Raw genomic sequence first — 144,179 nt, forward strand, 5'->3', positions numbered from 1 at the left:
TTTAAGAAAAAGTATAGGTAGCTAAAATATTTTATTTCATTAAAATGCAAGATTGTGGATTCCTTCAAGTATCACGTGTGCGTGTGTGCACACACACATGTATAAATAAAAATTCTCATTAAAGGAGGAAAGACTGATATTGTCCATCCTGTCTGACATAGCCCATGTTCTAGTATTATGTGAAATAAGTATTTTCAGCCAATGGTATGCTTTATTTCGGTATTATTTTTTATTTTACAAATGTCCAAAAAGACCCTTAACCTAACATTGATATATGTATTAAAGTTTTTCCTTAAGCCTCCTATAAGCTCTCATTTTTGTATAATGTTAAATTGGTCCCCATTTTATGTAGAGAAAGTTGTTGTAATAAAGTATCATTTATGAACCATGGAAGATTCAATTTAAATAAACTTTGTAATTTTACTTTACTGGACAATTTCTTAGCATTGTATGTAAATAAAGTAGCCATATTTCCCAGATTTCATTAGATAGTTCTGATTTCAAATATCCTGTCTCCTTACTAGATTGTGATAGATTGTATGTCTCAGTTTTGCTTTGTGACATATGCTCCTCCTATATAAACAGATGTCCGTTATAGTATGCAAAGCAAGGACAGTATCAGGAATTATCATTGAAAGAGCCTGATGCTTATTTAACTAGTATCACAAAGTAAAATACCTGGTTTGACATTGTTCACTCCTGGCCCAATACTTTCCACAATTCCTGCACATTCATGGCCAAGGATCACTGGGAAAAGAGCTTCCTTAAATTTAGGATTGATGGTGTAGGCATCAGTATGGCATACAGAGGTGGCAACTACCTACAAAGCAATCAAAGACTTGAGTTGTGTTTCTGCAATGGTATTATTGGAAGGGATGTTTTACATAATTTTTGGTCACATGTCATCTTGAAATATTACAACGCTCCTAGAACTCAATAAAAGAATTACATTTTGAGAAAAGAATAAAAATATGGTAGGAGCTTTTGTTTTCTAACATTCATTTTTGTTGGAAAAAATCATAAAAAAAGAGATAGAATTGGCAATCACTGTCTCCAGGAGAGGAAAACTCAAAGCTAATAGGACAAGTGAAAGTCTACCAGGCAGAAAGAAAACAGGTTTCTATGACTTGTTCAAATTTTGTTGAGACTACATGAAATGAAGTTGAAATAATAAACCTTTTATAGTTGAAAGAACAATATTGTGTAAATTGTCAGTATATCCCTGAATTTTTCTTCAGTATCTTCTCGTAAAGCTGTCCCATTCATTTTTATGTATAAATCTGTAATGTGTTGGTCTTTAGCAAAAATGGAGAACTTATCCAACCTTGCTGTCTGTGATACTGTTCTACTTCATACCGAAATACCGCCTCTTCTCATTGACCTAGTCCTGTCCTTCTCTTGGGCACCCAGGACCCTTACGTTGCCCGGGGTAACTATCCACATTTTCTCTCTCCCTTATTTTGGTCCTGATTCTCTACTTTTCCTTTCATAACAATTTCTAATAATTAGTAATTGAAAAACAAAAAGAAAACCTAATTCTAACCAAAAATGAGTTTCTTTGCTGATTCTTAGGGTTGGAGTGAACTGATAGAAATTGTCTACTTGTTGGGTCTGTTCTGTGTCCACCATGGAAAGTCCCTACTCACCTGAATTCGAACTTCATGAGCCTTGGGAGGAGCTACTTCAACTTCTTCAATGCAAAGGGGCTTGTTTACTTCCCAGGCAATGGCTGCTTTGCACTTAATAACCTGAGAAAGAAAGGGGGTAAAGAGTGAGAGAGGAAGGGAAAAGGAGGGAGGGAGAGGGAGAGAGGGGAGGAAGAGGATATCATGGGAAAAAGTTAATGCCATAATTTAATGATAAACAGTTAAGGAGTTTATGGCTGATTGTTATATATAACTATATAAATTTTAATGGCTTAATCTCAATTATATATTTTTTAAGACAAGGGATCTTACTTTGAACATAGTTAAATTCTACATTGTAGTCATTACATTTTTTATTTTTTGAACAAACAGGTGCATTAAAGCTTACCCTGATACAATGCTTTGATTTTTCCCTCTATAACAAAGAAGATATATTTATATATTTTAAAGGGTTTAGTAGATGGTCAAAAAATATTTACTGAATGAACTGTTTGCAATCAGCTTTGAATTACTGAGAACCAGTTGTCAGAGCACAGGTGCGTTTCAGAACGTTTGCTACTGGACGTGTGGTCTTCAGACCAGCAGTTACTCATTCCACTTAGGAAGTATTAGAGAAGAAAGCCTTGATCCAAATCCACTAAAATGAAATCTAAATTTAAATAGGATCTCCAGGTGATTCATCAAAAGTCTGAGAAGTAAAGCTAACATAATTACTGAATATGTTTGTAGAATATAAATTGAATAAAAATTTGGTTTCTTTACAAGAATTTGGGTAAAAATGCATGAAAAGAAATTAAGCATTTAGGATTCTATAATCTTATTAAATTTTTTTCTATCTTCAAATTATATTTTTAATTTCAAATATAAGTTAACACTTAAAGAAAGTGGAAAGAAACAAACCTGTAATCCTCCATTCTAACTGCTATTTCAACTTTTGGAATGATTTCCCGGTCTTTGATCATTTGACTACCTATTTTTCAATAGTTCTTAGCAATTTTGAATTATATTTTAAAATATCAATACTCTTATTATGAAAATATATTAAATAATATATATTCATTATAAAATATAGATTAATTACGGTAAGTTTTAAAATGCAAGTAGGAAAAATTTATAGTTTTATTACTCACTTTATGTTTTTGATGTAAATCCTGTGAGTCTCCCCAAATGGGATCATGTGTAGTATTTTGTAATCTCCTTTGTTCTACCAATCCATATATTGTAAATACATATTCTATTCTATGGCTATAGCATAGTTACTCAAATCTCTGTTTTTGCCATTTAAATAATATTTATTTGAGTATTCTTTTAGTAAACACTTTGACAAATCCACAGTTACTACCTTAGAAAAAATTCTTAGCATAGGGACTTACTCAAATCCTTTTAATCAATTTTAAATTGCTGTGCTCTGAAAGTAATCTTATAGCAAGTGTTCAAAGAGAGGAAAAAGCACAAACTAACAAAGAAAGAGGCTGCTTACTTACTTTTCCCGTGGTGCCCATTTTTCTTTGGGAAGCGTTCCCTGGGAATTTCTTTCTGACTTAAGAAGCTTTCCACCTCTACACAGAATGCTCTGTGTCCCTGCACTGAGAAAGCTTTGAATAAATAGCATTCCTGCTGTCTTATTATCCGATCACTTTCTTTTTTGTTGCTCCAACTTTCATTACGTCATTTGTGCTTCATATTTAATCAGCAAATTCATTGCTCTCAGCCAGCAGCTCCAGGACTTTTTTTTTAATTGCAAAACATAAAAGAGAAAAGTGCACTAAACATATAAGGATGAGTTACAAATAATTATTAAGTAAAAGGTATTTCCATTGCTCTACAACTTCCCGCTTATCTGTCCCTACTTTTTACAACCTTGATAATCATTCCTTGCATATTTTGTGATCTTACTATGTATTTCTGCTTTCCTTTACAATACTTTCCTTTCACCTAGTAAAGACTTTATATGAATAGAATCATAGCACGTGTATTCTTTCATGTGATTTTTCTTCTCAACTGTGAGATTCATTCACCTTGCCCTTAGTTGTAGTTTATTTTCATTATTGCTGAATATTCTACGTATGACTTGACCATAATTTATTCATCAGTTTTCTGTTTTGCTAATTGTTTTTTCTTATGATGAATCAGTGGTTGCATAAAAGTTCTTTTCATGTATCCTATTGCACATGTACTCCAATTTCCTTAGGGAAAGGTCAGGATTGAAATTCAGCCAGTACATATTAGCAAGGTGATGCCAACTATTAAAATATTGAAATATTGTTGTTCAGGTTGCTAAAAATTCACTGTCTCAAACTCTCAAAGTCCTCTTCAACTCTTTTCAATCTTGGAGAGCACTGTTCAGTCACTGCTGACAACCTGATATTTGAACCCATCAAACAGCCTTCAGTCCTTCTGTGTCTCTGACTGCCCTCTAGAACACAGGAGTTCCTGGAACACCCATGGACCAAGGCCATTGCCTACCTGACCTTGTGGGGCTGTGACCATTGGGACTGTGGGCCAAAGCTCTGCTGAGTCCCCCATGTATTTGTGAGAAATGTAGTGTCTTCCACTGGTTGATAACTGTTTTGACTAATGATGAAATTGCTGGATCTTTAAGGCCAAAGAGATTTACAAAGTGTCCGAACTTAGGAGCAGCAGTGTATGAGAATTCTCATTGTCACACGTCCTCACCAATGCTTAGAATTGCTCTACTGTGGTAGTGTGTAAGTGTATGTAATTTTGTTTGTAATATGTATTTTTCTGATTATTGAGGATAAGCACTAGTGATGTATGGAATCAAGCATACTTATTCTGTTAACTAATGAGATGGTTAAAAATTACAGTTATGCATTTGTTCATTTCTCATAGTACTCCTCTTAACTGCTTTACATATTTCAAAGTTTGATATTAGATGTACGCAAATGTTCTGTACTCTGTGTGTTTTAAAAAGTTTAACATATTTTTACCATATTTTCCTGTCAGTATGTTTTCTTTAGGTTATTTCTTTTCATGGTTCCATAGTATCCCACTATTTCCTCCAGACTTTAATACTTTATTACTGAATAAAGTTGTTCTATTAAGTTTTTTGAAAGTATAACTTACATTTTTTGCCTCCAATTTCTTACTACCCATATCTCATTCCTTAACTCATTGGGTTCCATGTAAAACTGATATTGTGTTTTGAAAATTGTTAGTGTTTTCATAAGACAAAAAACAAAAATGAATGTCCCCCTATAATCTTTTAGACAATTCCTCTGAAACTTTAATTTTTTTCTAGCCGTTATTCTTGGTTTCCATTATATTTTTCTACTTTGAAGAAAGTCTGAATTTTATTGTGATTTTTTTCTTTTTTGGGCGGTACTAGGGTTTGAACTGAGGGGCTCACATTTGCTAGGCAGGCATTCTACCATTTGAGCCACTCCAACAGTCTTGAAAGTATGAACTTTAGACTCTGGTTCAGACTTTGACATAAACATCTTTGACAAAACAAATTATTATCTTTTGCACAACTTCAAAATAGTTCCTTTCTTTGATTACTCTATTTTGACACTGGCATCTTTGTTCTTTTTCTTATAGCTCTAAACCTAACTTTGACCATATTTTCTACATTGTTGACAAGGTCTGTGTATTCTGCCTGCCATGGGCCTTTCATTTCCTTCTTCTCATTATTACTAGACTGTACACACATGTCTTATTATTTCTTGTTTACATGATCACAGTAGCTTTCCCACTGAGTTTCCTATTTTCAAGCTCCCCTGACCTAGTGTGTTTCAAAATGCTAGCAGATTAGTATTCTTAATAGTTTTTATCAAATCATTTTCCTAGTTTGAAACCACCAAAAACTCTCTTATTCCTACTTATGTAAATACAAAGGTCATCCTGGCATTCAAGAACATTTATTTACATTCTAAATAATATTTTGAACCTTACTTTCTATGTTTCCTTATTTGTATTATTGCTTTCACCCAAAGGAGACTTTCTTCAGTGCTTCTATGCCTTCCTCCCACCCCAAGATTTTATTCATTCATTCCTTACTTGACTAGATTGGAACCTCCACTGTGGCCCTCTCTGCCTACTAAACCTCAAGATACCTCAGGTGTATTAGCAAGTTTGTGTTAGAAGTTCTATCCTATTTGGGTATGCTCTTTTCCATCCTTGAGTCCCCACAACAGTCATGCTTGCAATGCTTTTCAGGCTCACATAGAGTACCATATGAATGGAAATAGATTTCATGTTCTATTATTTGTCCTTTTTTGACAATCCCCTTCCCCTCTTTAACTTCCTTGACTGTAGAGATTGCATTTTATTTATATTTCACATCTTCCCCAGTGTACTTCAGAGTCTTGAAAGCTACTAGATGCTTGATAAATGCTGGAAAAATTAGTATTAACTTCGTAAATGCAACAGGTCTTAGCACACTTAAGTACCTTAGCGTGTGCTTGGCATCTGCCTTCTTTCTGTCTTTCCTTCCATGCAGCATTTTGACAAGTTTCTTTGAAAGCAATGATGGTCTTTTCCCCCCTCTAGATATCAAAGGGCCGGCTAAGAAGTATTTTAGGTGGAGAAAGGAGGTCAGAAGCACTTTTCTTTACAGGTTAAAGTCTGAAATCAGTTGCTTCTTATCATTGGTGGCATGTTATAATTTAATTGTCAGCACTTTTCTTAGTGGGACATAAAATTAAGCTATATTTGACAATCGATGGCATCTTAACCTTGATAAAATACAATGCTTATAAAAATGTATAGATTGTTATTCTTTAACATTTCACCCATTTGTCTTTTTTATTCATTTTTTCCATTGTAGGTCATTTCCTTACTTCTTTTTTGTTGTTATTCTGTTTTTTTAAAAATTAAGATAAAATCCACTGAACATGAAGTTCATCATTTTAACCATTTTAAAGTAAAAAATGTAGTGTTTTTCTTAATTCTACTTACAATGTTACATAGCCACGGTCACTTTAGTTGCAGAACATTTGCATCCACCCAAAAGAAACTTCATGTATTATAATTCCTCCCTCTCTCCTGCCCCTGGCAACCACTAATCTGGCTTCTGACTTTATTGATTTACCTATTCTGGAACCACACCGTACTTGTCCTTCTGTGTCTAGCTTCTCTTGTTTAGTGTAATGGTTTAGGGTTTACTCATGCTGTGATATGCGTAATACTTCTTTCCTTTGGATCATCCCCCCACCCCCCCACCCCCTATAGCCCTTCTAGTGGCTGTTATGTGGTATTTCTCACTGGTTTTGTTTTTTAAAGTAATATTTCTTTTTTAACTTCCTCTTTGGCTTTCTGATCTCCTCCCATTTTAGGTCATCCAAACTCCACTGCAAGAACAGATTTCCATAGGAAAGTCCAAATTATATTATTTTGTATTCAAAACTTTTCAGTGGTTCCACAACAAACCTGCCAAATTAGGTATGACGTTGTTATTGAGGAACTCAAGGATTTTAAACAGATATCCCATACATTTTCCATGATGTTGCTTTACTCCTTCACTACTGATACATTACATTTCAGCAAATCTGGAAAATTTTGCTGTCATGTGAATATCCCCTATATTGTCTATTTTACCTGTGTTTGGTAATTGTGTTTCCTATACCTTCACTTTTACAAGTGGAATTCCTACTTCTTATTCAAGGCCATCTCAGAATTCCTCTTTCAAATAGAATTCCTGATTCTTCTATCCTTATAACATCAGAGAACTTAGTATGTCTCTTACCATCCATCTTCCTCTTGTTTATAATCTGAAAGGTTGTATACTTGCCCTTTCTCCTTAAGTACAACTTATTCATCTCATGTCCCTGCAGTACCTTGAAAAGATAAGATATTTAATAATTATTAACCAATTTTGATTTGAATTCCTTCAGTGGTTCCACATATTAGATGAATCTTCCTGAGGTATAGTATGCTATGTGGTACTTGTACTTGCGTTATAGAGAAAACAGAAAAACTCTACCTTCAATCAATAGGAAAGGACTGACTGACAATATGAAATCTATAGAAATATGCACTGAGGATTTAATAATTTTAAACATGTCCTGTAAGGGAAGAAAAGTGGTGGGCAGAATAAGGAACAACTTCTGATAATGGAGATGTTACTTTGAAGGATGGTAATACTTGGCAGAGCTGAGCAAAAGAGAGGAATGACACACTTTCTCTGGTAAATCTGGTATTAAATTATAAACTTGACAAACCTTTTGTTAATTTATTTAATTATATTCACCTGTGGTTTTTCTTTTTTTTTTTTTCATTTTTCTTTTATTATTCATATGTGCATACAAGGCTTGGTTCATTTCTCCCCCCTGCCCCCACCCCCTCCCTTACCACCCACTCCGCCCTCTCCCTCTCCCCGCCCTCAATACCCAGCAAAAACTATTTTGCCCTTATTTCTAATTTTGTTGTAGAGAGAGTATAAGCAATAAGAGGAAGGAACAAGGGTTTTTGCTGGTTGAGATAAGGATAGCTATACAGGGCATTGACTCACATTGATTTCCTGTGCGTGGGTGTTACCTTCTAGGTTAATTCTTTTTGATCTAACCTTTTCTCTAGTACCTGTTCCCCTTTTCCTATTGGCCTCAGTTGCTTTAAGGTATCTGCTTTAGTTTCTCTGCGTTAAGGGCAACAAATGCTAGCTAGTTTTTTCGGTGTCTTACCTATCCTCACCCCTCCCTTGTGTGCTCTCGCTTTTATCATGTGCTCATAGTCCAATCCCCTTGTTGTGTTTGCCCTTGATCTAATGTCCACATATGAGGGAGAACATACGATTTTTGGTTTTTTGAGCCAGGCTAACCTCACTCAGAATGATGTTCTCCAATTCCATCCATTTACCAGCGAATGATAACATTTCGTTCTTCTTCATGGCTGCATAGAATTCCATTGTGTATAGATACCACATTTTCCTAATCCATTCGTCAGTGGTGGGGCATCTTGGCTGTTTCCATAACTTGGCTATTGTGAATAGTGCCGCAATAAACATGGATGTGCAGGTGCCTCTGGAGTAACAGTCTTTTGGGTATATCCCCAAGAGTGGTATTGCTGGATCAAATGGTAGATCGATGTCCAGCTTTTTAAGTAGCCTCCAAATTTTTTTCCAGAGTGGTTGTACTAGTCTACATTCCCACCAACAGTGTAAGAGGGTTCCTTTTTCCCCGCATCCTCGCCAACACCTGTTGTTGGTGGTGTTGCTGATACCCGTGGTTTTTCAATGTCATCTGTTAAGCAATCCAGAAATTTAAGGACCCATATCATTGAGTGAACCTTATTTTTCTTGTAGGATTTTGTTTTTCATAGAAGGGGCTTTAAAAAACCAGAAATTTATTGTTTCAAAGTTCTGGAGTCTGAGGTATTGACAGGTTTTCTCCTTCTGTGGGCTATGAGGAGGAATCTGTTCTATGCCTTTCCCCTAGTTTCAGGTGGTTTGCAGGCCACCTTTGACATTTCTTGGCACATAGAATTCCTGGATGAATTTTACAGAGCAAAGTGGCCTGAGGCAATTATTATAAAGACAACTTGATTTTGTATCAGTGAGGAGATGCTAAATTCAGACACCAACATAATAATAATGAGGTTACAGGGTAGTTGCTGGTGAGGAAAGCAGTTTTGCTATAAAGGGGCAGCCTTGTCTGAAGGCAGTAAATGGGGCCAGCAATCTGGCTGTTTGAAGAATGTTTCCCGGTGGTTCTCTTCCTAAGAGGTGACTGGGAGGGATGTCTGACACTTCCCAGCCCCAGAACAATGCTTCTGTCTCTTTCTGTACCTAATCTCTGTATATTAACCCTGTGGGAAGATGCTTCTAATCTGAGATGGTTTGGGCTTGGATCTTGGAGGTCAATGCAGTTTTTTAAAGTGTACTAGGTGGGGTTGAATAATTAGCAGATAGTATAAATTACTGAGACAATTGGCAAATTGTGTTCTGCTAGAAATAGCTATTCTTATTTATACTTTAAATTTATGGTTCATCTTGGAAAAGCATATTTTAAAACATACTCATATGTTCATACGACATATCATAGTGTTTCAAGAGTTGCAACATTTGATCCATGACTTTATTACTAATTTTATTTTATTTTTAAGGTGATGTTCATTCATTTTTTGGGTAGAAAATTTGTGTTTTATGCAGTTAAAATACTATTTTCTATAGCTGATTGAAAGATACAAACAAATAAAGCCTTAGAATTATAATCAAGAGTTTCTCTAGTAAAATTTGATAAAGTAAACATTGATAGTAAGAGAAATTAGTATGTTTTTAGAACTCAATCAAAACTATGAAAAAGAAGACTGTATTTCATAGGACATTTTAAATACCTATATTCAATGATCATAATCCATTTTGCTTATCCATTAGACTAATTCCTAAATTCTAAGATTGGTTTAAAGATTATTCTTGATTGTTCTGTTACCTTGGTGATAGGTGATAGAAATTGTGGATAGTTCTTAGGCTTTCTTTGTCTTTCATGACATTAATATTTTTGAAGTGAACATGCCACAAATCCTTGTCTTAATTTCTCTTTAAATTTTAAATTTAATTCCAATAACTTTATGATCATTCATGTTTTTTAAGAATCAATAATATTTTGATGACTTAATGAAAGCATACCAGGCATTCTTCTTGGGATGGCTTCATTTTCTGATAACCCTTGGTTACAATTGACTCATTATAACTTTTTGTCTTAGATGCAACTTCCTTGGATGCACTTATATGCATCCACTTAAACAAGTAATCTATGTAACAGGAAGGAATAGTCTTATTTTAGAATCTGGCTATAGTTTGGGACAGTTGGCTAAGGAAAAATGAAATGCTTGTGTTGATGTAGAAAGAATACCTTCATTGTCATGGAGTAATGTGGAGCATGACTTTTGGTTTGTGATCATATGAAAGAGGTGGAGGTATATAAGGATGATATTCTTTTTTAAAATTTAATTTTTATTGTTGTGCTGGATGGGAGTACATTATAGCATTTACAAAGGTTTTTACAATGTATTAGATATGTTATACTTGAATTCACCCCCCTCCACTGCTTTCTTTCATCTCCCTTCCCCTGATTCCTAGAACAGTTTTAACAGGTATCATTTTTGCATTTACATACATGTGTCTACAATATGTATACATTATTTGCACTGTATTCATCCTCCTACCTGCCCCCCGCCAAGGACAGAACCTGTTCCTCCCTCCTGTTCCCAGATTTTAGAAGAAAAACCATAAACAATGAAAATAGAGACATGGTATTTTTGCTACTTTGAGATAAAGACAGCTACACAGGGAGTTTCCTTGTATTGTTTCCATGTATATATGTATTACAATCCCAATTGGTTCATCTCTACCAGTCCTCTTCACTCCTCCCTAGTCCTCTTCCTATGGTGGCCCCAGCCAGTTTAGGATTTCTATATTCATTCCTGTACCATCAGCTTATCATCCACTTGAAGTTTTTGGTTTCCTTCCCTTGTTCAATCCCTTCAGTGCATGGCTTTTCCTTAGTGTGACCCATGTCACATAATACTGCTGCATTTATTTTTGGTCTATAATCTGCATATGAGGGAGAACATGTGGCTTTTGGCTTTCTGAGCCTGATTAACTTCACTTAAGATGATGTTCTACAGTTCCATCCGTTAACCTGCAAATGACAAAATTTCATTCTTTGTGGCTGAGTAAAATTCCATTTTATATAAATACCACATTTTCTTAATCCATCCATCAGTTCTGGGGCATCTTGGTTGTTTCCATAGCTTAGCTATTATGAATAGTGTTACAAAAAGCATGGGTGTGCAGGTGCCTTTGTAGTAACCTGACTCACATTCCTTTGGGAATATCCATAGGAGTGGTATTGTTGGATCATATGGCAGATCTATTTTTAGTGTTTTAAGAATCCTCCATATTGTTTTCTGTAGTGGTTGTACTAGCTTCCATTCCCACCATGTGGTGAACACATATAAGATTGCTGTTGTATTGATGGATTGTATTGTGTTAAAGTATGAAAAATTGTTGAAATAAGAATAATTAGCTAGTATGTGCTAGGACTTAGAAACCAGCCAGAGAATGACAGGCCAATATGCCAATAAACCAAACCTAAGGTGACAGCGATAGGCAAACAAGCTAAACCTAAGATGGCAGTGCTGATAACAGGGGTGGTGAGGTCACCACCAGGTATATAAACTCTGACTGGAACCCAAAACCTCACTCACCTCCCTGCCCACAGGAGACCACACTGTCAGAGTCCGTCCTGGGACTTGGACATAGAGGCAGTTGCTGCTTGTGAGTGTGCCCCCTTCTTCCGATGACCACTGGGTGTCCCCGGCAAACCACAAAACTGGACCTGCACTAGAAGCAGCTGTGAGGATCCCCTGGGGTGCAGCTATGCCCCCCTCATTGGCTGAGAAAGCATCGCATGGTGATTGAGACTTGGGGGAAGGTCTGAGTAACTCCTGGCTGGCTAGGGGAAGGTCTGAGTAACTCCTGGCTGGCTAAGGGTAGTAGAGACAGGCCTTAGGATCCATAGGAAAGTGCCGTGTGAATGTGTCTGAATAAAAACTTGCTCTCTGAAATAAGAGTCTCCTGAGTGCTGTTTCTCTGAACTCAAATGAATCATAAGTCTCCCTCGACAGTTGGCATAGTCAGCAGGATCTCACAAAGGGGATTATGATCATGGCTTTTTGGCTTTTTATAAGCCTAGCATGAGAAAGGGTGATCTGGACACAGATCTTGGTCTGGGAACTGATTAAGGCATTGGAGGCACTTGAGCAAAGGAACAAGGAAAGGTGCAGTGAGCAGAAACTTTGACCAACCACCTGTACCACGCCAACCCAGCCTCGGTTGGGGAAGAGCTGGTAGTTCGGGTGTGGGTCTTTCTCTCCAGCATACCTAGGCTCACCACCCAGATGAAGCCAACCCAAACCTGGTTGGGGAAGAGTGGGTAACTTGGGTGAAGGCCACCTCTTGCTCCAGAGCAAAGGGAGCCCCCAATGCTGAGATTCTCTCAGAGGGATTTTAGAACTTACCTCCAATAAGGAATGCCAAGGGGCTATGAGACAGCAGATAGCTGAAAGATTATATAGAATTGGAGACTCACTATTAGACAAACAAATTCGGGAACTGAACACAGCTGGATCCATTAATTTTTTTTTGGTACCTAAGGAAGGTGCTCATTAAGAGAATATATACCCTAGCCTCCTGGTGGGAACCTGAAGCCTAGGTCATGGCGACTGCCGGGAGTAAAGTATGGGAGAAGCTGAGAAGGAAATGGGGTAAAAACAAGACAAGGGTAGAGATAGAGCTAAGATCCCCTTGGAAGGAGACAGGAATGCTAACACAGGAAAAATTTAAAGATTACCCTAAGGGGACAGATATAACGATTCCCCTCACAGACCCATACACAGTGAACCCCATTGTGAGAGGGGCCCAAAAGGAAGAAATACCAGCCATATTGTGAAAAATAACAGATGACATAGATATTGACTGAAGAAGGGGAAAACAACTGGTCAATAAGGACCTAGGCAAGAAAAACCCCTTCATTGAGGCATGCCCAGTAACAACTCAAAAGTGACTTACACCCCTGTAAAAGGGCGTGAGGAGTCAGGAGAGGAGACCACCATAATAGAAACGAGATCTCTGACAAGAACTGAGTTGCAACCATATAGGACAGAATTTGCCCAGAGAGGAGAGAAGGATGTAACCTACCTAAAGAGAATATGGTCTAATGGAGCCGATACAGTAGAACTATCGGTGGCAGAAATGAGACAGCTGGCAGGCATGATAGAAAACCCCCACATACATGAGGGACTACTGATGGCTCTGGAAGTGTACTGTTTGCCGGTATAACAGAGGCGTGGAGGAATACAGTACCGGACATGGATGTGTCCTTGGTAGAGGCAGAGGCAGTTTAGTGGAGGAATTTAGATGAGGCCATAAAACTGGTAAGGAAGGTAGGGATTTTATATAAAGTTTACCACCCCGAAATTAGGACACCATTGGGGGCACCAGTCTCAAGAGACATGAAAAAGATAATTACAAATGGAGCTCCAGCACATTTAAAAATGACCTTAACAACAGCCTTAGCACAGGCAGAAACTTTACAGGACATCACAGACTTTATTAAGGAAGTGAGAAACTTAGGAAAATGAAAGGTACTGTACTTCCCAGTAGAGAGGAAAAGAGAAGCTAAATGGCCACCAAAACGGCTTACCACCTTTATAACGTGCTTCAGGTGTGGTAGGCCTGGAAGGGAATGTTGCCACAGGCAGAGACAGAATTTCCCACCCAGAACCCAACCACAAAGTACATATAGATCCCCACTTCCAAAAAACAGGGGAAGCCCCTACAGGGGCCAAACACAACAAAGAAGGCCAGGATGGAACAGATGGGGACAAGTGATGAGGAATATCATACCTTTTGGGAACCCAAACATGAGCAGAGGCCCAAGGCCGGAAACATGCTCATGAGGACAAAGGTCATGGGACCGACTAGCACAGAGACAACAGATGTCAGATCCCCACATACAACTACAAGCGCTTGTCAATGGACAGACCCACTTCTTAGCATTTTTAATTGATACAGGAAGTGAAGTCACAATTATTACATCAGTGCCTTGCCCAAAACAACAGGATCCTATACAGATACAGGGAGTAAGTGCTGTAAGTATTGCTTATAGATGTCCAATAAGAATATTAGTGTATGATAGAGAGCATTTACTAGGAATGGACATTATTCCACAAATATTTAGTGCATGGCTACCTTTAAAGAAAAATAAAATGTTACAAGTAAATCTGGCAGAGGTAAAAATAGAGCCAATACTACTGCTAGAGATACAACCTTCCTTTACTAATCAAAATCCATTGAAGGGAGGACATGATGAAGTGACAGCATGTATAAATACCCTGATAGACAAAGGAGTCATTGAAAGAACACAGTCCTTTAATTTTAACAGCCCAGTCTGGCCGGTTAAGAAACCAACTGGCACCTATAGATTCACTGTGGACTTTAGAAAAATTAATGAGCTTTCACCTGCAATGCCTGGTAATTTACCAGATGTTCAAGACCTATTTTATAGAATACAAAAGGGAGCATACACATGGTTTGCATCAGTGGACCTATCTGATATGTTCTTTGCCTTACCATTGCACCCTAAATCTAGACAGATGACCACCTTTACCTGGAGTAACAAACAATATCAATTTAAAAGATTACCACAGGGATATAAGAACAGCCCCATCATAGCACATGTGACACTACAGTAGTCACTAGACAAATTAAAAATCCCAGATAAATGCTTAGTACTGTCATATGTAGATGATATAATTATAGCTGGAAAGAGCAAAGAAAAGATATCAAAATTACTAGAGGAAACAGTGGAGATATTAAGGAAAGATGGATGGATGATAAACCCAAATAAAATACAAAACCCACAAGACTCTGTTAAGTTTTAGGAATGATATGGACGGTGACAGGACCAAAGGTCCCCGACCCAGTCCTAGATAAAATTGCCAATGTAATAGCGCCAACTAATAAAATGGAAGTACAAAAAACTATCTGATTGTTTGGATATTGGAGAAATCATATACCATATTTATAGATCCTATTACAACCCTTGTATCAGGTTATTAAGAAGGCCTCTGATTTTGAATGGGGCCCACAACAAGAACATGCCTTTAAGGCAGTAAAAGAGTTGATAACAACTCATAGTCAACTATATACCATTGCATGCACTGACACCGTGATTCTGGATGTTTCCTATCAAGCAGGATATGGAAACTGGAGCGAAGTATGCAAACGAGGTGCACGCACACTACCCATATCATTTTATTGTAAAAGATTCCCATATGTGGAATCCAAATATACAATTTTTGAGAGGCTCACATGGACACTCATGGAGGCGGTGAAAACGGTGTGCCTGGTCCTGACAGATCAATGACTAATAATCCGTAGCCCAGCGCCAATATTGGACTGGATCAACATGAAGGGGAAGCCCTAGCCGGAACCCCGTCCAAACCTAAGGTGTTGCAATGGAAGTGGTTCCTCCTTGAGTTCCCCAATAATCATAAGATCATGGCAAAGGGGAAGACTCCACTCTGGGTGGAGGAGATTGCCTCAGCCCCGATGGTACCACACCCCATAACCATGCCAAAAGTTACACAGGCCAAGAATATCGGCCGTTGGGGGACAGAGAGATGGGACAACTCACAAACAAACACTTGGTTTACTGATGGATCATCCATGTTGTGGAGTGGCAAACTGCATTGGAAATCTGCAGGCCGGAGACCCACAGATGGGCAAATCCTCACAGACCAAGGCACAGGTAGATCAGCACAACATGCAGAGGTTCATGCAGCCAGATTAGCAATTGAACAATCTCACAGAGAAGGATATAAAATTGTTACGATATATTCAGACCTGTGGTGCATGTGCAATGGTATTGCAATATGGTCAGGAAAATGGAAACATACCAACTGGCAGATAAATGGCAAGGACATATGGTCTAAGGAAGATTGGATAAAAATGAACAAACTCTCCCAGTCTATTAGCATCTACGTGACACACGTGGATGCACACACAGGGAAAGGCGATCCAACATCTCAGCATAATGAAAAGGCAGATAAGTTAGCAGCTCTGATGATTACCAGAAATACACCTTGGCAGGTGAAAGAGTCCACAGACCATTCTGTGACCTTCTATAGGAAAGACAACTGGGCAGATCCGTGGCATGTGCATAAACAAGAAGGACTGAAGATGACTCTTAAAAGAGGACCAAGAAGTAGGGTAATACAAGATAAACCTAAATGGACTAAAACAAATACATTTGGGAATTATAAGACTGAACAAAATGAACAAATAAAACAACAAAAACTCAAGATATGTACCCCATCAATACAAGAACTAAGAGACCTTCATAAGGCATTAGGCCATTGTGGCATACATGCATTATTTACTTGGGGACAATTAAGGAATATTGACCTGTCTTGGACAAAATGTAAACAGGCAGTGGAAAACTGCCCAGACTCCCCAGTGACAGTCCAGAGATTTAGTATAGAGCCCCACCAGAATTGTATAAACCCAATTGCTTTAATGCTATAATACAGATAGATTTCACAGGACCATTGCAAACACATAAGGGAGATTATGCATGCACAATGGTAGAAGTACATTCTGGTGTAATGCTGGCAAAAGCACATAAGAGACCTGACGCTCTGGCCACCATATACACACTATGGCGTTGGTGGGCCAGATATGGCCCCCTGGCCATTATCAAGCAGATCAAGGCACACATTTTACTGGTCAAATAGTCAAGCAATGGGCCCAGGAGATGGACGTTATGTGGAATTACCACCTAGCATACAACCCACAGGCAGCAGGCAGCATAGAAAGACATAATGGATTATTGAAACTGAAACTGCAGTATTTGAAGGATCTGCCACTGAGTAGAGCTTTAGAGATAGCCTGTTAGGAGCTCAATTCTAGATTAAGGACTGGTAGACCCTCACCCTTTGAAAGTGCCTTCCCCAGACCACTTTTTAATCCAGGGGTGGTAACTCAGGGTAACAAGGTACTCCTACCACACAAAGTTACTTTGAAAGATCATCATAATAATAATCTCTCTTCACAGGTGATTGTGTGCTTGGGAGCACCCAACACTGTGTGGACTACAGGGAAAAAGGGCGACCTCAAAATCACTAAAATAGATAAGCTGGTGCCATGATGCCATCTTTAGCATCGTGCTGCCTGAATTATATGCATACTACTTACTGCTGCATTCTTTTGCTCATTACTGTAGTTACTCTAGCTTGGGTAGGAATTATGGTAGTTGGCCATTATACCCTCTGCCATGAAAGGAGATGCCAGGCAATGCCAATAGCAGTACTACCAATGGTACTAACCTCGTGTGCAAGAAATTTACCGATCACACTTTGTGTATCCTGGATCATTGGCTCCAGTGATGCTAGTTCTACAACCACCATGAAACCCACTAAATACTTTCATAATGAAACTACCCACACACAACCCTAACCCTACACTTAACTCCTCAGTTTTCTTGGTCCCATGGAAATACTTAGACATACAGCCATTTTTAAAGCATAGGCCTTCCTATTGGGCTCTGCATACACATTGCTATGCTAGAGGAAAGTGGGTGGCTCCATCTTACTGCAATGACTACTTTGAAAACAGGGATTTGTTCCATTTCCACCTTATGGGCAGAAAGCTATTTCCGTCAGCCAGTCATGTTAAATCAAGTCCTGCAGCATGTGCTGAAAGTGTTTTATGGAGGAATGCCACTACTGAGTCGGCCATTTATGCTACGTATAAAGCAGACATTAAACTTAACACCATAATGTGGAAATCTCCAACTTATTATATATTCAACAACACCAAGGGATCCAGTTCTTACACTGAGATTACCTTAGAGGAGGAACCTGTCTGCACTTGTGATGATGCTATACAGACATCATTCCCTCAAATCTTCCTTTCCCCATTGATCAAATAACAATTTGGAACTGAGAATGAGCAGGGTGAGGATTATGAGTATGAGGATAGTGAGAATAAGGATGACGGGGAGGAGGAAGGAAGTGATACTTTAAGTACCCCAAGTACTCCCACAGCATTACCACAGGATATACTTAGAAAACCTATACCAAATTTTGCTCCCCCAGAAGGCAGGAACACTTTGTATCTAGACTATCCCAATGAGTCATATGGGGATATATGCCCAGAAGCAGCTATGAATAAGAGCATCCCATGGTTCATGCAGGAAAATGATACCAGGATAGTAGTATGTGTTGCTAACTTGCCAAATGTACTGTATTATGGAGCCTTACACTATTACCATGGCAGTTCCTATGTTACTACACCCAAGGTGACTAACCTGTCCTTCCCACATATTCCAACATGGATGGACATACTCCATTGGGTGTACACCACTGGATATTCCCAATTATTTTGACTGAATTACTGCCACACCCATTTCCACCAACAGACCCTTCTTTTGCAGCTCAAATACCGACCAGTTACAGAGACAAACTACACCAGCAGGAAGGAATTAAAGGTTATACTAAACAGGAATTGGTATTACAAGACCACTATCATTGTGTCTTGGGATTTCTTACATTGATAAACACTACTATGGATTTACCAAGGCCGGAAGAGGTATCCAAACATAATGTGCCTCTACAGAGTGCTCATCCCAAATTGAGTAATGATACCACAGGAGTAGCCATAATGTCATTCCTGTGTGCACAAAATTTCTCAGACCAAGATCTTTCCAATGATACCACGCTCCATCAGATAAAATTGAATTCTTCCACTGATTCTGATGCAAATGTAAAAAAAAAAAACTCACAATATCTCGGCATCAGCTTATCCAAACCTATATTCTCCATTAGCTGAAATAGACTTTGGCGTCAAAACAGCCTATAAATTTTATAACAGAACAGAGGATGGTAATATTACTGAAGGTGTGGACAGTTTCAATTTTTCATTACCCATTTTTCTGAATAAGACTTTCCACGTTGCCTTCTTTAATCACACAGGGCAACCTGCAGACACCAGTACTGCACCCAGAACAGTGTTCTCTCGCTTTGCAGGAAAAATGAATCTAACAGTATATGCCTTAATGAATAAGACACAGTCTCAAATATACATAGAATAGGCACAATCCCAAGCAATGTTAGATATTCCAACATATGTACATGAAGCTCAATATATACCTAGACAGGCTCTACCATACCAATCTAACATAGCTGAGCAACCTATCCCACTAGACTTAGTAACACCAGCTACTAAAACTATCATGCTTAATGCTCCAAAGTTAAATTATAAATGGCTACCTGGGCCAATCAGGGCTATGACAAATTGGACAAACATTACATGCTATGAGATTGGTAGTTATGTGGCACCTAACTACACCTTAGATGGCTTGATAACCTCTAACCAAGTCAAGAAATCTGCTTGCACAAGACCTTTATCTTATGTTAAATGTATATATAAAACAGCACAAGCCAACAACCATACATTATGGTGGTGGTCCAATGCAGGGATGCACATACAGGAACTAACTAAAATACACCATTTTGGTGTCTCGTATGCATTCTCCTTCCTGTTACCATGGAAAGGAAGATGGCACACAGTGGACTTTGTAGCACACAAACCCAAATGGAGAAGTGATACATCCAGTGCAACGCCAACAGAAGGAATACCAGTTTCAATGCCTGGATATGATTGGGACACAATATACCATTTAGAAGCTTCATTTAAAAAATGTTGGATAAAAGACTTCTCAGACACACCATGTGTACTATATAGAGGAGGCTGGAATGAGACACTTAAATTTTACTCCATACATTAGAAACCAGATGTTGTCTTCGCACCAAGGATATCAGAAAATTCTTCTGATACACATAGACACATCATCTGGAGAGAACCCCCGATGACTTTACCATTGACTTACACTTCCTTAAGAATATTGCCTAACCCCAGGATAAGAGAGCTTACGCTTACATTAAATCTCAATAATATGTGCCTAAGGAAATGAAATGTAAAGGGTTAAAGCTACCTACCTTTTCATATGGCCTAAGTCCACCAAAAAGGAAGCCCTTACAGTTCTTTATGGCAGGTGTCATCGCAGCTATGGTAGCAACTGCTGTAATGACAACCTTAACAGTACCACTTTTCATAGCCCTGGATGACCTGAAACAAGTTACAAAACACCAGGCTGAGGCAATAGAGGCCTCATCAAGAGGTCTGAGTCAATTAACACAGATAGTACACCACTTGCAATCAGAAACAGAGTCCATCAAAAATGCTCAGCTTCAATCTGACAAATTGGCAGCAGGAAGATTTCAGTGGCTTAAAGAACAATTAATCCTGCAGGAGCATGAAATAGAATGCCTTAAGGCCAATAATCCTTAGATGCCATGATGGATGAAATTAGGATATTATTCCAAACAGGTCAAGGAAGGGAAACAATGCATTTTAAAACTGTATTAGATGACAGATACCACTCAAGTTGTGCAGATGGATATTGTAAAGTACATCTCTTACAAATTTTCTTAGACAATGCAGTCTCAGCCCACTTCACAATGACAGTCCCAAGAAAGTTACGAGATAAATTTGTAACACCACAATCCACACTTTTAGTAGTGGATGATAAATCAGTTAATACTACATACTTTTATCCAAGAGACAGGGCAATACCTATCACACAAAACATATATATTACACCAGAACCCATGTTGCATACTATACATGAATTAGGCTTAGTAATAACACCCCTTAGAGATACAGCCACTTCTCTAGGGAACAATATATTTTTAGTATGTTCAGGTGATAATCACACCATACAGTATTAGTACAGAAATATGTCAATGATTGATAATTAGGCTCAGGACAAAACCCATGATATCTTTGTTCACAGAACCCAAGAAAGACCAGAAGGATGAATTATCCTAGAAAATGCATACAAAAGCACTGTCACCTTCAGACATCAGCCAAATCCAATTTTCAACAGTACTACATATTTGAGACAGGTTTGGGATAGAAAAATGATGTCTGCACAACCTTATTTCTCATTTTCACAAGCAGCAGCTCCAGATACTTTAGCAAGAGAAGAAGCAGTGGCAAAGGAAGCCAATAGACAATTAGATATTATGAAGGACTTCGTACATAAAAATGCAAAACAATTTGCAAGCATGAATGATGTAGTCCATTAGGAATTTAAGCACATGGACAAATAATTGGTAGAAATAAGGAAGGCAGTGTACTTGGCTGAGACAGATACAATGGCACTCGTCCACCATAGATATACACCCTCTCACTGCTCAGCAGGAGATGTGTTAATAAGACTGCTGAAATTGACATTTCTTGCATCACCTCTTGGAACCCCTTTAGGTGGTTAAGAGATTTATGGCACTATGCGTGCTCATACTTATACAGGTTATAGCAATAAAACTACTTTCCCTATATTGCAGGCATTCTCAAAAGAAAAGTGCTGATTCGGCAATTTGGAAACTAATTGCTCACAACAATGCACAGCTTCCACGCCCTTGATTACAAATATATGAATAATATATATATATATGAATAGGCTCCATATGTATTCATATATATATATGAATCATGTATATATATGAATAGGTTCCATTCCTGGACATGGAACGCCTAAACCCTTGGAGGAAATTATTTTAAAGAAGTAACTTGGAACCACCTTACCACACATATGCAATGCATATAGATACTTATTAGATTATTAATAAGATGTTAAGATTACATACTACTGATGAGTGTAGATTTTGTAAGGCTAGACTTGCAATATATAATGGAGGGCAAAAGGAAGATACATACAGAGAATTCCTAAAACACACCTTAAAACATGATCTAAACCCTCACAACACTTATGGGCGCAGAAGCTGCTACCAAGCGGTAGGCACCCTCCTTACATACTAGATAAGTTTGCACCTCTCACAATGAGTGTACACATATTGTTCAATTTGGGGCTATATGCTCCATAATCAACCTGAAACACTCTTGCTAGTAATAGAATCCAAATATTACTCTGTTGAGCCAAGCACGGAAAACCCCATAGTCATCCAACCGTCATTGGAGGACATTACTATCTGTGAGATTTTTAAACCAATCTTGATACATGCACTCAAACAATACCCTGCATTCCTTAATTGGAAAGAATACTTTGACACATATAGGAAAAACAAAACCATAGAGTTAAAAACGCTTTACAAAAGAAATATAGGATGAACTTTTTGTTCATATTGTAGGACTGAACATCCAGTAGGACAACGCCATAGGCACTCAGTAAACAATACACTCAATGCTTAAACAGAAATAACTCAAAGTCTTAGGCATAACATTTTCTATCACATACACACTCCCCCTATTCTTATTCCTAAGGCTTTTTACTATTGATAGATATAGATTTCATAAGCTCTGATAAGTAATGCTGAATGAATTCTTCTTCACTCTATTTTTCTTCTATCTAGTAGGACTAACATGGGGATATTTGGCAGGCTTATATACCACAAGACGTACGGGCCCATCACACTTTTTACCATCATGTTTACAGTATATTCCATTCACTACTATGTAATCCCCCACACACCAAAACAAACACAAATAGTTAGGCCCATGTGCCACACCCCTGTAGTTACACAGCAAATAATCACACAAGAGACACCATCAACTCTTTCTGGACAACGAACACCTTCAACGTCTCAAGACACAGAAGAAACCCTCTCCAACCATCCATCATATGTGATCCAGATGGACAGCCCATTGAACCAGTGGAACTAGGACCCACCTTTAACTCATCTTCAACATGTGCCATCATTTACAATGCAGGTACCTTACACTACTCAGCACTTGGAACCTTCATCGATGGACGTGAGGCAATCTTCAGACTCAACGCTGGACCTCCACAACCCCAATCAGATGTAGGAGCGGGCACCAGTGCAAGAATCATTAACAATCAACTGAAGGCTGTGGACTTTGAGGATGACATAATACTACAGTAGAAACCTGGACGTTGGTACAACTTGACAAAAGACACAGTGTCAGCGTGCAGACCAGGGGGTGGTGTTTACACCATTCCCCCATCAACACAATAGACTGCATGGACATACTTACAAAACTGGGCTGCAGAGGAGATTCATCCACATCCACCAACTACAGGATTTGTCACCTTCTTCATTGTTTCCCACTTCTGCCCAATGGTGACACTTGTCCATTTCCACATGTACTACAGACTGGGCATGTGTCACTACTGGACTAATGAATGCTAGGCAGCATGCTATATGGGACACTGGCATCCTGTTGGTTGGGAAAAGGCTTTTTATTGCAGCTTTTGCATGGACACAAAAGGGGAATTGTTCCAATTCATGATGTTAATTAACTCTTCCCATTTACCATGGAACTCATCCCCAAGACCCTGAAGACTAGGACCTCAAGGACTCAGGAGGGTGGACTGTGGGGAACACATATAAGATTTCTGTTGTACTGATGGATTGTATTGTGTTAAAGTATGGAAAATTGTTGAAATAAGAAGTATTAGCTAGTGTTAGGACTAAGAAACCAAGCCAGAGAATGACAGGCTGATATGCTAATAAGTCAAACCTAAGGTGACGGTGATAGGCAAACAAGTTAAACCTAAGGTGGCAGTGCTGATAACAGGGGTGGTGAGGTCACCACCAGGTATATAAACTCAGGCCGGAACCCAAAACCTCACTCGCCTCCCCGCCCTGCTGAAGACTGCGCTGTCAGAGTCCATCCTGGGACTTGGACGTAGAGGCAGCCTCCGGTTGTGAGAGTGCCCCTTTCTCCTACAACCACTGGGTGTTGCTGGCAAACCGTGAAACTGGAAGTGGCTGTGAGGATCCCCTGGGGCATAGCTACAATCCCCTCATCGGCTGAGAAAGTGTTGCAGGGTGAGCGAGCCTTGGGGGAAGGTCTGAGTAAACTGGCTGGCTAGGGTAGCAGAGACAGGCCTTAGGATCCATAGGAAAGTGCCATGTGAATGTGTTTGAATAAAAATCTGCTTTCTGAAATAAGAGTCTCCTGAGTGCTGTCTCTGTGCTCCAATGAATCATAAGCCCTCGCGACACACCAGCAGTGTGTGAGGGTTCCTTTTTCCCCTGCATCCTCACCAACATTTGTAGTTGTTGGTGTTATTGATGGTAGCTAAAGAATGATACTTTTACATGTAATAAAGTAGGATGAATTTCTGGTCCTTGGCTTGCAGGTGGGTACAACAATAGTACCAGAATGTGGAGAAAACTATGGGGAAATGCCAGAATAGACTTGATCAAGATATGAAAGAGGAGACAATGAGACGTTCTATGAGTGGGACTAGACAGGGAACACTGGGAAGCAGAGTTCAACATTAAACCTAGTATCTTGTTTGTTTGTATTGCAGTGCATTTATATTAGTCAGACTTTGTGTTGTTGCTATAAATACCAGAAAAAGAAAACAACTTAAAGAGGGAAAGATTTCTTTTGGCTCACAGCTTCACATGGTTCAGACCATGGTTGGTTGGTTCAATGGTCTTGGACAAGATATCATGGCAATGGGAGAATATGAGAAAGGAGCTTGTTCATGGCAGAGAGGGAGCAGAGAGAAAGGAAGGGACTAGGGACTTACTTCTTCCAGCTAGGCCACACCTTCCGAAACCTTCATAACCTCCCCAAATAGTGCTACCAGCTGGGCATCAAGCATTCAAAACATGCCACATATTCATACCATAACAATATTGTTATTTCCCTATGTTCCCTACAAACATCAGTCTGATGTCAGTGCTGCTTTGGGAGCTACAGAAAGAGGGAAAGCACAAAATATGATGACATGCCACAAATGGCAGTAGCTCCAGGACAGCTGCCCAGTGGGATGATGAAAAATTGTTTTCTACAGAAGCAGAATTCAGATTGTAAGAATGTAAGCCTCCAATATTCAGAAAGCATGGTGAGGGGATGTACTCTAGGAATTGTCCTGGAAACCCAGCTATTTTTTATGGGGGGGGTAGCATAGTAAATGAAAGGTGGGGCTACACACACATACACAGAGCAGTTGTCTGGATAGCACTGGTGACGTCATGGCTTTGTTTTTTTTCTCCACTACAGTCTTTTGTTTTAAATTAAAATTAAATCTTATCCTGCTTTTAAGCAATAGCATATCAACCCATGAATTCTGTGATTTGGTTCCGTTGTCAATACCATTTCATTTTTTATCAAAAGATTTGAAGAGGGGTTAAGGAAATGTGAAGAAATGAAAAACATTTTAAAGAGTTGAAGGGAAGGCACTTCATTAACTCTTTCTCTCTGTTTCTATTCCTTCCTTCCTTCCTTTTTTACTTTCTTGCTTTCCTTTCTTTCTAGACAGGGTCTCACTACATGGCACAGGCTGGCCTTGGACTTGTAATCCTCCCACCTCAGTCTTCTGAGTACTGGGATTGCCAGCATGTACCACCACACCAGCTAATATGAATATCTACTTATAGATGCTTTTCACTGCCTGTCTTCATTTCCCAAAATCCCATGTCTGCCTCTGACTCCCTTTGTGCCCTTCTCAAACATTTTCTGTAGCAATGCACCAGTGCCCTTGAGAAATCCAACTCTAGAGGTTTTGCTCTCTGGATCTAACTTTAACTTCAAAATCAGCCCTCCAAGTCTGTGTCACTTGGTTTTCAGTTGTGCAAACCCCAAAGCTCCAGCTGAAAAAGCACTAAAATTTCAGGATTAGGGCAATAGAGTCTAATATTAAATTATACACATCTATCTACCATAAAACAATTTGTAGCATCCCAGTTCAAGTGTGGTGGGCCTAGATTCTCTATGTTCTATGTTCTTCTGGGTAATATTTTTCCTGGTTTGAAGAGTACTTTTTTTTTTTCACTCATAGATTGATTTTATCATGTATATATAATATACACACACCTATATCCCAAGGATAAACATTAAATCTTAGGGAACATGTGGCATAAAACTACATGGGGAAAAGAAAGAGAGGAGATTTAATTGCCTCATTGCACCATGAGGCCACCATGCAGTTTCCACAAGTCTGTAAGTCATTCAGTGTAGTCTGAGCAAAGTGCAGTCTGGTCCCTTTAGATCAGCAAGAGCACTAATAGTGGAGCCATTGACTCTTCACTGACAATTCCCCAATGTCCAAAAATTAGACTTTGAAGTGCCCATTCTGGCAAGGGCTCAATGGAATTTCTAGCCAGAGGACCTTTGCTTCTGTAGTCTCTATTTTAGGGAAGGGAAAAGAAAAGGAGAAACCTTGTTCCATTGATAGATTGATTTTTCTAATAGAGTTTGTTCCTATTATAAATTATGTTTAATATTTAATGATTAACTCAGAGACAATTGTTGTTGAGCTGGACATGGTGGCCCATGTCTATAACCCCAGCACTCAGGAGGCTGAGGTAGGAGATTCACAAATTTAAGGCCAGTCGGGATTACCCAATGCGTTCCAGGACAGCCTGAGCTGCACAACATGACCTTACCTCAAAAGAAAAAACTATTTTTGCTTGGTTTTACTTAGTGGGAATTACTGTCCCTAATTGAGTGCCTAGTGAATGTCAAGTACTTTGTGCTTGATTATTAGCTTAGTCCTTATTACAACTTTATGAGGTAGATATGTTCCCCGTTGACAAATAAGGGAAGATATTCATTCTTTGATACCATTCAGTTGTTTAGGGGATCAGAGGGTAAGGATTGAAGTCTGTTTGATGACAAAGTTCATGTTTGTTGTCAAGTTGCCACTTTGGTAAGTTTCAGGTTATTTGATAAAATTTAGCTCTGTAGTTATTTGTCCTTCAATTATCTTGAATAGAATTTTGAACTCTGGGATACTGGTCAGTTTACTTTTATTTTTGTAAGTTAATAATTGCCTGATGATGACAGTGTTCTAGCACTTAGTAGGTAGAAAAAGAGAATTTTTCATCTTTAGTTAAGTGTCTGTGAGATATCAATTCATAGTCATATATAATTAATGCTGGGATACCAGGTAAATGCAACATTTCCTTATTATTCAGGTTTTAGCTTAAGCATCGCTTCTTCAGATCTCTCAGACTGAATCATGTCCTTATGTTACAAGCCCCTATATTTTTTTCCTTCATGGTACTTAACTTTTACTTTAAAGTTCAGTGTGGTCAGTTTCCTGTTTTATCAAGTAATTTCTTTAGGCTGAATGCAGTATGCAGAATTTAAATGGACCCGTGAGAATACTTTAATACTGGCTAACAATGCAAACTTGAGGTGTACCACAAACAATACCAGGGGAACATTTACAGAATGGATCTGAGCTGCCCAGAAGTAGGGTCAAAATCATGGGCATTCCCTCAAGGGAAAATGAAGGTCAGAGTCTTGAAGAGACCACGAAAAGAGATTCTGAACTATTAAACATCACATGTGTTTTATTTGATATTAATGAAATAAGAAATGAGAAATTATAGCTCAAAAACCCTCACATTCTAATAACGTTAAAGCAAAGCACAGTTGCCAAAATAAATATGAAAACCTAAAAACCGGAGATCATACCTCCTAAGACAATGCCCCTTTTCCTCAAAAGGTTAAGTACGTATACAGTCAGGGGGAGGTGGCAAAAAAAATGTATATACATGTAAGTAAATGTAAAAATGATCGAATAAAAAGGAGGAAAAAAAAGTATGTATACAATTGTTATATCTAAGCATCTTATACCTATACGCTGTTAGGTTAGTAGTTACAACTCACCTCAATATCTAAAACCTGTCCTCCAATCTCAAATAAGTCCTCCTTTTTATTCTGGCTTAGGATAGCCAATAATCTTTTTCTAATATTTATCAAAATTTGTAATTTTTTACTTATTTGCATGTTTATGTGTTTAATGTCAATTCAGTTTATGAGATTATAAGCTTTATTACGGTAAGGACCATGTGTGTTTTGTTCAAAGCAACATCTTCTTTTTCTTTATCAACATTATTTGTTTGTGACACATTTCCAACTTCTCTACTTACAGAAAAAATTCACTTCATCTTTTGCACAGGAAATTACAACAGCATCTCTAAGACGACTGAGGTCTTGGTCTATATGTGCAAATTCATCAGAAGGCATCTTTATTGCACAGCTACACTCTTGGTTCTAGAATTTCAAGTTCAATATCTAAATCTATTAACTTCAGTTCCTAGTCCAAAACTTCTGTAATTTCATAATTCAAATGAAATTTGTCCACAGTATCTTCAGTCCTTAATAATGATGTGTTCATCTCCAGTATACTTTGCTATTCTGAGCATGCTGGTGAGCTTCACACCTGTGGCCAGGTTGCAGTGGCACTGGTGTCAGAGCCCTTGGAACTCAAAGTGAGCTGCACCAATGAGACATTGGACAAGTTCTGTGCATGAGTCCTCATGCCACTTGAGCTGGTATCTCACTGGATCCCACCGCTTTAAGGTTCCACTTCCTCTCAATAATACCACAGGCTGAGACCAAACCTTTAACATGTGGGCCTTTGGGGTACACTTACTTATCCAAACCATAGAATTGCCTACTGGGATAATTATGTCCCTCTTGCTTCTAAGGGCTAAGGGTTGCCTCCTGGCTTATGCTATTTCAGATTCTTGCCATCTTAGAATTCTAGAAAGCTTCCTTACAGTTATGCCTGGTGTGCAAAACATAGATACTGCTGAACTTCTCAGTAAGGGTGGTGCCCTTCATCTCTAGCCCCATTCCACTGGTGCATTTCTTATTGCTTTAGCGAAAGTGCCATCGTTGTTGCAGTCTCCTGAGGATCACGGTCACATGCTAGGCTTTCAGGCAGTGTGTGATAGAACTACTCTGACATGCCCACCTCTCTGAGCCTCTCAACTTCTTCGTTGGCACACAGACAAGGCAGTTCTAGCATCTCCATCATTTGTTATAGATCAATATCCACCCCACAAAGTTTAAAGAGTTTTCCCAATAGAACAGAACTGACTCCAGATGTTTTTCTTAGGGTATTAAGTCCTCAGTGACAAGTGATTGCTCTTATTTCAACAATCCTTCCCTTATATTCTACAACCCTGGTCTAGTGTGTTCATGACTGATTTCTAATGTTTTTCTAGTTCCCACAGACACACGTTGACCAGGTCTGTAAGGGTATTTTTGGTGAATCATTTCCCTAGTCAAGCTAAGACTTAGAACCTGCTTGCTAGTACTATTTCTGGTACCAAATGTCTTAGCTTGGGCTCTCCAAACAGATCCTGAGTTAGACTTCAGACTTTCAGTACTTTGATTAACAAGGTGAGTGGAACACCGATAGGAAAGTGAGAGAAAGTGACACAAGGAAGGGAAGGATGCCAATAACAAGTGCATTTTTATTGCGATAAAATAAACTCTACCATTCGGACCATTTTTAACAAATTTGACAGTACCATGACATCAAGTACATTCACTTACTGCAAAGCTATCACCACCATACACTCTCTTTTTTTCTTTCTATTTTTTCCTCTTTTTGAACTGAAATTCTGTTCCCATGAATACTAACTCCCAAATCTCTCCTTCCCCTAGCCCTTGATAACCACTCTTCTCCCTCTCCCACCCTCTCCACTCTTTCTCCCTGCCTTGTGCTTTCTATGCAAGCAGTCTACCTCTTGAACCACATCCCTAGTTCCTTTTGCTTTTAGTTTATTATTATTTTTTAAAGATACGTTTTTATGTTTTATACTGGTGGCCTTGAACTGTGATATTTCTATTTCTACCTCCTGAGTAACTGGGATTACAGGCATGTACCACCATGCCAGCTCTCCAAATCTCTGTCTCTGTCTCTCTCTCTCTCCATCTCTCTGATAGTAAAGAATGACTTATTAGCAAAGCATAAATACACCTGAAGGTTTGACTCTTACCAACTGCCTATCAACCTAGAATTTTTTTTTTCTTCTTTTGGCTGTACTGGACTTTGAACTCAGGACTTCATGCTTGCAAGTCAGGTGTTCTACCACTTAAACTGCACCTCTGGCCCAACAATCAACTGTCTAAATGGGGACAGTCTTACCTGAAGTCCATTCTCTAGTTTAATTCTGTCTGTTCTATATGAGATGCCCCAAACACTTCTCATGCTGTTTTGTTAGTTGTACTTCTGCAGAAAGTCAACAGACATCTCTTACAAAGTTTTACAAGGGAAGTACAAAAGAGAAACATGAACTAAAAAACTAACTTACAAATATGAATGTGTAAGAGTCATCCTCTATGAGCATGACTGCAAATGTTCCAGAGAAGGAACACATTGTAGATGACAAGAGACTTAGAATAACTGTGGTTGGAATTTTGAAAAATAGTTCAGCAGTTGACAAAATAGCCTAGTTATTGCCATTGCATACATCATTTTAGCATAATAATTATGATTACACCAGCACCATCAAGCTCTCCTTGTTACTTTTTCAAAGATACATTTAAAATTTCAGTGTAAAGAAGGTACTTGTAGGCTGAGAGCAGTGGCCTACAAGTGTCTATAATCCTAGCCACTTGGAAGGTGCAGATCGGGAGGATCACAGTTTGAGGCCATCTGGGCAAAATGTTTGTGAGACCTCATCAAAACCGATAAAACCTGCGTGTGGTGGTGTGTGCCTGTCATCCCAGCTCTGTGGGAAGCATAAACAGGAAGACTATAGTCCAGGCCAGCCCATCATAAACACGAGACTCTATTCAAAAAACAACTGAAAAGCAAAGAAGAGCTGGTGGGCATGGCTCAAATGGTTGGAGTGCCTTCCTAGTAAGCACAAAGCCTTAAGTTCAAACCCAATACCACAAAAAAGAATGTATTGTTTCTAGATTTATGTGCTAGGTGACCAACGCTTGATCCTTTAAATTATTCCAGTGGCATTGTTTGGAGTACGATATTTAAGCATGTCTAATTATCTTTGCTTAAAGATGTTAGTCACAATATAATTAGGAGCTCATGGACACAAGGCTGCACAAGGGTAGTACCACTAGCACTTTCAATTTGGAGTACACTAGCTTGATAAAGTGTGTTTTCCTAAGCATTTTCTGTGGAGCATAAATATATTTTATATAACATACTAAGGAGCCAGGAACAATTAGTGGCAGAGCTACACAGAAGTCTTATATATATTAATTTAACTTTTACTTTTGAAGTAAAATTTAGAATCTCTGACTTTGTAGGATAATAAATTTATAGCACTGACAAAAACAAAAAGCTTTTATACCTCCTACAAGTTTAGGGGGAACTGTTGGTGACTCCAAATACATTTATTTTCTTATGTATAAGTGCATTTCATAAATAAGAAAATTCTCATTTAGTCAAAGCAAATAGATGCAAACAAGATTTTAAATAGCAGTACTGTCCAAATGCCAGTTTTTTCCCCATCTGAATGGTAGCAGAAATACCAAAGTCTTACTGACCCATTTTTACATATGGAATGTCCAAATGCAATGCTTATTTTATAAAAGAGCACACTTGGTCAGTTTGCATATATTAAACATATATCTTAACTCTGTAAACTCTTATATAACATTTAGATAAATTTCAGACACAGTTTTCTACATTTCTAGTCACAGACAGGGTGTTACATGTATTAGAATTACCTAAAATAAAGTGGCCATTAAAAGACTGACATAAACAGATACTTAAATGAATCTGACTTTATGAAGACTCAGTTTCCTAAATAGTCAAAATTCTGATAGAATCAGCATAAAACATAAGCAATTGCCTTGATAAAACAGAAAACACTGAGTTCTTAGACCAGAGGTCTGACTCTAGGGATTCCAACCTGTCAGGTCTGGCCACTCACCCTAAATACCATTTAAAGAGATAAGTAGTGGGAAGGGCAGAAAAAGATTTATGCAGCATGAATATACCATGAGAAGAGGCAAAGTAAGCATTTAGCCATATTTGGGGTACATACATGAGTTTTAGGTTTTAAAAAAGAGGAAGAATTAGAGCAGGGCAGGGGATCTAACTCCCTTTTGGATGTTGGAACCTGTTTGTCTCCAATGGAAGTGGGGTCTTTCCATATTAGGAGGTAGTGAAAGGGTCAGATCTGAGAGAACAATCACAATAGAAACATTCTTTAGGGTTTATGATCTAATCCCTAGATTCATGCATAAAGGCACGAATGCTTGGACATATGAGACCTCTGACAATTTCTCCTATCTTCTATAGAGTGGGTTTTATTTTAAGATGGTGTTCTTATCTAGGACCCACTGATAGGACAGGACACCCATTTCCCAGGGTATATTAGAACTGAGCAATAGACTGGGGAGGGGTTAAATTCTGTCCAATGGTGTACATTTCAAACCAGGGATGAATCCCGGGGGATGGAAGGCTGTTTCTCCATTTCTGGAAGAGAGAGGAAGAAGCCATAGAGGGCTTGAGGGCATCCCCTCAGAAGGTACCTCCATGTGTACCTACTTATGGGGGAAGCATTCTCTCCTTTCTTAGTGACCTGAGGCTGGGAGGTGTCCCTTCTAGCATGCACCTAGGCCTGGGCTGCCTGTGAACCAAACATAGAGGGCTTGAGAGTGTCCCCTCAGATGCTATTTCTACATATACCTACCTATAAGAAGAGTTTCTTCCCCTTCCATATTGACTTGACCTAAACCCAGGCTGTTCTGTCAGGGAACCTGTCCTGTGATCTTCCTCTATCTCCACTTGGCTTACATTTTGTGACCTATAATGAATCTAGTCACCCCTGAATGCATACCCCATAATTGGGAAATCTTAAATATCTATCCCTTCTGTAAAACTCATTGTCCCTTTAAATAAATGGCTCACAATATTTGGTGGGTGGCTAGGGCCTCCAATTTTGGAAATCCCAGAATGCATGGTAGAAAAGGGGTCATATTGGATGAAAAACATAGACCTTGGAGTAGGAATGGTAAGTGAGGTCTTAACAAGTGTTGGGTACCAATCACCATTCTATAAAGCTAGGAAAGTACTGGTGTTTGGTTGCTGCAGAGATTAGGTAGGGAGGAATGTATGGAATAGGCTTGAAAGAAAATGGAAAGGCAGGAGATCAGAAGGCAGTCTTCTGTTCTACAGAGTGGGGAAAAACAGGGCTTACCCCTTTAGTGGGTCCAAGTCATAGTACCAAAATGTTATTGGTGGTTGAGGTGTTTCAGATGTTCCTCAGTTTTTTGGTACAATGCCTTAGATTTGGATGCTGCCCAGATGCAGCAAAAGAATCAGGAAAGTAGGAAGACAGCAAGAGTGACTTATTAGAGAAGCATAAGTACACCTTAAAGGATGAGGTGGGCAGTTGGATAAGGGCCAACCACCTATCTTCTGTCATTATAATTTACTCTAGACACTTCATTTAAATGGAATCATATAGTGTTTGTACTTTTGTGTCTGGCTTATTTCACTTAGAATAATGTCTTCAATGTAATCCATGTTGTAGCATGTGTCAAAATTTTCATTTTTAAGGCTAAAAAATGCTTCATGGTATGTAGATATAGTCATACACATTGTATATGTATATTTCCATTGATCCACTGATGGGTACTTGAGTTGTTCCCACCTTATAGCTATTGTGAACAATGCTGTTATGAACATAGGTATAAGAGTGAAGTTTACACCTGTAATCCTAGCTACTCAAGAAGCAGAGATCAGGACGATCGCAGTTTGATGCCAGCCTGGGGAAATAGTTCCTTGAGATCCTATCTTGAAAAAACCCTTCACACACACACACACAAAGGCTGGTGGTGTGGCTCAAGATATAGGCCCTGTGTTCAAGCCCCAGTATCACAAAAAAAAGAGTGAAGTTTAAAAGCCAGCTAGTGAAGTAAGAACCTGGAGTTTAATTCCATGGAGAAAAGTGTGGGACTATGCATTTTGCAACAACTTCTTATGTCATTTGTTGAAGGTTGCTTGGGAGGGTGTAAAAATCCCTGGAAGTTTTGTATTGATTAATCAGGAATGGGCAAATTAACTTTTGTAGTTATGGCAAAAGCCCTCAGGTATGGGAATGCTGACACTGGCTGCTAGAAACCAACAGGGAGCAGTGGCTGGCCCAGAACTCACTATGGAGTACAGTCTAGACTCAAACTTGGGATCCTCCTGCTTGAGTTCTAGGATTATAGGTGTGAGCCCTATGCTTAGCCTGAGATTTTTTTCTAATCCACTTAATATACAGATTCTCAATTTTTCTTTCTGCTTCCACTATGTCTTTTCTCCTCCATGGTGCTGTCAGAGTCATATTTTATAAAACACAGGTTTGAATATAATAACCTTTCCTTGAAAACCTTCTGGTCTCAGAATTAAATCTTTAAAACCTTCTGTGGCTGTTCCTGATCTATAGAATCAAATTCTTCTGGTTGTTTAGTATTAAGTCCAGCCAAACTATGCTCTTTAAAAAAAATTTTTTTTTTGCAGTGCTAGGGATTGGACCTAGGACGTTGGGCACTCTAGGTGAGGGTTGTATCACTGAGCTGCATACTCAGCCCAAGAACATATTCCTTAACCACCTTGAACTTTCCTCATGCTGTTACTTAGTGTCTAATTTGTTTCGACTTGCCAAATCCTGATGCCCCAAGTTTGGCTCAGCTCCTTCTCTATGAAGTGTTCTCTCATCTCTTCTTTTTAGCACATTTTTCCCTTCTTTTTTCTGATGGGATATTCACCCTGGCATGAAGCTTATTTTATTGAATTTTATTGAAGGATTTTCTTTTAGTAGTACTGGAGTTTGAACTCAGGGCCTCATGCTTGCTAGGCATGTGCTCTACCACTTGAACACTCTGCCAGCCATTGAATTTTAATTATTTGTGTATCTCTCCCTAGGTATGAAGCTATGCCAGTTTCCCATAACACACACACACACACACACACACACACACACACACACTCACTAATAAATGTGCATTGCACTATTGAGTGATTAGTTAAGTAGCTGGCAATCAAATCTCATAAAAAAGACAAAGAAAACTAGTGAGCATCTTCAGGATCATGTCAGTCATTTTAGTGACTGTTTATCTGACTTACGAATGATAGAGCAAAATAAGTAGCAGCTTTAAAATTTTTTTTTGAACTTATACTGTAGGACAATATCACATCTCACCACTAGAGAGAACCCTAGTGTTGACTTACAACATTTAATGTGAAATTGAAGGTGTGTGTAGGATCTAAAATATTTTCAGCAGATTGTGTCAATGCCAATAGAAAGGATTTCCTGTGAATAGGCAGGAGCTGATGGATATCACTTGCAAATAATCAGGGAACATTATCAACTTCTAGTTGTACATATGTCAGTAGTGCTATGGCTGGCTGTCTGCATGCACATTCTGTGTTAACAGGAGGCCTCTATTGTAGGAGACAAGTAACTAAATAGACTGAGAAGAAACCTTGACATGATCAAGGCTGTGTCAAAGTCCTTTGTGCTGAGAAGGCAAGGCCCTGGCATGAAGGAAGTGAGCAAGGTTCAGCAAGGCTGCCTTGCAAAATGGGAGTCTGAGGCAGTGAAAGTAACCTTGGGATGAGAACAACTCTGTCAAAGGGCCTCTTTACTGATAGGCATGGACCCAGCCAGGGGGAGGCAAGTTTCAGCAAAGCTGCCTTACAAGAAAAACAGGACATGCTGACGTGGTTAGGATAGTATGCAGTAAATAACAACATGCCACAGATTCTCTGTTCCTGCTGCCTATGTGACTGGACCCATGAGAACTAAATCTGCATTTCACCTGGCTTTCCCATACGTGCTGCATAAATAAATGTGCTTGGAGATGGAGGGGGTGGCCGGCATCTTCCATCAGGAGAGCTGGACTCACCTGATCCCAGCTTTTCTCTATGTCTGTCTTTGTGTCTTTTTTCTCAATTCCCAGTTGCTTCCAGTTAGGTCAAGGGACCTGATCATGCTGCTTGTGAGACTCTACATTTTATGGACACAAATGTTATTATTATTTGAGTAATAGCTCATAATGTACCTATTCTCGTTTTCATGTAAGACTCTGGAAATACTTAAAGCTTCTCATTATGCAGGCAAAAAGCTTTAGAGAACTGTATTTGGAGGCTAGATTACTACACTGTGGGTTTGGCCTTACTAGAGGCCATAAACTACCCCCTACAGTGACTGTCCAGGGAAGTGCAGTGGCCAGAGCTTGGAAAGAAGGATTTTACTTTGTGGTTGGAACTAGACACTTAAATGTGGTTGAAATGGAGAGTTCCAAGATGGCAACTAGAGGGAGGAAGCAGAAAGCATGCTTCTTAAAGTAAAATCTTGGAGCGATGCTGGAGACACACCTTGCAGGAAAAACCACCAGGAAGAGGCAAAACTCTGACACCTCCACACCACCAGCCCATGCATAGCATTCCCACTCCACATTAAATGGAGAAACTAGGAGGGCCCTTGTGCCGCCAGGCGCCAGTGCCTAACCTGCTTGGGAGAAGCAGACCACCAGGTGAGCTAAGCGGCATGTGGTACTCCCATAAACAACCCTGGGACAGATCAGTATAAGCCCCTGGACAGACTGACCCCCACCCAGGGGAAAAAAAAGAGAAAAAACAAACTGAATAATAAACAAGCAGAGGAATAAAAAAAGACACATAGCAAAGAAGGCGGGGCGCTCTGAGCTCTGAAGAGTGGGGGAGGGGCAATCCCTCACAGAACTGTAAATAAACAAGCCAGTGGGAGAAGCACTACCTCCCCCAGTTGCTTAGAGAGAGGAAGGTTTGTAACAGCGGCTGCAGTGTGGCATGCTCCACTGGAGAGGGGGGAGGGGCACATCCCCACACGAACTCTGAATAAAAAAAGAAGACTGCAATTGCAAAAGGCAGGTAGGGCTGTATACTGGAGAAAACAAAAGGGACATGCATCCAGGAGAACTCTAAATAAACAAAGCCTGCAGCAGCAGATGGCTGACAGTAGGAGGCAAGTGAGCCACAGCCTCAGATAGACATTCACAAAGCTGTCTCCAGACTCCCCCTTATTTTTTTCTCTTCCTTTGATGAGACAACAACACCGGATGCTGAAGGACTAACTGAAACTGTATTGCATTTGAACTTGGGATTTTTAAATTTTTATTTATTTTTTTTTGCTTTTTCCCCTTTGATGAGAAAATGAAGAACTACTTCTCAGACACTGAGAAGTCTTCAGGACTAGAGGCTGAAGGACTAAGACCAAAATTATTAAGACTGAAACTTTATTGCATTTGAACTTGGGGATTTTTAAAATTATTATTATCCTCTCTTTCTCTCTAATGCCTGTTTAGCTTACCATTGATTAGTACACTATCTTTCCCTGTTTATTTCTTTGGCTCTGGGTTTTTTTTTTGTTTGTTTGGTTTTTTCTGTTTGTTTGTTTTTTTCCCCTTTTTCTTTACCTTCTTTACTTTCCCTCTCCTCTCACCCTTCTATTCTAGATATCACCATTGTTATCATTACAAGCTAGACAATACTGAATTACACACAGTAAGGGACAGCAACAATAGCAAGGGCAATGATGGAAAGACAGAAAAAACAGGGAAACCAGTTTCCCCCCAATGATAAATTAGTACAGGAACCAGAAGGAAATGAAGAAATCAGATACCTAGATCCAGACTCCAACAAAATGAAGATTAAACTATGCCAAAGAACCCAATGAAGCCCACAGAACACTTTGAAAGAAGAAATCCTGCAAGTAATCAATGAGAATTTTATAGAGATGATACTGGATATGGTCAACCAAAATGTACAGGAGAAACTCAAAAAATTCCAAGACAACAAAAATAGAGAGTTTGAGAAAGCATGAGAAAAAATAAAAGAAACCATAGAAGCACTATATAAACACCAAAGTGAAACAAAGAACACGATAAATAAAGAGATAAATGAACTGAGGATGAAAATAGACAATATTAAAGAGGAAATGACCCAGGATATGGAAAACCTCAGAAAAAAGAATGAAACAGAAATGCAAAACAAAATGGAAGGCCAATCCAACAGAATAGAACAAGCAGAAAACAGAATCTCAGAACTTGAAGATAAAATGGTAATTAAAGGAAATACAAAAACTATCAGTTAAACAACTCAAGACCTGTGAAAAGAAAATACAAGAACTTACTGACTCCATCAAAAGACCAAACCTGAGAATCATGGACATTGAAGAAGAAGAGGAGTGTAAGAAAAAGGAATGCATAATATATTCAACAATATAATTACAGAAAATTTGCCAAATCTAGAGAAAACTATGTCCATTCAGGTGTAGGAAGCCTTCAGAACTCCCAATAGACATGACCAAAATAGAACTACCCCATGACATATTATCATTAAAACAACAAGTACAGAGACACTAGAAAGAATATTGAAGGCTGTAAGAGAGAAAAAACCAAATAACATACAAAGGTAAACCCATCAAAATCACAGCAGACTTCTGAACAGGAACATTAAAAGCAAGAGGAGCTTGGGGTGAGGTCTTCCGGGCACTGAATGAAAATAACTTCAACCCTAGGATACTCTACCCAGCAAAACTATCACTCAAACTAGATGGAGCAATAAAAGTCTTCCATGATAAGCAGAAACTAAAACAATATATGATCACAAAGCCACCACTACAAAAGATTCTTCAAGGGATTCTGCACACAGAAGGCGAAACCCAACGTAACCATGAAAGGGCAGGCAGCACCAAACTACAGGAAAAGAAAAAACAAGAAAGTAGAGTAACATCAATTTAGCTACACACAATCGAACCCTCAAACAACTAAGACAACAAAATGACAGGAATCACCACGTACCTATCAATACTGACTCTTAATGTTAACAGACTTAATTCCCCCATCAAAAGGCACTGTCTGACAAACTGGATTAAAAAGGAAGATCCAACAACTTGTTGCTTACAGGAGATCCATCTCATCAATAGAAATAAGTGTAGGCTTAGGATGAAAGGCTGGAAGAAGCCAATGGCCCCCAAAAACAGGCAGGAGTAGCAATACTTATCTCTGACAAAGTAGACTTCAAACCTACATTGATCAAATGGGATAAAGAAGGACATTCCATACTAACAAAAGGAGAAATAAATCAAAGGGAAATAACAATTATCAACCTATATTCACCCAATTTCAATGCACCCAATTTCATCAAACATACCCTGAAGGACCTAAAAGCATATATTAACTCTAACACAGTGATCGTGGGAGACCTTAGCAGGCACTATCATCAATAGATAGGTCATCCAAACAAAAAATCAATATAGAAATCCAAGAACTAAAACATACAATAGATCAAATGGACCTAGTTGATATCTACAGAACATTTCATCCAACATCTACACAATATACATTCTTCTCAGCAGCTCACAGAACCTTCTCCAAAATAGATCATATCCTAGGGCACAAAGCAAGCCTCAGAAAATGTAAGAAAATAGAAATTACAACATGCATTCTATCTGATCACAATGCAATAAAACTAAAACTCAACAACAAAAATAAAGACAAAAAACATGCAAGCAGCTGGAAACTGAGTAACTCATTGCTTAATGAACAATGGGTCATTGATGAAATAAAAGAGGAAATTAAAAGGTTCCTGGAAGTCAATGAAAATGAAAACACAACCTACCAAAACCTATGGGACACAACAAAGGCAGTCCTGAGAGGAAAGTTTATAGCCATGAGTGCATATATTAAAAAGACTGAAAGATCTAAAATCAGTGACCTAATGATACATCTCAAACTCCTAGAAAAACAAGAACAAAAAATCCCAAAACAAATAGAAGGAGAAAAATAATAAAAATAAGAGCTGTAATCAATGAAATAGAAACTAAAAAAACCATACAAAGAATTAATGAAACAAAAAGTTAGTTCTTTGAAAAAATAAACAAGGTCGAAGACCCCTGGCAAACCTGACTAAAATAAGGGGAGAAAAAAACCAAAATTAGTAGAATCAGGAATGCAAAAGGGGAGATAACAACAAACACCATCAAAGTCCAGGAAATCATCAGAGACTACTTTGAGAACCTATATTCAAATAAATTCAAAAATCTTAAAGATATGGACAGATTTCTAGATACATATGATCATCCAAAACTGAATCAAGAGGATATTAATAAACTGAATAGATCTGTAACACAAAATGAAATTGAAGCAGCAGTCAAGCGTCTCCCCAAAAAGAAAAGTCCAGGACCTGATGGATTCTCTGCTGTATTCTATCAGACCTATAAAGAAGAACTGACACTAACCCTCCTTAAACTGTTCCATGAAAGAGAAAGGGAAGGAAAACTGCCTAACACATTTTATGAAGCCAGTATTACACTTATCCCCAAACCAGGCAAAGACACTTCCAAAAAGGAGAACTACAGGCCAATCTCCTTAATGAACATTGATGCAAAATCCTCAATAAAATAATGGCAAACTGAATTCAACAACACATCAAAAAGATCATTCACCACGACCAAGTAGGCTTCATCCCAGGAATGCAGGGGTGGATCAACATTGAAAATCAATAAATGTAATAAACCACATTAACAGAAGCAAAGACAAAAACCACTGATCATCTCAATAGATGCAGAAAAAGCCTTTGATAAGATCCAACACCATTTCATGATAAAAGCTCTAAGAAAACTAAGAATAGAAGGAAAGTACCTCAACATTATAAAAGCTATATATGACAAACCTACAGCCAGCATTATACTTAGAGGTGAAAACCTGAAACCATTCCCTCTAAAATCAGAAACAAGACAAGGATGCCCACTACCTCCACTCCTATTCAACATAGTACTGGAATTCCTAGCCAGAGCAATTAGGCAAGAAGAAGGAATAGAAGGGATACAAATAGGTAAAGTAACTGTCAAAATATCCCAATTTCAGATGATATAATCCTATACTTTAAATATCCAAAAAACTCTACTTAAAAGCTCCTAGCACCATCAACAGCTATAGCAAGGTAGCAAGATATAAAATCAACATAGAAAAATCATTAGCATTTCTACACACTAATAATGAACAAACAGAAATATTCTGTAGACATCAGCTAGGTCCATTTGATCTATGGTGTGATTTAGTTCTAGGATTTCTTTATTGATTTTTTGTTTGGATGATTTATCTATTGGTGATACGGGAGTTTTAAAGCCTCCCACTATCACTGTGTTGGAGTTTATATGTTTTTACATCCTCCAGAGTGTGTTTGATGAAATTTGGTGCATTGACTTTGGGTGCATATAGATTGACAATTGTTTTTTCCTTTTGGTGTATTTCTCCTTTTATTAGTATGGAGTGTCCTTCTTTATCTCATTTGATCAATGTAGGTTTGAAGTCTACTTTGTCCAAGATAAATATTGCTACCCCTGCCTGTTTTTGGGGAACATTGGCTTGGTAAATCTTCTTTCAGCCTTTCACTCTCAACCAGTGCTTATCTCCGTTGATGAGGTGGGTCTCCTGTAGGCAGCAGATTGTTAGATCTTCCTTTTTAATCCAGTTTGACAATCAGTATCTTTTGATGGGGGAATTAAGTCCATTAATATTCAGTGTTAGTATTGATAGGTATGTGGTGAATCCTGTCATGTAGTCGTCTTTGTTGATTAAGAGTTTGTTTATGTGTAGCTGAATCAGTGTTACTCTTTGCTTTCTTGCCTTTTCTTCTGTGGTTTGGTACTGCCTGCCCTTTCATGGTTTTGTTTGCTTTCATTTTCTGTGTGCAGAATTCATTGGAGAATCTTTTGTAGTGGTGGCTTGTTTAGTTTCTGCTTATCATGGAAGACTTTTATTGTTCCATCTATTTTGAATGATAGTATGCTGGGTAAAGTATCCTAGGATTGAAGTTATTTTCATTCAGTGCTTGGGAGATCTCACCCCATGCTCTTCTTGCTTTTAATGTTTCTGTTGAGAAGTCTGCTGTGATTTTGATGGGCTTACCTTTGTTTGTTATCTGTTTTTTCTCTCTTACAGACTTCAGTAGTCTTTCTAGTGTCTCTGTATTTGTTGTTTTAATGATAATATGTCGTGGGGTAGCTATATTTTGTTCAGATATGTTTGGTGTTCTAGAGGTCTCCTGTACCTGAATGGACATACTCTGCAGAAGAAAATGACAAAAGTAATAGTACCTGAAAAATATCAAAACTAACCAAAGAATCCAGTGACCGATTTATGTATAAAATTGACAAAGACCATTTACCCTTTGATCCTTTTCTTAAGCATCAAAAACAAGCAGTTTATTGCACAGCAGAATCCAGTTGTTGCTCACAAGTATTAAGGTCACCCAGAGTCATAGGATCCCTAGATGTTTAGCCTAGTGGACTGTGGGAGCAGACTTGATGCCGCCCTGATCATAGCTCACCAGCCCACAGCTGTCCTTTGTGTCCACTCACTATCCTCCAGTTGGCTTATTTGAGTGACCTGTCTCCCTGCATTAAGGCATCTGCTTCATAAACCTAGCATTACAGCACCAGAAATTACAGATTTATTTATCAGAAATAAATTGAATTTGGTATGAGTCTTTTGGAGGGTACAGTAGAGTAGTTGTGGTAGGTGCTGTTGGTACCGGCCTTGATCCCATTTACTATTTCATCATCAGGAGTAAAGCAGAAAGAAGGCTGTTTCCCTCATTTTTTGTAACTTTGAGGAGCTGGGATTTAGGGAGTTTAAGACTTTTTTCCACTGATTGCATTAGTTATGTTTTACATTTTTCTGTATTTTATAATGCTTTAACACTTTTAGGCCTAGTGGAGACCCCTTTAGACAAGCGGAGGAATAAGGTTAGCTAATTCCTAGAGATAGCAAACACCTTGCCTAGGAGCTCAGCTTCAGTATGCAAACCAACCAACACCAGGTACCTACCTCCAACCTTTCCCCACTCAGACATGGACAGTGGGTCAGTGTACCCTATCTTAAATCACCTCAAGGTGTTACTAGATAACTAGGGACCACCCTTGTAGCTCAGTACCCATGGAAATTATCCAAAATGTATAATTTTAAACTCATGCAGTTTGCCTATTCTGCATTGTCTGTTTTTTCCTGTATAAAATCACAGAAAGGCTCTGGCCTTTCCACTTCATTCCTTCTGCCTCCTGACTAATCCTGGCACTTCCTTGTGTGGTCTTCCTCTTAGGCTCTTCTTTCAGAGCTGCTGTCCATGAGTCTGTCATCTTATCTTACTGGATTAAAGCAAGTCTTGGGTATAATTTAAAATGCTAAAGGACATCTAGAAAGTGGCAAAAGTGAACCTTCACATGAAAGTGAGTAAAAGGAATAGACCATCAGAGATTTTTCCATCCAGAATGAGAACCTTCCAGTGATTTTCCTAAATGTGTTTACATATAGTGAGGAGCAAGGAGGTATGGCAAGTACATGATGAGGACTATTAGAAGATGTGAATAAATTCCTCTAATGAAGGTAAGGATGACACTATAGCTTGGGTTTTGTTTGAGTATGTCCCTCATGGGTTAATGCATTGAAATTTAATTCCCAGTGTGCAGTATCAAGACAGCAGCAACTTCATCTGATTATAGTGTTTACAGTTGGAAACTTGGGAATTCATTAGGATAAATAAGGCCATCAAGGTGTAGGCTACCATGATTGAATACTGGTGGCTTTATAAGATGAGGAGAAAACACCCAAAGACATATGCATATGTGCCGTCTATTTCTTGCCATGCAATATCCTATTTTTGCTATGCAATATCCTACTCTGCCAGCGCAAAGGCCATCACCAGATATAGGCCCTCAACTTGGACCAGAACCGTGAGCCAAATAAACATCCTTTAAAAAAAATGTTACTCAGCCTCACTTTATTTTTAATTCATTAATTAATTTTGGCATTAGTGGGGTTCGAAGTTGGGGCCTTATTCTTGGTAGGCAGGCACTGTACCCTTTGAACCACACACTCAGACCTTTTAGTGTTGTTTATTTTTGAGATAGGTCTTGTGTTTATACTCTGGCCAGCCTGGACTATAATCCTCCTTTTATGCTTCCTGGGTAGCTGGGATGATATATACTACCAAATCCAATTTCTACTCATTGAAACGGGGTCTTGTGAACTTTTTCCCCAGCTGGCCATAATCCTCCCTATCTCTGGCTAAGCTACCATGCTCAGCTCAGTATGGTTTTTGTTCCTGAAAGAAAATGAACTAATACAGATGGTGACCATGAGGAAAAATCAATGCCAATTATGTTTAGTCATTGTCATCATCAGACTAATTAAAAACAGTGCTTAATTTTTAAATTGAGATTTACTCAAGTTGGAAAATTCAGACATCTTGCATTTCTGAAAGAAGAAACTTTTATGATGATAAGTCGGCCAATGGCAATATTTTCTCTAGTATTTCATAAGTAGGTCCTAATTCAATTTTAATTATATGCAGTGAACTTATAAAAAGTTGCACAAATGAGTAAATGAAAGGAAATCCAGATATTTCAAAACAATAACACCCAAAATCCCTTCAGTCATCTTTGCAATATGCGTGCCTTCCTTCTTATCTTTTGTCTGGGCCAATGTGCTACTGTTACCATTATTGCTATCGCTTCAGTCAAACGCTTATTTTGTGTCTATTTTATGTCAACTTATTTGCCCAATGCTTTACTTGCATTTTTTCTCATTTACTTCTCACTGTATTTTATAAGAAAGAAATTATTGTTTGACCTATTTTTCAGATGATGTGGTTGAGAATTATGGCATTTAAATAACTTAAGGACACATATATATCTAGTAATCTGACAGCAAAAACCATATTTTAAAGCTCCATACCATAGTTCCCTGAAATTAAGTTATCTTATTTGAACATTCTAGCTAAAGCCAGAGAACAAGATAATCTTGTTTGTGATGTCTAAAAAGGTAGCTACTAGTCATATATGGCCATTTAAATTTAACTAAAGTAAAATAAAACATTATAGAAATATCAGCCTTCCAGCCTCACTAGCCACCCTTTGTGTCCCATTAGTGTTCAATAGTTACATATGGCCAGTGGCTACTGCTAGGGATACCACAGCAATAGAACATTTTCATTGTTGCAAAAAATTTCTTTTTGGCAGTGGAGTTCTAGAAACATACTGGGTGTGAGTAGGAGGAATGGGTGTGGAATTTGGAGGAATTTGGGAAAAGGAGATTCAAATTTGTCCCCACATTAGTTGTCTACTTTTTTCTTAAATAGCAAATTATGGTAATTTTTAAGGTTAGAATCCGGGGTCAGCACAGTGATATTTTCTTCTAGTCTTATTCTGTACTGGGGAGTGGTCCAAAGGTGTATCATGGCTTCTATCCATTACGGACTATCAGGGCACCTAAAATGGGGCTCTTCTACATCTTATAAATCACATTAAACTCTTCAACTTTTTTGCTCTTACAGCAAACAAACACCTATGTGATATGCTTTTCTATTTTTGACACTCTGTCTTTTATCTCCTTTCATACAGTATTGCTTTATCCTAACTCCCTCACCTTCATTTCTTGCCAAGGAACATGCAGAGTATCTAGGTTTATGGCAAAGGCAAAAGGAAATTGAAAGACCTACCTCCCAAAGTGGCACCTTTGAGAGTTCTCCCAGAGAGAATCAGCATTGGGTCAAAGGAGAGTTTTAAATTTGTGGGTGATGCTCCAATACTCACACAAACTCCATAGATTCCAAAGCTGCAACCTAATAGCAGAAACAGACTGTTTAGTCTCTCAGTTGCTTCCCATTTTCAGACCAAATCCCAAGACATATTCTCAGGGAAGGAATACTGGAGAATGAATATATAATGGAATAGTGTATATTACACTTATATCAGATTGTGAGCAAATTGCTTAAATTTTTATGATTAACTTTTTCAGTCTTTAAAATAATGATACTGTCACTACTTAAACTGTAAGGATGATATAAAATACAAATTAGATGGGATAAAGTATGTTAAAAGCTCAGCACACTGAAAGTTACATAAGGCATGCTTAAAATGCTAGTTTAAAAATTATAGAATTTCATCAGGGCTAGGGATGTAGCTCAGTGAAATAGTGTGTGCTTAGCACACACTCTGGGTTCAATCTTCAGCACTAAAAATCTCTGATGCCCCCCAAACAAAACAAAAATAAAATTATAGTAATTTTATGTCCTTATGAAATTAATTTAATGTGTACCTGCATGTTAACAGGCAACAACCCCTCACTGAGCCCCAAGACCACACACCATTGTATCAATAAGCCCAGTGGCTTCGAAGGCAAAGTCAGCACCAATGCCTGTCATTTCTTTCACCACCTCCTGGACAGGCTTCTCAAGGTTCCGAGGGTTGAGGCAATCTCTTGCCCAGGGAAACTTTTTCTCATTGATGTCAACCGGGAGGATCCTAGAGGCGCCAGAGGCTTTGCAGCCCATGACAATGGCTGAGACAATTCCTCCAAGTCCAAAAACCACACAAGTGGAACCGGGGGTGACCTGCAAACCCAGAGGAGAAGCTTCTGTTAGGTATCTGAAGCTGACTGTTAGGAAAGAAAAAATCCCTTTGATTTTATCAGTGATGGAAGGAACTCTCTGACTACATGGTTCCAGGTTTGCTGTTGTGTGGCTAGTCACTGAAAATGCACTGAAGTCCACCCTTACCTTTGCTGTGTTAAACACAGCTCCAAAGCCTGTAGGCACCTCACAGCTCATGATACAGACTTTATCCATAGGAGTGGCATCATCGATTTTCCCCACTGCGATTTCATGTACCACGGTGTGGTGTATTCAGTGAATGTGCTGGTGCCATAAAGATTATAAATATTCCTTCCTCTGCAGGTAAATCTGCTGGTTCCATCTAACAGTAATCCAGTTGGAGATATCATACTGTTCCACAGATACAAAAAGTGACAAAAAAGATATAAGGCATGTTAGCTTTGCATCAATACCTATACCAAGTGAAAAAAAATGGGTGAACGTAGTCAAAGAAATGGAAACTAACTTTTCCTTCAAGCACAAGTTTCCCTTGGGATGCAAGCAAGAGCTACATTCTCTGCACTGTGGAAGAGGGAACATTAGGACTTTATCTCCTAAGGAAAAAGAACAAAGAAAGTGATAACCAGCCTGGGCAGAAACATGAAATACAAATAAGATCATGTTTACAAGACAAAAAAATTTTTATAGAAGATGTGATCAATTTGTTATAATGAAAGTTATTATTTTTGAGGTTAGTTATCATTTCATTTTGGAAAGAAAATAAAATCAATTTTAATATAAATGGACCTTCCCAAAAGAATTGGGAAATTTATGTAACTAGTAGCAATGAGTTTCTATTAACATTGAAGTAAGAGAAAACTATATCTAAGAGTGACATCCATATTTGTGGTATATAAAGCTTGTCTATTTTAGCCAATATTCTATCCCAGGAGAAAGGCAGAGTTTGCACTTAGTATATACTTCATTTGTTAAAAGAATGAATTAATACACCAGTGTTAACACAAGAATTAATACTCTTTATGAGATAGTATATTACTGAACAAGAGTCTAAATTTGAGGAAAGGTACCCTGTGTCCTTCATTCTGGTTCTGTCATTAAGTAACTAAATAAACTGAATTAGATCACTTATTTTGCCAGAGTGTATATTTCCCCAACATAAATTATGCATAAAATATCTATGACATAGATTCTTGTTAGACTACCATGCAATATTATTAAGTGTTTGAAATATGAATGTATGCAATGTGGAAAAAATAAATACAAATCTGGAGGAAACTACTACAGATGATGCCTACTGCAGACAATTTAAAGGATTATCTATCGTGTGTGTGTATGGATACCGTTTCTTAATTGTACATATTTTAAATTATGATATATTATATATATATTTATAATTTTTAGTTTAATTTTGGGGAGATAGATAGACTTGAGGTAATCTTTACAAAATTGAGTAGAGAATTATTCTTTTCCCTTTAGTCCTTTCTGTCAAACACAAAATTAGAAGAATCAGACTTTTTGTTGTTGTTGTTGCAGTTCTGGGGATTGAACTCAGGGTCCTAAACATAAAAGGCAAATGAACTATATCCCCAACCCAGGACTCTGAATCTTAAGCTGCCTACCTCTTGAACTGTGTGGTGTGTGCATGCAATGTAATGTTTTGTCAATACATGATGACGTTCTGCTCTCTTTATGGTACCTTTGGAGAATAAGAGACTGAATTGGGAAAGGAGTTGACTCCATATTTTGCCCATTCACCTACCTGGCTTCACACTGGTTACACCTTCTCCAATACTCTCTACAACTCCAGCTCCCTCGTGGCCCAAAAATCACAGGAAATGGTACTTCGTTTTTCCCTTCCAGAATGTGCATATCAGAACCACAGAGTCCAGATGATATAATCTGAAAGGGAATTAAATGACTGAAAAATAAAATGCCTTGTTGAAACTCCCTATGTAGCTATGTTAAACAAACAAAACCTCATTTTTTTCTTTTACACAATTGGAGAACAGGAGGACAGAACAGGTCCTGCCTGGAAAGGTAGGGGGAGATTTGTACCAGTGGTGGCGGGGAGGAGGTGGGAAAAGGGTGTGGGAGGGTGAATATTGTGCAGATACTGTGTACACATGCATGTGAGTAAAAAAAGATAAGTGTTGAAACTATTCCAGGAATGAGGGGAGGGGAGGATAAAGCAGAATGATGGAGGGGGTGAACTCAAGTATGATATATTTGCTATATTATATGAACTTTTATAAGTGCTACAATGTATCGCCTACCCAACACAACAATACAAAAATGCCTTGCATAAAACTATTGAATATTTCAGAAAATGTCACATTTCCAAGTCCAGAGACAGAATATATTCATCAAAGCTTGGCCTAAACATTTAATGTGCTATTGTGTCCATATAAAAGTACAGCTACTTGAGAAAACGAAAGACCAAAGTGATTAGTTTGTCTTTGTCTTTATAATTTTTCCTGAACCACTTTAGTATCACAAACACCACTAAATGATTTTGTGGCTGTTTACCAAGAAGAGTTTTATATTCTGTGGCTTGTGATAAAGCAACCAACAGGAACTTCAGGGTCTGTTTTGATACATGTACTCAAATGGGAGGAAGCCGTGGGTGATAATGTCTTGGATTCTCTCCATGCATTTTCCTCTGCCTGCCAGCAGAAGAGGCTAAAGCACAAGGCTTTCATGGTAAGTTTTTTAACCACTTTGAATATGTCATTATATTGACCTCTGAATCATATTGTTTTTGATGTCGTCAATTGTTAGTCTTACCTGGGTTCCCTTGTATGTGTTATATTATTTTTCTTTTGTGCTTTCAAGATTTTTCTCTTTGCCTTTGTCTTTTTATTTTATTATGTTGTGGCAAAAATACTTAATATGAGTTGGTTCTCTTAATAAACTTTTAAACATATAATACATTATGTGACTTTAGGTACAATAAGACGCAATAGATCTCTAGTTTATTAACTCTGGCTTAAATGAAGTAAGAATATACAATGGAGAAAAGACAGTCTGTTCAATAAATAGTGTTGACTTGCTTAACTGAAACTTTATGCTGGCTGATTAAACTTATTTTTCTCTTCTTCCTAGCTCTAGAAATCACTTTCTAGTTGTTGGTTTTGTGTTTATGGTTATTTCAGATAACATATATAACTAGACTCGTACATTATTTGTCTTTCAGTGACTGACTTACTTTACTTAGCAGAATGTTTTCAACACTCATATGTGTTATCCCAGATGATAGTTTCCTTCATTTTAATAGCTAAATAGTACACATATATCTGTATATATGTGTGTGTAGCATACTTTATTCATCTGTTGATTGTTACCTAAGTTGTTTCCACAGCTAGGCTATTGTGAATAGTGCTGCAATAGTCAGAGGACTGCAAATACCTTTTGACATACTTATTTCAATATTTTGGATAAATATCCAGAAGTGGTATTTCTGCATCAAATAGTAGTGCTTGGTTTAATTTTTGAGGAATTTCCATACTACTTTTATTGTGGGTACATAATATGGGTACATATGCAAGGGTTTCCAATTTCCCTGTAAACTTGCTAATAATTAATATCTTTCGTTTTTTGGATAATAGCCCTCCTAACAGATGTGATGTAATACCTCATTGCAGTTTTAATTTGCATTTCCCTAATAATTAGTCACTTTTTGCCACACCTATTAGTTATTTGCATATATTTGTCTACTTTTACCCTTGCTCTTACCCAAAGGCTAAGAAGCAGTTTTTGGTGTCATGTTCATGAACTCATTGCCAAGAGCAATGCTGAAGTTTTCTCTGTGTTTCCTTCCCATAGTTTTACATTTCAGGTCTTATGTTCAAGTGTTTAATCCATTTTGAGTTGTTTCTTTTGTTATTTTATGAAATACTGTCCAGTTTTATTCTGTTGAATGTGGATATCTAATTTTCCCCACACTGTTTATTGAAGAGACTATCTTTCTTCACTGTATGTTCTTGGCCCCCTCATCAAAGTCCAGTTTACTGTATATGTGTTGGTTTACTTCTGGTCTCTATTCTGTTCCATTAATTTGTATGTCTGTCATTATATCAGCACCACATTGTGATTACTGTATATTTGTAGTCTATTTTGGCACCAGGAAGTAAGATTCCTCCAGTTTTGTTGTTTTTCAAGATTGCATCAACTATTTGCAGTCTTGTGTTATATGTAAATTTTTACATTTTTTGTCTTATTTAAAAAGAATGCCACTGGAATATTGATAGGGTTGCATAGACTCTGTAAATGACTTTGGGCAGTGTGGACATTTTATCCATATTAAGTCTCCCAATCCATGAACATAGGCTATTTTTTCATTTGTTTGTGCCTCATTTAATTTTTTAAATGTTTTGCAGTTTTTAGTATACAAATCTTTTACTCTCTTAGTTAAGTTGGTTCCTAGGTACTTGACAGTTTTTTGTGCTATTATAAATGTGTTTGATTGCCTAACTTCCTTTTCAGATAGTTCACTGTTGTGTGTATTCAAATGTAACTGCTTTTGGAATGTTGATTTTGTATCCTATAACTTTATTTATTAGCTCTAACGTGTTTGCTGGATTCCCTTCCTTCCCTCCTTCCTTTCTCCTACCCTCCCTTCCTTTCCTTTTGTACTAGGGCCTTGAACTTGCTTCAGCTATTCTCTAGGCTGTTTTGCTTTACTTACTGATTTTTTTTTTTTGAGATAGGGTTTTGCTAATGCCTAACTGGATTTGAGTTTCTGATCCTTCTGCCTCCACCTCTCGAGTAGTTGGGCGTGCACTGCCATGCCTGGCTATTTCCTTTATTGTAAGCATTTGTTGCTATGAATCTAATTCTTAGTATTGCTTTTGCTGCATCCCATAAGTTTTGGTATGTTGTGTTTTCATTTTCATTTGTCATAAGATATTTTTCTTATTTCCTCTTTGATTTCTTCTTTGGCTCAATGGTTGTTCAAGAATATGTTAATTTCTGCATATTGGTGATTTTCCAGTTTTCTCTGGTTATTGATTTCTAGCTTTAGTCCATTTTTTTGTCTGAAAATACACTGGTATGATTTAAATTTTCTTAAATTTGTCAAGACCTTTTTTGTAACTTGATATGTCACAGATCCTGGAGAATAATCAGTGCACACTGGAGAAGACTAAGCATTCGGCTTTTATTGGATGGAATGTTCTGTATAAATTTGTTGATTTGTAGTGTCATTCAGTTGTGCTGTTTCTGAATTGATTTTTATGTCTAGATGTTCTGTCTATTATGGAGAGTAAGGTATTGAGTTCTACTCAATTACTGTTGTCTATTTCTGGCTTCATTTCTTTCAGTGTTTGTAGTATGTATTTATATGCTATGACGTTAGCTACTTATGTATCTGTAATTGTCATATCTCCTAGTTCAGTTTTTTGGAGTACTGGAGTTTGAACTCAGAGCCTCTTACTTGTTAGACAGGAGCTATATTACGTGAGCCTCACTCTCATCCATTTTTGCTTTGGTTATTTTTTGAATAGGATTTTGTATTTTTTTTAAATAAATTTTATTAGTGTATAGTCATGATACAGAGGGGTTTCATTTGACAGTTCTGATTAGACTTATATTGTATGTTGTTTTCATTCCCCCATTGTCTCTCCCCAATAGTCTTCTCCCCATCTCACTTAAAACAATTGCAAGAGGTTTTCTACTTCTGTTTCATATAGGTATATGAAGTCCACACCATGTTAAATGAACTTAGCCAGGATGAGAAACACAAAAGACACATGTTTTCTATCATATGTGGAAGATAGATCCATCGATAAACATATACACAAAAACAAGCATGATCATATATACAAACCCAGTTGCAGAACATGTTTGTGACAGTGGAACTACTCTATGGAACTCAGGGAAAGTAAGAAAAGAAAAAAGAATGATAGAGCAACAGTAATATCACATACCACAAGATGTGAAGGTAGAGGATATGAGGATGTGTTGAAAAATGGGGTGTGAGAGGTAAAGGGGTCAGGGAGAGTAATCAAAGGGATTAAACAGACCAAAGCAAAGCATACCCACAGCTAGCATACAATGAGACATGCCTTTGAACACCAACTCAAATATTAATTATGAAAACCAGGACTGCAAAATAGGCACTGTGTGTGTGTGTGTGTGTGTGTAGGGGGTAGGTACTAGTGGGTGGGGAAGGATGAAGGAAGGATCTTGCATTTTTGACCAGGTCAGTCTTGACCATTAGCCTCCTAGTTATGCTTCCCAAGTAGCAGAGACAGTTTTGTTCTTTAGTATAACTTTTCATCTTATGCTACCCTCCTTGTGTTTTGCTTAATCTTTGTATTGATGTGCTTTGATTTCTTTTTCTTTAGTGTAACTTCTATTGGTATTGTGTACATGTGTGTGTTTACCTTGGGACTTATACATTATTATTGTTATAATAGTCTATTTTAAGTTAACAATGTAAGTTCAATCAAATGTGCACTTTCATTATTATTGCAACAGTTTAGATCTACTCCTGTATGTATCTTTTTTCTGTAGAAAGAGTGAGCTTTATGGAGGTTTTCTTGTATGTGACTAATCCCTTTTGTCAGTCTCTCTTTTTCTCTCTCTCTGACAGTCTGATATAATGTGTGTCAGTACAGATCTTTGAGTTCATCTTATTTGTGTCTTTTGTGTTTTTGAATCTATTCTTCTATTTCTTTCCCCAGATTTCTTTTCTTTTCTCCTCTCCTCTCCTCTCCTCTTCTCCCGTCCCCTCCCCTCCCCTCCCCTGTCCTCTCTTCTCCATTTTTCTAGCAGTCTTGGGGTTTGAACTCAAGGCCTTCACTTACTAGGTAGGCACTCTATCACATGAGCCATGTCCCTAATCCTGTTTTTCTTTAGTTATTTTTTGGATAGGGTTGCCTGTTTCTGCCTGGGGCTGGCTGTGGACTGCAATCATCCTACCTTTGCCTCCTGGGGAGCTGGGACTACAGACTTGTACACCATCCCCAACATTGTTGAGATGGAAGTCTCACTAACTTTTTGCCTACTATGGCCTCAAACTGTGATCCTCTTGCTCTCTGCCTCCCACATAATCATATTTTAGCAAGTTTTCTAGTTTATTTTCCCTTCTGGGATTTCCATATCTGTAAAATCACCTACTTATTGCTATCCCATAATTTCTTTTAATTTTTCTTCAGGATTTTTTGTTCCTCTGACTAAGTGTTTCTAATTGCCTTTGTGAGCTCAGTGAGCATTTCTTCTGATTGATCTACTTTGCTGTCGACTCCTTCTAGTAGATGTTTTAGTTATTGGATTCTTCAGCTCTACAATTCCTGCTTGGTACTTTTTATGATTTTTTTATCTCCTTGTTGAAATTCTCATTTTGTTCATATATTGATCTCTTTAATTCAGTGAGCATTTTTATGAGAGTTACTTCAAATTATCTGTCAAGTAAGTTATATAATTCCATTTCATAAGGGTCAATTTCTTGAAAATTATCTTGTTGCTTTGTCTGGTACATCTTTGCCTTATCAATTTTCCTTGACTCTCTGCATTGCTTTCTGTGTGTCAGACAAAGCAGGTTTCTTTCAAGTCTTTGTGGACTGACCCTGTACAGAGAAAGACTTTACCAATCACTAAGGATAGAGAATCTGTGGGCCTTTATCAACTCTTTTCCTACCCCATGGAGAGCAAGAAGTTGTGGGGTTTGTTTGTTCACTCTGTGCTGAGAAGCGGGGAAGACTGGTGCTATCTATAAGCACAAGCTGCCACCTTGGTTCTCCACAGGAGACTAAACTTCACTGGACCTGTCAAAGCTCCAGGAGTGGGAAACTGATTCCAGTGTTTTGGAAAGGTTCAGAGAAGCTGTAGGCATAGGTCATAGCCATAGATCAAGTCTTTCCCTTCCCAGAGGGAAGCTGAAAGCTGGGCTTTTTCACCCACTTACTCTGTGCCAAGCAGGGAGTAGGTCTATAGCATTTTCTAGCCCTGGGATGCTGTTGGTATTACCCATCAGGTGGTTAGATTTTGGTGGACCCATCAAAGGCTTCAACAAAAAAAGACAGAAAGCAGTCTTCTGGGGAATCTCCTTGGAAAACTTGGGATAGCTGAACATGTAAACCAACCCCTTCCTTCTTTGGTGAACCTGGGAGTGAAGGGTTTCTTGTGAAATAGCATGGTGCTGTTTCAAGGGTAGACTCTCTTAAAAGATGACCTAAATCTCCCCAAAAGTTTGGAGTGAATCTGGTTTCACATTCTCCCTGGATGTACTTTCGTATTAATTTCTGGATTTCTCACAAAGTGAATTTGTCCATGAATTTTTGTTGTTGAAATACTGGGAAGAGTCTGTGGCTTTCAACATAGCCTTTGACTCTGCTATTTCTAGGTATGGATTTCTGAGCTTTTTTCTACTTGGAGTGCATTGAGTCTCTTGGATGTATAGATTAATTTCAGCCTATTTGGAAATGTTTTCAGCAATTATGTGTCCATTATTTTTCTGCCTTCTCTGTTTCTTCTTTAAAATGTACATCATTCATATGCTGATATGTTTAATGATCGATCTTCCATAGTTCTCCAGTGATAAATTCATTTTTCTTCATTTTTATTTTTGTTCCTCAGACTTTATAGTCTCTAGTAATCTGTTTTCAAGTTTTCTGATGATTCTGCTTGTCCAGCTCTACAACTGAGTAACTGGTAATATGGATCTGGTAAATCATAGGAAGTCTTTAAAGATAAAATGCCATTTGTTTTCCTAAAATTATAAAATCATTACAAACACACGTCTGTATTCATGCCTATAAGACACTCCTTAAATCTATGGCCATACCACCAGTTCACACCTGATCTTGTCTAAAAGACTCATTTGTATTTACCTTAATCCAAACCTCACCAGCCTTTGGCGAATCAACTTTGACCTCCTCAATGGACAGAGGGGCATTCATTTTTCAGAGAATGGCTGCTCGGCATGTGATAACCTACATGTACGTAAAGGTAAAATGAGGAAGTGGGCTTATTGCTATTAAACTAAAATCAGGTGAGACATAGTTAAGTTCACAACTGCTATACTGACCATCATATCCCTTGAAATCCACATCATCTACATCACTCATTGGGAACAATCACATGTATATATTTGCACATCTCTGAATACTATAAAATGTTATAATGGGAAACTGGTGATGTATATTTTGTAGGCAGTCTTTGTTTAATTTTTTAAAGCCCAGACATCTGATTGGTATTCATTGATATTAAAATCTTGTGATTTTGATATTGGACAAGTGGTCTATGGAACTAAGTTTATTGTTCTGAGTCTAAATTTCTGCATTACTATTTCAATTGTCATTCTTTACTTAAAATACAAAAGATTAGAATTCGTAAATGCAAAGAAGATTATAAAAAGTTGACTATTTTCTTGGAAATGGAACAAAAAACATTTTTCCTTCTTTAGCCAAAGTTTATCCTAGTAAAATATAATGTAGAACATTTTCTCTTACCTTCATTCTTAGTTCCTATGTCTTATAACCTTTATTCATTTATTGCATTTTCATCTAAAATCTTTAAATAGTTCAGGCTTTTTCTTATATTAGTAGGTGACTATATTTGAAGGATAATTTCAGCTTAATAAAAGAACTTTTCTACTTTACAGAAGAAATGGCTAAGTTGCTTCTTTAAATGATAATAGCTCTAATTTTATCACAATTTTGATTTTTGTTTCTTAAAAGTCTACTTATAAGTTACCAGGAATACTTTTGTTTTTGTAATATTGTACACATATATTCCCACAGTCTTTAATAATATAGTATAATAATATTATATATTGTAATGCATTTCAAGAGTCACACAAAATATGACTTACTTTGCTTGGTGTTTCTGTGGAGGGCTTAGCTTGCTGAATCTTTCCTCTGGCTGGTTCAGAAGTGAGAGCTCCTCTGCCTCCTCTGTTCACTAGTATAGACTGTTTACCAGAGTTTCCTCGTACCCAAGAGTGACTCCCACACTCCCATCATTCAAAGAAAGAAGAGGAAGGAAAGCAAGAAATGGAAAATAGAGAGAAGAAAGAAAATGGAAGATAGGAAATCAAATAGCAAGGATGAGGAAGAAAAGAACTTGGGGAGAAAGAAGGAAGTTTAGTGAATGGAAAAGGAAAATAAGAGTATATTTTAAAAGGGAAATGAAGAAGAAGAAGAACTTCTTCTATAGTAAATATTGTGTTTTATCATTTGGACATTCTATATACACAGTATCATTTAATTTTCCATATAGCCTCTGTATGTGTTGTTCATTAGTAAAGGAGTCTAAATTTCCCCTCAAAATACAGATTAACTTTAGTCATAGCTAAAATAAGATTTCTGGTTTTGAACTTCAGAGTTTTGGAGGAATAATTATGAAGAGAAATGTAAGAAATTATGAGAAAGGAGAAAAAATTTAGAAAGAATGGTAAAGATTGATGAAAGCTATTGGAGCAGGAATGAGCATGAAAGAATGAATAAAACTAAAGAGGTTAATTAGAAAGGAATTCTGTTAGATCAGAAACAACTCAAACTGTTTAAAGCAGAAAAGAAGAATTATTGTCTGAAGTAACTGTGTAATACAGTAGTTATCTGGTATTAAAAACAGAAAGATCTGGAGCAAGGTTTCTCAACCTTGGCACTTAATCTGTGGATACTTACTGGTTGTCGGCTATCTCTTTAAGTATTTACTGTGTTGATGGCCAAGGAAGAGTGAAAATGATATAATCAGGGCAGTGTGTCTCCATCTCTGGTTAAACTTGCCTGACTGTTGGCTTTATCAGAAACTTATTTAATTGACTTTTTCAATTCATAATTTTATCCTTTTACCTCAATGTTTTATTTTAAATTTTATATGCTTTCCAAAAATTTTTCTTTAAGGTTCCTGTTATTTTTCAAAGAATAATTCTAAACCATTAAAATAGTATTATTCTTTTTTTAAAAAATTACATGCAGTCATTGTATCAGAAGCCACTGTATAGTAGTGCAGCCATAAGAGTAGAAGGTAGTGAAAATTTATGACATTAACAGAGGTCTTATTGATTTTTGAAATCAGGCTTTAAGTAAGATCATTTTCTTCTTTTCACTCAGGTATTTTCAGAATCTCAGTGTTATGTCAAACTTTCCTCTCTTGTTGCTCCTCATATCATCCGGTCTGCTTTGCAGGATGCTTGTTCTACTTTTACAATGATTTCTGCTTCTTTAATCATGGCTCTACTCCACTGCTACCATGCAAGTTTATTAGTCCTCCTTAGATTACTAAAATAGGTAATGATTCAGCTCCTTGTTATTGGCTACTCCTCCCTCCAACCATCCCTCCCTCTGTTACCAGTTTTCTCAAAGCAGATATTCAATTCAGAATTCTACCCTTGTCTCCCATACCCTGCTCCCACCAATGCCCTATCATAAAAAAGTCAGAAAGTCCTATAAGTGACTTTCATTGATTCAGTTATTTATTAATTCTAATTTTAATTTTTGCTCATAAACTATATAATACCCCATATATCCCAAAGGGTTTACATAAAGAATAAAATAATGAACTAGCATACATTCGCACTCAGATTAAGAAATCAAGCATTACTAAATTCAGTTGAAATCTCTTAGAACCCTTCTCTTATGGTATCCTCATCTCCTTCCATGTAAAGATAATTATAATCCTGACTTTGCTGGTCATTATTCAAATGCACATTCTTACAGTCTAGTTAAAAAGAATTCATTTAATCATAATATAAACCTATGCTACTTTAAAAAATTCACTAGACTCCAGTGGAGGTATCATTAGGCCAACTTCATAGGTGAAGAAATTGGATTAGGAATGGCCATGTAGTGCATTTAAGTCATCTTCTCAGCTCAAAGTTGCAAAGAGTAGTGTGGACCCTGTAAAAATTGCTTTTACAGATTCTCTAGGAAGAGCAAACTGATTTGAAATTTTACATGGGATCTGTGTTGATATTTTCACAGTTAGACCTGAGGTTATTTCTGCCTGTTTCTTCCCCTTTTCTCAGCCCAGGTCTTGCTAGTTTGATCTCTGTCATTGTTTAGGGCTACTTTTGCACAATGTAGGCAAGGGGAAATATGTGTGGCCCTCATATATGATCCACTTGGGTTTCTCCCAGCTCTTCATTGTTTAATCATAATTGAATGGATACATGCAGCAACCATGGCCCTAGGATACTGTGATATGCAAGTATTTAAATATCTCAGGAATAAAGATTTAGGTTCCACTACCATGTAAACACCTGAGATGTGCTGAGGTGGTAGCTGAGGGTGAGGGGAATTCAGACTCAACAGAGAAAGAGTCAGAGTAGTAGTTGCAGCCCAACATGATCTCTAATACAGGAGACCCATGGGGACTGAAGCAATCCAATTAGTATCTCTTTTCCTGGTTCCTTCTTAGGAAGAAAAGCATGGAAACCATGGAGGAGTTACTCCTGGTCATGGAGGGAGAAATGGACCTGTGGGTGCCAGGGACAGACTGTGGTGGCTATGGAGACAAACTCTCAAATCTCCTCAAGAGAATGGGCTGGTCGGTGTCAAAGCACTGGCTGCTGGCCAAGTGTCTGGGGATCCTCACGAAAGAAATAATAAGGGGTTGGGGATTTAGCTCAGAGGAAGAGCGCTTGCCTGGCAAGTGTAAGGCCCTGAGTTCGGTCCCCAGCACCGAAAAAAAAGGAAAAAAAAAAAAAAAGAAATAATAAATACAGGAAGTAATACATAGGTTAATTTGCATAATATAGCCATTTTAAAGTCTATATATATTTAAAAAGAGCATGTTATACACACAATTTTCTTGTACAGGTTTGCTAATTGGCTCTGTGGCCTGTCAGTGAACTTGTGCCTGGAACTGCTGCCTTCTGCCGTGCTCACATGGTCTTTGAGCTGTGTTGGAGCCTGCAGAGTAGCTGGTGTTTTGAGCGATTCTGCTTATTGCTGCATTTGATGAGCCCTAGGAAGACTCTGCTGTAGATTCTAGTATCAGTACACACAGTTCAATCTGACAAACAGGTAGGTATGGGCCAAGACACACAACTCAGAGCAACCTTAAGGAGAAATGACTTTTATTCTGTGACTATTGATTATATGACTGACCCAGGAACTGATCTCATTCTCTAGTGAACTCAGAAGTAAGAGTGATCCTTGGTTCAATGTCCATGTCCACTGAATTGTCTTTTGTGTGGAGGAAGATCAGTCACTATGTAGAACACTGAGTTCCACATTCCCAAAACCTGATTTCTCACAAGGACCCTACAAAGTTCTGTGCTACTGCTGTTGCCTAGGCCTCTGGTGCCTGTAAATATCCTGTGTCTCAGGAGTATGGGGGAAAATGCCCATGGCATAGTCAATAATTTAATTCAAGCCTAATTTTTAAGCCAGAGTGTTGTTAAGCCTAATCAGCAACCATTGCCATGGGGAGAGGGGACTCTATCCCTGGTGATACTGATTTGAGACTCTGAAGAAAGAAACTTAACAAATATAAGCAGAGTAAACAGAACCCTCTCCCCAAAGTATATCCAGTAACTACCCAAAACAAACAAACAAACAAAAACAACAATATAGGCATTTGGCCTTGTTGAAAATTCAAAGTTTGCTAAAAACTTTATTCAACAGAAGAATAAAAAGGGCATCAAAGAGTTTTTTCACTTCTATAGCATAGGTTGGTTCTAAATTTACTTTAGCATCTGCAGAGTTTGATTATTAACACCTTTCAAGCTCCCATCCATCTCTCTTTATTGCCTTACTTCTGGGCAAGATGGTGAGAGTCTGCAAACTCTTTTTTTTTTTTTTTTTTTGGTATTGGCAAGAAATAGAAATAACACAAGCCTCAGCTTGTGAACTCTTACTTAGCTCCACCCCTTCACCACAAGAAAAGCAAAGCCTGTTACTTCAATTTGTTCTCTCAAGTTATTTTTGGACCTGCTTGAGAGCTTGAAAGCCTCATTATATGTACAGGAAACATTTTCACACTCTCTTGATATATGTATGCATCATAAAGTTGCTTAATGCAGTTGGTTCCTCAGCACTGATCTTTGGGACTGACATAATTTCTTTGAACATGCAACCTTCTCATCTGGAGTCAGATGCGATACTATTGCACCATGGGGTTACTATAAATTGAAACCCAGTCATATCCTGTTAATTTTGGTCTCGTTAAACCTTTCCCTCACATCTAATTGTTTGTAATATGCCCATGTGTTCCTCATCTCGCTGGCCCCAAACCCAGCATATCCCTCAGCTGCTAACCATGATAAAACCTACCAGTTAATCCGAGTTAATGTATTAGTCAACAGATTTTCTTTATGTGAACAAGTTTCCCATTTCACATACATTTTCTTAAAACTAGCCAGTGCACATTCCACCAGGGGAAAGCCTAAGGAATAACGCCGATGGACCCTAATAAAGGCAGGGTCCCTCCCACTGGTCCTCTCTTCTCTAATCTGCGTCTGCTAGTGAAGATCCTTGCTACTTCCAGACCCCCTGTCAGCCTCCCATCCCATCACCACTCCTACCCTCTGTGGGAAATGGTAGTAATACATTTCTTCTATTGATGTATTTTGGTTTTACATTCTCAGTGTTTCAGGTGACTTACACATGGAGCCTAACTCTCCTACAGAGTGGCTATCTTGTGGGTTGTGTATGACTGGACTGGTAGAGTGCTTGTCTAGTAATCGTGAGACTCTACGCAGAGAAACTAAAGCAGATACCTTAAAAGCAACTGAGGCCAATAGGAAGAGGGGACCAGGAACTAGAGAAAAGGTGAGATCAAAAAGAATTAACCTAGAAGGTAAACCCATGCACAGGAAATCAATGTGAGTCAATGCCCTGTATAGCTATCCTTATCTCAACCAGCAAAACCCCTTGTTCCTTCCTATTATTGCTTATACTCTCTCTACAACAAAATTAGAGATAAGGGCAAAATAGTTTCTGCTGGGTATTGAGGGGGTGAGGGGAGAGGGAGGGGATGGAGTGGGTGGTAAGGGAGGGTGTGGGGGCAGGGGGGAGAAATGACCCAAGCCTTGTATGAACATATGAATAATAAAATTAAAAAAAATATTCCTGTACAGAAAAAAAAAAGTGAACGTGTCTTGTAGTTGTTGTGAGAGTACCTCTCTTGGCTTTTGACCACTCAAGAGCTAGATCTGAAGAACAAATTAGAAAGAATCCATAACAGTAGATGTAAGAGCACCATTATAAGACTTGATATTGTGTCTGTTAGTTGGGAGAAGGGGTCCTTCTGTCTCTGGAATGACTACAATAATTCTGTTTTTCAGTTAGCTTAGAAAGTCATTATAAGATGTAGACAAAATGACTATATCTGTTGTAGTTGCTCCTTTTCTATTTTCAGTAATGTTTTCATGTGTTGATGCTCTCATTCATTGTGAGTTAATATCTCGGGGAGGGGTGACATTTTGATATATGTATATACTGTGAAGCCATCACAACGATCCTGAATTTCCTCATAATCCTTCATAATATCTCCCTTCTACCCCTATTCCCAATCAACCACTGATCTACTGATATTTTATTAATTTGTATCTCTGTTTTTTACTAGTACTACACTGTCTTGATTATTGTACCTTTGTAGTAAATAGGAAATTGGAAAATGTGAACACTCCAACTGTTATTATTTGCATTTTTGTTCATTTTGAAACTTACTTTCATAAAATTATTTTTAACAAAAATTATATGGGGACAATCTGTGGTGCCTTGATGCATATATACATTGTGTTATGTTTAAATCTGGGTAAGCATATATTTCCTCAAACATTTATCATGCCTGTATGATGAAAATATCCTAACTTTTTTTTTCTAACCTGTGGCAATGCATTATCATTATCTGTACTCATCTACTGTGCAATAAATAGCTTGATAGAACTTCTTATCCCTAAGTATAACTTAGTAACTGTTAATAAACTCTTATCCACCTCTTGTTTCCTCCTACTCCTACTCTCAACATCTTTGTGATCAACTTTTTTATGTTCCACATAAGTGAGCTCACTTGCCTTTATGTGTCTGGCTTTTTTCACTAAGCATAATGATTCCATTCCCATCCACGCAGTCACAAAGAAGATTTCATTGTTTTTAACGGCTGAATGGTAATGTGTCTGTTAATTCGCGAGTAGGTGTAATACATTATAAGTTTTGCTCGGTTGAGTGCTGGATCTTTTGTATTACTCTAAGTACATTTGAATTGTACTTTGGGATGAGGTTATGTAACTGATAGTTTGATCCTATCAGATCTTGATTTAAATGTCTTATTAATAAGATCAGGCAGTATTCAGTTAAGCGCTAAATTTTTGCTGGTATGGAGATAAAAGCCTTCTGAGTACTCTATCTGATGCCCCATGCATTAGAAAGTTATCCAGAACCTGGATGGGAATAGGACTCTTTATGAGACACTACTATAGACACTGTTCCTTCTAAGATTTTAGAGTGACTTTTCTTTCAGCCTTCAGTAGTTTCTGACATGCATGTGCCATGATTATTCAGCTGAAGAATCCCTTTCTCTCTGACACTCAGCCTATGAATAATGGCCTTCTTGGTGTCCTTGGCCTACCTCGTCTCTACCTCTGTCTCTTCTACTTATCACAAGGATTGAGTTCTAACTGTATTTTTCCTCCTTGTGTTTCAAACAGGAAATGGACTGCAGACTATCAATTGGGACAATAGGAGGGCTCAATTCATTTGTTTCCTTTCACTCTGGAGAGTTAATATGCTCTCTCTGATTCCATCTTGACTGAAAGTGATTTTTTTCTTGGATGTTTATTATTAAGTACAGAGAAATAGTACTGATTTTTGTATATCAATTATTTTTTCATGTAACTATAATGAATTCATTTATTAATTCCAACAGTTTTTCATGTAGTCTTTAGGGTTTTCTATATGTATGGCAGGATATTTGTAAACAGAGGCAATTTAATTTCTTTTTCAATTTGGATGACTTGTACTCTTTTTCTCACTGAATTTCTCTGTCCAGGACTTCCAGTATTTTGTTGACTAGATATCACAAGGATGGAAATCTATGTCTTGTCCTGATCTTAATGGAAAAACTCAGTTTTCACCACTGAGCATAGTTGGTATGGGCTTTTCAGACATCAGATTTTTAAAGCTTAGGTAATCTTCTACTGCTAGTTTGTTGAGTATTTTTATTATGAAAGGGTGTTGAATGTTGTCAAATGCTGTTTCTTCATCTATTAAGATGGTCGTGTGATTTTTGTGTTTCATTCTGTAATGTGGTATATCCAATTTATTGATTTGTAAATGCTGAGCCATCCTTGCACCTCAGGTATAAAACCCACTTAGCCATGGTGTATAATCTTTTAATATGCTTCTTTTAAAAAAGCTCCATTTATTTGAGTAAATAGCTTGTAAATAAATCATTGGTAAACATTGCAAGATTAAATACATTTTCAACAACTTCCCAGTGTATGTAAAACTCACAAAGTTCTTTTAAAAAAATAAAATATATTAAGAGCACCTTTGATATAAAATGCCTGGTCCCTGTCCTCAGACACAGCCACCTGGAGACATCTTATTGTAGGTGGGGCTTCCAGGGGGAAGCACCACATGCCTCCTGAAAGGAAGGAACAGTTTCTATTCTTACCTTTTACCCTGCAAACATTCTATCTCAATTTTAATTCTTCTTCAAGGAGCTGGTGTGTAACTGAGTGAGCAGGGCAAGTGCTCAGCCTAGTCCAAACATGGAGATGAAAGTCACAACTAGGGGTTGGAACCCCTTCCTGAACCACTGAGCAAAATGCAACCACACTTTCAAACCAGCAAATGCTTCTGTATTAATTATTTGAGAGAAGATGTGGCCTTCACATCTGTAAACCTGCTCCACATCAGTCTAATGCTACCTGGCACAGCAGGGACTAAAATCTTCTTCTAAGCAGGAAGATGCCTAATCTGTTACTTTACTTTTTACCAGCTTTCATGGAGAGTGGATGATAGGACGTATTGTGTTGGAAGCAGGAATGGACTGCTAAACAGTGCTTCCCTTTTCCATTGCAAAATGCTACTCAGATAGCATGGCCATTGCACTAGAAGTCAGGTTAGTTCTTCAAATTATGGATTCATCAAACTTTAAGAGAACACAAATGATGGAGCAAGTACATGTCCTGGCAAAGCATGTCAACCAATGAAATAATTAGAAGCCCATGAAGTAAGCCCTTGGCCAACTCACTATTTTTGTAGTGTAGCTCATTAGAACTCCAGAGACACTGTATTCTTTTATTTGGTGCAGCATTAACATTAAGGATGCCTAGTGGCCTCTGTAAACACATGTGTTGTGACTTCTCATTAAAGAACAAGCACAAACTTATTCCATCAATGTGAAATAAAACTCACATCTATATTTTAATTTGATTATATACAAGTACAGGAAATTTAACATCTGAGTCAAATGTACAAGTTAAGAAAAAAGTATGACCAAACTGGTTGTAAGAAAACCATTTTCCCTATTACACAGTTCTTGCCTCACCCATCTTCAAATTTTCACTTATTTTAATAATCCTTGGTTGGACTGTGGTCAGAGTCTTGATGTCTTTGCTATTAAGTATTACACTAATGAAAGCCCTTAAAAGCAATAACAGTAAAGGAAGGTTCTTGACTAATTGTCTAACAGATTTCCCTCTACACACCCAGAGAGGAAAAGTTGTTCATAAGAACAACTGTTGTTTCATAAATGTCATCATGAAGTCCAAATCCCAGAATCCTTCTTGTCTCTGAGAGACTTCTACCATATTGAGAATGCCATGCTCTTCTGCCGAGGGCTCAGTTTCCTCCTGCCTCTTACCGTGGAGAGCAGCATTTGATAAAGTTAATCTGGATCAATAGATTTGAAAAGAAAGAAAATTTCTAGAGCTGGGCATCATAGCACACATGTGTAATGCCAGCACTTGGAACTTTAGGCAGGAGGTTCACTTGAGTTCAGAAGTTTGAGACCATTCTGGAAAGTAGTAAGTCCTCAGGCGAAAATAAATAAGGAAATAAATAAATGAAGTTTCTAATTCTTAAAAGGTGTTAAATTTTCAAATTATCTTTTCTGAAGCTCATGGAAAACTATATCCAATATCAGTATAAATGCTTGTGACAAAACGATTTGTAGAATATTGATAGGACCTTTGTAGGTTTTGTCCATTTTTGTATTGCCTGTGTCTATTCAGCACACAAAAGGTGCTAAATAAGTATTCTGAAAAAATGAATATACACTGTAGGACACTTTCCTTAGTCCTCTAAGTTACTGTAGAAAGCACAGACTGAGGAGCCAGAAATGTCTAGGTTTGAAAGCCACGTGTCCTATTAACTCTGTTTCTTCCTCTACAGATGGGGTACAACTGTGTCACAAGGCATTTCTCAGGATGGCTGGAGATACCTAGCCATCAGCATCTAGCATAGTGTGTGAAGCTCCAAAATTCAGTAAGTGCAAGCTACTAAAATGTTGAATGGACCGCTTCCATCAGTAACCTGAGGGATTTAGTATCACATTCTTTTATTTCTTAGAGAAAAGATTTCTTAACCATATAGACTGGAGTTGGAGAAGCAGGTTGATTCCAGTTACACTGAAAAACTTCACCTACTGTTTACAGAATGGGAAAGATAGTTTGTAAGTATGCACATTAAAAATTTTTAGCATAACTTTTAAACCGATAGACAGGAAAAAATACTGCAAGATACTTAATCCAAAAGATGGAAGGAAAGAAATATAATAGGCAATACAAATGGAAGCCACCTGACAATGAAGAAATAAAATCAGTGTATCAGTAATTGCAGTAAGTGTAGGCAGATTACCTCATCAGTAATTGAATCACACACCTTTTAAGTAACTTAATGACCTGAACACTATACTAGGTCCCATACGTAGAGTTTTGCCTAAGAGTGAAGTAATGAGGATGCAGGCTGTCTTCGTGTCAAATGGCTTTTCCTTTGTGTTGTTTTTGCTCTTAAGTCAGTTGTTTTTACTGGCAGAGGTTGAGCAGACATGTTTTACAATCTTGGCAACACTAGCAGAAACAGCTCTTTACCAAAACGCCAGCAGGGCTCCTCGGATTATGTCTCATTAGTTTAATTACTGCAGTTGCTACCTCAGCACTCACTGTAGGCCTGGAATAACTTCTTTCACTGCACAACTTCTCATCTAGAGTCAGACCCAATGCCACTGCGCCATGAGGCTATTCATTGTTTGTCGTGTGTGTGTGTGTGTGTGTGTGTGTTTGTGTGGGTGTGGGTGTGTGGGTGTGTGGGTGTGTGTGTGTATAGGGTGCTAGGAGTTTCTAGTGGGCTATTTTCCTGATGTCACTCCCTATTCTACCTCCTCCTCCCTCCTCTTCCTCCTCCTTCCTCTTCCTCTTCTCCTTCACCACCACCTCCCCCTCTTTTGTTGGCAGTACTATGGATTGAACTCAGAGCTTCATGCTAGCTAAGCAAGTTCTCTAATCTGTGAGCCACCAGCTTTTTCTGCTCTAGTTTTTTTTCTTTTTTCATTGTTCTCACTTTGTCCCCGGCCAGCTTCACACCATGATCTTCCCTCCTATCTCTGTCTCCCATGTGGCCAGGATTTCAGAGGTGAACCACTGTGCCCAAACCTATCTTGATTTTCAGAAAAATATTTTTGCTGTCTTGGCATCTAAAATGTGATAATTATGTCTCACCTGTGGGTGTTTTTTATTAATTGCTTTGGTCACTTGAAAAGGTTTTCTTGGGAGGAGGTACTGGAAAGTGATCTAAAGCTTCAGATCAGGAAGATTTTCTATTTATTTCCTTGATAACTTCCTGACTTTTGCTTTTTCCAGTCTCCAAAGTTCTTACCACCTGTGTGGTATTATTTATTTTTTTTACTGTCATAATTTACTTTTTAAAGTTTTCCCCCCTTTTTTTGTTATTTGAGATATAGACTCACTATATCTCAGACTGGTCTTAAGTTTTCTATTTAGCCTAATCTGGTTTAGAACCTTAAACTTGTGATCCTCCTGCCTCAGTCTCCAAAGGGTGTTGCAATTACACGTGTGTCCCATCATGCCTGGTGAAGGTTTTCTTGAATAGCTCTTCAAGTTCTTTCATTATTTTTATTACAATTTTGTGAATTATATTTAACTTTCTAAGAACTCTTTATCCTCTCCTTTTCATGTCATCCTCTTCTTGTTTTATAAAATCCTATCATTTTATTTTTCTAAGCATACTTTTTTTGTTATATTCAGTTTTCTCTATTGTAATTTTTTCAACATTTTTTCTCACATTTTATGCTACTAGCTATATGTTTTTGAACCTCATGAATTCTGATTCACGGATGAAAGGCCAGACTTTTATTATGGCAACTGTTCTTATTTTTCTTTACCATTGTTTGGGTTGATATGTTCCACAGTGACATAGATACAGACACATGAAGTTACAAAGAGAAGAAGTGGACACCATTAGCTATGTCAAGGCGTGTACAATATAAACAAATTAATAAAAGGTTGAGGGACAAATCTACTAACTCTTGCTTTTCACAGACGTTTCCTTTGCAGTGCAAGCAGGAATTGCATTCTCGATGCTGTGGAATAATGACTATGAGAACTTTATCTCCCATTGTAGAGAAAAAAGTGATACAGTAAATAATTTGAAAATATAAATGAAATAAAAATGCAATAATATATTTACAAAAATCTCATTAGATCTTTTGAAGAGTGGACAATGGTGGCAGCCAATGTAACACTCATGCTTACTTGAAGAAGAAACCGATTTTCCTATTTTAAAAAATCCCATTTTCCTTTTGGGGGAATAGGGACAATGTGGGGATATTCCCTGCTGGATAGACAGTTGTAGGCCTGGTTCTCCTTACTCTGAAGATAAGATAATAAAATCAGGAATGAACTGTAAAGATAAATCATCTAGTTTAACTATTCTAGTTTACACATGAAGGATTTAGTCTCACCCTATTTGTCACCTTCTCAAAGTGGCCTAGCTAGACAATGACAGAGCTCTTTCTGCTGAGTCTCCCTTCCTCACTAGCATGCTGACACACAGCAGGCCTCTGTCATGTTTTCTTTAATGGGGATGAACTCTGTGCTGACTCCAGATTCATTCTTCTTCTTATCTCCCTCAATCCCGCCTTTTCCCTGTCTCTGTCTCTCTTTCTTTATAGAAAAAGGCTGTCATCATGGAGGGTAGTTTGGAAGTCACAGAGATTTAGAGAGGACATTGATTGTGTGGATCCTGTTATTATTATCTAACCCCCTGGGCACTAGGGTGACAAGCTGAGTGAGGTCTAAGAAGAAAGTTAATCTATGCAGACACCATAGACTCTCAAAGACCTGTTTCTTTATTCACCCTTATAAATGTTTATCACACAGAACGACTCCTTTAGATAGCATTAAAATCTCCTTTAAATTTCTTTAAATGTAGGTTAGGCACACTTTACCTTCATTGGTCCGAAGATGTTCCAAAGATACTGGATCTTAGATTTAGAAGAAGTGCTTTGACCTGCATGGCTAAGCTGGTGAGCCTGATTGGGAGCGACGGGGGAACAAGAAATAAAGACACACAGACATAGACACACAAAGCTGGGATCAGGAGGGCTGCCTTTCCTGGTGGGATACGTGAGCACCTACCTGAGCCAGAGTGTTTATTTTATAGGTCAGTACAGGAAAAAACTCAGGTAAAAATCAAGCTTCAACAATTCTTAGATGTAAGGTAAATGGAATGGGGTCTGGTGGGCTAATTTTCCTAAGGCTGTAGAAGCTTAATGACAACACATTTGTTCAAGGCACACAGACACCTGATGTATAGGTATTGATTAATCTGGCATTAAGGAGTTTCCCAACAGTTCTGGTACTTTATCTAGTTTTGCATGGGGAATTGGTATGCAGACACAGCAAGTTATTTTCTTTAAGGAAATGTGGGAGACACAGGTCACAGCACCAGGTACTGGGAAGAGTGTGTGTAGGAGAGCTCTGCAAACTCCTACTATGGAGAGAATTTGCAAGCGTCTGTGCCTAGTCCCCAACAGAGAAATTTTGTTCTCCTGTCTGTTGTTTCCTTCAAATGCTTATCATTTCCCACAAAACTCCCACTACATTGTTTCCAGCTAAAGAAGAGTTAGAATATGCTTCTCTCCTATTATATTATGACCTTGGAAATGCAGACCAGGCCTTTTTACTTTTGTCCCTCCTACTATCCCTGGTGTCAGATGCATGGTAAGTGTTCCATAATTGCTTGCCAAATGAATACACTGGCGTATGGCTTCATGAATGTTCTGACTACACACTCTCTTAAATCACTTTATGTAGTTGGCTCCAAGCAGTGGGACTCCTATAATACCTTAATCTATGTGCATACTAAGAATAACAAGGGAGGATCCTCTTTTGATATGAATGAGGAAGAGAATGTAATTGCTTTGTACTGATTCTTTGAAATGCAGTATCATTCTGTCAATTAAAAATTCAAACTCTGTGTTCTAATTGATTAGGCCATTCATTAATTCATTCCACCTCTGGGACAGGCATTGTGCTAAGCATTCTGGGAATGTAAATATATGTAAGAAGCAGTCAGAACCAGTGTTCTATCTTAACATTTTGCTGTGGTATACAGACTTGTCTCAGACATTGCCCCACTGAATTGCTGGAGACATTATCAGACAGAAGTGATAGTGGTGAGACTACTGGGATCATTGACTACACATTGATCTCAAGATATGTCATTAATTAGAAGACTCTAGAGGCAAACACATGATACATGATTAATTAGGGTAATATAAAGCAAAAAATTATATTTCTTATAAATATATTAATGAATAAAAATTCCTCCTCGTATAGGAGGAGTTCTTTGGAATGCTGCTGTGGGAAAATTTTTGCCTCCCTATTTCCTACCTCTTTCACGGAGCTCACTTTATCACCAATACTTTCCACAATCCCAGCTCCTTCATGGCCTGGAATTAAAGGAAACTTCATTGGCAATTCTTCTTTCAGGACGTGATCATCAGAACCACAAATCCCTGAAGATATCATCTGCAGAAGAATTAAGTGGCCAAGATCAATTGGTTTTGGATTTGTCCCTTTCTTTTATCTGAGGCTAAATATTCAATTTTTCTTTTTTTTTTTGTGGTACTGGGATTTGAACTCAGGGCCTTTACCTCGATCCACTCCAGCAGCTCTTTTTTATGATTTTTTTTCGAGGTAGAGGCTCACAAACATTTGCCTGGGTTGCTTTGAACCATGATTCTCCTGATCCCTGCCTCCTGAGTAGCTAGGATTATAGGCATGAGCCACCAGCACCTGGCTTGAATATTAAAATTGCTTGGCAACAATTATCTCACTTGAGCTCTATAACAATGCTTAAAAGAACACAAGGCAAATCTTCTCACCTCTAACTTAGAGATGAGCAAAAAGAGAATCACAGATTTCTTCAAAGTCACATAGCTCATGTTAAGACCTGGTAATAAATTTAATCTTTTCAAATCTAGTTTACATATCCTATGTCATAAAGAATTTTAAAATACAAGGACAATTCTCCCACAGTAAGTTTTTTTTGGGGGGGGTAGGTAGAATATCAATATCAACACAGAATTTTAGTCCCAATATTGTGAAATATTTGTCCAATGCCTTGGGGAAGCTAATTTTAAAAATTTTAAATTATACATTGAAATATTCTTTAAGTGGCTATTATAAAATAAGTTTAAGTAAAGTAAGCAAACTATGGCAGAATTTACCTTTTTTTGGGACTAACTAAACGTTAATAACCTAAGTTATCTTGTGTGTTGTAGGTCCAAACCAATTACATTAGATCTTTAAAATGAAACATTTCATGTTCTATAGCCCAAGTATTTCTGCTGTGCCTGGAACATTGCCAGAAAAGCATAATCAGGAGTTTTTCAGAATCTGTGGTGGAAGAGACAGCATTTTGTAGCCACAACACAAGAGACAACTGTGGAATGATTATAGGAAGTGGGTAAGAAGTTATGCTCCTGAGAAATATGCATGGTTTTAGTTATCGCTGTGTAAAAACAGCTTCAAGATTCTATCAAAAATTAGAAATGTTCTTTTAAATACCTAAGAGACTGAAATCTCTTTACTAGTTTTGTTCTAAATAACAAATGAGGATATGCAATTTTCTATGGCAGATGTCAACAGAAGATGCTAGGAGAGGTATTATCTACCTCATTGGGTATATCCAGTACTTGACCTTGATTTTTTCTAGGGCTCAGGGTGATATTGCTCAGATTCTTGATGCTGTAGCCTCCACTTTGGTGGGCTATTCTGCATTTGTTATCTAGTTATAGCAGTCACATACAAGGAATGTGTCAGTAAGAGCAGAGAACAGTGACTATTGAACTACTAAATGCATGGGTGGATGATGACCTTGCACACAATAAGCACTAATTAAATACTCTTGAAAAATGATAAATGAAAGAAAGTTTGCATCCAAAGGGTAGTTAGCTAAAATAAATTATTGAACTTCCTCTTTTGTTACATTCTTATTACTTTTTATTTTGTTCTTTCTCTTATCAGTGGCATAAAGTCCTTAGCATAGCATTGGATGTGGAGTTGGTAAATTACTGTCATTTCCCCTATTTTATTGTGTTGTCTTTCATTCCTCATCTGATTTTCTACCTCTTTCTTTCCTCTTCCTTTTTTTTCCTATCGTCTTCCTGATCTCCTTCATTCTTATTCTCATTACTCTTGTAGACACTTCCTGTAACTTCTTCTCCTGTAATTAGATATAATATGGAATAGAGGTAAATAGCATTTTATGTTTTTGTATTTATTGGATCAAGTGTTGATTTCTTGGGCTAACTTTTAAAAATAGGTGAATTAATGTGTGTTATCATGTGGATCTTGAATATCTTGGTAGAGGCTTGGTTCCCAAGTTGGCACAATTTTGAAATAGTGGGACCCCAATGAAATGAACCTACTTTTAATGAACTTAGGCCTAAAAAAACTCAGAAAAACACTTGCAAATAGAATTCAACAGCCCATAGACAGATCATACACCTGATTGAGTTGGTTTCATTCCAGGGAGGCACAGATAGTTCAATATATACATATCAATAAATGAAATAAATGGAGCAAAGGACAAAAATCACATGATTACCCCAGTAGATTCAGAAAAAACCTTTGAAAGTTGAAGATCTCTTCATAATAAAAGCCCTAAGAAACTAGGAATAAAAGGAATGTACTTCAACATAATAAAGGCTATATTTGAGAAATCTATAGCCAACATCAGACAAAGTGGAGAAAAATTAAAAGCATTTCTTTGATGTCAGGAATGAAACAAGGGTGTTGAATCTGTCCCATTCCTACTCATTATAGTGTTAGAGTTCTTAGCCAGAGCAGTAAGACAAGAGAAAGAAATGAAAGGAATACAAATAGGAAAGGAAGAAATCAAATTGTTCTTATGCAGATGATACGATCCTATACTTTAAAGATTCCACCAAAATACTTGTAAGTTTTATAAGTAGTTTTGACAAAGTAGCAGGATTACAAAATAAATACGCAAAATATCAGTGGCTTTTATATGTGCCAATAGCAAACATGATGAGAAAGAATAGAGGAAAATAATCTCATTCACAATATCCTAAAAAATACCAAGGAAACCTAATTACGGAGGTGAAAGACCTCTATAATGAAAATTATGAAACATTGGAGAAAGAAATTGAAGATACTGGAAGATGAAAGACTTCCATATTCATGGATCATCAGAATTAAGACTGTGAAACTGGATACACTATTGAAAGCAATCTATGGATTTGATGCAACCCCCATATAAATTTCAATGTCATTTTTCACAGAAATAGAAAAGTCAATCCTAAAATTCATAGGAAACATAGAAGACCCTGAATAGCCAAAGCAATTCTGAGAAAAAATGAGCAATGCTGGAGGTATCACAATACCTGACTTCAAATTGTAAAACAGAACCATAGTAACAAAAACTTTGTGATACTGGCAGAAAGATATGTAGACAAAGGAACAAAGAAGAAGCTGCAGAAATAAGCTATAGCCATCTGTTTTTACACAATGAAGCCAAAAACATGTACTGCTGAAAAGAGAGCCTCTTCAACAAATGGAGCTGTGAAAGTAGATATCCACATGTAGAAGAAACTAGGTATCTATTTCTCACCCTGTAAAAAAATCAATTCAAAAATGGGTCCAAGACTTTAATTTTAGACCAGAAGCTTTTGCAACTACTACAGGAAAATATAGGGAAAACAGTTAAAGAAATAGACACAGGCAATGACCTTCTGATTAGGACTCAGGAAATCAGAGCAACAATTGACAAATGGGTTTGCACCAAATTCAAAAGCTTTGTACATCAAAGGAAACAATTGCCATACAGTAGAGATACCTGCACACCTACATTTATCACAGCAGTATACACAATAACTAGGTTATAGAGTCAGGCTAGGTGTCCGCAATAGATGAATGAATAAAGAAAATGTACATGTTAATATTATGAAGTATTATTTGATCATAATTTATTATGAAATTATGTAATTTGCAGAAAAAGGGGTGGAACTGAAGATCATCATGTTAAACAAAGTGAGCCAGACTCAGAAACACAAGTGCTGCATGTTTTCTGTCATATGCAGAAACTAGATCTAAAGAAAACAGATGAACACAAATGGAGGGAACCAAAGGGAGGTGGCGGTAAGACAGGAGAGAATATAATCAAAGTACATTGTGTGTATTTATGAAAATGTCATAATGAAACCCATGAAGATTACAAGAGAGATAAAAACAGAGTGAGTATAGGAAGGTGGATAAGAAAGAGTAACAGAGGAGATGAATATGATCAAAGTGTATTATACATACATCTGGAAATAGCATCATTATCCCCCTCACATATTGTGCAGTTAATGTGTGTAAATAAAATTTGTGGGAAACATTGAGGACTATTGGGAGTCTTTGGGTCGTTGGACCATGACTCTGAAGTGAATTGTGTGAGCCCCTCACTTTTTTTGCTTCTTGGCCATGGGGTGAGTGGTTTTGCTTTGCCTAGCACCCCTCACATGCAACAATGTGTCCAATCAATCATGGACTGAAACCTGAAAGACTGTGAGCCCAAATAGGCTTTTTTTTTTTTTTTATGAGCTCATTGTCTCAGGTATTTTGCAATTGTAACAGAAAAGTGACTAGCATGATATAGAGTGAGATTCTAATCAACATATTCCTAATCTCGGTTAGTTAATGATTTTGTAAAGTTTGAGATGCAATGGTTGTTTCATTTGAGATGGCATTTGGTATTTGTTAGGTTCTATTTTTTCAGCCTTGTTTTAAGGTCTTTCAATAGTTATTAAATCTTTGAAATAACTTTGGAAGCCATCGTGAGTCCTTAGGTTCATTACTAGAAGTTGAAATATATTTTATAGGACACCTTTTTCAGGTGAGTTTTCTGAGACTATTCAAATGTGTGAACACAAACCAATAGAGTAGGGTAATTAGTCTATTAATCACTACATATTCATTTGTTGAGTCAAGTTTGTATCATAAAAGTATGGGGAAATACATTCCCTGTCCCCTCAAATTAAAAAAAAGTAAATCTTAGAAAACCTTCTTGGTCACACCATAATATATATAGGCCTAGAATATTACATAATTTGAGTAAGAATGTCAACAATTAAAACATAATGATCATAGATAATTGAATTACCAAAATTTTATAATTATTAAGAATATTTTATGTGGTATGATGGCACATTCCTTGTCATCCCAGCACTTTGGAGGCAGAGACAGGAGGATTCTGAATGCCATGGCAGCCTGAACTGCAACATGGAAACTTTTCTCAAGTCCCAGCCAACCAACCAAACAGACAAAGATTCTTAGATATTCATTAACAATATTCATTTATTTTAGTTTAAAACTTTGCCTTTTACTAAGAAAAAAGGGCCATCTAAAATGCAAATTAAATAATACATACATACATCTATCTTTTTAATGCAACATTATTTTCTCTTATTTGTCTTCAAGGATGAAGACCAAAACACTTAAACTTACCTTAATATGAACTTTTCCAGCCTTTGGTGGCTAAACTTGCACTTCTTCAATTGAAAGAGGAGAATTTTTTTTTGCAGGCAGTCTGCCTCGCATGTGATTGTCTTCAGAAAATAATATTTGGTGTTAACACTTATTTTTACTGATTATAAAAATGACTGCTACTTGTTATAATTTTTAACAATACAGAAGTCATTTAAAGAAAAAAGAGCATCTTCAATATCAAGCATAAGATGCTGAAAGTTTAATATGCTTCCTTTGAGTTTTTTAAAAATAATTTTATCTACTTTAATTTTACCTAAGCAAGTATACACTCTGATGTTTTGCTAATGACAGCCATCATTTATTGAATAATTATTATTTACCTCATGTAAGCATGTTCTTGTGATTTCAAAGTTAGCATGATGAAAACTGTTAAACAACACAGGATAGGAGAAAAGGGTGAGGAAGTGCTGTGGAAGGGTAGTACATTGACTTAAGCATGGTGCATTTACAAGTATAATAAATACCAAAGCAAAACACCATGACCAACAAACAGACACCTAAACAACGAAGAACAAGAATGAAAAGCAGGTCACACTAAGGGAAGGGAACAAGGGGAAGGCATGGGTAAAAGAAGGAAGTAAAGAAAGTGAACATGGTTGATTCTATACAAGAATGAAGATAGAATTTTTATACCTGTTGAAATCACAAGAAGAGGACTAAGGTAGAAAGGGGAAAATGGAAGGGATGAGCCATTTCAGGATAAAATACACATATACATGGAAATGTCATAACAAAACTCTGTATAGATATCTTAAACAAACCAAAGTATCTTTTTTCAAAACCAAAGGACAGGAAGGCAAAACAGATCATGTTCAGTGGTGGATACTAGTGGGAGGGTGGAGAATATAAGGAAAGGGTAAAGGAGGGTGAATATGGTAGAAATATTATGTACTTACATATGAAAATGGAAAAATGAGACCCACTGAAACTAAGAATGGGGGCAGGGGAGACAAGGGAGAATGGTGGAAGGGGTGAATTTCACTAAGACATATTGTGAGCACTTTTGCAAATGTCACAATGTACCCCCAGTACAACAATGATCAGATAATTAAAAATGTATTTTAAAAGCCTCAAACATTCTTTGTAACCATAATTTTAAATGGTCACTTTATATGCCATCATTTGAATGTGTCCTGATTTACTTCATCAATAATTACTTGGATATGGAATTATTTCCATTGTTTTTATATTATAAGGGATATTGTGGTGCACACTTTCATTCATAAGTTTTACTTCCTTGGCTTCTTTCAGTGAAAATTGGTTAGGAAAAGATAGAGATATTCTTAGGGCTGAGTCAATTTCCAAGTCTCTTTCTAGAAAGGTTGAATCACCTGACTTACTACCTAGAAGAATAATAGAATGTTTTTATTATCATTTATTCCATTTAGATTGATGGTAGCCATTAAATCAATTCCAGAAAGGCAGAAAAAGCTCATTTTTTCTTCCATTAGTATTTCTGTCAATGCAAATGATCCTGGGATTTCCACATTTATGAGTCATGTTTTTCCCTTTTGTGGAATGTTCAGTCATAAATTTTGTGAAACTATTGTCTTCCTGTTGTTTTTCTTATTAATGTATATGAGTTCTTTACACCTTAAAGAAGTGACTTGTCTGAATTTTGAATGAAATTATACATAAATTTTAAAATCTTGATTTGTAAAAATATCTTGTTATTTATTCTGCTTCTGTATTTTGAAAATTCTCTCTGTATAGAAACCAAACATTTCTTATCCCCTTTTCTGGATTTTTAAAATTTGACTTGTAAACATTTAACTCTTTTTGAAAAAATTATTGATTGATTAATTTTTCTATTATTGTCCTGTGAGTTCATTGTATCATTTACAAAAGTTCTTACAATGTACCATAGTTGAATTCACACCCTCCATCATTCTCCTTTATCTCCTCTCCCCCATTCCTGGAACAGTTTCAACAGGTCTCAGTTTTTTCATTTACACACATGAGTACACTGTATTTGCACCACTGTTGTATGGTATGAAACTAGAATCTAAACCAATTGTCCCAGATTGAACTGGTGACTAATTGTTTGTCTTTCTGCTTAAATTAGCACTTTTGCTATTGAACAAATTCTTTTATTTATAAGTTTCTCTTTGGAGGGTGTTTCTATTGTCCCATGTGTCTTTCTATTTTCCTTTTCAGTCCTGGGGACTGAACCCTGGGCCTTGCATATGCTAGTGTTCTGCCACTGAGCTGCACCCCCAGCCCTTTCTGTCCATTCTTGCTGCAGCAACTCAAAGATTTAAATAGTTTAACTTTCTGATATATTTAAGAATCTGGTGACACTAGTTATTATACTTTTATTTATGTTCCATGTGCTGGTACTACAACTGCACTAGTAATTTCAAGGTATACTAAGCCAAGTCTATTTGACATGTCTTCCAGTAATTTAGATTCCAGTGGAGGAGTTAATACATGTTTTTATAGTGTAAGGACAAGGGACAAATGCCACAAGGTAGTCCTGATAAAATGACATAGAAAATATTACCCCATTCAGAGGACATAATAACTAAATATAATGATTTTGCTTTCACCTACCAAGCTTATGTAAAATATATGTGTTATGCAAATATTTCTCCTAATTTAAAAAGTAATACACACTTAACACAACACTAAGTCACTCAGACAAAACTAAAGTGGAAAAAACCTGGGAAAAGAGAGATCCAAGATGGTGACTAGAGCACAGAAGCAGAAAGCCTAACTTCCATGACTTCCAAATCTCTGAGAAATTCAAACCACACCTGGGTAAGTCTGATAACCAGAATAATAACTGCCATCACACTTGGTGCAGGAAAAAAATCCAAAGACTGACCCTCAAATCAGCCTTTAATTGCACCTAACAGCTGCAACCCACTGCACAGCCTGCAAGGAGGGTCCAGCCCTGGGGAAACCCTCCTTCCCTATGGTGATTTTTTTTCTTTCCTCTTTTCTTTTTTCTTTCCTTCTCTTCTTCCTCCATCAAGCAGAAATAGAGCACCAGCCAGAATCAAACCTTCTACATCCTGAACCCCTAGACTGGAAAAGTTTTCCCATATCAGGTTGCACTGAGATAATAGTAGCCATTTCTCCCTGCTGCCACTGCCACCATCACTGCCACTGGCCGCAAATCTGCCTGCACATCATTTGAAACAAGCAGGTAAGCATCATGCATCATGTGGAACTCCCCTAGCTACCCCTGGGAACATAAAATAGCACAGCCCCTGGGCAGACTGACCCCAATCCTACAACAAAACTGAATAACAAACAGCAAACTGTTATCTAGCACAACACCAGAGGGGGCAGCAAGCTGAATGTGCCCTGGAGATACGGGGAGGGGCAAGAAGCTTGACTCAGCACCCAACTCTCAGTAAACAAACACAGGAACAGCAGGAAGACCAAAGGAAGGCCAAGAGTGGGTGGGTCATAAGCCACTCCCCAAAGCAGGGCAGGTAAAGGATCACAGAGCTCCACCATCTCTAGCAATAAAGGAAATGCAAATTAAAACCACACTAAGATTCCTCCTCACCCCTGTTAGAATAGCCATCATTAGCAACTCCACCAACAACAGGTGTTGGAGAGGATGCAGGGAAAAAGGAACCCTCTTACACTGTTGGTGGGAATGTAAACTAGTAAAACCACTCTGGAAAAAAATTTGGAGGCTACTTAAAAAGCTAGACATTGATCTACCATTTGATCCAGCAATACCACTCTTGGGGATATACCCAAAAGACTGTGACACAGGTTACTCCAGAGGCACCTGCACAGCCATGTTTATTGCGGCACTATTCATAATAGCCGAGTTATGGAAACAACCAAGATGCCCCACTACTGATGAATGGATTAAGAAAATGTGGTATCTATACACAATGGAATTTTATGCAGCCATGAAGAAGAACAAAATGTTATCATTTGCTGGTAAATGGATGGAATTGGAGAACATCATTCTGAGTGAGGTTAGCCTGGCCCAAAAGACCAAAAATCGTATGTTCTCCCTCATATGTGGACATTAGATCAAGGGCAAACACAACAATGGGATTGGACTTCGAGCACATGATAAAAGCTTTGGCACACAAGGGAGGGGTGAGGATAGGTAAGACACCTAAAAAATTAGCTAGCATTTGTTGCCCTTAACACAGAGAAACTAAAGCAGATACCTTAAAAGCAACTGAGACCAATAGGAAAAGGAGACCAGGAACTAGAGAAAAGGTGAGATCAAAAAGAATTAACGTAGAAGGTAACACACATGCACAGGAAATTAATGTGAGTCAATGCCCTGTATAGCTTTCCTTATCTCAACCAGCAAAAACCCTTGTTCCTTCCTATTATTGCTTACACTCTCTCAACAACAAAATTAGAAATAAGGGCAAAATAGTTTCTGCTGGGTATTGAGGGGGTAGGGGGCAGAGGGAGGGGGAGGAGTTGGTGGTAAGGGAGGGGGTGGGGGCAGGGCGGAGAAATGACCCAAGCATTGTATGCACATATGAATAAAAAAAAAAAAGGATCACAGAGCTCATCTCCTGAGCCAGTGAGCAGCACCCAAAACTGAATTGCCCAGCAAAACTGAATAACAAATAGTAAACCATCATAACACATGGACAGTAGAGGGGGGCTGACAGAACACTGAACCTGCCCCAGAGAAAGGGGGCAGGGCAAAGACTTCTTAAAAATGTAAACATAGACCTGCCATCTGATCCAGCAATCCCACTCCTGGGGATATACCCAAAGGAATGCAGCACAGGTTACTCCAGAGGCACCTGCACACCCATGTTTATTGCAGCACTATTCACAATAGCCAAGTTATGGAAACAACCAAGATGCCCCAGTATTGATGAAGGAATCAAGAAAATGTGGTACTTGTACACAATGGAATTTTACTCAGCCATGAAGAAGAATGAAATCTTATCATTCTCAAGTAAATGGATGTAACTGGAGAACATCATTCTGAGAGAGGTTAGCAGGCTCAGAAGACCAAAATCATGTTCTCCCTCATATGTGGACTTTAGATCTAGGGCAAATATAGCAGTGTTTTGGACTTGGGTCACATGACAAGGGGAGAGCACACACGGGAGGTATGGGGATAGGTAGAAAACTCAAAACATGAAAATGTTTGATGTCTCCACTGCAGAGGAACTAATATAGAAACCTTAAAGTGACAGAGATCAACAGGAAAGGGGATCAGGAACCAGTATAAAGATCAGTTAGAGATGAACCATCTTGGATTATAATACATTTGTACATGGAAGCAATGCTAGGAATCTCTCTGCATAGCTATCCTTAATTCAACTAGCCACTTTGTCTTTCTTATTATGCTTACGTCTTCTCTTCAACAAAATTAGAGATAAGGGTAGAACAGATTCTGCCTGGTATTGAGGGGGGTGGGGAGAGAGAGGTTGGGGTGGGGGGCAGAGGGGAGAAATCACCTAAACAATGTATGCACATGTGAATATATTAATTTAAAAAAAAGTCCTATAGCTAACTCAAAACTGGAAGCAAGGAAAGAATGTACATATATATCTTATTGGGGGTAATAGCAAAAAATGAATCAGGCAAGAAATTGAATTAAAAGATACAATGACTAAGAAGGAAGAAATAAATCTGTCTTTCTTAGTAGAAAACATGGGCCTAACTAAGAAGCAATTTTAATAAAGTTTGCAGGCTTACAGGTAAAAAAAAAAAAAACACACCAAGATTCCACCTCACTTTTGTTAGAATAGCTATTATCAAAACAGCACCAACAACAAATATTGATGAGGATGTGGGGAAAAAGAAACCCTCATAAACTGCTGGTGGAAATGTAAGCTAGTACAACACTTTGGAAAACAATGTGGAGGCTCCATAAAAAGTTAAACATAGATCTGCCATATGATCCAGCAATCCCACTCCTAGGAATATACCCAAAGGAATGCCACACAGGTTACTCCAGAGGCACCTGTAAACCCATGTTTATTGCAGCACTATTCACAATAGCCAAGTTATGGAAACAGCCAAGATGCTCCACTATTGATGAATGGATTAAGAAAATGTGGTATTTATACACAATGGAATTGTACTCAGCCATGAAGAAGAATGAAATTTTGTTATTCTCAAGTAAATGAATGGAACTGGAGAACATCATCTTAAGTGAAGTTACCCAGGCTCAGAAGGCCAAAAGTCGCATATTCTCCCTCACATGCGGACTTTAAACCTAAAGCAAATGCAGTAATATTATTGGACATGGGTCACATGCTAAGGTGAGGACACATACAGGAGGAATAGGGAAAGGTAGGAAGCCCAAAACTTGAAAGTGTTTGATGTGCCCACTGCAGAGGAGCTAATGCAGAAACCTAAAACTGGCAGAAGCCACTATGGGAAGATGACTGGGATGTAGTGAAGACGTCAGGTAGAGATAAACCAATTCAGGTTGTAATGCACGTGTGCATGGAAGCAATGCTAGGAATCTCTCTGCATAGATATTTATCTCAAACTAGCAAAAGCAGTATGTCTTTCTTATTATTGCTATGTCTTCTGTTCAACAAAATTGCCTGGAAGCAAGAGGGGTGGGAGGGAGAGGACGGGGACAGGGGGTTGAGGGGAGAAATTGCCCCAAACACTGTATGCACATATTAATAAATGAATAAAAAAACTGGGAGGAAAGTTAGCTGCTGTCACCACTGTTAACATTGTAGAACAATTTCTACAGACCTATATTTTCTATGCATATAACGTATGTTTGTCTGATCATTCTGAGCCCTGCTTTTCCACTTAGCATTATGAGTATTTTACAGGTAATTTTTAATGACCACTTAGGACCTAGTTAACTAATATACCTTAACTTACTAGTTTCCTAGTATTTTTGATATATGTTATTCCCAATGTTACACTCTAACATAATACTACTATTAGCCTCTTAAAAACATATGTAATTATTTTATTGAAATAAACTTCCGTATGATAGACAAATTATCAAAGCTTTTGATACAATTACCCAAAATGTTTCCAGCAAATTATTTCCTATCAGTGGTACATGTGTTTCCATAACTCCGGAAACACTGGATATTATCACTAAAAATAGTTGATAATCTGATTGGAGAAAACAGGTCTTAATTTTATTTCCATGCACACTTGTTTGATATCTAATGACAATGATGTATACACATATATATCTTGATGATATATATAAAAATTTATATATATATTTATAGAAGATAGATGATATCTATTTTTATATCTCTCTATATTTTTTAAATGTGACGCACTTTTCCTGAGGTGTTCATGATGAATTTCTAGTTTCCTGTGTGCTTTATGGGTGTATCTGAATGAATGTCTTTGACTCCGCAGCACGTCAAACTGTTCTGAGTATAGTGTTCACAAACTGAATGACATTAAAATTTATTACATAATTGCACATCAACATAGGGAGAATGAGAGATGTGAAGTGTTGAGTATAATTGAAAGTAAAAGAGAGAAAGGAATGTGACCTAACAGGAGAGGGTGGTAAAGGACAAGACCAAGAGCAAAGATGGTAAGTGAGAAGAAAAGCAGTTTGAAGACAGGCAATGGATGAAGAGGAAGTAGAGGGATTACAGAAAATAAAGTATTAGAGAAGAATGTGGAGGAAGATCACTTACTAATTAAGTTGACAGCAAGAATTTCTAGATTATCAATTATATGAAAAGGAATGCTAAAATGAGTGATTCTCTGTAGTGTTTCTAAATACTTACCTTGGCTATTTAGATTGTTTGTTAGATTGTCTGGTCACTCTCACAAGAAGGTTTTGTTGTCTGCCTTTTCTCTGGTATATGGATCAGAATGCATGCTCCTTGTCAGAGCATTTCTTTACGGGGAGTTTGAAATTCTGAATAATGTTTTCTAATGACACTGTGTATTGACGGGCATTGTTATTGTTACTTGCTTGCTTATCTTTTTAGAAACTGGGTATCATTTTAGTAAACTCTGTCCCACTTACCCCCCCCCCCCCGCCCCCGCCATGAAGCCTATGTTGCCGCACAAAGGTTGCAGGCTTGGGTATGCTTTTCATGCTAAGATGATAGTGGTTTGGCTGTGACTTTGTCTTTTTCCCTGATGACACGCAGCTGTTAGGCTCCACTAATGGCTGATCAATTGCTCTACTGTTTTCAACAAAACCCCTCTACATAAATTGCTCCATGGGTGGATCTAATTCAATTTGGCCTCCTTTGAATGGAATGTTTTGAGGTCCATGTTCTAGAAATGTTCTGACTCCAGGAAGCCCTGTCTTAGCTGGTTCTATTTCCTCAATCCTCTTTGGAAAACTACCTGCTCTGGCAGAGGAAAGCAATACTGCCTTATTGTTGTCAAGTAGGGTAGTTATTTAGGTGTTCAACTCTGCCTTTGTCACTAACTGAGGGGAGTTTTCATTATTTCTGACCAGATATAGGAAATATAATTCACACTAGGCTTTCACTAAATCCTCCCTGGTTCTGAGATGTGGGGATACATTCTTACTGCTAACCACAGGGCCTCTACTAACATGGGAGTGGGGCGTAGGTTGGGGGTTGGAGTGGCTTTATTATTACTGAGTTGTGATAAAAATTCTGAATTTTCAATAGACCTCTCCTAACACTATGTCATCCAGGAGGGGACTGTGGCACCTTGTTATCTATGACATAGATTCTTGCAAGACTATCACGTAATACTACTAAGTGTTTGAAACATGAATATATGCAATGTGGAAAAAGCAAATACAAATTCTGGGGGAAACTACCATAGATGATGCTTACTGCAGACAACTAAAGGATTATCATGTGTGTGTGTACAGATACCATTTCTTAATTGTACATATTTTAAATTATGATATATTACATATATTTACAATTTTTAGTTTAATTTTGGGGAGATAGATAGACTTGTGGTAATCTTTACAAAATTGAGTAGGGAATTATTCTTTTCCCTTTAGTCCTTTCTATCAAACACAAAATTGGAAGAATCAGACTTTTTTGTTGTTTTTGCAGTTTTGCGGATTGAACACAGGGTCTTAACCATGTAAGGCAAATGTTCTACCACTGAGCTACATCTATAACCCAGGACTCTGAATTTTAAGCTGCCTACCTTTTGAGCTATATCTGGAGTGTGCATACAATGCAATGTTTTTGTCAATACGTGATGAAGTTCTGCTCTCTTTATGGTACCTTTGGAGAATCAGAGAACGAATTGGGAAAGGAGTTGACACCATATTTTGCCCACTCACCTACCTGGCTTCATACTGGTTACACGTTCTCCAATACTCTCTACAACTGCAGCTCCCTCATGGCCCAAAATCACAGGAAATGGTACTTTGTTTTTCCCCTCCAGGAAGTGCTTATCAGTACCACAGAGCCCAGATGATATAAGCTGAAAGGGGATTAGATGATTGTAAATAAAATGCCTTGTTGAAACTCCTTGTGTAGCTATGTTAAACAAACAAAACCTCATTTTTTTTTTCTTTTACACAGTTGGAGAACAGGAGGACAGAACAGGTCCTGCGGGGGAAGGAGGGGGGAGATTTGTACCAGTGCGGGGGGGAGGTGGGAAAAGGGTGTGGGAGGGTGAATATATTGTGCAGATACTGTGTACACATGCATGTTAATACAAAAAAAGATAAGTGTTGAAACTATTCCAGGAATAAGGGGAGAGGAGGATAAAGGAGAATGATGGAGTGGGTGAATTCATGTATGATATATTTGATAGAAGAAATTTTGCTAAGTGCTGCAAAGTATCCCCTACCCAACACAACAACACAAAAATGCCTTGTCATAAAACTATTGAATATTTCAGAAAATGTCACATTTCCAAGTCCAGAGACAGAATATATTCATCAAAGCTTGGGCTAAACATTTAATGTGCTATTGTGTCCATATAAAAGTACAGCTACTTCAGAAAACGAAAGACCAAAGTGATTAGTTTGTCTTTGTCTTTATAATTTTTCCTGAACCACTTTAGCATCTCAAACATCACTAAATTATTTTGTGGCTGTTTACCATGAAGATTTATATATTCTATGGCTTGTGATAAAGCAACCAACAGAAACTTTAGGGTCTGTTTTGATACATGTACTCAAATGGGAGGAAGCCATGGGTGATAATGTCTTGGATTCTCTCCATGCATTTCCTTCTGCCTGCCAGCAGAAGAGGCTAAAACACAAGGCTTTCATGGCAAGTTTCCTGTCCTGATCCTGGCATGCTAGTTCATGACTTATGAGTAATATCCAAAAAGAAAAGTGGAATTGCCTTTTCTTCAAAGACACTGCTTTGGTGAACAGTTTTCTTTCTTTTTTCCTGCCTGTGATTGGCTTTTTTCTTTAGTTTTTCCAGAAAAGGTTGGTGACCTTCTCTCCAGGGTAAGGAGATTCCAGAGCTGAATGGAGTCATTGGCGAATGAGAAGTTCAGTGTCTTTTGTACATTTCACTTTCAACATTCTCTTTATTGATTTTTTTCTAGACAGAAGACATTGATCCTTTGAAGTCCATAAATTCTTTTTACAAATTGGTACCTTTTGCCAATTGAACTAATTGCTCAGTTCAATGCTAACTTCTTTCCTTTATTCCTTTCTAATCTTAAGAGGAGGAAGACGTTTATCTCTATGTTTTCTTGGTCTATTTGTTCAGGATTTTGGTCCAAACAGCTTTCCTGCAAGCTCATGTATCTCTGCTTTTTTTTGTTTTTAGACAGGATATTGACATATTATAGTCTAGGCTGGCCTTAAACTTGTGATTTTCCTGCCTTAGCCTCTTGAGTGCTGGCATTACAAGGGTGTGATACCACACTGACTGCTTTGGATTTTGACTGCAGGAAATCTCTGGCTAATCATGTGTGTATGACATCCTTGTTGAAATTGAACCCCATATTTAGCTCTCTAAGAAAAATCATTTTCTAGTTTTACTCTGTAAGTGAAATAATCTTATTTTCTACTCTTTTTTGTTTCCAAATTGTTTTAGACTGTTCTTCTGTCTTTTGTACTTTGAATGAACTTTGTGTTGTTTTTCCCCCCTTGTTTCAGTGAGCTAGTTCATGTGTCTCTAATGGCCTAGCCTTTGGTGCTCTCAATGAACTAGTTCAAAATACAATTCAGCACTTGTCCAGTAGAACAATAGTATGTAACTAGCAAGATTATCACCAAGTGTAACTTAGAAATTATATGAAGATAGTTTAGCTTCCAGCTCTGTCATGCTAGGCTTTTTAAACATTTACCTTTCCACTAAGGACAAGTAGGAAAGCTGGGCACAATGTCTGCAATAAATGACAATAATGAGATGAATGAAAATCAACCATCAACTGATCAAATGCAAAGCTACGTCTTCTGTGACATCCTCAAGAAGTGTATACCCTGAACCTAATTGGAAGATCTGAAACCTACTAAATTGAATGGCATTCTACAAAATAAAACTGAAATTTCTTGCCTAGCTGTGTATTTTGTCTTTATAGTTTACATATGTGTTCAACTATGTCTGATGAAGTAATGTGGAAATTCTTTGATCAGATGTGAAGAGGATCAGATGGAAGAGGAGGATTCAAAGCTAAAATCTATAGACAACTCTGATAAAATTTGTGAAGAATTACAGTGTTCTTTGACATTTCAATGCTTCAGTGTAAAATGCCAAGGATAGTCAAGAAAAGTTTGAAGAACAAGTAGTAGGACTAATTTTGTAAGGAATCAAGACATTATAAAGCTCAATAATATGACCATTTAGTTTTGGTGCATGAATAGATAAAATAGACCAATAGGTAATAGAGCAGGATTAAAATCAAGAAGCACATCCAGAGGTTTTAGTCATTTGATTTATGACAAAGGTAGCACTTCAATGTTGAAGGGAAAGACAGAGTTTCAGATAACCAGGTCAATTTGATATGTAAGTAGAAAGCAAATTAGTCTTGGACTCTACCTTACTACAAACATAAAAGAATTACTACCAGGTAATTTTAATTTGTAAGTCAAAATGTGAAATAAAAACCAGTTAAGAATCTAGACAAAAACAAGAAAATTATCTTCCTAACCTAGGGGAAGGAAATGATTTCTTAATTGGGAGATAAACGGCCCTAGTTTTAGGGAAATGGTTGATAAATTGGACTGCAGTAAAATTATGAGATTCTTTTCTTATGCATAAACTATTAAGACAGTGAAAAGGGAAGCAACAAAATGTAGGAATAAATTTGTAAAAATTATAACCAATTGAGAGGTCATGTCTAGGATATATGTGTATCTATCTATCTATCTATATATTACAAATAAATATGTAAAAGGTGGATGACCATTAGAAAAAATGGGCAAGAGACTTTGTCATCTACTTGACAACAAAAAATATCCAAATGGCTCAAAGCATATGAAATCTCCTCAAATGTCTTAGTCATCAGATGAAGAAGTTAATTACAAGTAATATTAAACCACACAAATCCTATAAAAGCTAAAATAAAATGACTGATAAGACCGAATGTTGAATTTGCAGACACTAGAATTGCTTTGAATTTCTAGCATTAATTTTTTTTATTCATATATGCATACAATGGGTCATTTCTCCCCCCTGCCCCCACCCCCTCCCTTACCACCCACTCCGCCCCCTCACTCTCCCACCCACCCCCTCAATACCAGGCAGAAACTATTTTGCCCTTATCTCTAATTTTGTTGAAGAGAGAGTATAAGCAATAATAGGAAGGACCAAGGGTTTTTGCTAGTTGAGATAAGGATAGCTATACAGGGAGTTGACTCACATTAATTTCCTATGCATGTGTGTTACCTTCTAGGTTAATTCTTTTTGATCTAACCTTTTCACTAGTTCCTGGTCCCCTTTTCCTATTGGTCTCTGTTGCTTTTAAGGTATCTGCTTTAGTTTCTCTGTGTTGAGGGCAAAAAATGCTAACTAATTTTTTAGGTGTCTTACCTATCCTCATATCTCCCTTGTGTGCTCTCCCTTTTATCATGAGATCAAAGTCCAATCCCATTGTTGTGTTTGCCCTTGATCTAATGTCCGCATATGAGCAAGAACATATGATTTTTTGTCTTTTGGGCCAGGCTAACCTCACTCAGAATGATGTTCTCCAATTCCATCCATTTACCAGCGAGTGATAATATTTCATTCTTCTTCATGGCTGTATAAAATTCCATTGTGTATAGATACCACATTTTCTTGATCCATTCATCAGTAGTGGGGCATCTTGGTTGTTTCCATAACTTGGCTATTATGAATAGTGTCGCAATAAACATGGGTGTGCAGGTGCCTCTGGAGTAACCTATGTCACAGTCTTTTGGGTATATCCCCAAGAGTAATATTGCTGGATCAAATGATAGATCAATGTCTAGCTTTTTAAGTAGCCTCCAGATTTTTTTCCAGAGTGGTTGTACTAGTTTACATTCCCACCAGCAGTGTAAGAGGGTTCCTCTTTCCCCGCATCCTTGCCAACACCTGTTGTTGGTGGTGTTGCTAATGATGGCTATTCTAACAGGGTTGAGGAGGAATCTTAGCGTGGTTTTGATTTGCATTTCCTTTATTGCTAGAGATGGTGAGCATTTTTTCATGTGTTTTTTGGCCATTTGAATTTCTTCTTTTGAGAAAGCTCTGTTTAGTTCACCTGCCCATTTCTTTATCAGTTCATTAGTTTTGGGAGAATTTAGTTTTTTAAGTTCCCTATATGTTCAGGTTATCAGTCCTTTGTCTGATGTGTAGCTGGCAAATATTTTCTCCCACTCTGTGGGTGTTCTCTTCAGTTTAGAGACCATTTCTTTTGTTGAGCAGAAGCTTTTTAGTTTTATGAGGTCCCATTTATCTATACTATCTCTTAGTTGCTGTGCTGCTGGGGTTTCATTGAGAAAGTTCTTACCTATACCTACTAATTCCAGAGTATTTCCTACTCATTCCTGTATCAGCTTTAGAATTTGTGTTCTGATATTAAGATCCTTGATCCATTTTGAGTTAATATTGGTATAGGGTGATATACATGGATCTAGTTTCAGTTTTTTGCAGACTGCTAACCAGCTTTCCCAACAGTTTTTGTTGAAGAGGCTGACTTTTCTCCATTGTATATTATTAGGAACTTTGTCAAAAACAAGTTGGTTATAGTTGTGTGGCTTCATATCTGGGTCTCTATTCTGTTCCACTGGTCTTCATGTCTGTTTTTGTGCCAGTACCATGCTGTTTTTATTATTATTGCTTTGTAGTATAGTTTGAAGTCAGGTATTGTGATACTTCCAGCATTGTTCTTTTGACTGAGTATTGCCTTGGCTATTTGTGGCCTCTTGTGTTTCCATATAAATTTAATAGTAGATTTTTCAATCTCTTTAATAAATGTCATTGGAATTTTGATGGGAATTGCATTAAACATGTAGATTACTTTTGGGAGTATAGACATTTTTACTATGTTGATTCTACCAATCCATGAGCATGGGAGATCTCTCCACTTTCTATAGTCTTCTTCAATCTCTTACTTCAGAAGTTTATAGTTTTCCTTGTAGAGCTCATTCACCTCCTTTGTTAGGTTTACACCTAGGTATTTGTTTTTTTTTTTTTTTTGAGACTATTGTAAATGGAATTGTTTTCATATATTCTTTTTCAGTTTGTTCATTATTAGTGTATAGAAATGCTAATGATTTTCCTACGTTGATTTTATATGTTGCTACCTTGCTATAGCTATTGATGGTGTCTAGGAGCTTCTGAGTAGAGTTTTTTGGGTCTTTAAGGTATAGGATCATGTCATCTGCAAATAGGGATATTTTGACAGTTTCTTTACCTATTTGTATTCCTTTTATTCCTTCTTCTTGCCTAATTGCTCTGGCTAGGAATTCCAGTACTATGTTGAATAGGAGTGGAGATAGTGGGCATCCTTGTCTACTTCCTGATTTTAGAGGGAATGGTTTCAGTTTTTCTCTGTTAAGTATAATGCTGGCTGTAGGTTTGTCATATATCGCTTTTATAATGTTGAGGTACTTTCCTTCTATTCTTAGTTTTCTTAGAGCTTTTATCATGAAACGGTATTGGATCTTATCAAAGGCTTTTTCTGCATCTATTGAGATGATCAAGTGGTTTTTGTCTTTGCTTCTGTTAATGTGGTTTATTACGTTTATTGATTTTCTTATGTTGAACCACCCCTGCATTCCTGGGATGAAGCCTACTTGGTCATGGTGAATAATCTTTTTGGTGTGTTGTTGAATTCGGTTTGCCATTATTTTGTTGAGGAATCTTCCATCAATGTTCATTAAGGAGATGTGCCTATAGTTCTCCTTTTTGGAGGTGTCTTTGCCTGGTTTTGGGATAAGTGTAATAGTGGCTTCATAAAATGTGTTATGCAGTTTTCCTTCCCTTTCTATTTCATGGAACAGTTTAAGGAGGGTTGATATCAGTTCTTCTTTAAAGGTCTGATAGAATTCATCAGAGAATCCATCAGGTCCTGGACTTTTCTTTTTGGGGAGACTCTTGATTGCTGCTTCAATTTCATTTTGTGTTATAGATCTATTCAGGTGATTAATTTCCTCTTGGTTCAGTTTTGGATGATCATATGTATTTAGAAATCTGTCCGTTTCTTTAAGATTTTCAAATTTTTTTGAATATAGGTTCTTGAAATAGTCTCTGATGATTTCCTGGACTTCCATGTTGTTTGTTGTTATCTCCCCTTTTGCATTCCTGATTCTACAAATTTGTGTTTTTTCTCTCCTCATTGTAGTCAGGTTTGCCAGGAGTCTGTTGCTCTTCTTTATTTTTCAAAGAACCAAGTTTTTGTTTAATTAATTCTTTGTATGGTTTTTTTGGTTACTATTTCGTTGATTTCAGCTCTTCGTTTTAGTATTTCTCTCCTTCTATTTGTTTTGGGATTTGCTTGTTCTTGTTTTTAGGAGTTTGAGATGCATCATTAGGTCATTGATTTGGGATCTTTCAGTCTTTTTAATATATGCACTCATGGCTATAAACTTTCCTCTCAGGACTGCCTTTGCTGTGTCCCATAGGTTCCAGTAGGTTGTGTTTTCATTTTCATTGACTTCCAGGAACTTTTGAATTTCCTCTTTTATTTCATCAATGACCCATTGTTCATTAAGTAATTAGTTATTCAGTTTCCAGCTGTTTGCATGTCTTTGGTCTTTACTTTTGTTGTTGAGTTCTAGTTTTATTGCATTTGCATTGTGATCAGATAGTATGCATGGTATAATTTCTATTTTCTTATATTTGCTGAGGCTTGCTTTGTGCCCTAGGATATGATCTATTTTGGAGAAGGTTCCATGGGCTACTAAGAAGAATGTATATTGTGTAGAAGTTGGATGAAATGTTCTGTAGACATCAAGTAGGTCCATTTGATCTATTGTATATTTTAGGTCTTGAATTTCTTTATTGACTTTTTGTTTGGATGACCTATCTATTGATGATAATGGGGTGTTAAAGTCTCCAACAACCAATGTGCTGGAATTAATAAATGCTTTTAGGTCTTTCAGGGTATGTTTGATGACATTGAGTGCGTTAACATTGGGTGCATATAGGTTGATAATTGTTATTTCCTTTTGGTGTACTTCCCCTTTTATTAGTATGGAATGTCCTTCTTTATCTCATTTGATCAATGTAGATTTGACATCTACTTTGGCAGAGATAAGTATTGCTACTCCTGCCTGTTTTCGGGGGCCATTGGCTGGGTAAGTCTTCTATTAGCTTTTCATCCTAAGCCTATGCTTATTTCTGTCAGTGAGATGGGTCTCAGAGTAAGCAGCAAATTGTTGGATCTTCCTTTTTAACCCATTTCATCAAATGGTGCCTTTTGATGGGTAAATTAAGTCCGTTAGCATTAAGTGTTAGTACTGATAGTATGTGGTTATTCCTGTCATTTACTTGTCTTAGTTGTTTGAAGGTTTGATTGTGTGTACCTAAGTTGAAGTTACTCTCTACTTTCTTGCTTTTTCTATTCCTGTAGTTTGGTGCTGCCTGTCCTTTCATGGTTATGTTGGGTTTCAATTTCTTTGTGTAGAATCCCTTGGAGAATCTTTTGTAGTGGCAGCTTTGTGGTCACATACTGTTTTAGTTTCTGCTTATAATGGAAGACTTTTATTGCTCCATCTATTTTGAATGATAGTTTAGGTGGGTAGAGTATCCTGGGGTTGAAGTTATTTTCATTCAGTGCCCAGAAGTTCTCACCCCACACTCTTCTTGCTTTTAATGTTTCTGTTAAGAAGTCTGCTGTGATTTTGATGAGTTTACTTTTGTATGTTATTTGTTTTTTCTCTCTTACATCCTTCAATATTCTTTCCCTAGTTTCTGAACTTGTTGTTTTAATGATGATATGCCATGGGGTAGTTCTATTTTGATCTGGTCTGTTTGGTGTTCTGGAGGCCTTTTGCATCCATAATGAAATAGATTTCTCTAGATTTGGGAATTTTTCTGTTATTATTTTGTTGAATATATTACGCATTCCTTTGCTTGCACCTCTTCTCCTTCTTTGATGCCCATGATTCTCACGTTTGGTCTTTTGATGGAGTCGGTGAGTTCTTGCATTTTCTTTTCACAGGTCTTGAGTTGTTTAATTAATAGTTCTTTGGTTTTTCCTTTAATTACCTTTTCATCTTTGAATTCTGAGATTCTGTTTTCTGTTTGTTCTATTCTGCTGGATTGGACTTCTGTTTTGTTTTGCAATTCTGTTTCATTCTTTTTTCTGAGGTTTTCCATATCCTGGGTCATTTCCTCTTTAATGTTGTCTATTTTTGTCCTGAGTTCATTTATCTCTTTATTAACCATGTTCTGTGTTTCACTTTGGTGTTTACAGTGCTTCTATGGTTTCCTTTATTTCTTCTTTTACTTTTTCAAATTCTCTATTTTTGTTATCTTAGAATTTCTTGAGTGTTTCCTGTACATTTTGGTTGACCATATCCAGTATCATCTCTGTAAAATTCTCATTGTGTACCTGTAGTATTTCTTCTTTTAGATTGTTCTTGTGGGCTTCATTGGGTTCTTTGGCATATTATATCTTCATTTTTTGGAGTCTGGATCAGAGTATCTATTTTCTTCATTTCCCTCTGTTTCCTGTACTAATTTTTTGCTGTGGGGAAGATGGTTTCCCTGTTTTTTCTGTCTTCCCATCATTGCCCTTGGTGTTGTTATTGTCCCTGTATTGTGTGCAATTAAGTATTTTCTGGCTTGTAATAATAACACTAGTGATATTTAGAATGGAAGGGTGAGAGGAGATGGAAAGCAAAGAAGTTAAAGGAAAAGGGAAAAAGAAATAATCAAGTAGAAAAAAACAAAGCAAAGAAACAAACAAAAAAAGTTTCAAAGATATAAACAGGGAGAGACAGTGTACTATTCAACCGTAAGCTGAAAAGTCATTACAGAGACAGAGAGAGGATTGAAAATAAATAAATAAATAAATAAATAAATAAATAATAAATGAAAAAAATATATATAAAAATAAAAATAAAAAAATAAAGTAAAAAATAAAAATAATCTCCAAGTTCAAATGCAATTTTGATGTTCTTCCCTCAGCCTCCAATCCTGGAAATGGTGCCTCAGATGTTGTTCTGTAGTTGTCTCATCAAAGGGGAAAAATAAAATAAACCCAAACCACACAAAACAAACAAACAATAAACCCACAAAGTGTCCCAAGTTCAAATGCAATACAGTTTCAGTAAGTGTTTCAGCATGCAGGCATAGTTCAGTTGTTGTCTCATCAAAAATAGGGCGAGAGAGAAAAAAAAAAGTGTCTGGAGACAGGTCTGTGAATGGCTATCTGTGGCTGTGGCTTGCCTGCCCACTGCTGTCAGCCTGCTTTTGCTGGAGGCTTTATTTATGCAGATCTCAGGGGTGAGCTTAGCACTCACCTTGCCCTGCAGGCTTTGTTTACTCAAAGTTCTCCTGTGCATGAGCTGCTGCTACAAGCTTTCCCCTCTCCAAGCACACTGGGGGAGGTGACACTGACCAGCTTTCTCAGGCCGGCATGTTTATTTACAGCTCACATGGGAAATGGGTCTTCCCCCCTCTCCTGTGGAGTTTTCCTCCCTCCGCCACTTTTACAAGTTTCCTGCTCTTGGTTGCTGGGTGTGTGCCGCCACTCCTGCCTTCTCTGGCCCGGCTTGTTTATTTACAGTTCTGAGGGATTCCCGTTCCCCTCTCTTTGGCGGTCAGGGTGCCCCACCCTCTTTGCTACGTGTCTTTATTGTTCTTATTGCTTATTACTCAGTTTCTCTTTTTTTCCCTGGGTGTGGTCAGCCTGTCCAGGGGGCTATGCTGATCTGGCCCAGGGTTTTCTGCAGGAGTACCACATACTGCTTAGCTCACCTTGTGGTCCACATCTTCCCAAGTTGTCTGGGCACCAGCATCTGGTGGTGGCCTGGGGGCCCTCCTGGTTTCTCCATTTAATGTGAAGTGGAGATGCTCTGTGCAGGCTGGAGGTGTGGAGGGGTTAAAGTTTTGCCTCTTCTCGGTGGTTTGGTCTGTAAGGTGTATGTCCAGCATCTTTCCAAGATTTTACTTTATGAGGCATGCTTTCTGCTTCCTCCCTCTAGCTGCTATCTTCAGGAATTTTATTTTATGCATAATTTATCAATTATATATCAGTTCTCCTAAGCAGATTAGACATCAATATTGGTAGCAGAGAGCTGCTCCATGCAACGATAGGATGAGAAAAGTAAGAAGAAACATGCTAGTTTTTTTTTTGTATTTGTTTATTCATATGTGCATACATTGTTTGGGCCATTTCTCCCACCTACCACCCGCCCCCTCCCTATCCCACACACACCCCTTGCTTCCAGGCAGAATCTGTTCTGCCCTAGTCTGTAATTTTTTTGAAGAGAGAACCTCACCAGTCTTTGGCAGATCAACTTCGACCTCCTCAATGGACAGAGGAGCATTTGTTTTCCAGGCAATGGCTGCTCGGCATGTGATAACCTACATGTACATAAAGGTAAAATGAGGAAGTGGGCTTATTGCTATTAAACTAAAATCAGATGAGACATAGTTAAGTTCACAACTACTATAGTGACCACCATATCCCTTGAAATGCACATCATCAACTTCACTCATTGGGAGCAGTCACATGTATATATTTGCACATCTCTGAATACTATGAAATGTTATAATGGGAAACCGGTGATGTACATTTTGTAGGCAGTCTTTGTTTAATTTTTTAAAGCCCAGATATCTAATTTGTATTCATTAATATTAAAGTCTTGTGATTTTAATATTGGCCAACTGGTTTATAGAATTTAGTTTGTTGTTCTGAGTCTAAATTTCTGCATTACTATTTCAATTGTTCATTCTTTACTTAAAATACAAAAGATTAAAATTCATAATTGCAAAGAAGATAATTTTTAAAAGTTGACTAATTTTCTTGGAAATGGAACAAAAACATTTTTGCTTCTATAGCCAAAGTTTATCCTAGTAAAATATAATGTGGAACATTATATTTTCTCTTACCATCATTCTTAGTTCCTATGTCTTATAACCTTTATTCATTTATTACATTTTTATCTAAAAATCTTTAAATAGTTCAAGATTTTTCTTATATTAGTAGGTGACTATATTTGAAAGATGATTTCAGCTTTATAAAAGAAGTTTTCTACTTTACAGAAGAAATGACTAAGTTTCTTCTTTAAATGATAATAGCTCTTATTTTATCACAATTTTGATTTTATTTCTTAAAAGGATACTTACAAATCACCAAGAATACTTCCTTTGTGTAATATGGTATACATGTATTCCCACAGTCTTTGATAATATAATATAATAGTATTATGTATTGTAATAAATTTTAAGAGCAAATTATGACTTACTTTGCTGGGTGTTTCTGTGGAGGGCTTAGCTTGCTCCATCTTTCCTCTGGCTGGTTCAGAAGTGAGAGCTCCTCTACCTCCTCTGCTCACTAATATAGACTGAGTACCAGAGTTTCCTCATACATGAGAGTGACTCTCACACTCCCATCTATCTAAGAAGAGGAGGAAGGAAATCAAGAAATGGAGAAGGAAAAAGAAAATAGAAGATAGGAAATCAAAGAGCAAAGATGAAGAAGAAAAGAACTTGGGGAGAAAGAAGGAAGTTTGGTGAAAGAAAAAGGAAAATAAGTGTATATTTTAAAAGGGAAATGAAGAAGAATAATAACCTCTTCTACAGTAAATATTGTGCTTTATCATTTGGACATTCTATATCCACAGTATCATTTAATTTTCCCTATAGCCTCTATATTTATTATTCATATTTAATTAGTACAGAAGTCTAAATTTCTCCTCAAAATACAGATTAATTTTAGTCATAGCTAAAATAAGATTTCTGGTTTCTAACCTCACAGTTTTGGAGGAATAATTATGAAGAGAAATGTAAGAAATTATGAGAAAGGAGAAAAAGTTTAGAAAGCATAGTAAAGATTGATGAAAGTTATCGGAGCAGAGAATGAATAAAATTAAACAGGTTAATTAGAAAGGAATTCTGTTAGATCAGAAACAACTCAAACTGTTTAAAGCAGAAAAGAAGAATTATTGTCTGAAGTAACTGTGTAATACAGTAGTTATCTGGTATTAAAAACAGAAAGATCTGGAGCAAGGTTTCTCAACCTTGGCACTTAATCTGTGGATACTTACTGGTTGTCGGCTATCTCTTTAAGTATTTACTGTGTTGATGGCCAAGGAAGAGTGAAAATGATATAATCAGGGCAGTGTGTCTCCATCTCTGGTTGAAACTTGCCTGATGTTGGCTTTATCAGAAACTTATTTAATTGACTTTTTCAATTCATAATTTTATCCCTTTACCTCAATGTTTTATTTTATTTTATTTTTTCATTTTTCTTTTATTATTCATATGTGCATACTAGGCTTGGTTCGTTTCTCCCACCTGCCTCCACCCCCTCCCCTACCACCCACTCTGCCCCCTCCCGCTCCCCCCCTCAATACCCAGCAGAAACTATTTTGCCCTTATTTCTAATTTTGTTGTAGACAGAGTATAAGCAATAATAGGAAGGAACAAGGGTTTTTGCTGGTTGAGATAAGGATAGCTATACAGGACATTGACTCACATTGATTTCTGTGCATGGGTGTTACCTTCTAGGTTAATTCTTTTTGATCTAACCTTTTCTCTAGTTCCTGTTCCCCTTTTCCTATTGGCCTCAGTTGCTTTAAGGTATCTGCTTTAGTTTCTCTGCGTTAAGGACAACAAATGCTAGCTAGTTTTTTAGGTGTCTTACCTATCTTCACCCTTCCCTTGTGTGCTCTTGCTTTTATCATGTGCTCAAAGTCCAATCCCATTGTTGTGTTTGCCCTTGATCTAATGTCCACATATGAGGGAGAACATACGATTTTTGGTCTTTTGGGCCAGGCTAACCTCACTCAGAATGATGTTCTCCAATTCCATCCATTTACCAGCAAATGATAACATTTCGTTCTTCTTCATGGCTGCATAAAATTCCATTGTGTATAGATACCACATTTTCTTAATCCATTCGTCAGTGCTGGGGCATCTTGGCTGTTTCCATAACTTGGCTATTGTGAATAGTGCCGCAATAAACATGGCTGTGCAGGTGCCTCTGGAGTAACAGTCTTTTGGGTATATCCCCAAGAGTGGTATTGCTGGATCAAATGGTAGATCAATGTCCAGTTTTTAAGTAGCTTCCAAATTTTTTTCCAGAGTGGTTGTACTAGTCTACATTCCCACCAACAGTGTAAGAGGGTTCCTTTTTCCCCGCATCCTCGCCAACACCTGTTGTTGGTGGTGTTGCTGATGATGGCTATTCTAACAGGGGTGAGGTGGAATCTTAGCGTGGTTTTAATTTGCATTTCCTTTATTGCTAGAGATGGTGAGCATTTTTTCATGTGTTTTTTGGCCATTTGAATTTCTTCTTTTGAGAAAGTTCTGTTTAGTTCACATGCCCATTTCTTTATTGGTTCATTAGTTTTGGGAGAATTTAGTTTTTTAAGTTCCCTGTATATTCTGGTTATCAGTCCTTTGTCTGATGTATAGTTGGCAAATATTTTCTCCCACTCTGTGGGTGGTCTCTTCAGTTTATAGACCATTTCTTTTGATGAACAGAAGCTTTTTAGTTTTATGAGGTCCCATTTATCTATGCTATCTCTTAGTTGCTGTGCTGCTGGGGTTTCATTGAGAAAGTTCTTACCTATACCTACTAACTCCAGAGTATTTCCTACTCTTTCTTGTATCAACTTAAGAGTTTGGGGTCTGATATTAAGATCCTTGATCCATTTTGAGTTAATATTGGTATAGGGTGATATACATGGATCTAGTTTCAGTTTTTTGCAGACTGCTAACCAGTTTTCCCAGCAGTTTTTGTTGAAGAGGCTTCTATTTCTCCATCGTATATTTTTAGCTCCTTTGTCAAAGATAAGTTGCTTTTAGTTGTGTGGCTTCATATCTGGGTCCTCTATTCTGTTCCACTGGTCTTCATATCTGTTTTTGTGCCAGTACCATGCTGTTTTTATTGTTATTTCTTTGTAATATAGTTTGAAGTCAGGTATTGTGATACCTCCTGCATTGTTCTTTTGACTGAGTATTGCCTTGGCTATTCGTGGCCTCTTGTGTTTCCATATATATTTAACAGTAGATTTTTCAATCTCTTTAATGAATGTCATTGGAATTTTGATGGGAATTGCATTAAACATGTAGATTACTTTTGGGAGTATAGACATTTTTACTATGTTGATTCTACCAATCCATGAGCATGGGAGATCTCTCCACTTTCTATAGTCTTTCTCAATCTCTTTCTTCAGAAGTGTATAGTTTTCCTCGTAGAGGTCTTTCAAATCTTTTGTTAGGTTAACACCTAGGTGTTTGATTTTTTTTGAGGCTATTGTAAATGGAATTGTTTTCATACATTCTTTTTCAGTTTGCTCATTGTTAGTGTATAGAAATGCTAATGATTTTTCTATGTTGATTTTATATCCTGCAACCTTGCTATAGCTATTGATGATGTCTAGAATCTTCTGAGTAGAGTTTTTTGGGTCTTTAAGGTATAGGATCATGTTGTCTGCAAATAGGGATATTTTGACAGTTTCTTTACCTATTTATATTCCTTTTATTCCTTCTTCTTGCCTAATTGCTCTGGCTAGGAATTCCAGTACTATGTTGAATAGGAGTGGAGATAGTGGGCATTGTTGTCTGGTTCCTGATTTTAGAGGGAATGGTTTCAGTTTTTCTCCGTTAAGTATAATGCTGGCTGTAGGTTTGTCATATATAGCTTTTATAATGTTGGGGAACTTTCTTTCTATTCCTAGTTTTCTTAGAGCTTTTATCATGAAATGATGTTGGATCTTATCAAAGGCTTTTTCTGCATCTATTGAGATGATCAAGTGGTTTTTGTCTTTGCTTCTGTTAATGTGGTTTATTACGTTTATTGATTTTCATATGTTGAACCACCCCTGCATTCCTGGGATGAAGCCTACTTGGTCGTGGTGAATAATCTTTTTGATGTGTTGCTGAGTTCGGTTTGCCATTATTTTGTTGAGGATTTTTGCATCAATGTTCATTAAGGAGATGTGCCTATAGTTCTCCTTTTTGGAGGTGTCTTTGCCTGGTTTTGGGATAAGTGTAATAGTGGCTTCATAAAATGTGTTATGCAGTTTTCCTTCCCTTTCTATTTCGTGGAACAGTTTAAGAAGGGTTGGTATCAGTTCTTCTTTAAAGGTCTGATAGAATTCAGCAGAGAATCCATCAGGTCCTGGACTTTTCTTTTTGGGGAGACTCTTGATTGCTGCTTCAATTTCATTTTGTGTTATAGGTCTATTAAGGTGATTAATTCCCTCTTGGTTCAGTTTTGGATGATCATATGTATCTAGAAATCTGTCCATTTCTTTTAGATTTTCAAATTTATTTGAATATAGGTTCTCAAAGTAGTCTCTGATAATTTCCTGGACTTCCATGGTGTTTGTTGTTATCTCCCCTTTTGCATTCCTAATTCTACTAATTTGGGTTTTTTCTCTCCTCATTTTAGTCAGGTTTGCCAGAGGTCTATCGATCTTGTTTATTTTTTCAAAGAACTAACTTTTTGTGTTATTAGTTCTTTGTATGGTTTTTTTGGTTTCTATTTCGTTGATTTCAGCTCTTATTTTTATTATTTCTCTCCTATTTGTTTTGGGATTTGCTTGTTCTTGTTTTTCTAGGAGTTTGAGATGTATCATTAGGTGATTGATTTGCGATTTTTCAATCTTTTTAATATATGCACTCATGGCTATAAACTTTCCTCTGAAGACTGCCTTAGCTGTGTCCTATAGGTTCCATTAGGTTGTGTTTTCATTTTCATTGACTTCCAGGAACTTTTTAATTTCCTCTTTTATTGCATCGATGATCCATTCTTCATTAAGTAATGAGTTATTTAGTTTCCAGCTGTTTGCATGTTTTTTGTCTTTACTTTTGTTGTTGAGTTCTACTTTTACTGCATTGTGTTCAGATAGTATGCATGGTATAATTTCTATTTTCTTATATTTGCTGAGGCTTGCTTTGTGCCCTAGGATATGATCTATTTTGGAGAAGGTTCCATGGGCTGCTGAGAAGAATGTATATTGTGTAGAGGTTGGATGAAATGTTCTGTAGACATCTACTAGGTCCATTTGGTCTATTGCATATTTTAGATCTTGGATTTCTTTATTGAGTTTTTGTTTGGATGACCTATCTATTGATGATAATGGGATGTTAAAGTCTCCCACAACCACTGTGTTGGTGTTTATACATGCTTTTAGGTCTTTCAGGGTATGTTTGATGAAATTGGGTGCATTGACATTGGGTGCGTACAGATTGATGATTATTATTTCCTTTTGGTCTATTTCCCCTTTTATTAGTATGGAATGTCCTTCTTTATCTCATTGGATCAATGTTGGTTTGAAGTCTACTTTGTCAGAGATAAGTATTGCTACTCCTGCCTGTTTTCAGGGGCCATTGGCTTGGTAAATCTTCTTCCAGCCTTTCATCCTAAGCATATGCTTATTTCTGTCGGTGAGATGAGTCTCCTGTAAGCAACAAATTGTTGGATCTTCTTTTTTAATCCATTTTGTCAAACGGTGTCTTTTGATGGGTGAAGTAAGTCCATTAACATTAAGCGTTAGTACTGATAGGTATGTGGTGATTCCTGCCATTTAGTTGTCTTAGTTGTTTGAAGGTTTGATTGTGTGTACCTAACTTGATGTTACTCTCTACTGTCTTGCTTTTTCTTATCCTGTGGTTTGGTGCTGCCTGCCTTTTCATGGTTAAGTTGGGTGTCACTTTCTGTGTGCAGGATCCCTTGCAGAATCTTTTGTAATGGTGGCTTTGTGGTCACATATTGTTTTAGTTTCTGCTTATCATGGAAGACTTTTATTGCTCCATCTATTTTGAATGATAGCTTTGCTGGGTAGAGTATCCTGGGGTTGAAGTTATTTTCATTCAGTGCCCGGAAGAGCTCACCAAATGCTCTTCTTGCTTTTAATGTTTCTGTTGAGAAGTCTGCTGTGATTTTGATGGGTTTACCTTTGTATGTTACTTGTTTTTTCTCTCTTACAGCCTTCAATATTCTTTCCCTAGTTTCTGAACTTGTTGTTTTAATGATGATATGTCGTGGAGTAGTTCTATTTTGATCTGGTGTGTTTGGTGTCCTGGAGGCCTCTTGCATCTGTATGGGAATATCTTTCTCTAGATTTGGGAAATTTTCCATTATTATTTTGTTGACTATATTACGCATTCCCTTCACTTGCTCCTCTTCTCCTTCTTCGATGCCCATGATTCTCAGGTTTGGTCTTTTGATGGAGTCAGTGAGTTCTTGCATTTTCTTTTCACAGGTCTTGAGTTGTTTAATTAATAGTTCTTTGGTTTTTCCTTTAATTACCATTTCACCTTCAAGTTCTGAGATTCTGTCTTCTGTTTGTTCTATTCTGCTGGATTGGCCTTCCGTTTTGTTTTGCAGTTCTGTTTCGTTCTTTTTTCTGAGGTTTTCCATATCCTGGCAATTTTCTTCTTTAATGTTGTCTATTTTTGTCCTGAGTTCATTTATCCATTTATTCATTGTGTTCTCTCTTTCACTTTGGTGTTTATACAGTGCTTCTATGGTTTCCTTTATTCTTTTGCTTTTTCAAATTCTCTATTTTTATTGTCTTGGAATTTCTTGAGTGTCTCCTTTACATTTTGATTGACCCTATCCAGTATCTCTCTATAAAATTCTCATTGAGTACTTGTAGTATGTTTTCTTTTAAATTATTCTTGTGGGCTTCATTGGGTCCTTTGGCATAGTTTATCTTCATTTTGTTGGAGTCTGGATCCGAATTTCTGTTCTCTTCATTCCCCTCTGGTTCCTGTACTAATTTTTTGCTGTGGGGAAACTGGTTTCCCTGTTTTTTCTGTCTTCCCATCATTGTCCTTGGTGTTGTTACTGTCCCTGTACTGTGTGCAATTAAGTATTTTCTAGCTTGCAATAATAACAATGGTAATATTTAGAATGGAAGGGTGAGCTGAGATGGAAAGCAAGAAGTTAAGAAAAGAGGAAAACAAATATACAGACAAGAGGGAGAAAGCAGAACAAGGTATCAGACAAGAGAGTTTCAAAGGTATAAACAGTGAGTGTTAGTGTACTAATCGACAGTAAGCTGAACAGACATTAGAGAGACAGAGAGAGGATTGAAAATCAAAGATAAAAAAATAAAAAATAAGTAAATGAAAGAAATATCTATATATAAAAATGAATTAAAATAAAATGGAAAATAGAAAATTAAAAAAAAAACAAAAAAACAAAAAACTTCCAAGTTTATATGCAATGCAGTTTCAGTCTTAATAATTTGGGTGTCCTTCTCAATCTCCAGTCCTGGAGTTGGTGCCTCAGATGTTGTTCTGTAGTTGTCTCATCAAAGGGGATGCATAAAGTAGAACAAAACTACACACTCATTCACACACACACACACACACACACACACACACACACACCAAAAAAAAAAAAAAAAAAAGAAGCCCCACCAAGTGTCCTAAGTTCAAATGCAATACAGTTTCAGTATGTTTTTCCGCTTGCAGGTGTAATTCAGTTGTTCTCTCACCAAAGGTAGGGAGAAAAAGAAAAAAAAGTGTCTGGAGACAGTTCCGAGAGTGGTATCTGCAACTGTGGCTTGCCTGCCTGCTGCTCTCAGCCTGTAGCTGGCGGTGTTATTTATGCAGATCTCTGGGGTGAGCTAGCACTCACCTGGTCCCACAAGCTTTGTTTGCTCAGAGTTCTCCTGTGCGGGAGCCTCTGCTACAGGCTTTCCCCTTTCCAAGCACTGGGAAAGGTGACACTGTCTCCGCGTTGTCAGGCCTGCGTGTTTATTTACAGTTCATGTGGGAGGTGGGTCTTCCCCCCTCTCCTCTGAAGTTTTCCTCCCACTGCCACTTTCAGAAGCTTTCCTGCTCCTGCTTACTGGGCGGTGCTGCTGCTCCTGCCGGCCGCCATGTTTATTAACAGTTCACGTGGGAAGTGGGTCTTCCCTGCTCTCCTGTGGAGTTTTCCTCCCTCCTCCACTCTCACAAGCTTCCCCGCTCCTGGTTGCTGGGTGCACGCCCCGCTCCTGCCAGAGGCTCTCCGGCCTGCCTGGTTTGTTTATTTACAGTCCCGGGAAGGATTCCCTTCCCCTAATCTTCAGCGCTCAGGGCGCCCCACCCTCTTTCCAGTGTGTCTTAACTGTTCTTATTGCTTATTACTCAGTTTCTCTTTTTTTCCCGGGTGGAGGTCAGTCTGCCCGGGGGGCTATGCTGCTCTGGCCCAGGCTTGTCTGTGGGGGTATCGTGGTACCACAAAGCTCACCTGGTCCGCGTCTTCCCAAGCTGTATGGGCACTGGCCACTGGCGGCCCCGGGGGCCCTCCTAGTTTCTCCGTTTAATGTGAAGTGAGGATTCTCTGCACTGGCTGGAAATGTGGAGGGGTCAAAGTTATGCCTTTTCTAGTAATTATGCCTGCAAAGTGTGTCTCCAGCATCTCTCCAAGATTTCACTATAGGAGGGTCACTTTCTGCTTCCTACCTCTAGCTGCCATCTTGGAATCCCCTGCCTCAATGTTTTATTTTAAATTTTCTATGCTTTCCAAAAATTTTTCTTTAAGGTTCCTGTTATTTTTCAAAGAATAATTCTAAACCACTAAAATAGTATTATTCTTTTTTAAAAAAATTACATGCAGTCATTGTATCAGAAGCCACTGTATAGTAGTGCAGCCATAAGAGTAGAAGGTAGTGAAAATTTATGACATTAACAGAGGTCTTATTGATTTTTGAAATCAGGCTTTAAGTAAGATCATTTTCTTCTTTTCACTCAGGTATTTTCAGAATCTCAGTGTTATGTCAAACTCTCCTCTTTTTTTGCTCCTCATATCATCTGATATGCTTTGCAGGATGCTTGTTCTACTTTTACAATGATTTCTGCTTCTTTAATCTTGGCTCTACTCTACTGCCATCATGCAAGTTTCTTATTCCTCCTTAGATTACTATAATAGGTCATGATCTGGCTCCTTGTTATTGGCTACTCCTCACTCCAACCATCCATCCCTCTGTTACCAGTTTTCTCAAGAAAGATATTCTATTACAACATCCTACCTTGGGTCTCCCATACCCTGCTCCCACCAATGCCCTATCATAAAAAAGTCAGAAAGTCCTATAAGTGACTTCCATTGATTAAAGTTATTTATTCATTCTAATTTTAATTTTTGCTCATAAACTTTATAATACTCAATAGATCCCCAAGGGTTTGCATAAGGAATAATATAATGAACTAGCATACATTCACACTCAGATTAAGAAATCAAGCATTACCAAATTCAGTTGAAATCTCTTATAACCCTTCTCTCATTTCCTTCCCTGCAAAGATAATTGCAATCCTGACTTTGCTGGTCATTATTCAAATGCACATTCTTACAGTCAAGATTAAGAGAACTGATGTAATCATAATATAAACCTAGGGCAGCTTTAAAAATTCACTAGACTCCAGTAAAGGAATCATTAGGCCAGCTTCATAGATGAAGAAATTGGATTAGGAATGGCCATGTAGTGCATTTAGGTCATTTTCTCAGCTCAAAGTTGCAAAGAGTAGTGTGGACCCTGTAAAAATTGCTTTTAAAATTCTCTAGGAAGAGCAAACTGATTTGAAATTTTACATGGGATCTGTGTTGATATTTTCACAGTTACACTGAGGTTATTTCTGCCTGTGTCTTCCCCTTTTCTCAGCCCAGGTCTTGCTAGTTTGATCTCTGTCATTGTTTAGGGCTACTTTTGCACAATGTAGGCAAGGGAAAATATGTGTGGCCCTCATATATGATCCACTTGGGTTTCTCCCAGCTCTTCACTTTTTAATCGTAATTGAATAGATACATGCAACAACCCAGGAATTAAATGATATCCAAGTATTCAAATATTTCAGGAATAAAGATTTAGGTTCCACTACCATGTAAACACCTGAGATGTGCTGAGGTGATAGCTGAGAGTCAGAGTATTAGTTGCAGCCCAACATGATCTGAAATACGGGAGACTCATGGGGACTGTAGCAATCCAATTAGTATTTCTTTTCCTGGTTTCTTCTTTGGAAGAAAAGCATGGAAACCATGGAGGAGTTACTCCTGGTCATGGGAGGAGAAATGGACCTGTGGGTGCCAGGGACAGACTGTGGTGGAGACACAGAGTTTGTGGAGACAAACTCTCAAGTCTCCTCAAGAGAATGGGCTGGTCAGTGTCAAAGCACTGGCTGCTGGCAAGTGTCTGGGGAGCCTCACAAAAGAAATAATAAATAGAGGAAGTAATACATAGGTTAATTTGCTCAATTTAGCCATTTCAAAATGTATGGTTTTTCTATTTATTTAAATATATGAATTAGTTATATAAATATATATATATATTTTTTAAAGAGCATGTTGTACACAATAAAATTTATACATAAATTTTGTCAATTAAAAAACAAATATCAAGGTGCTGGCAACATTGGGGTCTGGTAAAGGCCTTCTGTTCTCCTTGTGTCTTCATGTGATGGAAGTGACAGGGAGCTCTCATGTTTCTTTCCTACAAAGGCACTAATCTTATTTATAAGTGCATGCATATTGATTCAGGTCTAAAGGCCCCAGCTCCTAATTCTACCACCAGGGAGTTTTAGAATTTCACCATACAAATTTTGAAGGAAGGGCACAAACATTCAGACTTTAGGGGGTAGAGCTAATATGGCTGGGAATCCTCAATATCAATATGACTGCTGTGGTTTCCTAGAGACTATAACAATGTCACTAACTGGGTATCTTAAAAACACTAGAAATTAATGTCTCTTTTATGATTGCTACAAGTCCAAGATAAAACTGTCATGTCCCCTCTGAAAACAGTAGAGGAATTCCGTGTTTGCTGCTCCCTTGCATCTGATAGCTTTATGGAAATCTTTTTTTTTTCATTATTCATTTATTCATATGTGCATACATTGTTTGGGTCATTTCTGCCCACTGACTCCCATGCTCAGTCTCCTCCCCCAACCCCGCTCGCTTCGAAAGATCTTACCACCTTATGTAGTCTTCCTCAATCTCTTTCTTTTGAGGCTTGTAGTTCTCCTTATAGAGGTCATTCACATCCTTTGTTAAGTTTACTCCTAGGTAGTTGATTTTTTTGTGGCTATTGTAAATGGAATTATTTCCATATATTCTTTCTTAATTTGTTCATTGTTGGTGTATAGAAAAGCTAATGATTTTTGTAAGTTGATTTTATATCATGCCACCTTTCTGTAACTGTTTACGGTGTCTAGGAGTTTTGGGGCAGAGTTTTTTGGGTCTTTTAGGTATAGGATCATGTTGTCTGCAAATAGGGATACTTTGACAGTTTCTTTATATATTTCTATCTCTTTTATTCCTTCTTTTTGCCTTATTGCTCTGGCTAGGAATTCCAGTACTATGTTGAATAGGAGTGGGGATAGTGGGCATCCTTGTCTCATTCCTGATTTTAGGGGAAATCCTTTCAGTTTTTCTCCATTAACTATTATGTTGGCTACAGATTTGTCCTATATAGCATTGATAATGTTTAGGTACATTCCTTCTATTCCTAGTTTTCTCAGAGCTTTTATCATGAAGTTGTGTTGAGTCTTATCACAGTCTTTTTTTGCATCTATTGAGATGACCAAGTGGTTTTTGGCTTTGCTTCTAATAATGCACTGTATTATATTTATAGATTTGCGTATATTGAACCAGCTCTGTATCCCTGGGATGATGCCAACTTGGTCATGGTGAATGATCTTTCTGATCATTGTTGGGTTCAGTTTGCCATTATTTTATTGAGGACTTTTGCATCAATGTTCATTAAGGAGATTGGCTTATAGTTCTCCTTTTTGGAGTTATCTTTGTCTGTGTTTAGGTTGAGTGTAGTACTGGCTTCAGAGAATGAGTTTGGCAGTATTCCTTCCATTTCTATTTCATGGAAAAGTTTAAGGATATTTGGTGTTAGTTCTTCTTTGAAGGTCTGATAGAATTCAGCAGAAAATCTGTCAGGTCTTGGACTTTTCATTTTTGGGAGACTCTATTGCTGCTTCAATTTCATTTTGTTTTATAGATCTGCTTAGGTGGTTAACATCTTCTTGGTTCAGTTTTGGATGATCATAAGTATCTAAAAGTTTGTCACTTTCTTCCAGATTTTCAAATTTATTGGAAAATAGGTTCTCAAAGTAGTCTCTGATGATTCCCTGGGTTTCCACAATGTTTGTTGTTATCTCCTCTTGCATTTCTGGTTTTATTGATTTGGGTTTTTTTCTCTTCTCATCTAGCCAGGGGTCTGTCAATTTAGTTTATTTTTTCAAAGAACCAGCTTTTTGCTTCATTGATTCTTTGTATGCTTTTTTTTTCTTTTTTCTCTATTTCATTAATTTTGACCCTTAGTTTTATGAATTCTTTCTTTCTGCTTGTTTTGGGTTTTGCTTGTTCTTGTTTTTCTAGGAGCTTTAGATGTAGCATTAGGTCATTAATTTGAGATCTTTCTGTCCTTTTAATACATGCACTCTTGGCTATAAACTTTCCTTTTAGGACTGCCTTTGCTGTGTCCCATAGTTTCTAGTAGGTCATGTTTTCATTTTCATTAACTTCCAGAAACCTTTTAATTTCCTCTTTTATTTCATCAATGACCCACTGATCATTGAGCAATGTGTTGTTCAGCTTCCAATTGTTTGCATATTTTCTGCTGTTGCTTTTGTTGTTGAATTCTAATTTTAATGCATTGTGATCAGATAGAATGTATGGGATTATTTCTATTTTCTTATGTTTGCTGTGGCTTGCTTTGTGCCTCAATTTTGGAGAAAGTTTCATGGGCTGCTTATAAGAATGTATACTATGCAACTGTTGGATGAAATATTCTGCACACTTCAGCTAGGTCCATTTGATCTATGGTGTGATTTGGTTCTAGAATTTCTTTATTGATTTTTTTTAGATGACCTATCTATTGGTGATGGGGGGGATATTAAAGTTTCCCATTACTACTGTGTTGGAGTCTATATGTGCTTTTAAGTCCTTTAGAGTATGTTTAATGAAATTGTGTGCACTGCATTGGGCGCATATAGGTTGATAATTGTTATTTCCTTTTGGTGTATTTCTCCTTTTATTAGTATGGTGTGTCCTTCTTTATCTTGTTTGATCAATGTAAATTTGAAGTTCACTTTGTCTGACATAAGTATTGCTATTCCTGCATGTTTTCAGGGGCCATTGGCTTGGTAAATCTTCTTCTAGCCTTTCGCCCTAAGCCAGTGTTTGCTTTTGTCAATGAGATGGGTCTCCTGTAAACAACAGATTGTTGGAGCTTCCTTTTTAATCCAGTTTGTCAAATAGTTTCATTTGATGGGGGAGTTGAGTCCATTGACATACAGTGTTAATACTGATAGGTATGTGGTAATTCCTGTCATTTAATAGTGTTTTGTTCTCCTTTCAGCTACAGCTGCTTGGCCAGCTCCTCCCCCAATAAAGTGTAGAGTTTAAGTTTGCATGTTGTCCTCAGGTTCAGGAGATCAGCTCTGTATTCACTACTTATCCTGCTTTGGAGGTGGCTTTTTGCTGTGCTTGTTTTCTGGCATTTCCACACTGGGGGCTTTTTTTTTCTTTTATTATTCATATGTGCATACAAGGCTTGGGTCATTTTGCCACCCTGCCCCCACCCCCTCCCTTACCACCCATTCCACCCCCTCCCTCTGCCCCCTACCCCCTCAATACCCAGCAGAAACTATTTTGCCCTTATTTCTAATTTTGTTGTAGAGAGAGTATAAGCCGTAATAGGAAGGAACAAGGGTTTTTGCTGGTTGAGATAAGGATAGCTATACAGGGAGTTGACTCACATTAATTTCCTGTGCATGTGGGTTACCTTCTAGGTTAATTCTTTTTGATCTCACCTTTTCTCTAGTCCCTGGTCCCCTTTTCCTATTGGTCTCAGTTGCTTTTAAGGTATCTGCTTTAGTTTCTCTGTGTTAAGGGCAACAAATGCTAGCTAATTTATTAGGTGTCTTACCTATCCTCACACCTCCCTTGTGTGCTCTCGCTTTTATCATGTGCTCAAAGTCCAATCCCATTGTTGTGTTTGCCCTTGATCTAATGTCCACATATGAGGGAGAACATATGATTTTTGGTCTTTTGGGCCAGGTTAACTTCACTCAGAATGATGTTCTCCAATTCCATTAATTCCCCAGCAAATGATAACATTTCATTCTTCTTCATGGCTGCATAAAATTCCATTGTGTATAGATACCACATTTTCTTGATCCATTCGTCAGTGGTGGGGCATCTTGGTTGTTTCCATAACTTGACTATTGTGAATAGTGCTGCAATAAGCATGGGTGTGCAGGTGCCTGGAGTAACCTGTGTCACAGTCTTTTGGGTATATCCCCAAGAGTAATATTGCTGGATCAAATGATAGATCAATGTCTAGCTTTTTAAGTAGCCTCCAAATTTTTTTCCAGAGTGGTTGTACCAGTTTACATTCCCACCAACAGTGTAAGAGGGTTCCTTTTTCCCCGCATCCTCGCCAACACCTGTTGTTGGTGGAGTTGCTAATGATGGCTATTCTAACAGGGGTGAGGTGGAATCTAAGTGTGGTTTTAATTTGCATTTCCTTTATTGCTAGAGATGGTGAGCATTTTTTCATGTGTTCTTTGGCCATTTGAATTTCTTCTTTTGAGAAAGTTCTGTTTAGTTCATGTGCCCATTTCTTTATTGGTTCATTAGTTTTGGGAGAATTTAGTTTTTTAAGTTCCCTGTATATTCTGGTTATCAGTCCTTTGTCTGATGTATAGTTGGCAAATATTTTCTCCCACTCTGTGGGTGGTCTCTTCAGTTCAGAGACCATTTCTTTTGATGAACAGAAGCTTTTTAGCTTTATGAGGTCCCATTTATCTATGCTATCTCTTAGTTGCTGTGCTGCTGGGGTTTCATTGAGAAAGTTCTTACCTATACCTACTAACTCTAGAGTATTTCATCTCTTTCCTGTATCAACTTTAGAGTTTGGGGTCTGATATTAAGATCCTTGATCCATTTTGAGTTAATATTGGTATAGGGTGATATACATGGATCTAGTTTCAGTTTTTTGCAGACTGCTAACCAGTTTTCCCAGCAGTTTTTGTTGAAGAGGCTGCTATTTCTCCATCGTATATTTTTAGCTCCTTTGTCAAAGACAAGTTGGTTATAGTTGTTTGGCTTCATATCTGGGTCTTCTATTCTGTTCCACTGGTCTTCATATCTGTTTTTGTGCCAGTACCATGCTGTTTTTATTGTTATTTCTTTGTAATATAGTTTGAAGTTAGGTATTGTGATACCTCCTGCATTGTTCTTTTGACTGAGTATTGCCTTGGCTATTCGTGGCCTCTTGTGTTTCCTTATAAACTTTACGGTACACTTTTAATGAATGTCATTGGAATTTTGATGGGAATTGCATTAAACATGTAGATTACTTTTGGGAGTATAGACATTATTACTATGTTGATTCTACCAATCCATGAGCATGGGAGATCTCCACTTTCTATAGTCTTCCTCAATCTCTTTCTTCAAAAGTTTATAGTTTTCCTTGTAGAGGTCATTCAAATCTTTTGTTACGTTTACACCTAGGTATTTGATTTTTTTTGAGGCTATTGTAAATGGAATTGTTTTCATACATTCTTTTTCAGTTTGCTCATTGTTAGTGTATAGAAATGCTAATGATTTTTCTATGTTGATTTTATATCCTGCTACCTTGCTGTAGCTATTGATGATGTCTAGAAGCTTCTGAGTAGAGTTTTTTGGGTCTTTAAGGTATAGGATCATGTCATCTGCAAATAGGGATATTTTGACAGTTTCTTTACCTATTTGTATTCCTTTTATTCCTTCTTCTTGCCTAATTGCTCTGGCTAGGAATTCCAGTACTATGTTGAATAGGAGTGGAGATAGTGGGCATCGTTGTCTGGTTCCTGATTTTAGAGGGAATGGTTTCAGTTTTTCTCCGTTAAGTATAATGCTGGCTGTAGGTTTGTCATATATAGCTTTTATAATGTTGAGGCACTTTCCTTCTATTCCTAGTTTTCTTAGAGGTTTTATCATGAAATGGTGTTGGATCTTATCAAAGGCTTTTTCTGCATCTATTGAGATGATCAAGTGGTTTTTGTCTTTGCTTCTGTTAATGTGGTTTATTACGTTTATTGATTTTCATATGTTGACCCACCCCTGCATCCCTGGGATGAAACCTACTTGGTCATGGTGAATAATCTTTTTGATGTGTTGTTGAAATCGCTTTGCACACTGGGGGCTTATTTCTTTGCCCCATCCCCTTCCTCTGGGGCAGGATCAGTATTCTGTCAGCCCCCTTGCTGTGAGTGTGTTATGATGGATCGCTGTCTGTTTTTAATTTTTGTGGGGCACTTTGACTTTGGGTGTAGCTCACTGGCTTAGGAGATTAGTTTTGTGATCCACTACCTTACCTGCTTCAGGGAATGGCTTATCATCTGCCTGCTGTCAGCCTTCCTGCCTTTCTAGTGTTTGTTTACTGATAGTTCCCACTGTGATTAACTCCTTGCCCATTCCCTTTTCTCTGATGCACTTTCAATGTTCCTGTCCCTTTTGCTGTGTACTAGATTACAGTTTATTATTTACTATTCAGGTTTTTTGGGGGAGTCAGTCTGCCCATCGAGCTGTGCTGGTTTATCTTAGGGGTACCTGGGGGAATTCTGTGTGATGTATGGCACTCACCTATTTAGTCTGCTGAATGTCTCACAGGCAGGTTTGGAGCTGGTGGTGGCGGCGGATACAGTGGTGGCTGGTGGCGGTGGCAGCCCAAAAGTTTTCTCAGTGTAATGTGGTGTGGTTAATCTTTCTATGGGCTTGGGATTCAGGGTGTTGAAGTTTTGATCTCATTGGTGCTTTATTTACACCAAGTATGCCTCTAGCATCTCAGCAAGGTTTTGGAGTCACGGAGCTCGTGCTGTCTGCTTCCACACCCTAGTCACCATCTTGGATCCTCCTCTCTTCTTCTTTTTTTTTTATTGTTGTGCTAGTTAGTGGTACATTGTGGGATTTACAGAAGTTCTTACAGTACATCAGATATATCATACTTGAATTCACCCCTTCCACGATTCCTCTTTCACCCATTCCTGCAATAGTTTCAACAGGTGTCATTTTTCCATCACATACATGTTTTCATAGTATTTGCACCATATTCACCCTCCTTCACCATTTCCCTACCTTCTCCTTCCTCCCACTGGTACCAACCTCCCCAAGCAGGACCTGTTCTGCCCTCCTGTTTTCTAATTCTGTATAAAAAAGAAGAAAGCAATGAGATTTTTGGTTGTTTAAGATGGCTACAAAGGAAGTTTCCTTGTGCCATGTTTATATGTATTATAGCCGATTTGGCTCATTTCCTCTATTTTTCTTCTTCCTACCTTAGTCCCTTTCTTATGGTGACTTCAGCAAGTTTGAAAATTCTATATTAATTCTTGTTTAGAGAGTAAATCAACTATTTTCACTTTCTTAATTTCCTTCTTTTGCCCTCCCCCTCTCGTATGTGACCTCCCTTAGCATGACCTGTTTTTCATAGCATTGCTGTCTTTATATTAGGTCTGTATTCCACGTATGAGAGAAAATATAACTTTTGGCCTTCCACACTGAGCTTTTTGTGTGTGGAAACTTCTGAGAAAAAGAAAAGAAATTCAGTAAGGGAAAAATAGATCCCTTTGCATAGAAATTATAATTAACCTCACAGATATTATTAATATAAATATAATTTTTAGGAAATATAGACTCAAAAAATCATCATATGGTAAAGGTGATATTTGAGGAAGTTGTGGCAGTGAGGTGTCTTCATGCAATGTCCCAAGTCTGGTCTAGGAGGAACACTAAGTAGTGTTTCACTTACTAATGTAGTATGGGAGAAAGGGAAAGGAGAGGTCCATTGCTGGGCATTTAGCATTATTTTTGCATCATTGTTTTTCTAATAACTGTTAAGTGACTCTGTAATATATCTCACTTAAATTGGAGCTAGATTCATGTTTCTCACTGTGGGAGCTAGAAAAGAGTCTCACCCATGGTAGGGTCCCTGAGAGGGGTTGATAGACCATTGAGGCCAAGCTTCTCTCTTTTGTCTCCAAAGCAGAGGGGGCTGTTTCAGATGGCTGGAGTCCCAGAAATGCAAGTTTATACACCTCTGCAGTGTCACTGTGACTTACATCACAACTTTAGGTCATTATGGGAATGGTATTGGGAGAAATGCATTACACAGTGACCAACATTTCCCCCCACACTTCCAAACTCTTCATTAAAGACATGTGCTGACTTGAAGTGATCATCTATGATTCCCCACCCACTTTATCATGATTGTTCCAGAACAAATTATCTCTCTATGACATTATGAGCTCAACCTAGGTGAAGTTTTAGAAAATCTTTGAGTGGGAATTTTGAGGTGTGAGAATTTTGAAGCTCTTCAGTTGATGGTGGTGTGTTTTCTAAATTCTAGCTCTATCTCCTAAAATAAATTTCAGCTATGGATTTAAACCCTTAAAGAAATACTTCAAACTAGTTTTAAAATGTAATTTTTGTTAGCATATAATAGTTGTACAGGAGAATACATTGTGATATTTATGTATGTGCTTACAATATATATCTTAGTTAGATTTATCCTCTCCACTGTTCTCCCTTTTCCTCTTTCTTAAAACAATTTCTTCAGGTTTCATTCTTCTATTTTCATATATAAGTACAGAATACATCTACCATATTCACCCTCACCTTATGCCTTCTTCCCACCCAAACTTGTCCCCACCCCCCTGAAAAGATGTTTTACCCTGTCATCCTTCATTTTATAAAAAGAGTCTATTGATAGCCCAGGTTTTTTTTTAACCTATCCAATAAACATAAAGCATTCAAAATTAGAGTGTGCTGCCATGATGCATCATAGACTTAGTTTAGAAACTCCTAATCAGCATTAAAGTGTTAACTTTTCCATTGGTACTAAAATGTTTGTGGCAATAAACCAAATATGACTGTAATTTATATAAATGGTTAATTTTCAACAACAGTATAATAATTCACAAGATTTATTCTTGACAAAGTTACTAAAAACATATATTGGAAAAAAGACAGCCTCTTCAGTAAGTCTTACTGGAAAAACTGAATATTCACATGTAGGAAATTGAAACTTTACCAGTATCTCACTCTATACCCAGAACAGCTGGAAGTGGGTCAAAGGGCAAGTTTCTCTACAAACATGGACCCTTGTTGGCTCAGCATTTCAGACCCAAACTTCCTACAAAGATGTGATTCAGCTTTCTGCTCTTTTCTTTCATATTTGTATTTTAATAAGAATATTTCTATTATTCTTTTATTGTCTATTCGTTCTCAAGATTTTAGATAGCTTTAATAGCTTTTCTTACTCTATTTGAAATAGTTATTGTTCTGATTTTTTGAAATTCAATTACTCCTAGCCTTGTCTTTTTATTTTTTAATGTTTTAATTTTATAGTTAACTTTTATTTTAATTTCTTAAATGATTCCTTGCTTTATCTTTTTTCTCACTTTAATTTCTAAATACTCTCTTCTTTAAAAATTTAGGGTTCTTTCTGCTTTATTTCTGTGCTTATATACATGAGATGCAGTCTTTTAAAAGCATCCTACAATGTTGCTCTTATTTTCCCCATTTTACAATGTGAAAATTGATACCCAGAGAAGGAAGGGTTTGTTAAGGTAATGGAGCTAGTTTGGTAAGATTATAACCAAAATATTCAGTTTTTTGGTTTTGATCTTCATGCATTCTCTTTGATACTTGGGCCTTCCTCCATTAAAGCAACTAGGCCTCTTGGAAGACTCAAATCTCAGGCAGGGATATTTACAGTCAAAACAGACTATAACAAGATTTTCCCTATGGTTGGGGTTTATGTTTCAAAATTCCAAGGATTAGGAGAATGTAAATGACTGCAGGCAGAGATAGAAAATGTGAAGGATAAAAAGCAAAACAATAGGAGCTAAATTTCTCATTCTCTTCTTTTAATCTCCCAACCTAAATAAGGAAATGATTATGCTGGGTTTTGTGAGGAGTAGGCTAGAAAGGAGGTGCTGAGGCTATTGGGATGGCATGGATATGTCTGATACCTTCTCCCTGGGGTGTAGGTGGCAACATTTCCCAAATAGGCTATTATTTAAAGGTAGATGGGTATCCTATGAAGCATGAGAAGAGGTAAAGGATGATGTGAACACCCCAGGATAGAAAATTGTTTACTGTGTCCTAAGATAGGCTTCCATAGATTTATGAGTTCCCAGCATGCTGGAAAAGCAGTAAAATCATCATGTCATCTGGAGTGGTATGAAAGATGCAGGGAAATCTGCCAGATATGAGGGTACCTGGAAGATGGGAACAGAGGTCACTCAGGGCAACTTTCATGGACTGATGATAGAGATCAGTTGGGTTGTAGACATATCAGTATGTCCACAATTATCATCAGTATTATCATCAATCAAATCCATCATTTCCCTTTTTTAAAGTCACAATGAGTTCTATAACCCCAGTCCTCACAATTTATTTTATTACCAATACATTCAAGTGGAACTTATTTCGTTCTGCACAACCACACGGCATTCCCATCACTGATGTTTCTCTTTCCACCAAACTGGAATTACCAAAGAGGTGAGATAGAAAACGAAGTCCCCAAGGATTCCCTTGCATCTTTTATCATCTTAGGCCTCAGAACAGCAGCACACAACGGATGCTGAAATATAGAAGTACGACAATTAAACAACTGAATTGCCTGGGAAACACCGATTGCATTAAAACAATTGTGCACAATACCATGATACACTGAATTGCCTATCTGATTCCACCTTCACTCTAATTCACCTACATGAAATATTATCATTTAACTAGGGTCTGAATTAGAATCCAGCTTTTGCCAGAAAAGGAAGGCCTCAGCTTTGAGCACCATTCCCTCTGACTATATGACCACAAAGACACTCAAACCCTCTGCTGCAACTTCTGCTTAGCTTTCTTCAGCTCCAATGCCTAGATGGGGAAGAAAAGAAAATGGACTCCCCTGGTTCATTCCCTTGTGAAGTAGGTTCACTGCCTGCTGGATGTCTTCTCCATACTCCATAATCTTTCTAACATTTCAGGCATATTTTCTTGGCTGTTCTTTCCTGATTTAAATGGGATGACAAACTAGATCAAGTCTGACAAGGAACAATAGGGTAAAATATAAGATGTATATATAAAATACCACTAAGCAAATTAAGTATGTCACTAGAGTTGTGGGAGAGAGTATGGAAACCAAATCATTAATCAGAGTTGTGATTGTTTGTTTACTTCTTGTTGCTTGTTCTCTACTGTATCTCCAATCCTTAAGATGTTCCTGGCAAATGTGCCAGCAATCCTTATGCTTTCAAAGAATATTGAAAATTAGCTCTCGCTGAGTGAATGTTGCATTCTTGAAGAGTGCTAGCAGAAGTATACTGACCATGTTTCAGAAATGTTGTACACAGGATTTGTGCATTGGGTGGGAGTCTGAACTCTAAGATTTCTTGCAAGGATTTTTACTCCAGAAATGTCAACTCACTTATTTTAGATAATTTCTCTCTAGTCAGAAAAATGACACATAATTGACTGATGTGGAATAGAATGATTCTCAGTGTTATACTGACATCTTAAACATCTCTTTGAAATTGAGTGGGCCTTTTTAAAGAGGAGCCTGCCCGTAAAACCATTTCTTATCCTGGTAACTTTAGGAAACAAGATGATGTATATAGAAGACATCAAAGGTCCAAGTAGCCATAGCTTTCTCACAAAGCCACTTAGAAATGTTTGAAGAGTCATTTTCTCTGTGAGTTATCAGCATACAGGAAATCATCAAATAAAACACTCACACTTCTCCAGCATGGTACAATTCCAAGGCTTTGTGTAGCTGGTCAAAAGGCAGCTGATGAGTTACTAATGGATCTATATTAATCTTATTTTGCAGATAATCAGCCACTAGTTGGGGAATACAATCTTTTGTTTTATAATCTGCAAAACAAAAAAGCTACAGTAATGAGATGTGAGAAATACCAAACCAACTGAAAGATTAAAAAAATCATCAGCCCTGGAGATCAGTAAAATATCCTCTGAAAATTTGTCATTGAACATGAAAGATAATTTAATTGTACCTCAGAAGCTGTTGACTATAAGAACCCCTTTGGAGAAAAAACTGGGTCAGTATTCAAATTACTGGGGTAAACAGATGACTCCTCTAGCCCTATCAACCTGCCTTCTGGGTTATTGTTGCATACATAACCATTTCCTCCCTTCTCTATCCATACATATGACAGTGGCATTGGGAACTTACCACCAGACGAATGGATAGAAATGGGAGTGTTAGTTTAAGCTGCTAGTCATTATTTCCCAGAAATAAGGGTTCTTCTGGGAGAATGAAAAGCAGTGTCAAAACACCAAGTTAGTGCACATAATAATGTAAAAGCATTACTGTCAAAATAGCACAACAAACTTTGAGTCCAACAATGCAGAACTAAAGTTGACCAAATTACTGCCATTTCTGGGAAAACCTAAAAACACTTTTTTGGGAGAAAAATTTTTATTTGAACTACAGAAAAAAATCCAGTATTTAATTAAGTTAAAATCAATTTGTAAAATGTACCAACTCATTATAGGAGAAATCTTTAGACATCTTTATCATATGGCTGTTTCCCTCAGGGGAGAAGCTTTGACTTCCATGGTTTCGCAAAGTTGAAAGGTCTCTTATGAGAGTAACCAACTGTGTCTTCTATTCATCTACCTACCTCCTAAACATACACCCTTCAGTGTTTTTCCAGTGATAATCTTTGCTGCCTCAAGGGAAAGCTGTGACTCTGGTGATGCCAACCCAACGATCAGACAGACACCATAGCTCTTGTTGCAGGATTCCCAAGCAGCAGTCTAAAATGAAAATGATGATAAGCATACCTCATTCATAGCCCCTGAAGTGGAAGGAATCTTGAAGGCTTAGATTTCGGTTCTCTTCCTAGGGAAAGCCTACTTTACCTTCAGCTTCAACACTATAAGTTATGAGAATCTCAAAGAACTAGTAGAGTTTAATGGTAAAAAGCACAGATTTTGCAATTTGTGTGACCATAAGAAAGTTGCACCGTTTCCTTGTTTGTAACATTATTAATGATAAGAGGACTAAATGATCTATCATTCTTAGAATACTTAGAACACTACTAGGTAAATAGTAAGTAGAGTATTAAATAAAATTACCTATTTGCTCAAAGGCCACATAGTATTCTTTGCATGACCTTTTCACTTGCCATGCTTCTTTCCCCAAATTATTTCCAGTAAAACAATACAAACATGCATATGTAGGTGAAACTTTATTTAAGAAGTCAACTTTCTACAGATCTACAGCATATATCCTCATATCTATTTTACTTCTTTTCTGGGTCTGAAACCTGTTTTCTTTCCTCCCCATCTTTTCACCACTTACCTCATTTGTTTCTTCCATATCACTTACATCCCTGTCTACTTCCCTGAGTCTTTGGCCAAATACATTAGGTACACAGTTCAGTGTATATCTATATTCTCTTCTCTAAACTATGAATCAAGAGAATGGTGTCTACTTCATTCACTCCTATATCCCTAGGACTTGACTATGCTGAATGAATGGTGCTATTAGAGGACACAGATAAATATATGTGAATTCAATAATGCTCATATCTAAGTACAAAATTCATAGATATGAAGAGCTAGGGACAGAGAAAAGGAATACAGATATTATGTCTTCTTGTATGTTTAAATTGTGTATCTCTTGGTATATGTTATTGAATTTTCAAGATGACTGCTTTAGAGTGAGTTTACATTCCAGTATTCATTTGGAGTCCACAGGACTAAGGCATATATTTCCAGGAGAGCTTATACTCATACATGTGAAGCTATTTAACTAGTAGCCAAGTGTTGGCAGGCAGCAAACCCCACAGTGTGCCCCAAGACTACATACCATGGTATCAACAAGCCCAACGGCTTCAAAGGCAAAGTCAACACCAACACCCGTCATTTCCATCACCACCTCTTGAACAGGCTTCTTGAGTTTCCGAGGGTTGAGACAATCGGTGACTCCTAATGCTCTTGCCTGAGAAAACTTTTTCTCATTGATGTCAACCCCAATGATCCTAGAGGCGCCAGAGGCTTTGCAGCCCATGACAATGGCTGAGCCAACTCCTCCAAGTCCAAAAATCACACAGGTGGAACCAGGGGTGACCTTCAAATTCATAAGGCATACTTATATTAGTTAGCATTCAAAGCTGGGCATGGGTGTAGATAAGACAATGAACGAGCAAGCAAGTAAAAACTAGTGAGCTGTTTGGAGCTCCATATGCCAGTTTAACCATTTGGAAAGAATTGGCCTAGGTTTGATTTTTTTTTCCCCAGGCAAATTACTATGGCACATGCTTACACATAAATAACTTCCTCACCTTGGCAGACTGAACGGCTGCCCCATAACCTGTAGGTACTCCACAGCTTATGAGACAAACTTTATCCATAGGTGCAGCATCATCAATTTTTGCCACTGCGATCTCAGGCACAACTGAGTATTCAGTGAAAGTGCTTACACGGAAAGAGTGATAAATACTCTTTCCTTTGCAGGTAAACCTGGAGGTCCCATCCAGCATCAATCCAGAAGAAGGCAGAACACTGTTCCACAGTGACATAGACACAGACATATGAAGTTACAAAGAGAGGAAGTGGACTCCATTAGCTATGTCAAGGCGTGTACAATATAAGCAATTTAATAAAAAGCTGAGGGACAAATCTACTAACTCTTGCTTCTCGCAGAAGTTTCCTTTGCGGTGCAAGCAGGAGTTGCATTCTCGACACTGTGGAATAATGAGTGTGAGAACTTTATCTCCTATATAAAGAAAAAAGTGTTACAGTCAATAATTTAAAAATGTTAATGGAATAAAAATGCAATAATATATTTACAAAAATCTCATTTTGAAATGTGGACAATGATGGCAGCCAGTATAATACTCATGCTTACTTCGAAGAAGAAACCAATTTTCCTGTTTTCAAAAATCCCATTATTCTTTTGGCGGATGGTAACAATGTGGAGATATTCCCTGTGGGTCCTGTTATTATTATCTAACTCCCTGGCCACTAGGGTGACAAGCTGAGTGAGGTCTAGGAAGAAAATTAATCTATGCAGTCACCATAGACTCTTAAAGACCTGTTTTTTTATTGGTCCTTACAAATGTTTATTGCACAGAATAACTCCTTTAGCTAGCATTAAAATCTCCTTCAAATTTCGTTAAATTTAGGTTAGGCACATTTTACCTTCATTAGTCCTAAAACTATCCAAAGATACTGGATCTCAGATTCTGGAGAAGTTCTGTTCTCTTGTCTGTTCTTTCCTTCATGCTTATCATTTCCCGCTAAACTCCCACTAGATTGTTTCTAGCTCAAGAGGAGTTAGAATATGCATCTCTCCTATTATATTATGTCCTTAGAAATGCAGACCAGGCCTTTTTACTTTTGACCTCCTACTATCCGTGGTATCAGATGCATGGTAAGTGTTCCATAATTGCTTGCCAAATGAATACACTGGTGTATGGCTTCGTGAATGTCCTGAAATCACTTTTGTGTAGTTGGCTCCAAGCTGTGGGACTCTTATAATACCTTAATCTATGTGAACACTAAGAATAACAAGGGAAGATCCTATTTTGATGTGACTGGGGAAAAGAATGTAATTGCTTTCTATTGATTATTTGAAATATCACTGTCATCCTGTCAATTAAAAAATCAAGCTCTATGTTCTAATTTATTAAGCCACTCATTAATTTGTCAAACATTCAATTCATCCCAACTGTGGGACAAGCATTGTGCTAAGCATTCTGGGAATGTAAATATATGTAAGAAGCAGTCAGAACCAAAATCTTAACATTTTGCTGTGGTATACAGACTTGTCTCAGACATTGCCCCACTGAATTGTTGGAGGTATTATCAGACAGAAGTGGTAGTGGTGGGACTACTGGAATCATTGATTACACTTGATCTCAAAATATGTCATTAATTAGAAGACTCTAGAGGCAAACACATGATACATGATTAATTAGGGTAATATAAAGCAAAAATTATATTTCTTATAAATATATTAATGAATAAAATTTCCTCCTCTGTATAGGAGGAGTTTTTGGAATGCTGCTATGGGGAGATTTTTGCCTCCCTATTTCCTACCTGGTTTCACGGAGCTCACTTTATCACCAATACTTTCCACAATCCCAGCTCCTTCGTGGCCTGGAATTAAAGGAAACTTCACTGGAAATGTTCCTTTCAGGACATGGTCATCAGAACCACAAATCCCTGAAGATATCATCTGCAGAAGAATTTAAGTGGCCAAGATTAATTGGTTTGGGATTTGTCTCTGTATTTTATCTGAGACTGAATATTAAGGTTTTTTTGTAGTACTGGGGTTTGAACTCAGGGCCTACACCACGATCCACTCCACCAGCCCTTTTTTGTGATGGGTTTTTTTGAGGTAGGGCCTCGAACTATTTGCCCAGGGCTGGCTTTGAACCATGATCCTAGTGATCTCTGCCTCCTGAGCACTGACAACTATAGGCATGAGCCACTGGAGCCCAGCTTGAATATTGAAATTTTCTGGCAAAAATTATCTTACTTGATCTCTATAACAACACTTGAAAGAACACAGAGCAAATCTTCTCAACTCTAACTTAGAGATGAGCAAAAAGAGATTCAAAGATTTCTTCAAACTCACATAGCTCATGTTCAGACCTGCTAATAGACTTAATCTTTTCAAATCTAGTTTATATATCCTATGTCATAAAGAGTTTTAAAATATAAGGACAATTATCACACAATATGTATTTTTTGGGAGGTCGGTGGAATATCAATAGCACCAACATTGAGGAACACAGAATTTTAGGCCCAATTTTGTGAAGTCCAATACCTTGGGTACGCTGATTTAAAAATTTTTAAATTTGTACAATGAAATATTCTTTAAGTTAATATTATAAAACAAGATTAAGATAAGTAAGCTAACTATTGCAATATTTAATTTTTTGTTGGGAGGTTTAGTTAATGACCTAAGTTATCTTGCTTGTTGTAGGTCCAAACCAATTACATTAGATCTTTAAAATGAAACATTTCATGTTCTATAGCCCAAGCATTTCTGCTGTACCTGGAACATTGCCAGAAAAGCATAATCACTAGTGTGTTTCTGCAAAGTGACAGCATTTTGTAGCCACAACACTGGAGACAACTGTGGAATGATTATAGCAAGTGGGTGAAAAGATATGCTAATTAGAAATACACATGGTTTTAGTTCTCATTGTGTAAAAATGGCTTCAAGATGCTATAAAAAGTCAGAAACGTTCTTTTAAATATTCAAGAGACTGAAACCTCTTTATTAGGTTTGTTCTGTATATCAAATGACAATATGCAATTTTCTATGGCAGAGGTCCATAGAATAAGCTAGGAGAGGGATCATCTACCTCAATGGGTATATCCAGTACTTGATATTGCAGGATGATATTGCTCAGGTTCTTGATGCTGCAATCTCCACTTTGGTGGGCTATTCTGCATTTATTATCTAGGTTATAGCAGTTATGTACAAGGAATGTATCAGTAAGAGCAGAGAACAGTGACTGTTTAACTACTAAACACATGGGTAGATGGTGACCTTGCACACAATGAGCACTAACTGAATGCCTTTGGTAAATGATAAGTGAATGTTGCATCCAAAGAGTAGTTAGCTAAAATAAATTATTGAGCTTCCTCTTTTGGTAAATTTTTATTACTTTTTATTATATTTTTTCCTTTCTCTCATCAGTGGAATAAAGTCCTTAGCATAGCACTGGATGTGGAGTTGGTAATTTATTGTTATTTTCCCTATTTTATTGTGTTGTCTTTCATTCTTCATCTGTTTTTCTACCTTTTTCTTTCCTAGCATCTTCCTGGTCTCCTTCATTCTTATTCTCTGTTACTCTTGTAGCAACTTCCTATAACTTCTTCTCTTATACTTAGATACGATATGGAGTAGAGGTACATAGCATCTTGTGTTTGTTGTAGTGCTTGGATCAAGTGTTGAATTTATTGGGATAAATTTTAAAAGTAGTTGAATTTAATGCACGCTCTCATGTGGACCTTGATGTCTTGGTAAAGACTTGGTTCCCAGATTGGTACTGTTATGAAATAGTGGGACCCTGAAGAAGTGGAACCTGCTCTTGGTGAACTTAGGCCTAAAAGCTCTCAGAAAAACATTTGCAAACAGCACATAAAATCACACACTATGATTGAGCTGGTTTCATTCCAGGGAGGAAAGAATAGTTCAATATACACAAATCAATAAATGTAATACATCACATAAATGGAGCAAAGGACAAAAATCACATGATTACCCCAGTAGATTCAGAAAAAACCTTTGACAAAGTCGAAGATCTCTTCATAATAAAAGCCCTAAGAAACTAGGAATAAAGGGAATGTACTTCAACATAATAAAGGCTATATTTGAGAAATTTATAGCCAACATCACACAAAATGGGAAAAACTAAAATCATGTCCTCTGATGTCAGGAATGAGACAAGGGTGTCCAATCTGTCCATTCCTATTCAATGTAGTGTTAGAGTTCTTAGCCAGAGCAGTAAGACAAGAGAAAGAAATAAAATGAATACAAATAGGAAAGGAAGAATTCAAGGCATTCTTAATTGCAGATGATACGATCCTATACTTAAAAGACCATAAAGACTCTACCAAAAATACTCTTAAATTTGATAAGTACTTTTGACAAAGTAGCAGAATACGAAATAAATATGCAAAAAATTAGTAGCTTTTCTATATACCAATAGCAAACATGCTGAGAAAGAAATGAGGAAAACAATCTTATTCACAATATCCTAAAACATATCTAGGAAACCTAATTAGATAGGTGAAAGACCTCTATGATGAAAATGATGAAATACTGAAAAAAGAAATTGAAGATACTGGAAGATGAGTGACTTCCATGTTCATGGATCAGCAGAATTAAGACTGTGTAACTGGATACACTATTGAAAGCAATCTATTGATTTGATGTAATCCCCATATAAATTCTAATGCCACTTTTCTCAGAAATAGAAAAGTCAATCTTAAAGTTCATAGGAGACATAAAAGATCATGAATAACCAAAGAAATTCTGAGAAAAAAAAAAAACAATGCTAGAGGTGTCATAATACCTGACTTCAAATGGTAAAAGAGAGACATAGTAACAAAAACATCATGATACTGGCAGAAGAAAGATATGTAGACAATGGAATAGAGTAGAAGATGCAAAAATAAGCTTCAGCCATCTGTTTTTCCACAAAGCAGCCAAAAACATGTGCTGCAGAAAAGAGAGCCTCTTCAACAAACAGAGCTGTGAAAGTGGATATCCACATGTAGAACAAACTAGATATCTATTTCTTACCCTGAAAAAAAACAATTCAAAATGGGTCTGTGACTTTAATATGAGACCAGAAGCTTTTGAAAGTACTGCAAGAAAATATGGGGAAAACAGATGAAGATAAAGGCACAGGCAATGACTTTCAAAATAGGACTCAGAAAATCAGAGCAAGAATTGACAAATGAGATTGTACCAAATTAAAAGGCTCTGTACATCAAGTGAAACAACTACAATACAATAGAGATACCTGCACACCTATGTTTATCACAGCAGTATACACAATAACCAGGTTATGGAGTCAGGCTAGGTGCCCGCAATAGATGAATGAATAAAGAAAATGTAGCATATTTATATTATGAATATTATTTGACCACAATTTATTATGAAATTATGTCATTTGCAGAAAAATGGGTGGAACTGGAGATCATCATGTTAAACAAAGTGAGCTAGACTCAGAAACACAAGTGCTGCACAAGTTTTCTCTCATATGCAGAAGCTAGATCTAAAGAAAACAGATGAACACAAATGGAGGGAATCAAAGAGAGGTGGTGGGAAGAAAGGAGAGAATATAATCAAAGAATGTTGTGTGCATTTATGAAAATGTCATAATGAAACCCATGAAGATTACAAAAAAAAAATAAGAAAAGGGTGGGTATAGGAAGGTGGATAAGAAAGAGTAACAGAGGAGATGAGTGTGATCAAAGTGTATTATACATACATCTGGAAATAGCATCATTATCCCCCTCACACATATTGTGCAGTTAATGTGTGTAAATAAAATTTGTGGGAAACATTGAGGCCTATTGGGAGTCTTTGGGTCATTGGACCATGCCTCTGAAGTGGATTGTGTGACCCTGAGCCAATCATTTTTTCACTTCTTGGCCATGAGGTGAATGGTTTTGCTTTGCCTAGCGTCCCTCACATGATGTGCTGCCTCACTAGAGGCTTAAAACAATGTGTCCAATCAATCATGGATTGAAACCTGCAACACCATGAACAAAAATAGGCTTTTCTTTATAAACTCACTGTCTTAGGTACTTCACAATTATAACAGAAAAGTGACTAGCACTATGTAGAGTGAGACAGTGAGATTCTAATCAGCATTCCTAATCTTGGTTATTTGATGACTTTGTAAAGTTTGAGATGCAATGGTTCTTTGATTTGGGAGTGGCAAGAGGTCTTTGTTAGGTCTCTGTTTTTTCAGCTGTGGTGTAAGCTCTTTCAATAGTTATTAAATCTTTGAAATAACTTTGGCAGCCATCACTAGTCATTCATTACTGGAAGATGAAGTTTATCTTATAGTACACCCTTTCAGATGAGTTTTCTGAGATTATTCTAATGTGTGAGCACAAAAAAATAGAGTAATTAGTCTATTAATCACTGCATGTGCATTTGTTGAGTATGAAATTTGTACCATAGAAGTATGGGGAAATACATATCCTGTCCCCTCAAAATTGAAAAAAAAGTAAAACTTAGAAAACATTCTAGGTCACACTGTAAAATATATAGGCCTATGATATTATATAACTTAAGTAAGAATCTCAATAATTAAAAAATAATGATAATAGATAATTGAATTACCAATATTTTACAGTTACTAAGAATATTTCATCTGATATCAAGGCACATTCCTTATAAACCTTGTACTTTGGAGGCTGAGAGAGGAGGATTCTGAGTGCCATGGCAGCCTGGGCTGCATCATGGACCCTGTCTCAAGTCCCAACCAACAAACCAAACAGCAAAGACCCTTAGATACTCATTAACATTATTCATTTATTTTAGTTTAAACCTTTTCCTTTTACTAAGAAAAAAGGACCATCTAAAATGCAAATTAAATAATATATTCATACATCTAGATTTTTAATCCAACATGATTTCCGTTTATTTCTCTCCAAAGATGAAGACCAAAACACTTAAACTTACCTTAATACGAACTTCTCCAGCCTTTGGTGGCTCAACTTGCACTTCTTCAATTGAAAGAGGAGAATTTTTTTTCCAGGCAATGGCTGCCCAGCATGTGACTGCCTGCAGAAAACAATATTTGGTGTTAACACTTATTTTTTCTGATTATAAAAATGACTTCTACTTGTTATAATTTTTAAAACTAGAAAAGTCATAAAAAGAAAAAAGCATCTTTAATTTCAAACATAAGATGCTGGAAATTTAGTATGCTTCCTTCTAGTTATTTGAAACAATTTTATCTACTTTAATTTTTATCTAAGTGAGTGTACACTCCGATTTTTGCTAATAATATCCATCATTTATTGAACAGTTACTATTTACCTGATGTAAAGTTTTCTTGTGATTTCAAAGTTAGCATGATGAAAACTGTTAAACAACACAGGATAGGAGCAAAAGGGCGAGGAAGTGCTGTGGAAGGATATTACATTGACTTAAGCACGGTGCATGTACAGGTATCATAAATACAAAGGCAAAACACCATGACCAACAAACAGACACCTAAACAACGAAGAACAAGAATGAAAAGCAGGTCACACTAAGGGAAGGGCACAAGGGGAAGGCATGGGTAAAAGAAGGAAGTAAAGAAAGTGAACATGGTTGATTCTATACAAGAATGAAGATAGAATTTTTATACCTGTTGAAATCACAAGAAGAGGACTAAGGTAGAAAGGAGAAAATGGAGGAGATGAACCATTTCAGGATAAAATACACATATACATGGAAATGTCATAACAAAACTCTGTATAGATATCTTAAACAAATGAAAATATCTTTTTTCAAAATCAAAGGACAGGAAGGCAAAACAGATCATGTTCAGTGGTGGATACTAGTGGGAGGGTGGAGAATATAAGGAAAGGGTAAAGGAGGGTGAATATGGTAGAAATATTATGTACTTACACATGAAAATGGAAAAATGAGACCCACTGAAACTAAGAATGGGGGCAGGGGAGACAAGGGAGAATGGTGGAAGGGGTGAATTTCACTAAGACATATTGTGAGCACTTTTGCAAATGTCACAATGTACCCCCAGTACAACAATGATAAGATAATTAAAAATATATTTCTAAAGCCTCAAAAATTTATTATAACCATAATAATCAAATCATAATGCCATGATTTGAATGTGTCCTAATTTATTTCATCAATAATTACTTGGATATGGAATTATTTCCATTGTTTTTATATTATAAGGGATATTGTGGTGTACACTTTCATTCATAAGTTTTACTTCCTTGGCTTCTTTCAGTGAAAATTAGTTAGGAAAAGATAAAGACATTCTTAGGGCTGAGTCAATTTCCAAGTCTCTTTCTAGAAAGGTTGAATCACCTGACTTACTACCTAGAAGAATAATAGAATGTTTTTATTATCATTTATTCCATTTAAATTGATGGTAACCATTAAATCAATTTCTGAGGCAAAAAAAAGCTCATTTTTTCTTCCATTAGTATTTCTGTCAATGCAAATGATCCTTGGATTTTCCACATGTATGAGTTATGTTTTTCCCCTTTGTGGAATGCTCAGTCACAAATGTTATGAAACTATTGTCTTCCTGTTGTTTTTCTTGTTAATGTATATGAATTCTTTACACCTTAAAGTGACCTACCTGCCAACTTATCTCACATGTTTTTCTCCTGTTGGTTTTTGATCTTTAATTTTGAGTGAAATTATGCATATATTTTAAAATCTTGGTTTATAAAAATATCTCTTCCTTTGTTATTTATTCTGCTTCTACATTTTGAAAATTCTCTCTGTATAGAAACCAAACAAATATTTATTATCTTCTTTTCTAGATTTTTATAATTTGACTTTTAAACATTTAACTCTTTTTGAAAAAATTATTGATTGATTTTTTTTTATTATTGTGCTGGGGGTACATTGTGACATTTACAAAAGTTCTTACAATGAGTCATAGTTGAATTCACACTCTCCATCATTCTCCTTTATCTCCCCTCCCCCCATTCCTGGAATAGTTTCAACAGGTCTCAGTTTTTTTCATTTACACACATGAGTACACTGTATTTGCACCACTGTTGTATGGTATGAAACTAGAATCTAAAACAATTGTCCTAGATTGAATGATGACTAATTGTTTCTGTCTTTTCTGCTTAAATTAGCACTTTTTGCTATAGATCAAATTCTTTTATTTACAAGTTTCTCTTTGGAGGGTGTTTCTATTGTCCCATGTTTCTTTCTATTTTTTTTTCAGTCCTCGGGATTGAACCCTGGGCCTCGAATATGCTAGGAAAGTGTTCTGCCACTGAGCTGCACCCCCAGCCCTTTCTGTCCATTCTTACTTCAGCAACTCAAAGATTTGAATAGTTTAACTTTCTGCTATATATAAGAATCTGGTGATACTTGTTATTATATTTTTATTTGTGTTCCATTTGTAGGTACAACAACTGTGCTAGTAATTTCAAGGTATACAAAGCCAAGTAAATCTGTCATGTCTTCATCAAATTTAGATTCCAGTGGAGGAGATAATATATGTCTTTACAGTATAAGGACAAGGGACAAATGCCACAAGGAGGTTCCAATAAAATGACATAGAAAATATTACTTCATTTGGAGAACATAATAATTAAATATAATGATTTTGCTTTCACCTACCTAGCTTATGTAAAATACATACTTTATGTAATATTTCTCCTAATTTTAAAAGAAACACACACTTAACACAAAACGCTAAGTTATTCAGACAAAAGTAAAGTGGAAAAAACTGGTGTGAAAGTTTCCTGCTATTAGCACTGTTAACATTTTAGAACAATTTCTCTGTACCTGTATTTTCTATGCATATGACATATGTTTATCTGATCATTCTGAGCCCTGCTTTTCCACTTAGCATTATGAGTATTTTACAAGTAACTTTTAATGATCACTAAGGTATAACTAATATACCTTAATTTACTAGTTTCTTAGCATTTTTGATATATGTTATTCCAAATGTTACACTCTAACATAATACTACTATTAGCCTCTTAAAAACATATGTAATTATTTTATTGAAATAAACTTCCAGGTCATATGATAGGCAAATTATCAAGGCTTTTGATATAATATTACCCAAAATGTTTCCAGCAAATTACTTTCCTATCAGTGGTACATGTGTTTCCATAACTCGGGAAACATTGGGTGTTATCACTAAAAATAGTAGATAATCTGATTGGAGAAAACAAGGTTTTAATTTTATTTCAATGCACACTTGTTTGATATCTAATGATGATGATATATACACATATTATTGATGTATAGATCATCTGTGGTATACATATAAATGTGTATATTTATAGATGATACCTATATTTATGTCTCTCTATATATCTCTATATATTTTAAAGGTAATGTACTTACTTTTCCTGATGTGTTCATGATGAATTTCTAGTTTCCTGTGTGTTTGATGGGTGCATCTGAATGGATTTCTTTGATTCTGCAGCATGTCAAACTGGGCTGAGTATTTATAGTGTTCACAAACTGAAAGTCATTAAAAGTTATTACGTAATCGCACATCAACATAGGGAGAATGAGAGACCTGAAGTGTTGAGTATAATTGAAAGTAAAAGAGAGAAAGGAATGTGACCTAACAGGAGAGGGCAGTGAAGGACAAGGACAAGAGCAAAGATGGTAAGTGAGAAGAAAAGCAATTTGAAGACAGGCAATGGATGAAAAGGGAATAGAGGGATTACAGAATAATAAAGTATTAGAAAAGAACTAGGAGGAAGATCACTTACTAATTAGTTGGCAACAAGAATTTCTGGAATATTAACTACACGAAAAGGATTGCTAAATCAAGTGATAAAGAAAGATATAAGACAGTCTGCAGGAGTCAGAGATGGGAAAGTGCAAAGAATGACATAAGCTACAATTTCAAAACCTGAGAAATAAATTACAAAGGTGGCAAATGCTGAAGAGATGTGGGACTATTGTGAGTGGGTAGAGCTGTTCTGAGGTGAAAATGTAGCTGCATCTTGAAGAAAGTAGTATTTATATAAAATAAAGGTATGGGTAACATATTCAAAATAGGTAACTTTGTCATTCAAGTTAAACTAAAATGGAAAAATGTGTAGCTGGAGTACTCCTTATGATGATGGTGATGAGTAGAGGGGGAGGAGGCTCATTATGATCTTTATCTTTTGTTGCCTTCCTGATGCCATGTTTCTCAACGTCAAAAAGCATAAGAATCTTTGGGGAAGTTTTTAAAAGTTCCTAAGGGCCCTACTCCTGAGTAAATACTAGGTCAGAAAATATCAAGGCTGTCATAATTTAACCCTTGCAGAACAAGAGTGTGAGTGACCTCTTTGACTGCTTTCTTTCTGTGCCCCCATTCATCCCTTAGACATTTGACCACCAGCATCATTCAGAGTCTTCCCACCCCACTACTAGGCCAATGTATCCGTTCCTTCCCTGAGGACTGATTATCTTCACAGTTCACAGCTGCTGTAAAATGAGGGTGATTGGGTAGGAGTGGGGGTGAGATAATTAGTAGGTCAACGATCACAGGTCTCCAGTTTTGGAGCCTTTCTGCAACAGATATTTTAACCCCCTAGAAAGTGGCATACAAGTTTCATTTGAAAGTTTTCACCTGTTTATAATTTAGAATTCTCTCAGAATCCCTGGGAACCTATCTTTTCCACTGGGATTTTTTGAGGCTTTTTCCTTAAGACTTGGACCAGAGGTTGGGTTAGGGTGAAGAAAACTGGTTTATCTACCCTAAAACTTGAGCAAGAGAATGCTCTTAGGAGACTCCCTGATGATTATGCTTTACAGAGGGAAGTATTACCTTTAGGGTAATATGGTGCAAAAAAGGAGGAAATTGAATGGAAGTAAAGGGACCTATTCATTAAATAACCTGTTCTACAGTATTCTGCTTCTCATGATACCTGCATCCACACACCTACTTTTGGAATCTGCATATTGTTCCTGTTCTGCATGGTTTAATTGCTCAACAATCTGATAAGAATGACTGTCCTGAAGTGAAGAAATGTCCTGCTCTGAACTATCCTGCTCAGAATGTCTATTGTGGGCTTCTTTCTCATGGCATCTGTAGCATCTTGTTTAAGCTAACAACCATCTTCTTTTTTTTATGCCAAGTTGCTTAAATTTAGAGCCTTAATGGACATGTGTTCCAAACCCTAAGAGATTACAAGTGATAACTGATTAATTTATTGCTTTATTACAAGACTCTAGCTTCCAAGTCAAGTACAGCATAGTCCTTATGGCTCAATAACCCACCCCACTCAGTGTGTTCCACATTTGAGGGATGTCAGTGAACTATGTAACTTTTGAGGCCCAGTTTTTATTTGGACTCTTGTTCCAAGTTACAAAAACTCATATGAATAAGCTTAGGGAAAGGGAAAAAGGTTTGACTAAGAGGAACCATGAAAGGAATAAGCACTCAAAGAAGGAAAAGGACAGGAATACAACTGGGAGTAGAACTCAAATCAATTCAGTTTCAATAAGTGTTTCCCACTGTCTTAGGTAAAGCAGCAGAGTTCAGTGGGCAGGAACATGGGTACCAGCATTAACAGACATGGTTTAAATCTTAGCTTTATTTCTTACATGCTGTGACTTAGGCAAGAAATTCAACCTCTCTGTGCCTCAGTTTCCTTATCAATAAGGTGAAGACATTATGGTAGCACCCACTTCATAAGTTTGTTATGAGCACTAAGGGGCTACCATATGATAGATGCTTAGAATTTCGCCTAGCACACAGCAGGGCCCATATGTGTTTTCCATTATTATTGTGTTGTCCCTTGCTTTTGCCATATTGTAGGAAATATGGCCACTGAAAATGCTTTATTCTTAAATTTGAGAATTGCAACAAGAGAATGCTGGTGTCTCTTTCATCCTAAGTTAAGTCCAAAAATGTAAGGAAAGTTCTCTTTGCTCAGCATGGGTCAGGTGCTCTTCCTAGCCAATGATGTCTACACAAATTCGTGGGTTTGGTAAAGAATTTGATAGTCATTATAGCAGTCTTGTGGCTGGCTGCCCCTGAACTACTGAAAGTGGACAGGGGAAAGTCCTAGGGAACACTGGTTCCATTGTGAATTCTTGATCACCAAGATGAAATGAAACCTCAGCATTGCTTGTAAATCCAACATTTTCCCAGTTCATTTGCCAGTTTTCTGAAAGAACTATCTGAATCTTTCAACACTGGTGTCAACCTCTAAACATCATCTGCTTCCTTCACCCCTTTTCCCTCAGGAGATGGGGTACTGTAGATAGAAGATTCACCTAGGCAGAAACCTTTCTCTCTCCATATAATCCCTTAGCAAGCCATGCCAGCTCAGCTTCCAAAGTATATCTCAAATCTGTTAATGTTTAATGTCTAAACCCATCCTTTAGAATTCAGTTTCAATGATCTATATTTCATATATGAGAGAAAACATGTGGCCTTTGGCTTTCTAGACCTGGATAACTTCACTTAAGATGATGTTCTTCAATTCCACCCATTTATCTGCAGATGACAAAATTTCATTCTTTTTTATGGCTGAATAAAATTCAAGTGTATATAAATACCACATTTTACAAGCAATATTATAAAAAGTAGGTCACATACAAGAGAGAGAGGGTAAAAGAAGGAAGTTAAAAAGGTGAATATGGTTGATGTACTTTCTATGCAAAAATGAATATAGAATTTTTAAAGCTGTTTAAATGACCATAAGAAGGGGACTAAGGTAGAAAGGAGAAAAATAGAGATGAACCAATTTGAGTTATATATATATATGTATATATATATATGTGTATATATATGTATATATATGTGTATATATATATGTGTATATATATGTGTATATATATATATGGAAATGTCACAAGGAAATCAATATATAGCTATCTTAAACAAAAATGTCATTTTTTTTTTACATAAAAGGAGAACAGGAGGGCAGAACAGGTCCTGTCTGGGGGGTTGGTACTAGTGGGAGGAGGGAGGATGTGGGAAGAGGGTGTAGGAGGGTGAATATGGTGGAAATATTGTGTACACATGTATGTAAATGGAAAAATGAGATCTGTTGAAATTCTTCCAGGAATGGGGGAAGGAAAGATAAAGGAGAATGATGGAGGGGGGAAATTCAACTATGATATAAGAACTTTTGTAAATGTCGCAACACTTCTCCAGCACAATAATAAAATAAATAAATGCCAACATGAAAAAAATTCAATTTCGATGAGAGTAAGGACCTTGAATCTCTTGCCATTTTTATGTATCTCAAGTGAATCAATCATATTAGGAAGTCAGTAAATGTCAATTCAAAGAACTGAAATAAAAGTTAATAGGAACTCCCTCAGATTCCTGTTATCAGTCACTGCTGAGTATCTGCAGACACATTAACCCTATCCTCCTTTCTATACCTATCTCTGCTCAGAAAACTCACTGTTATTTATATCCTCTTTGTAATATATTCACCTATCTTCTATTAAAAAGAAAAACACTACTGGGCGTGGTAGCTAATGGCTGTGATCTTAGCTACTTGGAAGGATCACAGTCTGAGGCTAGCCTCGGACAAAGTTCACAAGATCCCATTTCAACCAATAAAAAGCTGAGAATGGTGGTGTCCACCTGTCATCGCAGCCAGACAGAAGGTGTAAATAGGAGTGTTGTGGCCCAGGACAGCCCAGGCATAAACAGGAGACCCTATCTCAAAAATGTCCAAAGGAAAAAGAACTAAAGGTGTGGCTCAACTGGTGGAGCACATACCTAGTAAATGCAAGGCCCTGAGTTCAAACCTCAACACCATCAAACAGTAATAACAAAAAAATGAAGAAATAAGTCTCCATTGCCCACATCTCTTTCCAACCATCATTAGGAGAGTCAAGATAAGCATTTATGTGTCTCTCTGGATTGAGGGTTGAGGTCTGAGCCAAATACTACTAATTTGTACTTCCTTTGATTGACTGTGAGAAATTGCAATTGCCCTGACATAATTAGGACTTGGCAATTTGAAAAAGTTTGAAAGTTTTACTTTTAAGTTGGAATAATTATTATTTGACTTTTTGAGTCATCAGATGCCAAGTAATTTTACTTTGTAATTAGGACACCATAGCTGCAGAAAGTTTCTACTGTGAAATTAGCAATAAATCAGAGTCACATTCGTTAGGAAAAGTTCCCTTGTATCCATTGCTGTGTTTTCCTTACTTCCTGCTCCTTCCTCCACTGAAACAGCCATTTAATATTACAGGTGGCCTCCACTTCACTAGAGCCCATGGCCATGCTTCAGTCTGGTGGTCATCCTGACAGTTAGCTACTATTGATTGTCCCTTGTTCTTGAAATTCTCTTCCTTTGACTTCTTGATTTAACATGCTCCCGGTTCCCGCTATAACACCGAACTTGAGGAATGGACTGCTCCTGGAGCTCCACAAACCTTATAATTGAACCCTAAACCTAAGGCTCAGCATTTTTCTGTCCTCCAACTGCAAGAGATTAGAAATGAAAGGTGTACATTGTAACTGTTCTTTTGTACTTTGACTCTCCAAATCCCCATCTGCAATGTGGATAAGTAACTTTTTCTTCGTTTATTCATATGTACATACAATGTTTGGGTTATTTCTTCCTCCTATCCCCACACACCCTCCCCTTCTCTACCCCCTTCCCTCTCCCCCACTTTCTCACTTCCAGGCAGAAACTGTTTTGCTCTTATCTATAATTTTGTTGAAGAGAGAGTATACAAAATAATAAGAAGGACAAAATAACTAACTTTTAAACAAGAAACTTATCATGTCTCTTATTAAAGGTAGTATTTTTCTTACTATAAGTGATAGATGCTCATCTTAGAAAATTTAGAAAATATATTCTGCATAAAGGAGAAAATAAAAATTCTTATAATCACATCATTGTAAATATTTTACATCTTTTTTCTACTCATTTGTAAGTTACACGTGTACATATAATTTAAGAATATGTGTATTTAGATGTAGTTTTAAATAATTTTCCATACATATATGTGTTCATATAATTATATGCATGTATATATAATTTCTTTCTGTAATCAGGATTATACCATATGTGAAGTTTTGTGTATGGCATTTTAGTTTTTTCTTTTTGTTTGGCTTTCTGAGATAGGGTCTCACTATGCAGCCCAGGTTGGCCTTGAACTCTGTGTCTTCCTCTGTCTGCCTCCCAAGTGCTGGGATCATGGGTGTGTGCTTCATGCCCAGGGTTTGTGTTTTGCAGTTTAAAAGTATAAAATTATATTTTAAGTACTCCCTATGTTGTTAGAGTTTTTTTAAAAACATGGCTTTATTATATTTCATCCATATTGTATTATGGATGGTGTTATACCATTATTATTATACTTTTAGGTTTTTTTCCTTTTTGCTATCATAAATAACCAATGAATATTCTTAAACAAAATATTTCTTTGCATATTGAATGATTTTCATGAAATAGATTCCTAGACATGAGATTGCTAAAACAAAGAATATTATCTCATATATATGAAAGCAAGTCCATCCATTCTGTGCTTTCTTTCAAAGATGAGGTCGTACTGTTTTAAGATGGGCTCTGAATTAAATAAGACTGTGTCCTTATAAGAAGTAAAGAGGAGTCCCCACCCTACCACACAGAAAGAGGCTGTGAGAAGATGAGGACATTGAAATAATCTAGCTATAAGTAAAGAAAGTTACTGATTACTGGAAACCATAGGTTCTATGGGAAAGGCTCAGGACAGAGTCTCCTTCGGAGCCTTCAGTAGGAACCAGCTCTGCTAACACCTTAAGCGTGGGCTTCTAGCCCGTAGAACTGAAAGAATACAGTTCTATTGTTTTAAGCCACTTATTCTGTGGAAATTTGTAACGATATCAATCATAAGAAATGAATATAGATTTTGGTATAAGGAAATGTGGTACTTCTTTAGAAAAATATTTCAAAAAATGAAAGTGCTTTTGGAATTAGGTAAAGAGTAGAGATTGGAAGTGTTTTAATATGAAAAAAATCTAAATTGCTTTAAAGAGACTAATGGTAGAAATATGGATGTTAAAGTGACTTTGGTAAGAATTCAAATGGAAGTGAGGAGCACCAGGCATGTGATTACAGGTATAATCCTTGCAACTAGGGAGGCAGAGCAGGGGGATTACAAGCTTGAGGTCAAAACAGGCAAAGTTACAAAGACTGTATCCCAAAAGCAACCTAAATGTGAAAGGACTGGAGCATGGCTCAAGTGGTAGAGTGTTTTTCTAGCAAGTGCAAGGCTCCAAGTTCAATGCCCAGTACTGCCAGGGAGAAAAAAGAAAAGGAAGTGGAGTATGGTAGAGAGCATTGTCTTAGACAATATATATGTTGTCATTACATATTATAATATATAATATTATTATTATATAATATGTTATTATAACATATTATATATATTGTACAGGAATAACAATGTTAAAGGTCCTTCTGCTGAAGTCTCAGAAGGAAATGTGTTGTCAGGCATTTGAAAAAAAAGTGACCCTTGTTATAAAGTGGCAAAAAACTTGGCAGAATCATGTTGTAGTATTGCATGGAAAGGAGAACTTGTGAAGAATGAATTTAAGTATCTAGCTGAGGCAATGTGCAAGTGAAGTGTGGGCGTCTGGCCTGATTTCTCCTTGCTGCCTAGAGTAAATACAAGAGGAAAAGGATCAAATAAGGAAGGAGTTGTTAAACAAAAAAAGAACCAACGTTCTGTAATGCAGGCGGTATACTCTTAAGAACAGGCTAAAGATGTGACAGAACAAATCTCTGATAAAGAGATCAGAGTGTAATTTACTAATATAGTCAATCATCTAAGCCAAGAAGGATCTGTAGAGAACCCTTTGTGCAATGCTGTAAATGTCCTTGACATACACAAAAGATCATCAAGGTTTTTGAGAACATTGTATCAGCAGAAATTTTGACAGCTTGTTCTGACAGGGCCTGAGAGAAGATGAAATTAAGGAAGGCTGTTAGCCTTGTAAGATTCAGGCAGAAAGAGAGCTGATAGAAACCAAACAACCAGGGAAAACTGGATGTCCACATGTAGACGAGTGAAACTAGATCCCTATTTCTTACCCTGTACAAAAATCAATTCAAAATGGATCAAAGACTTTAATGGAAGACCCAAAACTTAGAAACTACTTTAGCAAAACTTATGGCAATTACTTGACATAGGCACAGGTGATGAATTTCTGAGTACAACTCTAATAGTTCAGGAAATAAGAGCAAGAATTCACAAATGAGATTACATCAAATTAAAAATTTTCTGCAAATCAAAGGTAAGAATTACTAGAATGAAGAATCAGCCTATAGAATGGGAGAAAATCTTTGCCAGCTATTCATCAATTAAGTGGTTAATATTCAGAATGTATAAAGAGCTCAAATAATTAAACACCAAAAGAACAAATAATCCACTTATTAATTGGGCAATTGAATTGAATGGCAGTTCTCAAAAGAAGTACAAATGGCCAATAAATACAGGAAGAAATGCTCAACACCCTTAGCCATAAAGGAAATACAAATCAAAATGACACTGAGATTCTATCTCACCTCAGTAGAATGACTTACCAAGAGACAGACAATCACAAATGCTGGCAAAGATGCGGAGGGGAAAAATGAACCCTCTTATGCTGTTGATGAGAATGTAAATTAGGGCAGCCACTGTGGAGGTCAATATGGTGGCTCCCCAAAAGGTTAAAAAAAGAACTCCTATACTACTTCTTGGGATATCCCTGAAAGAATGCAAGTTAGCACACAGTAGAGATGCCTGGACACCCAGATTTATGGCACACTATTCACAATAATATGGAATTAGTCTAGGTGCCCATCACCTGAAGAATGGATAGAGAAAATATGGTGTATATTCACAATATATTATTCATCCATAGAAAGAATAAAATTATGTCATTTGTAGGAAAATAGATAGACTTAGAGATAATCATGTTGAGCAAAATAAGCCAGATTCAAAAAGACAAATATTGCATGTTTTCTCAATTATGTAGAACCTAGACACAAAGTGACATGAATTTAAAAGGGGTACTATATTGGGGGTAACCAGCTGGAGGCAAGGTGAGCAAAGAAGAGGGTGAATGGAGGGGAGAACATGATCTAGTACATCATATGCCCATATGAATATGGCATAATGAAATACATTAGAATTGCAAAAAAGTGGGGGAGTGAAGGGAGGATAGGAAAGACTAATAAAGGGGGTGAATATAATCAAAGTGTTTTATATGCATGCATGGAAATACCATAATAAAACCGCTTTGAACATTTCATATGTACTAATAAAAGTTGAAAAAAGGGAGGAAAGTATTCAGTTACTAACATGTGCCATCCTTTGAGAATAAAGGAAAATGATTCCAAGAATAGAGCTATTCCAGAGGTAGAGGCCTAGAGACTGGAGCCTCCATGGAGGTAGAAGGCAGGTTGAACCACAAAGACTCAGGCTCAGCATGTAAAACCTAATGGAACTGGCCCTGCTGGGTTAAGAACTTTCCTTGAACATAAGACCCTTTGACCCTTTTATTTGCAACTTTTGGGTATGAGAATCTCTATACTATGCCTGCCTTCCATTGTACTTTGGAAGCAGACAAATTATTTCTAATTTTACAGGTCCACATATGGGAGTTTTGATGCAGGATGGATGGTACTTGGAGCCTGATCCATAAGTGATTTAGGTGATAAGATTTGGAATTTTTGAGTGAAAGATATTTGGATGAGATTTGAAATAGGAGAAATGACCCAAACAATGTATGCACATGTGAATAAATGAATAAAAATAATAAAAAAGAAATACCATTCAAAAAATAAATAAATAAAATAAAATAAAAAAGTTAATGCTGGAACATATTAAGACTTTTGTGGGTGTTGGGATGAGGTGGTTATATTTTGCACAGGAAACGGGATGGATGCGAGTGAACTTTGGGGAATAAGAGGGAGACTCTACTGAGTTGAACAGTGTTTCCCCAAAGTTCATGTTCACCTGGAATCTCAGAATGTGGCCTTGTTTGGAAATCAGGTCCTTACAGATATAATTAATTAAGATAAAATGGGATCATCCTAAAGTAGGGTGAACCCTACTTCAATATAAATGGTGTCTTTCTAAGAAGAAGAGAGAATGCATAGAGTCAGAGAAGGCCATTTGAGGAAGCACATTTGTAGAGGCACTGTGCAATTCCTAGAAAATAAATACTTCATAAGGTGAACAACTACTGGTTTATAGGAATAATTAATTCTTTTATGGGAAAAGCAATAAAAAGATAAAGAATTTTAAATCATAATGAGATACTGAGGCAAAGTTGAATTTCAGGCTATTCTTATAATTTACTTTCTTCCAAAGATACGTATTCTTAGTACTAGTTAATGGAGTCTTTCTTTTTTTGTGGTACTGGGACTTGAACTAGGGCCTACACCTTGAGCCACTCCACCAGCCTCTTTTGTGTTAGGTATTTTTGAGATAGGGTCTTGAGAACTATTTGCCCCAGCTGGTTTCGAACCCAGATCCTCCTGATCTCTGCCTCCTGAGAAGCTAGGATTACAAGTGTGAGCCACTGGCATTCAGTGAATGCAGTCTTAATGTTGTCTGATCATAACTGGGATCACCACATAAAGTTCTCTCTTGCCAACATATAGTTGATAAAAGATACAATGTGGGTTTATGCAATCCCAATTTCCCCATTTTAATCAGCTCTTTTTTATCACAATGAAATACCTGAGGCAGCCTACTTTATACAGAACTGAGGTTTAATATCTCTTTGTTTTGGAGGTACAAGGTCCAAACAGCATTATACGGTCTCTTGTAAAGGCTCCCTTGGGCTGAATCACCTTATGAAGGGGGTGCATATGTATCTCTGTGTCTGTGTAGTTTCTCTCCCTCTCCTTATAAAGCCATCAGGAGTCGATCATGGAGACTGCACTCTAATGCCTTCATATAATCTGATCACTTCCCGAGGTTCCCACCTCTAGGCATCAAAGTTAGATTAAGTTTTTACCTTCTTAATACCATTGACATAAGATTTGGGGAACCAAACTACATAAGTTCTGAGGGGAGAAAAACCATATTCAAACCATAGTACTGTTGTAGGAGAGTTCAGACAGAGACTGACAGGGCACAACAGCTTTCAGGAAGCAAGTTTATTAAGAAAGCCAGCAGCGACTCAGTGGACTCATGTCCAAAGACTGAGCCCCAAGAGAAAAGGGGGCTTTCCCTATATACCATTAAGAGCAGGTCACAGAAATGGGGGGGTTTACAGCTTGTCCCATATATAACCACATGTTATTTCATTGGCTGTTTTAACCTCTGGGGCGAGGTGACCCTTCTTTAGTCTCCAGGTAACATTCCCAGCTCTGGTTTTCCTTCATTTCTCTGTAACACCCATTAATCTCTCTTCTCCCTCCTTGCTTCCCTGCCACATTCCCCTCTTTGATTTTCAGACCCATTTCTGGGTTAAAGAGCCTTATCTTGATAAAGACCACAGTACTGGGGGACTAAGCAGGTAGTATCAGGCATGCTCTTCAGACAAGGAACATTGTCCCTATTAAGATCTTGAACCCACCTAGGGTTGAGAACCAGTCCTCGAATAGATCGCTAGGGCTCCATCCTTTCCAAGTCTGCACAGGGACATGGGCAAGCTTTTTCATCCTGTTGTTAATCTGTAAACAACTAGTCAGATTGAGATTATTTCAGGCTATTGTAAACTCAGGGAAGTTAGCCAGTGAGTGAGGTTAGGGCTCTGTGTGATTGGGAGCCCCCCCCAACCATTGAGTCTCCTGAGTAGTGTCATTGTAAAACGTTTGTCCCAAGCAGATCAAGTCCCCTACCAGGGCAGAGAATCGGTCTTTTGGACAGGAGACACAGTAATTCCTAATAATAGAGGTTTTTAAGATCCAAATGTTCACCCTGTGGCTGGTGGAATGGTTTCATTAAAGGGCTCTTGTGGGTTTAGCTCTTTTGCCTCCCATGGTCAATGGTGTCTTATATTCATTCCCCCACAAACATAACATGAAGTTACATTCAGAGTTTGTGTTATGGACTCAGCTAGTGAGAGGAACAAGTTTTTGGAGTAACTGAGATGGGAAACTCATTTTGGATCTTCTCATAAAAGGAGTGAAAAACTTAGTATGAAGAACTCTCATGAGTGATCATGAAGAATTGAAAATGCAGCAAAGTGCTGGGGTCTGTTTTCTTTTTATAAACTTTTTCCAACTTCCCAGCCTGTTTCATTGAGGTTGAAAATAGTGAAATTTACAGGGTTACAGACACCAAGAGTGTAGTTGGGGGTTGCTTCCCCTTTTTTTTGCAAAAGAACAACAATTTCATGTGAGGTTCAGACCTCCCCTTTAAGCCAAGTTGCCAACTTTTTATAACCCCAATGAGGGCAATAGAGTTGTTTATAGTATGCACAATTGAATGTCTCACTGTTATCTTTTGGGCATATATATTTGTCATTTAACCTACAGGTCCTTTCGCAGGTTAGCCCTGCACAGTTGCCCTAAGGCCTGGTATTTTCAGCTATTGTAGCACACATATATACAAGGTTTTTTTTGGGTCATTAACCCGGGTGTGGTTAATGAGCTCCACAGTGCTGGTGAAGCTTTGGACCTCTAGCCATTGCTCTAGGGGCAATAGATGGGGTTAAGACAGATATACTGACAATCATGAAAGCACACTGAGTAGGTGGTGTGGCTGTGGGTGCATGACCCAACAACGGTGCCTGTATAGGAATAATAAGTATGGAAAACCAGAGTTTTGGTAACAGCACTCCCTGCTCAGGTAGTGTGCATACATGAGTCCCAGTCCAAAGCCTGGGAGTTCCCAGGTAGAGAGCTGACCAAGATTAGCAAAAAGAATACAAAGAATAGATTTATCCTCAAAGGTGAGATGGCCAACATCTGAAGCTTCTACCATGCATGGACTAGTCAGCTTCCAGACTAGAGCAGGGCTGACATCTTGTCGTCTGTGGTCTCCTGTGAAGTAGGGTCCTGTTAGGGAAAGGCTCTAGTATTTTGAAGGGTGATCTTGCATGGTGAGGCTGAGTGAGGTATGCACTCCCATTAAAGGGAAGCTGGCTTCACTTGGTTGTGGTGGATCCAGGGAACGATCTCTGTTACTTTAACTGCAGTGGGGTTGGACAAAACAACAAAAAAAGGGCCCCTCTATCATAGCTTTAGCAATTGAACATTCCATTCCTTTACCAAAATAGCATCCCCTGGTTTATAAGGGTTCATAGGCTAATGGGGAGTCTCTTCCTTACCCAGTCATTGATTTTTGAGAGAGTCAGTGGAGGGCCTGTATCTGCTGTCTCAGGGTAAAGCCATCTGTTTCCTTAAGGTCTTCTCACAGACCCTTGACTAAAGGGGGTGGATCCCAAAAAGAATTTTAAAAGGGGAGAGGCCTATTTGGTGATCTTGACCTAATCCTGAGCAAGATAATGGGAAGTAACCAATCCCATTATAGGTGAGTCTCCTGGAATAGTTTTCCCAATTGCAATTTTAGAGTCCTATTTTGCTATTTTTCCTGAACTCTTGTGGGGTAATAGGCCGTGTGTGGCTTTTAACTTATTCCTAATCTCTTAGCCATTAACTGTACCACCTCAGTCACAAAGGCCAACCCATTGTCTGACCCAATAGACACAGGTATTCTGAATCAAGGGATGATTTCCTTTAACAGGCACCTGGCAACTTCTTGGGCTTTCTCAGTCTGAGTAGGGAAGACTTTTATCCATCCTGAGTAGGTGTAGAAAAATATCAGTAAATATTTACATCTCGGCCCTTGTTGGGGATTGTTTCTGACACACAGACTGTACCTTTCACTACTGTCTTACTTATGATGAAGAACTTGGGGACGTAAAAATGCTGGGGCAAGGTGGTCTCAAGAGCTGTCTTCCCTGAGTGAGTTCCTTTATGGAACTGTTTGACAAATGTGGGAGCCAGTGACTCAGGTATGGCAATGCAGCCATCAGTAAACCTCCACCATCTGTACAGTAGAAAATTTCCTCCTTCAGTCTCAAATCAAGCCTGTTCTTGTGACGTATACCATGGGTCCCATTCAGATAAGGAGCACGGGAACAAGGCAGCTGCCAGTGAAGCCGAGGTTTGTCCTGCTGTGAGGGATGATCATTTGGCTCCCTTGTCAGCCTTTCATTTTCCCCAAACAGCTGTTGTCTCCTCCTTCTGGTTCCCTCTGCAGTGCAT

General features: G+C 37.4%; 2 protein-coding genes and 1 pseudogene across 3 annotated transcripts in view; all 3 read right to left on the minus strand.

The window, feature by feature from the left end:
- The window catches only part of LOC109693542 (all-trans-retinol dehydrogenase [NAD(+)] ADH4), a 17,461-nt gene extending 14,174 nt beyond the window's left edge, over positions 1–3,287 (minus strand). The window contains exons 1-3 of the mRNA XM_020174898.2: positions 3,131–3,287; positions 1,647–1,748; positions 679–820 (exon numbers count right to left, since the gene is read on the minus strand). Coding sequence (XP_020030487.2) covers positions 679–820; positions 1,647–1,748; positions 3,131–3,148 — 262 coding nt within the window. The 5' untranslated portion in view covers positions 3,149–3,287. The remainder of the gene's footprint in view (positions 1–678; positions 821–1,646; positions 1,749–3,130) is intronic.
- Positions 3,288–27,585: 24,298 nt separating this feature from the next.
- LOC141410789 (alcohol dehydrogenase 1-like) lies at positions 27,586–96,108 on the minus strand (annotated as a pseudogene).
- Positions 96,109–112,646: 16,538 nt separating this feature from the next.
- LOC141410849 (alcohol dehydrogenase 1-like) lies at positions 112,647–130,560 on the minus strand. 2 transcript variants are annotated; one of them, XM_074041415.1, is made up of 9 exons: positions 130,405–130,560; positions 127,018–127,119; positions 121,893–122,031; positions 120,480–120,567; positions 120,134–120,353; positions 119,659–119,919; positions 118,466–118,601; positions 117,557–117,695; positions 114,468–116,409 (listed from the first exon to the last, which is right to left on the minus strand). In XM_074041415.1, the coding sequence occupies exons 1-9, from the start codon at positions 130,420–130,422 to the stop codon at positions 116,385–116,387; spliced, it is 1,128 nt and encodes a 375-aa protein (XP_073897516.1). In that variant the 5' UTR covers positions 130,423–130,560; the 3' UTR covers positions 114,468–116,384. The 2 variants fall into 2 exon arrangements, with proteins under 2 accessions (XP_073897517.1, XP_073897516.1); XM_074041416.1 differs by lacking the exon at positions 117,557–117,695 and having other exon boundaries at positions 112,647–116,409.
- Positions 130,561–144,179: the final 13,619 nt, after the last annotated feature.

Source organism: Castor canadensis, chromosome 9 (genome assembly GCF_047511655.1).
Source record: "Castor canadensis chromosome 9, mCasCan1.hap1v2, whole genome shotgun sequence".
Taxonomy (NCBI): domain Eukaryota; kingdom Metazoa; phylum Chordata; class Mammalia; order Rodentia; family Castoridae; genus Castor; species Castor canadensis.

Bases quoted from the DNA above. Each gene is read 5' to 3' on its own strand.
- LOC141410849 (XM_074041415.1), bottom strand. The intron at 122,032-127,017 runs GTAAGTTTAAGT...ATTCTTCTGCAG, and splicing joins CTGGAGAAGTTCGTATTAAG to ATGATATCTTCAGGGATTTG. The intron at 118,602-119,658 runs GTATGTAGTCTT...TTTTCATTTTAG, and splicing joins TTGGGCTTGTTGATACCATG to ACTGCTGCTTGGGAATCCTG.